The 143,827-nt window shown below is 50.5% G+C and overlaps 1 protein-coding gene and 1 long non-coding RNA gene across 11 annotated transcripts; both read right to left on the reverse strand.

Annotated features, from left to right (window-relative positions):
• Positions 1 to 22,794: 22,794 nt before the first annotated feature.
• On the reverse strand, positions 22,795 to 121,299 carry BCL11B (BCL11 transcription factor B). Of its 10 annotated transcripts, none has more exons than XM_049706500.1 (5): positions 120,942 to 121,299; positions 118,606 to 119,168; positions 104,859 to 105,227; positions 78,786 to 79,001; positions 22,795 to 29,806 (listed from the first exon to the last, which is right to left on the reverse strand). In XM_049706500.1, exons 2-5 carry the CDS (start codon positions 118,661 to 118,663, stop codon positions 27,738 to 27,740), a joined length of 2,712 nt encoding a protein of 903 aa, XP_049562457.1. In that variant the 5' UTR covers positions 118,664 to 119,168; positions 120,942 to 121,299; the 3' UTR covers positions 22,795 to 27,737. The 10 variants fall into 10 exon arrangements, with proteins under 10 accessions (XP_049562457.1, XP_049562454.1, XP_049562456.1 ...); XM_049706497.1 differs by having other exon boundaries at positions 118,606 to 119,644; positions 120,942 to 121,024; XM_049706499.1 differs by lacking the exon at positions 120,942 to 121,299 and adding an exon at positions 119,425 to 120,595.
• On the reverse strand, positions 111,889 to 118,191 carry LOC125963623 (uncharacterized). The gene is made up of 2 exons (XR_007475828.1): positions 113,301 to 118,191; positions 111,889 to 112,358 (listed from the first exon to the last, which is right to left on the reverse strand). It is a non-coding gene; the product is annotated as an uncharacterized LOC125963623 (long non-coding RNA).
• Positions 121,300 to 143,827: the final 22,528 nt, after the last annotated feature.

Consider the following 143,827-nt stretch of genomic DNA (forward strand, 5'->3'; position numbering starts at 1 on the left):
AACAGCTTGACCATTTCCTATGCAATACTCTGAGCAAGGGCTGACAAGCTCTCCAGGTCTCCCCACCCGCCCCCAGACCTCATCTCTACTCCTCCACTCCTACCAACTTCTTTAGCCAGAACAAAACACTTTTTCAATTCCTCTGCAATGCCAGGCTACCAGCCTCTCTCTCTCTCTCTTTCTCCCTTCCCCTCTCTCTCTCCTTCACCCCCTTCTCTCTTCACTTTTACTGTCAGATTTCACCTCCTTGAGAAGCTTCTTGCTCCACACACCATCAGAGTTAACCATTCTGTCCCCCATGCTTCCTGACCCTTGTGCTACTGAGAACTTGCACAGAAGGGTGAGGAGCTGGAAGGCAAGGATGGCTCTTATCCACCTCTACTGCCTAACGCACTGCCTGACCTGTGGTGGGGACCCAGTATCTGTTGATCTGGAGAGAACAGAGTGTCCCAGGTTGTAAGATAGGGAGTTTTCGCTTTTAGAGCAAGAAAAGAGCAAAATCTAACACCCTCATCATAGAGATGAGGCCACAGAAGCTCAGACAAGTGAGGGGACTTGTCTAAGGCCACCCAGCAAGAAAGTATCACAGCAGGGAACCAAACTCAGACCTGAGTCCAGAGAGCTCAGGCTTTTCTGGCTTTCCCAGGCTGTCCCTATGGAGTGGTATTTGCTGAAATGGCGTTTTAGTGTTGGGTCTCTGAGCAACTCTTCTTTCTTTTGATTTTAACTTGGAGGACACTGTAAACTAAGGATGGCTTGCTTGTTTTGCCCTCTTTGCTTTAGCAGCTAGCAAGCTCAGAGCCAAATTTCTAACAACATAATGGATACAGGCTGGCATCTCATGGACTGGCATTTCTCTTTTTTCTTATCCTCCTGCCCTGGTTTCCTCCCTTACTAATTCTTTCCTCTTGTACTGTTTGTTGCACACCTCTAGGTACAAGATATAAATACTTGAATAGTGACGTAGCACCCATGGCAAGACTGGAATCAGAGCCACCCCTCTGGACCCCCACCCTGGCACTCCTCAGCATCTCTGAACATCCCTTGCCCTCAAGGAGCTTACAGTTGTGGAGATATTCTGACCAAACCCAGGAGAACTTTCAAAGATCTCACTACCCTCATTTTATTTATCCCAAACTTTGGAAATTTCTCTGAAAACCCGATTAAACATTTTCGCAGCACACAGCACACAAAAATCAAAACCTCCCCAGCCATTCCTTTTGCCAGTTATTCTGGGAGAACAAGAAGAGTTCAAGGGAAAGAACAGAAGTGAATTTCATTACCATAAGAAGACACCAAGAACAGAATATGATTCACAGAGGTCACTGAGCTCTGACAGGCACATTTTGCTAAACAATTACCTGTTTTGTGCATTGTCATAAACTACGGCATCTTCCATAAAATGTCCAAATGTTACCGAGGGTGGAATTGGACCTCAGGGCCCTATTTCCCACCACATTACAAGTCAGTAATTAACTCAGCTCAGAGGTCCCGGTCCTCCCTCGGCACCTCCAGGTTCTGCCTCTCCTCGCGTCTTTCAAGACAGCTCAGTAGCTCACAGACTCAGAGCCTTAGGACCGTGTCTGTAAAATGCTCCCCATATTTCCAACCATCACACCACCAGGCAGCCTGATGCAGTTTAATTCACCTCCACCTGGGGTCACCCACATGGCAAAGAGGTTCTCAGGGGTACCATCAAAGGAGCACACACTGAGATTCCCGAGGAAATCCTGTTCTCATGGCAATACAGGGACAACAGACCCTAGTTCCTTGTGCCTCCAAGAGCCTGTCAATGGCTCCCTAACCAGAGCTTGAACCCCATCTGCCAGGAGAAGCACTCAGGGTCTTCCATGACCCGAGGGCTCCCTCATCAGCCACCTTGTTCCACATACACCTACACTCCAGCCCCACACAAGCACCGGGCCGTGCTCCAAAGGTACCACGTCCTTGACGTCTCTGCGCCTTTATCCATGCTGCCCATCCCCCACCTTCTCTTGACAAACTCCCACTCATCCTGCCAGAATCATTAACTCCTCCAACAGCCTCACTCCAATCACCAATCATTAGCCAGGTCCTCCTCCTGCATCTATCAAGCTGAAAGCAAGAAAAGCCAATTCCAGCCTCAAGCCTTAGAAGGAGGCCATGTGGCATGGTGTCCAGAGCCCTGTCATTCCCACTCACACCACAGTTATGGCTGGTAAATAACAGATGTACAGTCATGTACAGCAAGCAACTACTACTAAGTCACACTTTTTATCTGTTTGAGCTGTTTGGGTTCCATATCCGATTTCTTTAAAAATAATAATAATAAACTTGTTTTGTGCTTTAAAAAGAATTGTGCTATGAATTTGACACTGGCTCCTGGGAACGAGTGGAGAATGGCTGTGAACCAAGCTGTCGGAGACTACAGAGCAGGACGGGATGGCGTTAAGTAGGGCTAGCCTGGGGGAAACCGGGAAGGGCATTTCGAGCAGGGGGTGCAGTGTGTACAAAGGCCCTGACTTTGACACATTCATCTGCCAAAGGCCACAGCCTCTGTCTATCTGCCCCTCTCTCTGGGTCCATGCCTCTTTGCCCTCTCAGGCCTGGCAGGGGCAGCTCACCACTGGTGCCGGGCCGGGAGGCACTCACCAGCCCTTGTTGGTTTCGTTTAGTTCTGCCCACAACTTTGTAAATGTCCTCTCAACCTCTCCAGTCACCCCTTCTGAGCATGTCAACTGCTCCCCACCAGGACCCAGACCTACATCGCCCACAGTCTGGATTCACCTACTCAACCATGGAGAAGAAAAGGATGCAAGTCTGGAATTTGTAGAGTGCCCACATCAGGCCAGGCACTTTGGCTGTGTCATCTCATTGGATCCTCATAAACAATCCTGTGATACAAGTGTCATCAGTCCCTTTTAGAGAGGAGGAGACAGAGGAGTACAAAGGTGAAGTGACTGGTCTAAAATAACAAGCATTTTTCTTTTAATCCTAGAAACTTCTTTTCTAAACATCTCTCTCTCGCTGTGAAGTGACATGACTAAGGACCACTCTTGCTTCTCCCGGATTTATGTATACGGAGGATCTTGAATGATGGCCACTTAAGGTTAGTGATGCTTATTGGGGGGTGGGGCGAGTGACAAGATTTGTGGTGTATGAGATTGTTTTCCTTTTACCTGTGTACTTTTATATATTGCTTAAATCTTCAAAATAATGAACATCCATCATTTTATTAAAAAAAACAATGATAATTATTCTAAAAAATAGAAACTGGGGCATAGGAAAGAGTCAGTGGTGGGCGACACTTTGTGCATTCCTCTGTCATGACTGCAGGGCCGGAAAGGAGGGTGTAATCCCAACATCACCCTGATATCAGACACTGGCTCAGCTCACTCAGGACACCCCTCACATTAAAATGGGGACCTGGGCTGAAAGTGTGTATTTTTATCCTACTCCAAAGTAATTTCACAAAAATATTTATGAATTAGTAATTCTGTGACATAGACATTTGCTTATATCACATGCCAGAGTCATATATCTTGTTAGTGAAAGTGTTTCTGGTTCACATCTCAGGAATTAGGAGAATCTATAGTTCCTAGTGTATCACAAAGAGCCCCGTGACATCCAGATGTGGGTGCTCCCTCCAGAATATATTTGTGACCTACTGGAGAAGGTGATGTCCAAGGTCCCATCTACCCCAAGTGTCAGGATTCTGTGTATTAGCTGATGTAGATGTCACCTAGAGATGATCCCATCTCCCAGGCTAAACCCAATAAAAAGTTGGTGAGTGCCAGGAGTAAACTGAGAAGGATTTGATGTTACAACTGGGTTCATGGGGAAAAGAGCAATGATAGATTAGTCAGGTCTGCATGGTCGTGAGAGGAGGTGTTGGAGCAATAAAATCTCTCACCTGATTCCAAGTCCTCAGATTCAATCAACTTGATCAAAACTTTTGTTATATTAACTCCTCAGGATATTTAAAATTGTCTGAAATATTGCGAGGTGGCATGCTGCTCACCAATTCTCCACATTTCCTGCTCTCCTGGGCACATCTGAAGTTTAGGCATTATTTTTTTCTTTTAAATTAGCTTTAGTGAAGTATAACTTACATACAATAGAATTCACCAATCACAAGTGTACAATTTGGTAAGTTTCTGCAAATGTACACAGTCATGTAACCACCACTACATTCATGATATAGGACATTTCCATCACCCTGAAAGTTCCCTTGTGCCCTTTGGAAGTCAATCCCCTCCTCCCACCCAGTGGCCCCCTCCTACTCACTAGTCTGCTGTCTATCACTGAAGCTTTGCCTTTTCTAGAATTTTACATAAATGAAAAGCATTCATATAGAATCTTTGGCTTCTTTCATTTGGTTTCTCTCATTTAACATAATGCATTTGAGATTCATCCATGTTCTTGCACATATGAATAATTCAATACATTTTATTGCTGACTACCATTCCACTGTTTATCCATTCAAACACTGATGAACATCAAAGTTTACCCAGGGTTTTTGGCTATTATAAATAAAGTTAGGCAAAGCCTTCACGTGAACCCATGCTTTTATTTCCCTTAGGTAAATATCTAGAAATGCAATTGTGGGTCATACAGCAAGGGTGTACCTGACTTGTAAGAAACTGTCAAGCTCTTTTCCAAAGCTGTGTATTATTTCGCATCCCCATTAGCAATATATGAGCGTTCCAGTTGCTCTTCATTCTTGATGGCTTTTGTCAGTCTCTGTCTCTGTCTTTTTTAATTTTAGCCATTGACGGATGATGTTGTGCACGTTTTCATGTGCTTGTTTGACATTCATGTATCTTCTTTGGAATAGTGTCTGTTCAAATACTTTGCCTGTTGTTTTTATCTTATTGTCTTTTTATTATTGAATTGTGAAAGTTCTTTTTATATTCTGGATACTAGTTCTTTATTAGATAGCTGTTTTGCAACTATTATTTCCCAATTTGTGTCTTGCCTTTTCATTTCCTTAATGGGGTCTTTTGAAGAGCAAATGTTTTAAATTTGAAATCCACTGATTTGTTTGTTTGTTTTTTAGTTCACCTGCTTTGTGTTTTATTTTTTAAATCTTTACCTAATTAATACAAGGTCATGGAGATTTTCTCTTGTTTTTTGTTTTTTGAAGTACGCGGGCCTCTCACTGTTGTGGCCTCTCCCGTTGCGGAGCACAGGCTCCAGACGCGCAGGCTCAGCAGCCATGGCTCACGGGCCTAGCTGCTCTGCGGCTGGGATCTTCCCGGACCGGGACACGAACCCATGTCCCCTGCATCAGCAGGTGGACTCTCAATCACTGCGCCACCAGGGAAGCCCTCTTGTTTGTTTGTTTTTTAAGTTTTATAATTTTAGCTCTTACATTTAAGCCTGTGATACATTTTATGTTAATTTTAAGGTGGGAAGTAAGGGTTGAGGTTCATTTTTTTAGTATATGGATTCTACCTTGGGACAATAGTCAAAAACCAGTATGTATGTATGGTTCTATTTCTGGACTCTATATTCTATCCCATTGATCTATAAATCCACCTTTATGGTAATACCAACAGTCTTGATTATTATAACTTTACAGTAAGTTTTGAAATCAAGTAATGTGGGTGCTCCAATTTTTTAAATTATTTAGGTTATTCTGAATCCTTAATATTTCTACATAAATTTTAGAATCAGTTTGTCAATTTCTACTTTAGAAATCCTGATGGAATTTCAATTAGTATTGTTTTGAATACATAGATAAATATAGGGAGAATTAATATTGAGTCTTGCCATCTATGAACATAGTATATCTTTTCATTTCTTTAATTTCTCTAAGCAGGGCTTTGTAGTGTTCAGTGCACACACATGCATTTTTTGTTAAATTTATTCCTTTAAATATCTTTTTTTATATGATTGTAAATTGTACAGGCATACCTCAGAGATATTGCAGGTTTGGCCTCAGATTGCCACAATAAAGCAAACATTGCAATAAGGTGAGTCACGTGAATTTTTTGGTTTCCCAATGTATATAAAAGTTGTGTTTACGCTATACTGTAGTAAGTGTGTAATAGCATTATCTCTAAAAAAAAGTACATACTTTAAAAAATAGTTTATTGCTAAAAAAATGCTAACCCTCATCTGAACCATCAATAAGTCTTAATAGTAAGATTAAAGATCACTGATCACAAATTACCATAACAAATTTAATAATAATGAAAAAGTTTGAAATATTGTGAGAAGTACCAGTATGTGACACAGAGACTGGAAGTGAGCAAATGCCATTGGAAAAATGGTGTCTATTGACTTGCTCAGTACAGGATTGCCACAAACCTTCAATTTGTGAAAAATGCAATATCTGTGAAGTGCAATAAAATGAAGCACAATAAAACAAGTTATGGTCGTATTGCTTTTTAAAATTTATATGACACTTATTCATTGGTATTTATAGAAATACCATTGACTTTTGCATATTGACCTTGTATTTTGCAACCTTATCAAATTCACTTATCTGTTCTAGTAGCTTTTTTGTAGATTCTTTGGGATTTTCTATGTGGAAGATAATGTCATCTGGGAAGAAACAGCTTTACTCCTTCCTTTCTAGTTCATAAGGCTTTTATTTCTTTTTCTTACCTTATGGCATTGTCTAGAATCTCACATATAATGATGAACAGAAGTGGTAAATGCAGACATCATTGCCTTGTTCATGATCTTAGGGAAAAGCATTCAGTTTTTCACCATTAAATAGGATGTTAGCTATAAATTAACTTAGAAAGTTTCTTTCTGTAACTACTTTGCTAAGAGTTTTTAATCATTACTAGGTACTGAATTTTGTCAAATACATTTTCTGCATACATTGAGATGATCATTATGATTTACTTTCTAGTCTGCTAACGTGGTGAATTACATTAATTTATATTTTAATTCCTGGCATAAAACCCACTTGGTCATGATGTATTGCCATTTTATATATTACTGGATTCAATTGGCTAAAATTTTAAATATTTATATCCAAGAAGGATGTTAGTCTGTAGTCTTCTTTCTTGTAATATCTTTATATTGTTTGGGTATCAGGGTAATGCTAGCCTCATAAAATAAGTTGTATTATCCCCTCTTCTTCTATTTACAGCAAGAATTGGTATGCAATTAACATTATTTCCTTCTTAAATGGTAGATAGAGTTCACCAGTGAAGCCAGCTGAGCCTGGAGGGACTCTTGTTGGTTTATTTTCGTGGGAAAGATTTAAACTACAAATTCAATTTATTTGCTAGATATAGAGCTATTCAGGTTGTCTATTTATTCTTGACTGAGCTTTTGTAGCTAGTGTAGTTTAGAGAACTTGTCCATTTCATATAAGTTGTGGAATATATTGGCATTAAGGTGTTCATAGTATTCTCTTATTATTATTTTAATATCTGTAGGACATGTAGTGATGCCTACTCTCTCGTTCTTGATATGGATAATTTGTGTTGTCTCTCTTTTTCCTGATCAGTCTAGCTAGAGACTTACCCATTTTATTGATCTCACAAAGAACTAGATTTTGTTTTTATTGATTTTCTCTATTGTTTTTCTTTTTTGTATTTCAGTGCTTTCTGCTCTTATCTTTATTCCTTTTTTCTGATTACTTGAGGTTCCATTTGCTCTATTTTTTCTAGTTTCTTAAAGTGGAAGATTGTCACTGATTTGATAACTTATTTTCTTATATAAATATTTAGCGCTGTAAATTTCTCTTTAAGCACTACTTTAGCTGTGTCTCACAAATTTTTATGTTTTGTTTACATTTTTATTCAGTTCAAAATATTTTTTAAATTTTCTTGTGATTTCTTCTTTGATGCATGAATCATTAAGCGTGATATTTACTTTCCAAATATTTTGGGAATTTTCCAGATCTCTTTTTGTTATTGACTTCCAGTTGAATCCTACTGTGATCAGAGAACATTAGTATGATTTCTTACCACTAAAATTTATTAAGACTTGTTTTTATAACCCAGGATATTATCTGTCTTAGTGAATGTTCCTTACGTTCTTTAAAAAAATGTGTACTTTGCTTTTGTTGTTGAAGTGTTCTATAAATGTCAGTCAGGTTGAGGTGATAGTGTTGGTTGGTAGTAATGTCTTCTACAACCTTTTTCATTTTCTATCTATTTGTTCTATCAAGTATCAAGAAAGGAGTATGAAATCTCCAATTGTAATTGTAGATTTGTCTATTTCTCTTTTTAATTTTTTCAGGTTTTCTGAACATAAAATTCTATTATTATATACATATGCATTTAGGATTATTATACCCTCTTGAGGGTTATCATGGTCCCTTTTATAAGTGATGCTCAACTTTTTTGTCTGAGGCCCACTTAGTTGGAGCAAATGATCCTGAAGTTCATTACCCTGCCCATTCCCATTTTCCAAAGTAATTACCAAGAAAAAAAAAGATTAACAAAATGAAAACCTAGAAGCTATTCCACCAGTATATTTACCAATGTGAGACTAGAAACCATTGAAAACCACTTGAATTCAAGACCACACTGATAATTCACTAATAACAAAGTGTCCCTACCCAAAACTAGGGAAATTTCAACTCTTTATCTATGTATTTGATCTACTGTAATTTTGCATCAATGTCAGGAAGTCGGGTTCCTTGATGGAATGCTAAAATAAAGTTCTTAGTAAACTCCGGTAATGCACTAAATTTAATTTATGAGAACTATATTTGTTAACTTTGAATAACTCAATGAGTCATTGCTAAGTAAACATCAGCCATGCATAACAACAAAAATAAATGGGCTTGTGCATCATTCACAACTATGAACTGGACTCAGAATGTACATTTCTAATTAGTTTGTGACTTTCCAGGAATCCCTTGCTTCCCACCAGTGTGCGGTGGACCACACACTTAAAACCACAACTCCATGCAAGGATTCATTAGAGAAACTGCTTTCAGATTAAAGTACCAGGAAACACTCTGCTTCCCCTGAAGCAGTACAATGGGTTCACACTGATGACTATACTCATTGTATCCCTTTTCTCTTTGACAGCCAGGAAGCTCGGAGCCAAACTTTCAAATTGTCTTGCGTGTTTTCATTCTCACTTCTTTTATTTAAAGCAGAATTTGCCCTAATCGTATTATTCATACCGTTCTGATTATTAAACATTGCTCTTATCAGCCATCTCTTTATCTTTTTTCTTATTTGTGTGTGTGTTGAACAAAGCACTGACATGAATAAATAAATGCATGACTCTCTGTGGGTCGCTTCAGATATTCCCACCATCCTTGAATGCAAAACTCCGACCCCAGCTTTGCATTCTGCTAGTCCCCTCCGGCCCCTTCCAAGCTGCTAAAAATACCCTTGCGTACTTAACTCTTTTAAGATAGAGGAGAAACAAAGTCAGCTCCCTGCCAGCCATCCCAGCATAAGAACATCCCAGAATTGCAGACACGGCCAGGGCCTGGTGGGCATGCGATGACTGAGAAATGAAAAGCAATCCTGGTCACATGGCATCGCAGTGGAAGCCAGGGGTTGCCTTGTGCATTCTGCTAGAGCAGTTACCGGGGTGTGGAGTCCCGGCGAACATGACATTGTAATCTCAGTTATGTTTTATTTATGGGGAGTGGTGGCACATCGAGGGTGTGTTAACAAACAAAGATGATTGCTTCTGAGCCACTCTCGTCCTGAGGTAATTAACGCAAAGTAATGCACCAGTTGGGGGATTCAAAGAGCCAACAACATTTTCCATAGGAAAATGATCGGCAACACCCAGGCCAAAAGGGTGGAATCTGGAGAAGTGAGGAAGTGTTTTATCTCTGCTTAAAGGTGCCTCATTAAAAGGCACTGGCATAAATTATCCTTCCTTTTTTAAAAAAATCCATACAACGTTAAGAAAACTACAGAGTATAAAATGTCAGGGACAGAGATGTGTGGATTTGCAGCTGTTGGTGAAGTGGGCCAGGGGCTCCTGGTGTATCTTGCATGGCATAAATTAAAAATATTGACTGCAACCCAAATAGCATTTGCAATCAGCGCAATGTGGCAATGTGTTATGCAGACCATTTGCTTTTAAAAAAATTAAAATATGAATCAAACTTGGATGACAAAGAAGTTCAACTCGGGAAAAATCAAATACATCATCAAAAGGTCACAATTCGTAGACAAATTGCTGTTACAATTTATGACTTGTTTGCAAAATGTACTGTTGATCATTGGTAACTGCTAAATGCTTGGGCGCCTTCTGACAAAATAAATAAATAAATAAAGCACTCTGCATTCATTAGGGGGAAAAATATGAAAAACTACCTGGGATGCTAATACCTAGCTGAGGCAGGGTAGAGGGTGAGGCTGCTAGTCTGGGCGAAGCAGAGGAGGAAGGACTCAGGGACCTCAGAACCCAAAAGCAAAGAGGAATGAGTGTCAGCCAGGCTGACGCACGATCACTCCTTGGGAGGATCTGAGATGGCCAATTGTCTAAAAATCACAAAAATCAGAGCATCTAAACATTAACCAGCAAGGTTCCTGAGGCCCCAGAAGACGTGCTTAGAGATTCTGTGCAATTCTAAGCTTCCCGAGGGCCCCAGCTCTGACCCTCATCTGTGCCGGGTTCTCCAACCTCATTACCTACACATCTCTGAACTCCCTGGTGGCAGAGGCCATGCCCAAGTCAGATGGGCCCCTCCAGTGCCCAGCAGAGCACCCAGCACTGAGCAGGGCAAACTGGAGGGCTTTATGGTCTCTCCCCAGCATCCCTTCCACCTTTCTTGCACTGGGCAGCAGCTACAGATCTAGGGTAGGGTAGAAATGCGCCCTCAGCATCCCAGTCCTACGCCCCTGGCCACCCTGATTGGTTTAGAAAACCAGGATTAAGCCAGTTGGCACATGGCTTTCTTCTGGCCAAGGAATTGGTTCAGAAATAGCCGTGCAGTCCATTTCAGGCCAATGAGAAGTGAGGCAGAGTTGGCTGGGGAATTCTAGGAAAGGGGGTTCCTCCCTCTTCTGAGAGAGCCCCTAGAAACCTGTACCCTCACTCCTCGGGACCATGTGAGGTGGGGATAGGAAATGGAATAGAAGGAGATGAAACGGGGAAGGTACGCTGAACCCAGCTATGAAGGATTAGAACGTCATGCTGAAGCCTCCGCAGCCCCCCCTAAAGTTAGGTTGGGGCCATGTCATTGCTTTCTGGCCAAGGGGATGGGGACAGAAGTGATACTCACCACTCCCTGTCCTGATCCAGTAGGACACCTGCGTGTGACTCTCCATATTTCCCAGTACTGATGGCTCAGCACAGAGGATCCAGCAGAGACCCCCGAGGAGACTCTGCTCAGCTCCATCCAACAGAACTTTCTGTGACGGTGGAAATGTCCTATGTCTGTACTGCCCAATATGATGACCACTAGCCACATGTGGCTACTGAGCCCTTGAAAGGTGGCCAGTGCAACTGAGGACCTGAATTTTTAATTTTATTGATTGTTAAAATTCACTTGAATTTAAATAGTTTCTGGTAGCTACCATATTGGACAGCACAGTTCTAGAAGATGGCAGCAAAACAAGACAGAAGGGGCTGGAATCCCTGACTCTCTCCATAGGAAGCTGCCCATCATTCACTTTATGGGACTGTGACATTAACAAGAAATCAACCTTCATTACATTGAGTCATTGGGATTTTGAGGTTGTGCCAGCAGAAGTGTGAATGATCCTGGCTGACTCACTGGTGCCTATTGGGTGTTGACTCAGTGCACCGTGCTGAGCACTTTGCATGCCGTACCGCATTCAATCATCCCAACAACTGAAGGAGGCGTGTAGCATTATTACCCACATGTTACAGATGAGGAAACTGAGGTGTCGGGTGGTCATACATATGGAAAGAGGCTGAATGGGATTACAACCCAAGACATCTGGCTTCAGAGCCCCTCCAAGGTTAAAACCAAGGGATCCATGAGGGATGTTCTTGTCAGGACCCAGACGGAAGGCAGTGGCTACATTGGAGATGAACCCCAAAGAGTTCTATAATCTAAGGGAGCTCAGACAAGAAGACCCCTTGGCAAAAGAGGCACCAGGTACCTGGTGGTCCTGTTCCTAGCTCTGAAATCCTCCTTGCCATGCTGCTTTGACAGTGCCTCTGAGGGGAGGGTAGCTGATTCCCCAGGGTTCTGTACCCCCACACACACAGATGGGTGTTCCCCCCACTGAGCACAACGGGACACTTCCTCCTTCCTCAACTCATAGCCCTCCAGGACCCGGGATGCTAAAAGCTACAGGGAACCATGCCAGGGCCTATGTGCCCATAGGTGAGAAAGCAGCACATGGTCTGGGGTGCAGGAGGTCCAGGAGATGGGGCAGGAGAGGATCTCGAATCATACATCCCATAGGACATGGATGGGAGGGGACACGTATTCCTGAAGGCGGGGACAGCGTGGAGAAAGGCCAGATGTCTGGGAAGAGCTTGCAGTGTTCACAGGGGCAGGAGGCTTCCTCTGAGGGATGTGCTGTGGCAGGTGAGGTGGACTTGGGGTTGCCATCGTTCATTTGGTTGTTTATTTAATACATCCATCATTTTCTGATATATGTCTAGGAGCATAAGTCCTTCAGAGCCTTCCTCATGCATCACCTCATCAATCTTCCAACCGTGCTGTGAGGACCATACATCCACCCCTGTTTGCACAGAAGGAAGCAGGCTGAGAAGTGACGGGACCCGTCCAGGGTGAGGCCTCAGAAAAAAACGTGGAACCAGGAGGCGCCAGCTGACGGGGGCAAGGCCAACTCCCCCTTGCTTCTCATCGGCCTGAAATGGACTGCACCAGCTCCAGAGACTAGCACTCATTTAACCCACACGGGGCTTCTCGCATGTGAACCTCCCCAAAAACCCAGCATCAGAATCTCTCAGGATTTATGTTTAAAATGCATACTCCATATTACTCAGCCACAAAAAAAGAATGAAATAACACCATTTGCAGCAACATGGATGGACCTAGAGATGATCATACTAAGTGAAGGAAGTCAGAGAAAGACAAATATCATATGATATCACTTATATGTGGAATCTAATTTTTAAAATATGATACAAATGAACCTATTTACAAAACAGAAACAGACTTACAGACTTAGAAAAGAAACTTATGGTTACCAAAGGGGAAACGTGGTGGGAAGAGATAAAACACGAGCTTGGAATTAACATACACGCACTACTATATAAGATAGATAACCAAAAAGGACCTACTGTATACAGGGAACTCTACTCAATATTCTATAATAACCTCTATGGGAAAAGAATCTGAAAAAGAATGAATATATGTATATGTATAACTGAATCACTTTGCTGTACACCTGAAACTAACACAACATTGTAAATCAACTCTACTCCCATTAAAAAATGCATATTCCAGGACCCAGACCTTCAGGCTCAGAGTCTCCAAGCAGCATGAGCTGGAAATCTGTATTTTAAGTACGACCTCCATGGATGAGGCTTCTACTAGTTAAAGTGTGAGAACCAGCAGACTAATCAGTTTTTGAGGGCTCCACATCTTCAGGGAGACTGTGGGACTTTCTCCAAGAAGCAGCAGCCTCTGGACAGGGTCACTGGTCCCTAGAGCCCTCAGGATGGCCTGGGTGGGTGCCACACAGCATCTTTGCCCAGAAGATGCTCGCCAGGGTGGGTGCACTGGGTGTGCAGCGCAAGGGAGGGAGGAAAGGATCGGAGATGAAAGAACAGAAGGAGAGACGGAGGCGAGTGAGACTCAGTGATGACAGACAGACAGACAGAACGAGAAAGTGGAGGGAGAGGGAGGGGAGGGAGCATAAGAAAGAGTAGAAGACAGAGGAGATGGTGCAACGTGACGGCTCCCATCTGCCAGGTCTCTGGCCCCTCCTGCGAGCGGGGGCCGGCCAGGCCGGATCAGCACCCCACCTCCGGAGCAGCGCCCACCCCACATGCCAGCCACCCCCTGCCCAGCTGCCTGGCACTCAGGGCTGGGGCAAGTGGGTGTTTCCATGACTGTGCCCGGCAAGGCTCCCCCAGACACACACATGGTGGGGGGTGCAGTGATGGAGCCAGCCTTCCCGAGTCCAATCCCAATGGCGATCCGGAAGCTGCAGGTCATCTGCTGACTGCAGGGCATCACGGGTGGGAGGCAGGGGGCAAAGAGGCTGGAGTGGTGAGGGGTGAGGTCCAGGGCTTGCTGGGAACATGGGACCACAACCAGAAAAGGTAAGGGAAAGCAATGGAATTTTGTTGGGCACCTTGCTTGTACCAGGGGCCTTGGCTACCTTCTGCTATTTGAGCCTCACAACTCTGCAGTGAAGAGATCTTGTCCCCATATTACAGATAAGGAAACTGAGGCTAAGAGACTACAGACCCCAGGTATTTAGCTGGTAAGAAGCAGAGCCGAGATTCCTGATCAGTCTCAAGTGCATCCAATTCTAAATTCCATATTCTTTCCACTGCACAAAAGTTTCTAAGTTCATAAGAAGACAAAGAACAGGACAGGAGATTTTGAAAACAGTGCAAGTTGGCAATACCAGAGCCATCACAAGGCAATCATGACCAGTCATAGACAGGCATGTTTGGGAGTCTGGGGGAAAGAAGAGTAGCTTCAGCATAATGTCTTGGGAAGGCTCCATGGGGTGAAGGGAGTTATCTACTTATTTATAATTCTCTATCTCACCATCTTCTAAAAAGTATTGAAGAGGTTACAATAAGATCACATATACAATAAAGCTGTCAAAATAGAAACTCAAAAATAATATAGAAGAAGGAATATTTTTTTCGACATCACTACAGCAATCGAAGGAGGAATATTTTTTTTTAAATCTCAAACTATGTGGATGCCGTGGTTGAACACTAAATTTACACGGAGCTTCCTGGCAGTTGTGGCAAAAAGGGAAATGCAGCAAGTTACATGATTCAAATACAAGATGAGCTATATGGACTTATCAAAAGAGATGTTTATTTCTCAATGCTAAGTCCTAGAAATCAGGGATAAGAGTTCCAGAAGGATAAAATATCACAAATTCTTGTTATACACTCAGACACACACATATATATAACTACATATATAAAACATGTGTGTATATAACAATATAGTTGTGTAATTACACAGTTATACAACCATATAACTATACAAGTATAGTTGTATATAAAACTTGTATATGTAACTCTATATACTCTTCTAGTTATATATATATGATTGTAAATACAGTATATAACTATATAGTTATATATACAACTGTAGCAATAGAGCTAAATAGTATATAGTTATATGGTACATAGCTATATATAGCATGTGCCTGTGTGTGTGCCTGTGTGTGTGTGTCTAAACCCAAAAGAAAGGGAATCCTTCCTGTAATAAACCATAATGGAAAAGAATATGAAAAAGAATATATATATATATGTATAACTGAATCACTATGCTGTACACCAGAAACTAGCACAACATTGGAAGTCAATTATAAGTTTTAAAAAAAATTAAGTTGCATGTACCTAATAAAAAAAAAAAAGGGAATCCTGGAAAGAAAAAGGAATCAAAGCCAGAGTGGTGAGAACTGACTCCACAGCTCATGGGTTGCAGACCCACAAACAGAACCTGGAACTAGGGACTGGAGTTCTGGCATCAGTCCCTGTGATGCTGGGCACGTAGACTGGATCCTTCTATATAAAGCCTGGATTCTGAAGAGCTGCTCTGTTGGCAAAAACAGGACAAGAAACACTATACCCACTGGAATGTAGTAAAGAAGTGTGTGGCCTCTCTGGGCCTTAGGTGGAAAAAAGTGCTGGGGCCAAGCATGTGTGGGATCCAGGTTTACACTCCCTTTCTAGACCAGCTGAAGTTGCTGGGGTCCCACAGAAGCAGCCAGTAATGTGTTCTGAAAGATGTTTTTATAGCAGAAGTCATCAGACTCACCCAGAGGGGGAACCCACAAAGATGAATTCACAATCCGAAATCACAAACCACCATGGCATCAGATCCATGAGAGTCCTTGGAGGAAACAAACCAGAGAGAACTCAGAATGATGCAAAGAGCTGAGCAAGAGATCAAACTACTGTGTTCGAAGGATGTCAAACAACATAACAGAACGTGTCTTTAACAAACTTTTTGTTTGTTTTCATTGGCCATGGTTGAGTGAATTGTTAAGTGACAATAATTGTTTTTGTAGCCAGCCCTAGAAATGACCATCCATGGCAGATGAAAGTATCACATTATAATGAACCCCATTTTAGGTGTAGCCATAGAGAAAAGTTAATTGCTCGTGCAGTTTTGTGATGTTGTACCTGGAAATGAGGTAGATCGTGAAATTCAGAGAGAACTGGACATCTTGAAGGATACAAGTGGTCAGACTCTGGTGAGAGTCTAAGTTCTGGTCCTCTTTAAGAAAGGGGACAGTCATAAGCCCAGTTACAGGTGCTCAGAGGTTTCCAAGTGGTTGGCTCACTGGATATGGAGGCACGTTTACAAGAGTTATTAATTGCATCCTCATCATAACTCTATGACATAGTGTCTCGATCAGCTCACGCTGCCATAACAAAATACTACTATCTTCTGTCCTCCATCACCTGCTTTACCTCCTGTCCATGACAGTCCGCCCTCCACATGCAGCCGGAAGGATCCCACTAAAATGTAATCCAGAATCAGCCACCAGTATCCTTCCCACGCATTTCCTCCTGGCACTTGTTTTGACTCATATGTGTCTTCATAAAATCACAAGTATATAACAGATCCTGTAATGTGTTTATTTTAAAACCTAACATTCCACCACGAACACCTTTGCAGTGCCATTTAAGTCGATCCAATAGCATTATTTTTGATACCTGAAAAAATATTCCATTGCATGGATGTTCTATCACTTACTTATCTCATCCCGTGTTTTGGGGCATTTTCTAGATTTCCAGCACAGTGAACGTCTTTTTAGTTAAATCTGTGACAGAATTATAGTTTCTTGAGGATGATTTTCTAGAAGAGACATTATGTCAGAGATTAATAAAAAAAAAAAAGGCAAGTTTGCTTGTGTTGTGATCCACGCTAGGTTTAGGGATGTATAGGCATTTCCAAATTGCCCAATGGTAATTCTGTATGGAGCCTTTATATGTCTTAGAAAATCATCTGCTAGAGCAAAGGGCTCCAAGAGAGAGCAAATACTGGAGAGACATTTATTAGAGCCTCTCTGACACACATTATTCACTTGAATATTTTCAGTTGCAAAGGCAATAGCACTAACCTCCTGAAACTCTGGAAAAGGTAGGAGAAATGAGGCTCTCCCTGAAGCAGCCACATCTGATGTACTTCCATAGCCACACACACGTTTAGCTAGATAATTTGGAATCATAGCATATGAACATTTTCTATTCTTTTACGAGTTAACATTAGGTAGGGCAGAAGATCTGAACAGACATTTCTCCAAAGAAGACGTACAGATGGCCAAAAACACATGAAAAGGTGCTCATCATCACTAATTATTAGAGAAATGCAAATCAAAACTACAGTGAGATATCACCTCACACTGGTCAGAATGGCCATTATCAAAAAAATCTATGAACAATAAATGCTGGAGAGAGTGTGGAGAAAAGGGAACCCTCCTACACTGTTGGTGGGAAGGTAAATTGGTACAGCCACTATGGAAAACAGTATGGACGCTCGTTAAAAAACTAAACATAGAACTACCATATGATCCAGCAATCCCACTCCTGGGCATATATCCGGAGAAAACCATAATTCGAAAAGATACATGCACCCCAATGTTCATTGCAGCACTATTTACAATAGCCAGGACATGAAAGCAACCTAAGTGTCCATCGACAGAGGAATGGATAAAGAAGATGTGGTACATATATACAATGGAATATTACTCAGCCATAAAAAAGAATGAAATAATGTCATTTGCAGCAACATGAATGGACCTAGAGATTGTCATACTGAGTGAAGTAAGTCAGACAGAGAAAGACAAATATCTTATGATATTGCTTATATGTGGAATCTTAAAAAAGGGTACAAATGAACTTATACAAAACAGAAATAGAGTTACAGATGTAGAAAACAAACTTATGGTTACTGGGGGGAAGGGAAGGGATAAATTGGGAGATTGGGATTGACATATGCAAACTACTATATGTAAAATAGATAACTAATAAGAACCTACCGTATAGCACAGGGAACTCTACTCAATACTCTGTAATGGCCTATATGGGAAAAGAATCTTAACAAAGGGTAGATATATGTATATGTATAACTGATTCAGTTTGCTGTACGCCTGACACTAACACAACATTGTAAATCAACTATATTCCAATCGAAATTTTTTTAAAGTTAGCATTATCTCACATACAGTTTTTCTACTATTACCAAAGTCAACCCCCTCATTTTAAATGGATATAAACATTCCATTTGAACAAAGTCTTTTTCAATCATTCACTTCTTTTTTATTGAACACAGAGGCTGCTTCCAACGTTTGGCCGTCATGCATGTCATTGGCTGGAAGTTCTCTTCATGAATAATAAGCAGTGTGTCTATGTTTCTTCTTTCCCTTTGGCTAGTGAGAAGCTTAGACTCAGATTTGTGATTTCAGTGCAGCACCGTATAGCCTGCTTCTCTATGATATACTTGTACACAGGTGCGGACGCCTTGCTCTATCTTTTCTTCTCTCTGGTCTTGATGTTTTGCTGCTTACTTATATTTTATTATGTTTCCTATTGGCCTCCTCAGAGCTTTGTGGAATCATTGCAAAAGAATTTAATGACATGTCAGAGTGACCATCTGTAAGCATATAACTCTTCCTCTCTCTAGGAATCGCTGACGAGTATACTTAGTACAGTTGCTGAGAATAACATGACCAAATCAAATAATCACAATACCATTAAGCCCTTGGTATGTACTACCCCAGAGCTTTCAGAAGGAAAAAGGGGAACGTGGTTGAAACACGATAGAGGTAACAAAACTGAATCCTCAATTACACCACCAAACACAGGCCAAAAGGCTGAGTGCCAAAAGTGGTTGAACGGCTGGGAGTGTCACCTGCAGTCTACCTCTTAATTTCTTCCTTTCACTTACCAATTCCTTGGATCTGTTTCCACGCTGTACCGTGGGCCATGGAGTAGATGCTTTGTACAATCTTGTCAATGGAAGGAGGAAGAAGGGCTATGAAGAAAGAAGGAGGAAGGAGACACCATCCCCGATCCTCAGTAGTTCCTGGCTTTGCTGGAAGACCTGCCTACCCTTTGGAAACTTCAGCCTGCAATGCATTTGGTGCCAAAAAAGTTCCATATGGCCTGTCCCATGAGCGACATGCCAGCATTGTTATCACATCATGGGATTTAGACTGGAAGGGAGACCACCCACTTCCTCTAGACAGGACCCCTGCGTTCACATCCTGGATGTGTCCCAAACTAGACATTTCTTATTTTTTACATCTTTGGTTATAAAAGGTCACAGAAACACAAGTATATTTTCATCATGGCCTGTGAGAAAGAGATCACAGTGAAGGGAGACCGTTTGGACGGCAGCAGGACACAATGGGGCAAGGACTGTGTTTCTAATCTGTAATGAAGACATGAATGTCTCCCCCAGCCCCATGTTGGACCCTGAGCTCCCATCCAAAAGACAGAACCCTGCTTGTCTGTTCACTCACTGCCTCCCCAGCTAACTGGGAGTCATCCATGCTGTGGACTACATCTCCAGGGTCTAGGAGCATGGGGCACTCAGTAGGAACTCCAGGGTCATTAAGGAAATAAATAACTGAATAGACGGATGGATGTCCCATCCTGCCAACTGAAAGGTAAACCCTTGGAAGGCAGGGGTGAGTCTTACTGATCTGTAACTTCCCAGCAGAGTATGTGACACAGCATATGTCTTTGATAAATGTTTATTAAGTGAATAACTTGTGGGTGGGTGGCTGGATGGATAAATGGAAGGATGGATGGATGGATGGATGGAATGGAATGGAAGGATGAATGGATAAATGGGTAGGTGGATGGATGAATGGTTGATGCGTGGAATGGATGAATGGATGGATAAATAAATGGATATATAGATAGAAGGATGGAAGGGTGGATGGATGGATGGATGTGCTATAATTTAGGGTTTGGGAGAGGATTCCTATATTAGATGGGCTTGTAATAGATGACTTCTAAGGGTCCCAGCCAACGATAAGATTTTGCTTCTCCATGGGCTTCACTGTGCTTTCCCAACATCCATGAATTTTCCTGTGCCATACCCTCTGCAAGACATGCCATTTCTCCCTCACCTGTCCTCAACTTCCCAGTGAATCCTTACTCATCTTTCAAGGAGCAGCACAATTTCCCTAGTCTGCCCTCCCCCCAGCGGATTAGTTGCTCCCTCTTCTGGGCTGCTCTCACTGCCCACATGGCCCCATCCTGCAGCCTTGTTTCATAATGCATTTCTTTCATTAAACAAGGAGTCCCTCGAGAGCAAAGACCAGGCCCTAGACCTCCCTGTGTGCTCAGGTCTGACCTCCAGCTCATTGTTTGCTTTGGGAATTAAATAGACTTTTGAGCTCAACCTGCTTTGACTTCTTCAGCGCATCCTAGATGATCTTTAACCAGAATGCTATAAAATTGTTTTGAAGGCTAGACAGAGCAGACAATTAGTGACTAAGATTTCACCTGCACACAAGAAAGTCAGAATTTGATCCTCCCTGGCTTGAAAGTTACATGCGTTTCACTATATATTTCATCACATTAACATTTTTTTAAAAGTTCTATTCATCTAGTTTTAACTCCAAAGCAGAAGAAGATGTTTTCTAGCTTTAATTGCTGAACTTACAGTTGAAGAGTGAGCTGTTTAGCAGCCTACTCTGAGGTCCCCAACGTCCTCGGGACCGCTTAGAAAATGGGGAAACCCTGTGACTTGCAAGGTGGCGGAAGACCCCGAGGTAAAACCAGCAAAAACATGGGATTTTCTGTTCTTGAGAACCCATTCTTACCCTGTGTTTTGTCATCTGAATAGGGCACATTTCTGACCTTAACTTTCCCATCAAATTTTGTTACTCTGTGCACACACGGCAACTGAAGGCAGAATGGTTCCTTCCAGATCACCTTAACTCTCCATTTTACAGGTGGGAAAACTGAGGCCCAGAAAAGGGAAAGGACTGGCCTGAGGTCACAGAGCTATGGATGGGACAATGAGAATTGAATGGAGCTTTTCCTTTGCCCTGCTGGTGATCTCCAAATTGGGCTGAGGGAAGGGACAGGCCATGAGTGTGAATGTCAGGCATTCACACATCATCCCAAGCATATTTTTTTTTTACTCAGTTTAGATGTCTGTTCCTCAACCCTAAGATGGAGGTTCTTCCCCAAATGACCACATCTCCGTGTATCCCTATCAGAAAGCAACTGACCATTTCAGTTCTGCTATTTGCACCGTTTTCTGGGCGGGAAAAATCACAAGTCAGTGGGGGATAGGCAGGACTTACGGAAAAGAAGAGAATTCTTATCAGGGAATTCTTATTCTCTACACCCCTAGAAAGCAGGGCAGGCCACCTGCCCTGAATGGCTACCCACTCCGTGTTTAGTGCTGGACTTTAAATCCTACCTCTATTCATCCAGTGGTTAGATATGGCCTTGGGAGCATGGTGACTTTTTGAAGACAGCACACAGAGGAACACATCTCCCTCATTCTTCCTATCATCTGGCCAGAACCCACACAGCATCTTTGCAAGCATGGCTCAGTGTTTTCACTTTTTGCAGTCTCCTTGTGAAGATTCCCAGGTTGCCTACCTTGGTACCTGCTTTGTGGATGGTGCCCAGTGAGTTTGCAGAAAAGTGACTTGACTGGAATGTTCTTTGTGTCTTGAAGAACAGGAAACATAAGAAGAGTGGTCGAGGGGGACGTCCCTGGTAGGTGGTTAAGACTCTGCATTTCGGCTGCAGGGGGCGTGGGTTCGAGCCCTCGTTGCGGAACTAGGATCCCACATGCCGCAGAGTGCGGCAGAAAAAAGGAAGAGTGGCCGAGAACCCAGTGGGTCTTTGATCCCGTTTCACACAGGGGTGGGCTCTGACCCTCACTCATTGGAGGAAAGCAACAGTTTCCTAAGTGGGTGAAACCCAAAGGAAAGCTGCCGTCTTCCTCTTCCATCTTGTCAGTTGCTCTGGGCCCAGCAGGCGGAAAAGCCAAGCTAAAGGCTACTTCCTTCTGAAAGACATTGCCTCCTCCTCCGGATCTGAGATTATCCCTAAAGAAGGCATCCTCAACTCTATCAACCTCTCGCACAGGGGGAGGGAGGGTGGTCCTCCTGTGTGATTCTATTAAAACCCATGGATGGGTGGAGATGCTCTCTAGTCCAACAGCCTCCCTTCATGATGGGAACCCCAGGGGACCAGACCAGACCAAGGACCCAGAGCAGCAGGGTCTCTGTCCCACTCATTTCTGACCCCTCGGTGCCTCACCCAGTGGCTCTCCCTGGGAATTCAGGAAACGTTAGCTGAATTATACTAGACCTGAGCCTTGTCATTCCCAGACAAGGGCTTTTAGTTTTAAACGACTTGTTCTCAAACTTGCCTGTGTAAGAGTCACCTGGGTCATTTTCAAAAATACTGATGTCTGGATCTCACCTCCAGATTCTGATAGAAATTGGTCTGGGGTGAGGCCTTGGCAGTGGAATTTTGAAAAATTTCCATGTGATTCCAATGTGCAGGCAGGATGGAGAACCACTATTCCACATCACAGTGCTTCACAGGGGTAAACAAGGAGCACTGTTGGTCTCTCATGGCATTATTTCCTGTCCGCCCAAATACAGCAGTGAGGGGTTGAGTCAGGAGGAAAATGGAGAAAGACCTTTAAGTCACTCTTGGAAATAAGCTGTCCATTCCCTACCCTTGAAAGACACAGAAAAGGACAAGGTTTGGAGATCAAGTTAAATGTCCAATTTATTTTTATAACTTGAAACCAGAACAAACTTGGTTTTGAACAAGCGTACAAATGAAATGGCAGACACATGCTGAACTGAACATTGTGACATTAGGGGAAAAAAGAGGCCCAAAATCTTGTACAGAGAATAAAAGGAACAATAAATATTTTACTAAGCCATATTGAAATGACCTCCTGTCATCTCAACATTTTATCCATAATAAAAAAAAAAAGTGCCTGTTTCTTAAACAGAGCACAAATACCAAGCAATAATAAATAGTTCCAAACTTGTAGTAAAAGACAGAACCTCCAAGTAAACAACAAAATCTCATACAATAAGTAATAGAAAAGGTAATAAAAATATTTCGCCTTGCCAGTACAAATGCAAACAACTTAACTCAATGTAACTTTGCTTCACAGAGCTGATACAAAGAGCACCAAAATCATGGGTTTGCCTGTGTTCCACAAAATCTTTGACTGTCACTTAGGACAGGGACGAAAGGCTGATTTCCCTACTTTTCACATTTTTGCTTAGAGGAATTCAGCTTCCTCCTCCCCCCGTGAAAGACCCTCAAATGGCAAGTGGCAGGTTCCAATTTGGGGCAACTTTGAACCAAGTTGTGGCAACTTTGAACCAAGTTGTGGCAACTTTGAACCAAGTTGTGGCAGTGTGGAAACCGGCAGGGTCAGCTGGGTCCCCCAGGCTCGGGGCCTCTCTCACTGGGTCATCTGCTTCAGTGTTGGCTTTTTAAACATGACAGAGAAGCAAAATGCTCATTTCTCTGCAGTCGACAGAGACAAAATCTTTGTGCTTTAGGATGGCTTAGTCCTGGAATCGTGGTGACTTTGCGGAAGCTGGTGAGAGCTGGCTAGCTTCTGTTAACTACAGGAGGATAGCCTTGGAGGCTCTAAAGGACCTTCCCAGGGCATCCGGAGGAAAGGACGGGCCCCTGGGTCTTCGGATCAAGCAGGTAGGAAATGGACATCTCAGCTTTATCTTCCACTTCCTCTCCCTTTCTTTCTACTTTGCAAAGGTAAATGGCAAGGAGCAAAGAGCATACTAAACAGAAAAGCGCCCAGAAGAAAGATTTCTGCATTTGGTAAAGAATTGCCCGACAGGATGCTTGGTTATACTTTCGTAACCTGAAATGGTTTCTTAGAGTTCCTGAAATAAAAAATGGCTTCCTGATATAGGTATTTTTTAAAAAACGTATTATTCCCTCATCCAAAAAAACACCATTTTATTATCTTAAAGCTACTTGGCTTTACAAAAAAAAAAAAAAGGAGTGGGGGGACAGAGAGGGAGAAGTAAATCGAATAAAAACGAAAAGAACAAATAAAGGACTGACAGAGGCGTAAGGATGGAGAGGAAACACAGAGGAAGGAAAGAGAAAGCTATGGAAAGGCACCGAATTCGTCCCAGGCCCTAGGCATTCGGAAACTTGACGGAATGTAGGTTTCGGAGAGAAAAGCAGCAACGCAGGTAAGAAAGACAACAGGCCAACACTCTCCAAGGGATAAAAGGTCCTGGTTGTGATGGGGACTCCTTCCTGAAATCCGATTTGCGCTGGTCCCAGCCACAGATCACGTCACCTGCGCCTAGCTGATACACCAGCTCCCTTTATTACAATTTTTGTTTGCTTGTTTGTTTAATGCTTTCTCAAGGACTAAAGAAAGCTCAGCTTGCGTTTCTTTCTGCTCTGAAGGGCAGGGTGACGGCAGAGGAGGAAGATGCTCTGGGCTCTCCTCTACATCTGACATCTTTTACAGATGCCTCTTAAAGAAAGGGAGGGCTCTGTGAAATGGTACCTATACCTTGACAAACACTGATTTTTCCACTCAACACAAATAAAGAATTTCCCATCTGGTTTGCTGTGGCCACACCAGGGAGCCTTGATGCAAGGTTCAGGGCATTCAGAGTGAAGCCCTATTCGAACAGTCCTTTGTAGAGGCCAATTCCGACAAAAATATATACAACTAAAATGATTTGTGAACCAAAGCATTTAGCTACTTCCTTTTGTTTCTTTTCCTCAAAGGTTGTCAAACAACCCTTTTTTCTCCTGTACAATAGGACTTAACATACAAATTTTTTTTTGCAATATTTTATCCTGCCAAATTAAAAAAATATATTATGGCAGCCTGCTTGTTTTTGTTTTTTTTTTTCTTTTTATTTCCAAATTCACTAACAAAAAGGTACATTAAATCCTTTTAAAAGGACAAGCTTACAGTTAAAAAATTACAAGCTCCAGTAAAAATACAGCAAGTGCTTACATCATATGAACCAACCAATATCCATTCCAGAGAGAGGCAGGGGGAGGAAAATAAGTACAGATCAGAAATGTGGATTTTTTTTTCTGCAAAGCAATAACAATATTAAGCACTTTTTTTTCTACATACTTTTTCTACATGGTGTAGCAATCCCCTTTTAATCCCCAAATACAAGTTTCTATACATTTTTTTTTGAAATAAAAATTCAACACCCAAGGCAGAAAAAAATTTACTAAAACTCCGACTTTACAGTTACTGTGACAAGAACAAATTATTATAGACCCCACCATTTAAATTTTACTGCAACATTTTCAAGGAAAAGAAAAGGGTTTTTTTTTTTTTTCTTGTTTTGTCAAATGCCCAGGCATTCTCGATTATTACAAATACTGGTCCACTTTTACAGTAATCAAGAAATTTTCATATATATAATATATACTAAAACCCCGTCACCAAAAGAAAACAATATACACGCAGCCACTGTGGCATCTTTTTATAACCTATTAAGCAAACTCTGAAAAAAACGATCGCTCCAACACACATACACACAATTTTTTTTTTACCCTTGTATGTATCCAATACTGTAAACGTATTTTTAAGACAGAGTGCACTAAATTTAACGTTAGAAAAAAATTAGCCGTTGTTCCTGAATTGTTTTTGTTCTGTTTTTCATTCAACGATATCAACTTGTACCTTGTGTCACTTGAGTTTTAATTCAGCAGTAAATCACCTCCACTCCACATCTAAGCAGCGTTGTCCCACAGACAAAAGGGGCTGAGGATAATTCAGCTAATGGATATCCAAGGTTGTGCTGGGTTTATTTCTTCATTTGATTGGGTCTTATGGCATTTTCATGTCTTCAACCAGGATTTTTGAAAATTTATTTAAAGTAAATGTGGCTTTGTTTGTTTCTAAAGAAATGTACTTTTCTCGTTTTACTTTTTTTTTTAAAAAAGTCTTTTCATTTCAAAAAAAAAAAAGTTTTGCATTTGTCTCAAGAGACTCAAATAGGAAGATCAGTTTTCAAGGCACTCACATCAAATTGAATGGCAGTAGAAAAACTGTCCAATAAATTATTTTATTTTGTTCTTTATAGTGCCAGTATTGTGAATGCCACGCTTAGCAATACTGACACTCCATCTCAGCCATCCCTTACAGTTTAACCCACCTCTGGGCCAAAACGAAGAAGATGCTGCAATTTCTTGTTTAGAAGCCATTTAATTTAAATGCAAACAAAAGCTTTAAAGTGCGGGTCAACAGAATTCAAATGTCTAATCTTAACAGTCCAATGTTTAGTACCTTCCAACCTAATGGGATAGAAAAAAAAAAAAAAACAAAAAAACCTGGGAAGTAGCGCTGGGCATCTTCGGATGGAACTCTTCCCGTTCTCCAGTAAAAGGGAACTGAAATTGGCAAGATCCTCCCCCCACTCCCCCCCCCCCCGCCCCCCGTCCGTACAATGTCATCAGTGTGCATTCCGTGAGAGAATAGTAACTTCCCTCAATTCACCATCAGTACACTTGTCTGCTTGGGAAACGATCAGTTGTCACTGGCAGCAATGTATGACTTAGGATTTCTGTGGTGGGGGTGATAGAGAGAGAGAGAGAAGCTGTCAAGCCAGAAGAAGCCTGAAAGAACACCACTGGTTTCTCTCCTTTCTGTGTCACTGCAGGCCACCACCATCTACCCCCAAAAGTACCCTCAGCCCATTTTATTTAGTCTAATCTACGGCAGATAGCAGAGATGGCATCCCAGGGCCCACCGACATTCCAAGAAAAGTACGGGATCTGCTGGGAATGCACAATTTTAGAATGCTCTTGGGCCATTTCCCAGGGGCAGCCCTCAAAAACTCCTGTTTCTCTGGCAGTGCTGAGTTTTCTGAGGGCCTCTCCCCACCACCACCACGCAAAGGTTTCCTTATGTATTGCAAAGTTGAAATCAACACAGAAAAGGCCTCTGTTACTCGGGACATCATCAGTGCTACATCTCCTTTCCGATTCTGAAACAAAGTGCTACAACTTTAAAGATTGTTATCCGCTGTTCATCCACCCCCTCCCCCAAAACAAAAACAAAAACGCATGCCACTTTTTATTTCAGGACAAAAAAAAAAAAAGGAATAAAAAAGTAAACAACTTTAAAAGTCATTTAAGTGTTGGCTTCTTCACAAGAAATTACACATGCTTAGCTTAGATTTCAAAAAAGCAGCGCCCTCCCCCCCCAAAATTATAATTTAAAATATATGCTTCCCCTCTACATAGCTCGGGAGTCATCGCTCAGGCTACTACTGAGTTTTTAAAAAACAAACAAAAAAAAGAAACAAAAAAAAGAAACAAAAAACTGAAGAAGGGATGGATACCCAACAAAATCTCTTAAAGGAATTTCAACAGAAAGAATAATAATAAAAAGTACCTGCACATGCCAAAACAATTACAAAACCCAATAAATACAGAAATTATTGCACAGTTAAAAGGCTCCACAATTTTTACTGCCTTAATTAACCCTCGGGTTTCCATAGGACTTCGCAGACACAGGTTAGGTTGGAGGGCCGCCTCCCCTGGGGCCCCGGGGGCTCGCAGGGGGTGCCGAGCAGCGGCGGCGGCGACACGGAGGCAAGTGTCAGGTCAGCATTCTCTCGCTTGGCGACGGGGCTACTGTACAGGTGCGCGGGGGCCGCGCGCGCTTAGCTCCTCTCGGCCTGCTCGATTTTGACGTCGTTAGTCAGCAAGTGCTCGCCGTGCCACTTTTTCATGTGTTTCTCCAGGGTGCTGTAGACGCTGAAGGGCATCTGGCAGATGTCGCAGCGGTACACCTCCTTGCCGATCTGCCCGTGCGTCTTCATGTGGCGCGTGAGCTTGCTGCTCTGCGCGCACGCGTAGTTGCACAGCTCGCACTTGTAAGGCCGCTCGCCGGTGTGGCTCCGCCGGTGCACCGTCAGGTTGCTGCAGTTCTTGAACACCTTGCCGCAGTACTCGCACGTGTCGCTGCGCCGGCCCTCCTTGGAGCTCGGCCTCCCGGGGCCCGGGCCGCCCAGGTGCGGCGTGCTGCCCCCGCTGGCCGTGCCGCTGCGGCCCGACAGCCCGCCGTCCAGCAGGTCCCCGGGCGGCGTGGAGAAGCGCAGGCTGCCGTTCTCGGACGAGTGCTCGGACGACGTGGCGAAGGGCGACTGGCGCGCGTCCGTGAAGCCCAGGAAGGGGTCCTTCATGAAGTGCCGCGACGCCGCGTAGCCCACGAGCCACTGCGAGTACACGTTCTCGGACGGGATGAGCGCGGCGGGCGGCAGCTCCAGGTCCTTCTCCACCTTGATGCGCTTGGCCGCGCTGTTGAGCCCGGGGCTGGGCAGAGGCGCCGGCTTGCGCGGGAAGAGGCCCGGGAAGGGCTCGGCGCCCGGCGCAAAGCCGCCGCCGCGCCCGTTGACCGCGCCGCCCGGGCCCGCGTCGCCGCAGCCGCCCGCGTCGTCGTCGTCGCCCGGGTCCCCGCCGCCCGCCGAGCGCTTCAGGAAGGCGCCGCGCTTCTGCTTGTCGGCCAGCAGCTCGCCGTAGGGCGGCAGCGCGCCCAGGCCCACGTTCTCCATGACCTTGCCCAGCACCAGCGCCTTCTCGTCGGCCAGCGCCTTGGCCGCGCCGCCCACGCCGCCGCCCGCGCCCGGCACCCCGGCCACGCCGCCGCCGCCGCCACCGCCGCCGCCGTTCTCCCGGTTGCGGCTCAGCTCCGAGTCCATGCTGAAGCTCGACTCGGGCCGGCTCTCGTTCTCCAGCAGCAGCTCCTCCTCCTCGTCCTCCTCCTCCTCGTCTTCCTCCTCAGGCTCGTGGCCCAGCGACGGGTCGCTCTCGTGGTGGCGGAAGTCGCCGTCGGCCGCCTTGAGGCCCTCGCCGGCCAGCTCGCTGGTGCCGGGCTCCGGGGAGCTGGCGGCCGAGAGCCCGTCGTCGGAGCGGCCGGCCAGGGAGCCGGCCTTGTGCATGTGCGTCTTCATGTGGCGCTTGAGCTTGCTCGCCTGCGAGCACGCGTGGTCGCACAGCTGGCACTTGTAGGGCTTCTCGCCCGTGTGGCTGCGCCGGTGCACGATGAGATTGCTCTGGAACTTGAAGGTCTTGCCGCAGAACTCGCACGACTTGCTCTTGGCCGGCGGCTGGGGCGGCGGCGTGCCGCCGGGGGGCATGGGCGGCAGCGGCGGAGTGCTCAGGAACGGGGACTTGGGGCTGGGCTGGAAGGGGTTCAGGAGCCGGTGCATAGGGTTGCCGCGGCCCGGGGACACGGGCGGCGGCGTGGAGCTGTTGCCCGCCAGCTCGCGGAGCCGCCGCGAGAAGTCCATGGCGGGCGAGTCGATGGCCATGGGGTTCAGGCGCATGACTCGGTCGAAGGCACTGGGGTGCTGGGCGACGAGCCCCATCTCCTCGGCGCTGAGGCGGTGCGGGTCCAGGTGGTGGCGCGGCGGCGGGCTGAAGAGCGGCGGCGTGCCGGGCAGGCGGCCCTCGCCGAAGCCCGGGTGGTCCCGCAGGATGGGGCCCGTCATGCGCAGCAGGTTGAAGGGGTTGCTGTCGCCCAGGAAATTCATGAGCGGGGACTGGGCCACGGCCTCGGGCCCGAGCGGCGGCGGGATGGTGAGCCGCGGCGTGAGCGAGCTGCTGGCCGGCCCGGGCTCCAGGTAGATGCGGAAGCCGTGCGTGTTCTGCGCGTGCTGCAGCAGGAACCACGCGCTGTTGAAGGGCTGCTTGCATGTTGTGCAAATGTAGCTGGAAGGCTCATCTTTACCTGGGGAGACACACGGACGGAAAGGCAGAGAGAGCGTGAGAAGCGCAGGACGGGGGCTCGCGCACCACGGGGCCACTGACCTGGAGGCGAGCCGGAGCCGAGTGTGTCCCGGGACCCGCAGCCCTTGAGGGTGGCAGCAGCGGGACGGCTTCTGAGCAGGCCCAGGCCTGCGACCCCCTGGCAGGTCCCTGGCAGAAGGCCTGAAGAAGCCTGCTCTGTGGGCTGGCGGCCCTGGCAAAGCCCGGACCAGGCATGCGTCCTCAGCAAGTTACTGCAATTCGGTAGACATCCCTCTGTGCCCCTAAAATACGGTGTCCTTAAGCCCATCACCTCAGAAGCCAAAGGAGATGTGTTTGTGAGAATGCCTGATTCCAGTAATAGGAAGTACGGGAAGGCTGGACTGCATAAAAGATAGCAGGGCAGATTTCAGCCGTTCAGGGCTACCTTCACACTGGCCACGGTCTAGACCAGGGATCGTCAAGCAAGGCACTACTGACACGTAGACCCTGATGATTCTCCGCCTGGGGGCCGCGGGCCGCCCTGTGCTTTGTAGGGTGTTCAGCAGCATCCCTGGCCTCTACCCACTAGAAGCCAGTAGCACTCCCTCCCCTCCCAATCATGAGGATCCAAAATCTCTCCAGGCACTGCCAAGCCTCCCTGGGGGGCAAAACTGTCCCCTCCCCCCCCAGTCACGGACTAGGCAATCTTTGATCCAATAAAGTTCTAAGAAGCACAAATCAAACCAAATCGCCTTGCGAACATTTTTTTTTTTTTTTTTTTTGCCGTACGCGGGCCTCTCACTGTTGTGGTCTCTCCCGTTGCGGAGCACAGGCTCCGGACGCACAGGCTCAGCGGCCATGGCTCATGGGCCCAGCCGCTCGGCGGCCTGTGGGATCCTCCCGGACCGGGGCACGAACCCGTGTCCCCTGCATCGGCAGGCGGACTCTCAACCACTGGGCCACCAGGGAAGCCCGCCCGAACATTTTAAGAGAAACGGCTGATACCTCTGCATCACTCGGGATTTTAACTACAGGAAATCCCAGGGTTTCACACACCAGGGTCCATGCAGAAAGCGCTGTCAGATTTAAACACGGATGCGTAGGAACAGAAGGATTCAGCATGTCATGAACATCACTACTGGGTGACAGCTGTCCCCCACCATTGCTCTCCTGGCCTCACACACACACACACACACACACCCCTAACCACAGTGTGGAATCTGGCCTCCAGAGACCCCTGGGGAGGGGGAGGGGTGAGGTCCTTTGCCAGAAACACTGAGTGAAAGAATGTCACATCTGACAGGACGGTCAGGATTAATAGTGGCAAGTGTGGAATTGTTACAAACTGGCTCTGGTGACATCGGGAGCCAGTCTTAGTGGACGCTGGTGGCACAGAGCCAAGACGTCCCTGTCTTTGTCCATCATTAGGGTCATCACAAAATGGAGCCTAGACCTTCCAACCAGAACGTCTTTTGTGGCCAACGTCCTGAACCTGCGGGTGAAACTGGCTGCTTCTCCAGCCTGAACCTCTTCTCATGCTTCACGTGAACAGGACAGGTGTGGGCAGGTCCTGCTTTCCAACATCAGATTTGCTCACTGGCCGGGAAAGGAAAAGGGAACACGACATCACAGCTGAGATCTTGAAATACCCTTTTGTTTTTTCAAACTTTCTTGTACCTGGAAGATTTGAACGCTGATAAAGCACGGTAGCCGCAAGCTCCCTGGTGGAGCCAAACGTGCATGTTAGTTTCCATACCCCCGTATCGGGAAGGGGAGGGGGGAGTACACGGGGCGGGCTGGAGCAGACAAGCCCCATCTCAGCCACTCCCTGGAAGATTAAGGACTTCTGAAATCCCGTATAGAGATGTATTTTTTTGGTTTTCCAGCCACAAATTATGTTTCCTGGGGGCTTCACCCTTAGCAGTAAAATCCAAGTGGCTCTGGGACCAAATGTCCCGAGTTCCATACAAGTTAAAACTTGACCTCTCCCAAGGTCCAAGGTCCAAGGGGCCTGGACCTCCCTGAGCCATGCAGTGTGTGCGGGCTGTCCAGCGGGTAGGGGGCAGGGTGGAGATTCTCCCAGACACAGAAGCAACTGGGCCAGATCACCCACCACTGGAAACCAAGACCTGCCTTCCAGGTCTGGTGGTCTATGGGCATCACTGCACGCTCATGTGCAACAGGACATGTGTCTGTGTGTTTGGTAGTGAGGAGACCAAGAGGGGTGTGGGGGGCAGGGAGGACAAAAAGGAAAAAAGAATTCCGAAGGTCAGCTTCACCTCACTTTTAAACACAGCTCCAGGAGAACTTCTAAGGCAATTTTCTTTCTCCAGGGTGTCTGGGCATCTTCCTCCTCCCAGTATGTCTGTGTAATTCAGTTCCCCATGCTGGAGCCCCTGGGGAGAATTTCCCCACCTGGAAACAGGGCCTTTCCTTCCCAAGGCCCTGGGCAGCCGTGGTCCTTACTGCGGGAGCGGTAAGGCCACACGGACACCCCAGCCTTCCCGTCCTGCGTGCCACCCCGCTACGGCAGAGAGCGCCAGCTTCCTGGAGGCAGCATCTCCTGTCCTGGCTTATTAGTTAACGCGTGTGGGGAGCAGAACTCTTCACCTCAGACAGCCTCACGGGAAAGCTGGCCAGAAGCCACGATATTTAGTCTCCGCAAATCCTTTTCTGGAGCTAGGCAGAATAAACGAGTAATAAATAAGAAGATAAAGGAAAAGTCCCTTTCTGACACAGGAGCTAATAACACAAATGAAGCCCCACCTCCCGCAAGGTCACAGATCTTCCAATTAAAGCGCAGTCTGTACCCTTCACCTCCGCTCCAGCCACTCTCATTAACCAGGCTACTGCACACAGCTGCTCTGGTTCCTCATGTTTTTAAGACGACGGGCCGCCTCCCTTCCCCCAATCTCCTTTTTCATCATCTTCATTTCCTTGGGTCTCTCCAGAGCACTTCCTGTTTCTTCTTCTGATGGCTACACATTTTCTAGAAAGTTCTACTGCCCGTGAGGAATGTGGGTATCAGAAGACGATGCAAAACTCTTAGGCAGGCCAGGAATGAAATGGCCAATTAAAATATATATATTTTTTAACTCAAACGGCAGCTGCTGAGAAGCATGTAGCTGCATGTTCTAAAGAGTTCAGATGTTTCCACTTTTTGTATAAAAAAAAAAAAAAGAGCAAAAGACACTGCTAAAACTCTAACTTGGAGCAACCGGGAGGAAGTTAACTGTCCGGAATTCACCATCGGGGGAGAAAAGCTCTGTGCGTATCCCTTGAATAGGATTCCAGGGTCCCTCGTCAAGCCAGGGTAAGCTCTCTTCCCGCACCCCTGAACCCATCTGGCGCCCACACTTCTCTCCACGCCATGGCAAGATTCACTGCAGGTGCCGGTCTTCCCAGGATCTGACAGCTTCCGATGTTTTTAAAATCTCCCAGCCCTCAAAGGCCCTCCCTAGACAATGCACTTTCCACTCTCCTCCGTAACTTTCTTTTTTAAATAAAATGTTCATTTCCATATTACCACTTCATGGTTATCTCTTACCTAGAAGTAGCCTTGAGCACTGGGGCTGCTCACTTTTGAGAACTGAACAATGTCAGGAAGCCTTTGAAGAGCCGCTAGGAACATTTTTCTGTTCAAAAACTCACTAAACATTTTAAAGCCCCAACACACACAGTCACCAATGGCTCATTTTTAAATGCAGCGGAAGGCCCTCGGTGAGAGGGCTGCTTCGGACTCAGGGCTGTCCCCACTCCTGGAGCTCAGGGCCACCTGCCCAGAGGTGAGCTGGAAGCTCTACCACGTGCCGACTTTGCTGGTGGCCCAGACAGGGTCCATGTCCCGACACGCTGCCACTGTGGCTGCCGACGTTCCAACTGAGAGGTCGACGCCTAGGTTATTTTTATTTTTATTTTATTTTATTTTTTTGCGGTACGCGGGCCTCTCACTGCTGTGGCCTCTCCCGTTGTGGAGCACAGGCTCCGGACGCGCAGGCTCAGCGGCCATGGCTCATGGGCGCAGCCGCTCCACGGCATGTGGGATCTTCCCGGACCGGGGCACGAACCCGCACCCCCTGCATCGGCAGGCGGACTCCCAACCACTGCGCCACCAGGGAAGCCCGACGCCTAGGTTATTTTGAAGAGACTTACCCAGCGACGCCAAACCTGGCCTACAGGCCTAGAAACGTCAGCTGCGTTTGAATCACTGCATCAGGCTTGGCGACTCAGAACCGAGGGCCCGTGTCTTGTTTGCTTGCTTCCTTCCTTCTTTCTTCCTCAGACATTTTTGGTATCCATTGGCAGAATCCCACACTGGGTCTTCTTTTGCTCTCCTGGCTTTCAAGGGAGGCCCTGTGTTTTTCTCAAATTCAAAACCCTCCCAGTGATCTCTGTTGAAGAGAACCCTGGACAGCAGCGTGAGTTCATACCTCCGCCTTGACATTCCCAGCAGAGTGATGTTGATCAAGTCACTTAACCTCTCTGAGCCTCTGTTTCCTCATCAGTAGAGTGGGAATAACATATCTGCTTCCAAAGAGGGCCGGGGGAGCAAATGAGATCGCGCACGTGGACACACCCTACAAAATGCACACATCACTGCGCACGTGTTACGGTTGGGCTTTGCGTGTTTTGTTTATTATCCATCTTGTACCTGGCAGTGGACGCTTCAGGGATGCCTTTCAGTCTAACTCTGGCAGTAATAAAACCCTGGAGGAATTTTCTTTTCTTTTTTATTTTTTAACATCTTTATTGGAGTATAATTGCTTTACAATGCTGTGTTAGTTTCTGCTGTATAACAAAGTGAATCAGCTATACGTATACATATATCCCCATATCTCCTCCCTCTTGCGTCTCCCTCCCACCCTCCCTACCCCACCCCTCTAGGTGGACACAAAGCACAGAGCTGATCTCCCTGTGCTATGCGGCTGCTTCCCACTCGCTATCTGTTTTACATTTGGTAGTGTATATATGTCCATGCCACTCTCTCACTTCGTCCCAGCTTACCCTTCCCCCTCCCTATGTCCTCAAGTCCATTCTCTACATCTGCATCTTTATTCCTCTCCTGCCCCTAGGTTCTTCAGAAACTTTTTTTTTTTTTTTTAGATTCCATATATATGTGTTAGCATACGGTATTTGTTTTTCTCTTTCTGACTTACTTCACTCTGTGTGACAGTCTCTAGGTCCAGCCACCTCACTACAAATAACTCAATTTCGTTTCTTTTTATGGCTGAGTAATATTCCATTGTATATATGTGCCACATCTTCCTTATCCATTCATCTGTCTATGGACGCTTAGGTTGCTTCCATGTCCTGGCTATTGTAAATAGAGCTGCAATGAACATTGTGGTACATGACTCTTTTTGAATTATGGTTTTCTCAGGGTATGCGTCCAGGAGTGGGATTGCTGGGTCATATGGTAGTTCTGTTTTTAGTTTTTTAAGGAACCTCCATACTGTTCCCCATAGTGGCTGTATCAATTTACATTCCCACCAGCAGTGCAAGAGGGTTCCCTTTTCTCCACACCCTCTCCCCTGGAGGAATTTTAATGCAGCCTGCCTAATGCATTAGAGGTTCCAGGGAAGTAGGAACTTGCAAACGTTGAGGAAACGTCATTTTTTATTGTGACTCTTGGGAACCAACACGCAACTGGGCTCCTGCAATGAAGTGCTACCGCCTCCCCACCTCTGCTAGTAGGAGTTGTTTTTTTATTTTTTTAATGAGCATTTAAATAATTGTTCTTCCTTATTATGCTGGTTACTCTAATAATACCAATAAAGGTATCAGGGATGTTCAATAAAAAGCACACCTTTAACTGAGTTATTATTCAATAAAAAGGCCATAATTGAGAGCAATAATTTAAGAGGGCTCTCCTAAAGCCAAGTGATACCCAGTGGAAGGGTATTCCTGCCTGCAGGGGATTTAGTGGTTCACGGCTGCTCAAAAGCCACCTCCCAGCTCAAGCAGGGCCTGGGGTGATCACCGGCCAGGGCCTTTCTCCTCCCAAAGCTGGAGGCAAAAATGAGAGTCCTGACACTTGGACACTGAAGAAAGAACTGGGTCTTGGCTTCACGTGGCCCTCTACAGTTTGCAAAGCACTTGACAGTTGGTTTGGCATTTTCACAGCCATTAGCGCATTTCATCGTCACTCACACGACCGCTGAGGGAGGCCAGGCAAGGACCACCTCCCTGCTGGCACGTGATGATGCGACAGCTCAGAGAGGCAGAGTCCCCCAGCCAGCAAGGGGAGGGCCATGTCCCTGCTCAGGCTTCCAGAGACCTGGCTCCATCCCAGCTGCACCCCCCAGCACCCCCTGAGATCGTTCTCTTTACACTTGTCAGGGTCTGTTTCACAATGAAAAGGTCCTCCCATCACACTGTGTGTGTCCTCCCAGGGAAGGGCATCGATGACCCTTTGATGGAGCCCAGTCGGGTCCACCACGGGCCTTGTCCCTGGAGTGGAGATGTTTAAGAGAGCAGGTGAGCCTACGGGGCAACGTGCCACTCAGGACCTGGTGAAGGGGTCATGAGACACTGGCAGCCAGGTTCTGGGGCAGGCTGTTAGATCCAGGGTCTCCCTGGGGCAGGCCCCTTCCCCTCTCTGGATTTTAGGGTACCCGGTGCCCAAGGAGAGGGCTGGATTCATTGGCCGACCACCCAATCCTCCTCCAGAATCTATGCCCACTAGCAATGCCATCTCCTCAGCGCCAAAATGTTAATAATTATTGTCACTATTATCTCTAGATGTGTAGACCCCTTATTAGTTTAAAGACTGTCTTCCCTTTCATGATCCCCCAGAAAGAAAATGTCAGTTGGTTTCCTTGGGGAACTCTGTAAGTTTCATGTTCATATCATTTCTGAGCACAGTCACCTATGAAATCTATAAGCACCCCTGCTTGTTCTGAAAGCATCCTATCAAACAAAAGCTCAGCCTCTCCAAGAGAGAAGGTGGAGCTAAGGGGAAAATAACAGCAGTAACAAGAAACCATTATTAAACCCTTACATGAGCTGCCTGCAGCTAAGGAGAACTGTCCTCACAACTCCCAAGGTCAAGAACTGTCAGCAGCACCATCTCACAGATGAGGAAACTGAAGACTGGAAGAGATAAGGTCATCAGCCCAGAGCCACACAGACAGCTGTGCTCTAGATAAAAGCTTAGTCAAAAGAGGAAAGGGTGCGGACCTGGGCCCCTCCCAAGACAAGGGACCCCAGGGGAGGAGACAGGGCAGTTGTGTGTGCCTCGGGATCTCACCTTTGGTTCCAGCCACGTGCTAGTGAAACGTGGAGACGTGTTGTTCTCGGCTAGAATTGCAACAACTTGGTGAAATCAGGCCAATCATCTCATGGAAAAGTAATAGATGCCCTTTGTTGGGTGTTGGTTCTGGTGGTGACAGTAGTAGCACTACTACTGCTACTAAATGGTCTCCCTGGTGATGAAGTGCTGAGCCAGCCTCAGTCTAGCACAGCCAATGCCCGTGGCGGACATTGCCATCCATCCCCACACTCCCCCACCAGGCCTCAGAATCCTCCTTAACCCAGAGCTCCAGACAGCCATTACCACCACACAGAGCATGCGTCTGCCTCTTTGCCACCCCTGGATCCCAGCTCACATAAGCCCACGAAGTGGGGGGACCAAGACAGATAGAGCTGAGTGGACTGGGTAGCAGGGTGTGCCCTGCTGAGAGCAATGCCTACGCTTGCCTTTCATTCATTCATTGAAACACGTAGGAGCTGGGCACCTTTTATCCACTAGCTATTCTGCTGGTATCGAGGGATGCAGCTCTCGAATTCCAGAGGGAGACGAGAGCACCTAATAACCCTCTCAGTTATTTCATGAAAAGTAAGAGTGCTGCTAGGACCAAGCTCAAGGTGCAGGGAGAGAAAAGCATGCAAGGGCTTGGCTGCCTTTGGGGGTTAGAACCTGCATCACCCCATGTAGTCCCATGATAACTCTCTGCCCGTGACCACACAGGAGCAATAAAGGAGGCTCAGAGACCGCAAGTAAGTTGCCGGAGGCCACATGACTGGCCTTGGGTCATTTATTTAAAATTCATCATCTGGTCTGGATTCCAAGCTCCCTGAGGACCGGGGCTGAGCTGATCTTGCTACTGCCGCAACTCCGGCCACCAGCAGGGTGACGAACGCACACGTGCTTCAGAATTGCCGGCACCTGTGTTAGCTGTGTTCTGTCTGTTTGCTCCCGCCGTGGTCAGCGTGGCTAAAGTCATCACAGGCAGAACAAGGGCGTCTGCCCAGGTCTGGGTGAACCTTCCCAGGCTGCACAGTCTGCCCTCCAGGCGAGGCCGCCTCTGGAGCAGGGCCCAGCTCAGCACTCAACACGACCCCGCTTCCCGGCCTCGCTGGGCAGGACCCCACCCAGCGTGCCCACGCCTCCCCGCTGGCTGTGTTCCAACCACCAGAGGATGCTGGGATCCAGGTGACTCCAAAGAACCCAGACGCTCCGCCACCGCCCCCATCCACCTCTAAGCCGCCCTGGCAGAGGGGGCAGGCGGGCCAGCGGTCCTCCCAAATCACAGCCCTGACAGCTGCTGCTGCCCGGAGGAAGCACCGGGCTCTCAGCCTTCAGGATCCGGCCGGACTCACTGCCCACTCACGCGCTGGACCCCCACCCTCCTGGTCCTCTCCTTGCCCGTGCATCTCACACCTCCTTGCACCTGCCGTTTCAGCTGCCTGGAATACCTGCCTTTCCTCCTCTCCCTGCAAAACATCTTCTTAGACACAGCCCAAGCGTAGCCCCCTCTGAATCCCCATAGCCTTGGGGGAATGCTGCTCGACACTGATCACCACACTGGTATCACCTGCCCTTGACTCTGGTGGGCTTGACTCACATACCACTGCACGTGCCAGAGGTGGACTTGTGGGCGCTCACAGCCACTCTGGAAAGTGGGCTCTAATCCAGATCTTATATAAAAGAGAAACTCAGTCTCATCACAGCTAAGTGAGGGGCCCTGGGTCAGACAGCCTGCGGGTCGCAGAGCCCAGATTCACAGCTGGGTCTGAGCCCAGGGCCTGGGTCGTGTCTGACACACACCTGGCTGCCCCTCCACCGGGCTTGCAAACTCCGCCGTAACCGGCCCTGGACCAACAACAGCACACCATTCCCCCTGCCCCCGCGCACACCAGCGAGTCGGCCGGTGCCGCGAGCTGGAGGCTCTGTGCAGGAAACGCCACGTGGAGCTTGGCTGAGAATCAAGAGGCCCCACAAGTAAGAAACCTCACCGCGCTGCGGTCCACTCACCCTGAGAGCACCCATGCGGCAGAGGTCAGCTTTGTGCTTCCGATGCCCAAGTTACCTCGGGCTGGAGGACTGGGCCTTCAGGCTTACCACAGCCTCAAACTGAGGCCCCAGCATCCCCCTAGACAGCCAGGGGCACAAGAACCCCAGCAGAGCAAAAGCAGCGTCCTGGGAAGTTACTAAGGCCAAGGAAACCTAATCTTGTCCAAAATGTTCTAGGGACGTCCCTTTCCCATTCATTCATTCACTCGTCCATCCGGTCACCATGTGCTAGGCGCTAGGACCCACAACAGGACCTACTTACTTGGAGGGATCAGCCACAGGTGGGGGTCGGGGGGAGCAGGGGTGGGTTAAGCTGTGGACACAAAGGATTCTGAGGCAGAGCAGGATCTGCCGAGTGACCTCAGAGCATCCAGGGAAGAGGCAGGCAGGAGACACCGCGTGGAGGTGAGTTCAAGCCAGACACAGGGAAAGTGGCACCGGCCCAGATCCAGCAGGGAAGGCACTCGGGGTGGAGAGCCCTGTGTGAGCACCCTCGGGGTGCACCAAAGAGAAAGCAGGTCTGTTGGCTGCAGAAGCAGGCAGGGGCGGGGAGATGGGAGAGGCGATGAGAAAGGCAAGGACCTGCGGAGAATTGTGCAAGTGTTTCCATCCGATGCATCCCCTGCTCGTTCTGCAGGGTTTCCCGTGCAGGGCTGTCCTCACTCACCCACACTCACCCTCCAAACCCAGGGCTAAATCGTAAACGTGAAAAAGATGTCCCACTCTCGGTGTTCGCATTCTCCTCCTAAAAAGCCAGGAAGCCCCTCAGGACAACACCCAACGTCTGCACAACACTACGTCTGCACCCGGAAACCGAACCACTGGGGCAAAAGCTGAGAGGCTCTTGTCCACACGTCTGTTCGTTTGCTCCTTCCTCCCTTCCTCCCTTTACTCTACACGTGCAGGCAGCGTGTGTCGTCTGCCAGGCCCGCACTGAGCTCAGGAGGGATGCCCACGCAGAGCCTGCGGTCCAGGACAAGAGGCTCTTGACTCCACAAACATGCAGTAAGGGCTCAGGCCACTAGTTCACTAAGAAAGGGTGTGCCACACGGTGCAGGGCCCAGAGGAGGAGAAACTGATGGCCTGGGAGGATCGGGGGAGACTTCTCGCAGGAGGAGACCCTGGAGCTCAATGAGTCCATTGTGCAGAGAAAGGGCAGAAAGTGTGTGCCCAGCGGAGGAAACTGCAGGAACAAAAACATGGAGGTGGGATCTTAAGATTCGTGGAGGCGAGGACCTGGATGTGGAACTGAAGAGGCGATGGGGGATCCACCTGAGGAGGCTCTGAAAACACACAAAGAAACTGAGCTGGAGAGAGACCAAAGTCCATTGCTGCACATTCCATCGCAATGAAAACTTTGATTTTGTTTTTTAAATGAAGATTTTCAAGCCCACACTCAAGGTCTGTTTGAATCACGAACTGTTCAGTACAACAAAATCTCAGTACAACGAAAGGATGGAGGTAAACCCCTCGGAGAGTTTGGTTGCAGGCCAGACCTGCCCTTCCCAAACTAAGAAACCATAATGTATAAAGAAATGACACTGGGGGGTGGAAAACACAAAGAGGGAACTTCAGGTCCAATCTACGAGGACCACGAGCTTAGGAAGCGAGGCGGCTTCTACATCACCGTCTCCAGCAGAAGTTCTGTTATTCCAGCAAAAGCCTCTTATCTGAACACCCACGGCTGAGAAGCCCGCCTTCAGGAATGGGGTGGTCCAGACTCTCGGGGAAACAGGGAAGTAGGAAAACTGCACTACGGCTGCCGGCCCCATACACCCAAGATTTCCCCCAAACAGTCTGGACTTCAACTGCTCGATTCTGCGGTCACACCAGGTGTGCAGCTCAGGCTCAGGAAACAGCCACCCAGCCCTGAAACAAAGCAATACCTCTAACTGTGGAGGGGGCGTCTCGGGGCAGGGTGAGAGCCGTGGTGTTTGCTAGTCAGATGGAAGAGCCAGAGGCAAGACACACAGAGTGATTTTATACGTGGCAACTCACAGCATTCTTGAGAAACTACAGCGCACTCCTCAAGATCATCTATACAGTGCCCCCCGCTTTACACCAGGCTCTCACACGCGTTGGAGATAATGTCTTCCCCGAGATAGATGAATGCATCGTCAGACTCCCTTGAAATCTGCTTTCCGTAGACTTCTCTGAAAAGGACCTACACTTTTCCAGTGGGTGTCGGTGGACTGAGAGATGAATGTACTTCCCCAACCCTCTCCCCCCCAATATAGGGTTTTCTGAAAGGATTCTAGAATTCTGGGGACGGGAATTTAGCAGAGAACGTGAAGAGGAGGCATAGAGCAAACCATCCTTATCACTTAATAACATAAAGAGTGAATTAAGAAATACACAGGCAAAACCCATCACGCAGCGAGCTGCTTGGGTGCTTGAGCGCCGGTGTGTACACAGTTGTGCACACATGTACACACGCCAAGCACATCTCACACACACATTCTGGCTGACACAGGAAGTCTCCCTTCTCTGTAATTCATGACTTCCTTCACGAGGCAGGCCTCCATCCTTCCTTTCCTTAAATCCACAGAACTCTCCACGTTCCACCCTGAGAAGTACTGCAGGGGCAGTAAACCTCGTTTTAACGGAGTGTATGTTTAGCCCGGAGGAGGTAACTGACGTTATGGAGGGCCTCGAGGCCGAGTTACACGGGTTAGCTAACGCGGAGCGGACCCACAGCCACACACCACAGACAAGCAGTAATATGTTACATAGATTGTTCTCAGCGGCGTGCGGTAGAGCAAAAGTGTGCGGGTCCACTGGGATTGATAAAACACAAGGAAACAGCAGATGCGCACCTGTAAATGTGTCTCATTTGTCTCTGAAGTGAAAGGTTATTCCCTTGTTCGGAATTAGTGATAAAAACATGCTAGCCCAAGGTTTGTGGAGAATATCTGAATATTTAAGTTGTGTATAATGATAGGCGATTATAGGATAAAAACTGGACCTTATGAACGGGGCAGGGGGCACTGTCTGGATCACCAAGTGCTTCCCACCGCTGAGTCATTTATCTTTAACGCACGAGCACTTCCACGCCACATGCTCCCCCCACCCCCACAAAAGGGCTGCAGGGACTGTTACCAGACCCCACCGCCACGAACCGGTAACCACCCAAGCTTGACTTTGCCTGGGTGGGTGGATTCTTTTCTTTTTTTAGTTTTGTTTTCTTAAATATGTCTAGTATCTCCCTGCAACCAAGAGCTGAGACTGAAGTCATGCCCCTCCAGGACAGCCTCCTCCAGTGGGCCACCTTTCCCGACCCTGAGAGCCGAGGCCAGGCGTAGGGAGGGGCCTCGGCCCCCGTGTGGGCGCCCTGCTCCCCAGCACCCTCCCTGGAGGCGAGCAGGGGGGCTGGCAGGAAGCACCAGCTGTGCTGCGCGCCCGGGCTGGCACCTTGGCATCCCGGCTGGAGCCGAGGTGCCCGCCTGGCCCCATCCAGGTTAACCAACTGCAATGTTACAGTAACTCCAGACAGCCTGTCACCGAGCACAAAAGTCACCAGCGAGTGAATGTTCTTTTCTGCACCACAATTAAGACGAATCAATACGACGGGCCACAAATGGTATTTTACTCTCAATAAGAACTCGAGCTGAGTTTATTCAGAATATTTTAGCGCTTCCCCGGGGGATTTTGGGCCGACGCAGATGGCAAATAAAGTACTCAGCCTAAGGCTACAGCACATTATGGTAATTCTAATGTCAGATGTACTTTAATATACAGCTCTATTTAATCACCCCATTATTTCACATTTCCATATGAAAAACCTGCAGCACTTCTGCGGTGCTTTGCCTCTGCCACGGTGCCAGCTTCCTGCAGCCCGCGGGCGGTGGGGAGATGGTCATCCTCGCCAGCCTCGGCTCACAGTGTCGAAGTTCCCAGATGCCCCTCTGCACAGCGGAGCTGCCCGGCATGATCAGAGAATCAGGGCGTTCGGAGACGCACCAAATGCCACGGGAGGTTATGGGAGAGAAACCTAGCAGCCCCCACACCGCTGCACACAGGTTCACATGCAGGGGTGTGCGCGCGTACACACACACACACACACACACGGGTGAGGGCTCACCACTCAGCCTCTCTCCAAACACCACTAACCCCAGCAATGTGGCTGGGTGGCCCAATCGTTAGACCCAACCAAGGCACTGGGTTGGACCAGACGCGCCTCCTGCACGCGGTTGTCACAGCACCGCCCCACGCCCCCACCCCACAAGGGCAGAGGAAGGCGGCAGCAACGCCAAGGGCGGGAGGAAATGTGCAGGGGCAAGCGGAGGCTGGCTGGCGACAGAGGAGGCGGGGTGGGAGGGGCAGAGGAGCTGCAGCCCAAACTGACTGTACATCTGGAGCCAGGAGGCCCCCAGGATGTCCTGTCGGGTTCGCACTGGAGAATGTGAAGCTGCGGAGCTCAGGCCCCAGGGGAGGTGGAGTCCCGCGAATTCCAAATGGCCGGAGCACCTCAAGGCTGGCTCGGGCGGCCAGCTGGCGGGAAGAAGCCGGCGGAAGCACGGGTTTTGGCTGAGCCCAGGAAATCACGCTGACGCTGTCACGTGCGCACTGGGCCACATGGCGTTCCAGAGAAGCCCAGCGCGAAACCCGCGGACCACCCAGTTCTAGATTTCTCACAGATAGGCTGCCGATGGGCGAAATGAAACCTGGCGCCTGGCGCCTGACCCTATTGGATGCCCCACTAAACAGTCAACATTTAAGGCCACAGAACAGGATTGCTGTACATGGGTACAGCACATGCCATCCAAATGAGGCCGCTGCTGCCCGTGAGCGGGCCCGGTCCCACTCCTAACATGGGGGAAACAACCTCTAAGGGAAGCAAGGAGGCAGGCGGGGAGAGAGGAAGGAAAGAGAGGCAACAACACTGAGAAAGTCCTAGCGTACGTTGCCAGAAACACTACCAATTCCTCAGAATCGTCCACTTACCAATAAGACTATCAGTTACCTAATTCTAGCAGATTTGTCTCATAAGCTCAGTCTGGGAGATTTTTTTTAGAGGAAAACTGCTTGATTATTTGAAGGTACAGACTCTGGCGGTTCCAAATCCTGCAGGTATCACCGCGACAAACAGCTCACCGCCCAGCATCCACCACCCACCGTCGTTGCCCCTCAAACCAGGATCAGGACTTCTTAAAATACACTTTGTGGGGGGGAAATTCAACAGCGGGAATTCTTTCTCCATTTCCAAGGCCTTTGATTCCATCCTATTATTTTTGGTGATCCGTGAACCTAAAAATAGATACTAATATTCCCCAGTCCTTTTCCTGGCTGTAGCGAGTGCCAGTTTGGAAAAAAGAGCTAGAACAGTGGTTCTCAACTGAGGACTATTTCGCCCCCCTCGGGGATTTTGGCAATGTCTGGAGATATTTTTGATGGCCACGATTAGGAGGGTGGCGGTGTTACTGGCATCTGGTGGGTAGAGGCAGGGATGCTGTCGAACATCCTGCAAAGGTCAGCAGCTCTGGGGCTGCCAATCCGAAGCTAGACGTGCCCCGGCTTCCCCAGCAGCACGGAAGCTGCACCTGGCAAAGCTGACTGCAAGGGGAGAGTGGGGATCGCGGGTAAGGCAGAGAGTGGGAAGGGGAGGAGAAAGAGGGGAGAAAGAGGGTGGAGAGAAACTCTGAGACCAGAGAAGAGAAGGAGGGGCCCACATCACTGACTTTTGGCAGTAAGCGGACTTGTGGAATCCCAGTCAATTTCGTCATTATAGAAATCATATGAATTCCAGAACGGCCTGGAGCTGCAAATATCCGGGGCTCCTAGGGAGCTCTGTGCCTGGTAAAGGGGAATGCCAGCCTCAACAGGCAGAGGGAGCAGCACCCCCTCCCCCGAGCCTGCCACCAAAAACCGTCCGCCTGACGGACGCCTCCCTCCAGAACTGGGCTCGGCCACCAACGCCAGGACGTCAGGGGCTGCCCTACATTCGGCTGCTCAGACGTGAGCCTTGCAACAGCGGCTGCAGGAGATGAAAACCCAAATACACTTCCTGAAGTCAAAGAGATAAAAATACAGTTTCTGCTGCATACACCACGCTTTAACAAGGCAGCAATCCTGCCGCGTTGGGGGAGGGGGAGGAGGGAGCAGAGAGGATGACCACGCAAGCTTGAGTCCATTAAAAAAAAAAAAAACAAAAAAAAAACAAAAAAACGCGATCCGGAGAGATTACATAAAAAGTACAATTAAGGACCGCTCAGAATCCCGAGGCCTTGGAGAACGTGCTGCCTCTGGAATATTTTTAGAACAATCACTGGAGTGATTCTTCTGAGTTGTAGAAACACTCCCAATCAGAAAGTCAATTTTTCCTCTATTTGCAGAAGTGAGCTGGCTCCACGGGACGGAATGCGTGTGTTTTGCTTGGCGCCCGTTCACAACGCTGTCTTGGCAGGCTTTCCTTGGATCGCGCGCGGTGAACCTGGCGCTCGCACAGTAGCACTTTCATCTGAAGCGCCCGGGCCACGCTTCCCTAATAACAGCCTGGGAACTGCAAAGCCCCTGCAAGCCCAGCCCTTTACACGGGGAACAGAGACGGGCTTTCGGGGGGCCCCTCTCGCCACAAGAGGGATTGTAAACCGGGGCTGGTGCTTTCAATAAAGCTGTTAAAAGGCAGAAAAGAAAACAATGCCAGCGAGTTCTGGTGACCTTTCACCTCACCCCCCCCCACACGCATACACACACATACACACACGCACACGCACACACACCCAGCCCTGATGGCTCCTCCTTCCCTCCCACTGCCCACACAGGTACCAGATTATCTCTGGACCATCTGAAGTCTGGATGGGAAGGGACACAGCCACTTCAGAACCTCACCGAGGCTGAGTCCCTTGGGCCTGACAGATCTGAATCTCCTGCTTGGGAGCTTCGGCTGAACGTGAATGTGTGAACTCAACTCTGAGCTACAGTTTCCTTCTGCACGAATGAGGTTAATACCTGTCTTGAGGATCTCGGGCACGCATGTAAAGAATCTTACATCTGGCCGGCACCCAACAGAGGAAGCTATTCATGGGTAAGAATATGAATGAGTGAATGAATGAGTGAGTCAGTGAATGAATGAGTGAATGATTAAATGAGAGAATGAATGAATGAGTGAGTGAACGAATGAGTGGGTGAATGAATGAGTAGGTGGCACCCATGAGCCCGCCCTTCACCATCACTGATCAGCAGCCGCGGTCCCACCCTCCCCATCAGGGGAGCTGTCACTCAGAAAAAGGACTTCCAGGTACCACTTCCTCCCCTCCCTGGCGTCAAGAAGTGTAGTTATTTCGGCCTCTTAGAACTGGCGCATCACCACTGTCTTGCTTCACACATTCCCTTTTCTTTCTCTCTGTGTTGTTTACAAAGGTTTCACTCTGTTTTCAACTCATCAGAAAGGCCCCGCTAATACACAATTAACATGTGATTATAAAAAAAAATTAAAATAGCTTCCAGAAGAAGGAAATGTAATTAAGTAGAGAATGCTTTTCAGTAAGTGCTTGCTTTAACCCATTGTCAGAACACAGTCTACGTTCATCCACAATGCCTGGAACAGATGCCAAGGGCAGAATGTTAAAAACAAGTAAAAAAGGACATTATTTTCGGGGGGAATAATAACCATCGACTTGGTACAACACGCTGGAGAACTCAGATTCTGGCTGCAGAGGGCTGACCTCCCCCCAGTCCTCTCACCACCCTTTTCTGTAAAAACGCTTCTCTTCTAAAAAATAAAATAAATGACTAAACCCAACTCTAACATAATAAGTGAAACAGAGTGAAAAAGCAAAAGCCAAACACACATATTTACAAACTCCACCATTAACAGAAGCTCTAGTCCAGACCGTGAAAAGAGGCTGACGTCACCACTTTTTAACCAAGTCCGGGATCATTTTGTTTCAGATCATTCGGCCAAATTTCAAAAGGGATCTCTCTTAAAAACCCCCAAATCGAAAATGGACTTTTAACCTCATGTTCAAGAAGCAATCTGAGAAATCGAAGGAATTTTTCTCCCAGCTTTCCCTGCAGCCGCCCCGACGAAATCCAGTCACTCTATGGGCCCGACGTTGATGGTTTCTGCCCACCAATATGGTGCCACAGCAAAGTCGAAATTCAAGGAGTTCCCATTTCCTTGGGAACCCTGTGAGAAACGTGTGTGTCCCCGCACACGAACCATCTCCCAAAATGATGGAGAAGAAGCAACGTCGGAAAGCTCAGGGCTGGTGGCAGGGCCACCACACCAGTCACCTGTCTTCCATCCTTTGAACCCAAGCACAGAGCAAACGCTCCCAGCCCCAGACTGTTCCCAGCCGCTGAGGGAGCAGTCAGTGAACGGCCCACACTTCCACCTGGCCGGCCAAGAAGCTGGGGCTTCTGGACAAACAGCCCACCGTGGAGGCATCCCTCTGGGCCACTCAGGACTCCATCCAGCGCCGCCCCTGCGCCTTGAACCACGCATGAGGCACGGCTCTATTCCTGACTCGGTGGGTGTTAGCTGGGTGACCTGGGCAAGCTTCTCCTCTCCTCTGGATCCGTCTCCAGTGTGACATTCTTCATCTGTGAAATGGCCCCAAGAGGAAGCAAATTTCTGTGTCTTACAGGAAGAAAAGTGAGATTCAAAGGGTTTAGGTGTCTGGCCCGAGCTCCTGTAGGAAGTGAGGGAGCAGAGACCACGGGCCAGTCTTCTCAACCAGGGGGCCGACTGCCCTCGGGGACAGCAGCTCCCGGGAACCAACAGACCCTGAGGGGCACTGGGCACCCACGGGCACCAGGTCAGCAAGACCTCGTTTCATCCCACAAGTTACGTGCTGTCACTGCAGTCCATGGACGAGAAGCCTGTGGCTGAGAATTTACTCATGTCTGTCTAAGGCCACCCAAAGTGTAAAGTTAAGGCAGGCAACAGCAAGGTCATCCAGCCCTCCCCACGTACCGGATGGGGAAACTGAGGCTGCCCAGTGGAAAAAAGACTTCCCAAGTCACACGTGTGTTCGGTGAGCCAAGCTCTGGTTCCTAACCTGTGCTTCTGAGTCCCCTCGACAAACCCACCCCAGGCACCAACAGGCTGGTCCGCCCTGACCCAGGGCTTCTTCTGAAGAAAAGAAAGAGAAGCCACCAATGGCTCCCCCGATATTCCCCACGCCTCCTTCGTGGGGTCTCCCCCAGCACCCCCATTTCACAGATGAGACCAGAATGCAGAAGGCGGACAGCAGGCCCACGGCCTGCACTTCGCCACCAGCACCCTGTCATCAGCCCACCCCACAACCCCTGAGACCCAGGACCCTTCCCGGGACCCCAAATACAACAGCCTGCATGTCTCAGCATTCATTTGATAACTCCTACTAGGGTCATTGCCTCGGGTTCAGATGGAGAATCCAAGGCTCAGAGACATAAAGCAATCTGCCTGAGGTCACACAGCTCAAACCCATCCAGCGGCCAGCAGCCACAGCGGCGCTCAAACTAAATGTAAATACATTTCCCAGTAAAGCACCCCGACTCCGCTCCCAAGGGACAGCAGATCCCTCCAGAGTGGGAGCCTCTCTCCATCCGTCCCGGAATCCCTTCATCACTTGGCACCGTCTTGACACATAGTAGGTGCTCTACCAACACCTGCTGAACTGAATCCTGCCTGCGTCCAGAAAAGCCATTAAAATTCTGCAGCCGGCGCCTGCCCCGCGCATCTGCACGGCGCAGCAAGAACTGACAATTCTTCCTAGATAAATATCTGGAAAGAAGTCGGGAAACAATTAAAACTAGAAGCTAATAAATGATGGAGAAGCCCATGAGCCAAGTCCTGGCCCACTTCCCAGTCTTCATTCATGCATCAAAAAACCCCAGCGGTCCGAGGCTTCAAGAGGGCAGCTGGGCAGTGGGGCTGTCCGGCGTAATATAAATGGGAATTAGATATGATCGAGTGTACTCACTGCACTCCCAACAGCAGACACTATCTCCCAACTCCCCCTCTCGTGTCTCCCCAGCCCAGCCCCCTCCTCAGGGAACTGGTGACAGATGATCTTGTAACCAGGCAACCAGGCGGAGGAAAGGTTCCAGAGTTCCTCCACTGGAGCGCGGACGGCTGCGTTCTGCTGAGCGTGGCTCCCGGGATGCAGCGCCGTGACACCCTCTTCCGGACCTTAAAAAAATTGGGGGAGGGGGCAGGTGCACGAGCTATCCCCCCACCATGAAAACAAGTGCTCTGGCGTCCTCCCTCCCCCTCCCAAGCTAGGCCAGCGGCCAGCTTTTCAGGGAGACAGGTTTCCATGTCTCCACGTCTCCCCCAGTGACAACCATGGCTATGGACGGACCTGTAACGGAAGGTCCCAGGGCCACAGTCTTTCCAGAAAAGCTCTCGCTCTGCGGCGGCCATCCTCCTTGCCTATCTGCCACCTGTAGCTGTCTTAACAAATGCTCCCAAGATTCCAGGGAGCCTCAGAGGTTCAACCGGGTCAGCTGCACTTTGGGCAAACATGTGTCTACAAAGAGAATGCCCTGTATCCATGGTGCGGGGGAGGCAACGGAAAAAGGATGTTGGGGTTCTCAACCGACAAAATGGAAGCTCTGTGTGCAGGGAGCACGTGGACCCGTCCGCTCTGACACGTCAAAATGCTTTCAAGCTGTATTAGACACCTCGAGAGCCCTTTCACTGGGCGTTTGCCATAAGCCAGGTGTCCTCACACCCAAGGCGATACTGGGTCCACACCAGTTAGGCGGGTATCATGATTACCATGCGGATCATGGCAGCATCGAGGCTCAGGGCTAGAGTGGGCAGGAACATGTGCCCCGAGCTAGGAACTTGCTAGGAACTTGGTCGGGAGGATTTGTATATGTAATCTCGTGAACTTTATTCTCAGCCTGGTAGGAGACCCAAGATGTACAACCAGGGGGGCAACTGTGTGGCTTCCTGCCTCCCTCACCTGTGCCCTTCCCAGGGTTCGTGACGGAGCCTTTGCCAGCCGTCGTCTCATCTTGGGGCACTGTGTAGGATTACGGTTGGTGGCATCGAGCAGATAAGTGAGAAGAGGACCACGGGCAGATGGGCACATCTGCAGAGGGCCCAGAGCCTGCCAGGCGCCGCCCCGGGTCTAAAGAACGCCCTGGCCCCTTCCTGCCAGCCGGCTGAAGTCGGTATGCAAAGCAGGGTGCAGGCACTCTGAATTCAGGGCAGAGCTGTCATTTTCTTTCTTTCTCTCCAGTAACCATAGTGCACTTAATAAAGAAAAGGAGTGAAGTTGGAAAATTGAAAATTGGAAAGAGAATAATTTCTTTTCCGGAAGGCAAGCCTCCAGGAGGTTCCTGTGGGTATCAGAGGGTAAGGGGCACTCAGGGAGGAAATGAAGACCCTGTTTGGGGGGGTGGATATCATCCAAGTATCTAATAAGGTTCTTCTGACAACGCTAAGATACACACACAAACCGCACACTCCCTCTTCCTAGCTGCATGAACAGATATGATTCTTTCTAACATCTCTATCAGAATGGAAATGACCACTGCCAGAGACTGGGCAGACGCTGGAGCAAAGAAGATGCAGAGACTGGGGCCCATCAACTCAACAGATGTCCTCACCATATGCCCCCACTTCTGGACCGTGCAGCCCCAGACCCAGAGGAGGAGGGCCTCTGACTCCCAATTTGGGGCCACAAGAAGGGAATGGAAATAAAGCCAATAAAAAGAAGAGGCCTCCCAAACGCACAGGGATGCAAGCCTTCCGTGATGGGAAGCTATCCATCACCACTGGGCTGACACAAGTGTTTTCAGCTCGTATCCCCCTGTTACATCTAAGGGCTGAATGGTTTTCTGGGAAGTGGGAGGAGCTAATGAAACCACAAGGTTGGCAGAGCCCGAGGCAGGGTGTCCGGCTAGAAACTTCTCTTTCCGATCAGCTAAAGTCACCACAACTTTAAATCAATGTTACTACGTCTTCTGATTTTTTAAAGGAACACTTTCTTCTTGTAGAAAATTTTACAGATACAGACCAGGATACAGAAGGAAAACAGAGACCACCAAAGTAACTTCCATTAACATTTCGGTGCTCCCTTCCAGTCCCTTTTCAGTGGACTTGTACAAACAGACATCTACTGATTGAGCTATTACTGTATACCGTTTTGGTTTGTGCTTTTCTCTCTTGATATTACATTGGGAGCATTTTCCCACGTTGGGAGAAACGCCGTAAAATCCTTATTTTTCATTGCTATGTGATGTTTCCCATCATACGGCTGGGACATCGTTCATGTAGCCATTCTCCTCCTACTGGAATCGACTTGCTTCCAAAACTTTCCACTGTGACAAGGACACTGCAGTGCGTGCCCATGTTTTCAGGCATATACCTAGTTAATCTTCAGGATGGTGACCCAGAAGTAGAATTCCTGGACCCAAGGGCATGAGGGATCTCTCTACGTGTTCCCAGCTATGTCTCCAGCCCTCTAAATACTGAACTGCTTTACAACCACCCTAAAAGGACACAAGAATACCTACGTATTCTCAAGTCAAGAAAGCTTTCCACCCGATCGATAATTTTGGAAAAACATTTCCCAGAGGGGCTGGCAGGCATGCACTCTCCTGGTCCCTGCCAGGCTGACAATACCTATTGTATGGTACAGCTGTCTCCCCCGTGCACCCTAGAAGTACACCCAGCACCGATGACCCACCAGCGTGCCTCTCTGGACGCCCTGGACGCCACCTCCCTCCACGTGGAATGATGCTATTGTCCACAAACAATCATTTTTTAAAAAACAAACAGAAAGGGTGTGTAGGCCAATACTTCAGCGAGATAACTTGTCCGCTTCCTGAAAATGTGAGATAATGAATAAAAATGTTCATTACGGAATTATTCACTTTCCTCCCCGATTCACGTCCTGGTAATTACCGTGACCAGCCTAATAAAAACTGCTACAAACCGAAGGTCAACTGGCAGTTAGAAGTGTTCATTTTCATTTCAATGTATTCATCTCTGGCTCCTAATGGCCTCATTTTCTCCCATGCTCCTTAATAAATACCACTGAATTACAGGTTAAATAGCTAAATTAAATTATTGCAATTACAGCGTGCAGAGCCCTGAATCTGGGTTTACCTTTCCCAGTTCAATTAGAGGCGAAGTTTCAACAGCCACGGAATTCTGACTGCTGTCAATATTCTCAGTTGCTGAGAATCTGCGCAGACGCCCAGAAATTTGGTGAGAGGGCATTTTTTTCCCCCTGCTTGTTTCTGAGGGGCTGATTGGAGCGCTCTCGACTGAAACAAAATCACACCATCAAAAGTGGTTTTTGGAAAGAGACCACAAGGCATAATTGATTCTTTTCGACTGAAAAGGGAAAAGACTTAGCAGGGTTCTGGCTAAATGCTCTGTGCATGCGTGTGTGCGTTGTGTATGTGTGTGTATGTGTGTGTGCGTACACAAAAGAAAGTCCCATCTTCTGAAGGGGAAAAGTACATTTCAATAAACCCAAATCCCCCCTCCTTCGTGCCACGGGCCCACAATGATTTTACGGGTCCACATTAAAGAGCTTGCTCATCATTTAAATATATTTGAACGTTTGTTGCTATTGTCTCACCACAGGATTAATTATCCAACATCCCTTATAAGACAGAGTGTCTTAATAATACGGAGTGCCTGGGAAGGAAAAAAAAAAAAAACCCTCACCAGTTCTGTTTTCCCAAATCCCAAGATATGAGAGTCTATTTCTTGTGGAAGAGCTCCCCCTTACTTCTCCATCCCTCTGCTTCTAAAGGCACCAGATTCCACCACGGACAGGGACTCTTGTCTGGCTGTGGTTTGTTTTGTGTTTTTTTTAACAATCTTATTGACACACAGCACGGGTGAGCGATAAAACCCCTCTAGGCCCACCCATGAGTGTTTAGAAATCTGGGATGCTGCAGGGGTCCACACCATGGAGAAGAGAGCCCACCCACTTCCCTGGCCCCCGAGCCCAGGCCTGGTCAGACTTGAAGGGAGGGCCGATTCCACCCCGGTGGGCGGGGAGGTAGGGGCCCGGCTGAAATCCCATTTGGAGATTCGTCATCCCTGTTCCGAAAGCCCACAGCTGAGCGCGTGCCAAGCACTGAAAGGCTGGTCATGTGGCCAGAGCCTGTGTATGTGGGCGGCGGCTGAGACCCTGGGCACATCGACTATCAGGGCCAGGGGTCTACTCCCCGTCCGTGGCTCAGGAACCCACATCTGGAAGTCCTCCAACCACGACAGACCTCCTCTGGAGGCCTGGGCACTTTGCCCCCGCAAAGGTGGAGGATTCTCTGCCCAGGGCCCAGGGAAGCCACCTTGCCTGTGACGCTGGGGTGTGGGGCATCTGTGTTCACACCGTGAGGCCCACCAGTCCAGCCAGGACCATGGCCAGGGCAAACGCCTGTTCCAGGACTGGGCCACAGCCACTAGGGACACGTGCCCCCGGCACAGGGCAAGAGGCTGGCACGGCCACTTCCAAGTCAACCCAGAACGGCATCAGAAGCAGGGGTCGCCACAGGGAGCTCCCCGAGGGCAGGGCCTGCATGCGGCTCACCTGTTGGGCCCTCTCCCGGGCCTGGCACAGAGCAGCCGGCCCTCCGTCAATATCTGCTGATCCAGACTGAGTAGGCAACAGCCTCCCAGTTGTCCACGGGCTGGCCAGAGGGAGCCAGGCCTCCCTGTCCACAGCCAGGGGCCTCGGGGAGGCCCTCGGGCCTTTCTCCTCCTACACCACGCTTTGCTGACATGGGGACAGCCAGGCCCGGCGTGGTGAGGAGACGCCTGGGCGTTGAGGCAGGTCAGAGGGTGGACAGACATGGCCCCAACTTTCCAGGCCCCCAGCATTCTCCTAAGGACCGGATTAACACCACAGAGCATCCAGTTTCCCAGGAGAAGTGGCCAGTGGCCCATGCAAATATTTCTACAGAGGAAAATGCGACTCTAGCCAGGGATTTCTACCCCTGGAAGCCAAACCAACACTCATTTTAAAGAACGCCTGAAAAACAAATTGACCATCCACTGCTTAAAATGGATCGGTAGTTGAAAAGCTGTCACGCACAATTAACACATCAAATACTGGGGGGTTTTTTGGAGGGGCGGATGACACAAATGGCGACACCAGCCCTCCCAAGTACTAGGCGTGTGCACATCTGGATCCCTAGTTGAGCCTTGCAACAATCTGATGAGACATCACCATCGTCATCATCATTATTCCACTGGGGCGCTTCCTCCAGTTTACAGATGACAAGCTAAGATTCAGAGAGGTGGAGTGACTTATCCAAGGTCACACAGCTGGGAGCCCTCGGTCTCCCATTAGAGGGCTGCCCCCTGGAGAAACAGCAGACCCCCAAAGCTGGCACCTGGGTACCTCTTGATCTGCTGCCAGCGGCCTGCTCCACCCGCTGTGCACTTTGTCCCAGGCCCCCGACGTCAAGCTGGCTACTCGTAGGGCCCAGAACTGTCTGTTCCCTCACACCCTGTGCGCTGTCGCTCCCTTTGCCTACAGTGGCCTCCCATCCTCCGTGCAGCCTGGGGAAAGTCTTGGCCTCCCATGATGGTCCCTGGATGCATTGCACTGTTCCCTGGCCATTTACCTGGTGTCCTCCAGGGGCTGCCTCCCTTGTCCCTGGATCCCAGTGCCTAGAACAGTGAGTGGCCTGAGCAAGACCGTTCCCCACTCTGGACCTGGGTCTCTGGCTGGGGAGGGAGTCAGGCCAGACAACTCCCCACCCTCCACCCAGAATCCAGGGCCGCAGAGCCCGAGAGCTCTGGGGCAGGGGTGGCCGCTGAAAAGCTATGTCCACGGAGAATCGTGTGGGGCTCCCTGGTCCCTGCCCTCGGCCGTCCAATACCACAGCCCACTTGGACAGGACAAATGTCAGCTGCCTTTTCCAGGCCTCCAGCACGCCCAGGCACCAGGCTGGGCCCTTCCACATGTCATCTCAATGAACTCCCCATTTCCCGGAGGAAGAAACTGAGGCTCAGACATGGGAAGGAGGTTCCCAGCCACCGAGCAGGAAGGCAGCGGCTGCTGCACCGCCCACCAGCCCCGTTCTCGTCCCTGCTGCCCCAGCAGGCAGAACAGGCCTCAATGGCCACATGAGCACGGACCCGCCAGAGGGTCCACACTCGTCTCAGGTTTGCACCCACAAATCCCACCGTCACGGGCGGAAACGGTGCAGGCATCCCCAGGCTCTGAGCTGGGGGGGGGGGGGCATGCAGTTATAAAGGGACCCCCCAACACACACACCTGAATGCATCATTACAGCGCAGCAGCAAGCAACTACCTCTACCCCTTGGGGCCGGATAAATCCTTTTGCAGCACCCCTGCCCCAGCCCCTCTCACCCCTACCTTCGAGCCAACAGGCATCGCAGAAAGGTCCGGGGTACCATGTGGTCCTGTCCTCCCAGGCTGCTGCAGATGGAAAGGCTTCTTCCTCATGGTTTGGGCCACTGCCCCTGCCCCAGACTTCCAGGCTCTTCCTGGCCCCCAGAGTGTGGGCACAGTCAGAGCTGACCTTGGAATGGAAAAGGCCGCATTGGGCATGATGATGGGGTGTGCAGTCCCCATCCTGGCCAGTTGCTGCAGTTAAGACCAATGCCCCAGCTGCGTGGTGGCGCCTGGTGAACTTTGGAGACCGGCTATTTCCCGGGGGTCTGGGGTGAAGGCAGAGGCCGAGGCTCCTATGAAGCCCCAGCTAGCCTGTACCGAGCGCCCTGAGCTCCTCTTGTCTGCCGTGACTGAGGGCATCTCGCCCTACAGTGCAGGGGGGATGGAGGCCCAGGGGCAGGGAGGCAGGTGGGGGACCCAGAACTTTGCTCCCCCCGCCCTGGCATTTCACCCCAACAGCGCACAGGTAGGGGGTGCATGGCGACCCCTCCCCCCAGGACTTGCTCCACAGATGTCCTGCCAGTTACCCACCGTGACCCCTCAGCCGCTCACTCAGCACATCCTCAGTGATAGGGCCACCGCTGGGCAGCCAGGAGCTGGGCATTGACATGCGTCCGACAAAAGTCCAGAACCTTCTCCCTGAAAGGTGACTTCCCTCTTTCCCTGCACCCAGGCAGAGGGGGAGCTTCAGCCAAAGTTGGGGAAGGAATGTTTCAGACTAAACTGAGCGCCAACATCTTAAGTTCCACCCTTGGGTCCCTGAAGGTGGTCACGAAGGGCATTCCTTGTTCAAAAATGTTAAAAACGCTAAAACCCGAAAGAAACTCATGAACTCATTCACAATAAGGTCACGTGGGCAATGTGAACACAGTTGCTTGGCTTGGTTCCTAATTTAAGCCCACCTGGTGTGACAACACCTCTTATCAAAGGTACCTGGGACGGGACAGGTGGGCCAGGTCCCAGAGCTGTGGGCAGGTGTTCGGAAGATGCACCTCCATTAAATTACTTTTAAAGGGAGGCTGAAATGACTGTTACTTAATGAAACGTGATTTTTCACAGCAGTGGGAGGGGGGAATTAAAACAGTTCCTTGAAGGAAGGGTAGGGCTGTCCTGGGAAGACGAGAGAGAATCCTGGGGCTGGTACCTCTGATGCTGCTTTATCCTCGGCCATTACTGCAGGGTGGTGTGGCCAGTGGTTCTTCAGACCCTAAAAATGAGCGTCCGGGGACATCCCTAACTCAGAATCCAGGGCCGGCTGGGACCATGGAGAACTCCCATCTACTCTGGGTGTCCCATGCAGGTTTTATACAGTTTGGGGAAATTCAAGGATTTTCCCAAAGGCTGCACTGCCCACTTCTGACAATAGTTAGTTAAAAGCAGCCACACTGCAAGGTGTCGGCTACACTGGCATCTAAGGAAAGGGGAAAGTCAATTCCCCGCACCTCCTGTGTGCCAGGTCCCGCCCTGGGAGCTTTACAAACCTCCACTTTCCAGAGGAGGAAAAGCAGCTCAAACATATGTATATCTTAGCAGTCCTCGCCCCCCTCCCAGCCTTTGGGGAATTAGGTCAGGAATAAGTAAACAAACTGAGAGGAACGGGGTCATGGAATGCACAATCTTCTATTCCCATACAGCGCCTCCAACAATCAAAAGAAAATACCAGCCCAACTACCTCTTAACCACTGTGAAGCCATAAAGCCAGCCCCAAGGCCTTCCTTCAAACACCTTTCCTTTGCAGAACAAGTTGCTGAAGGAAGGTCAAGGTCACCCCGTAAGGGGCCGCCCTTTACACTGAGGTCTCACAGGAAGGGAACCCGCAAGGCCAGGGCTTCCTGAACACCTGAGGCCAGGGCTTCGGGAAGGGAACATCTAAGCCAGCGAGGTTCATCTGCCTGGGGCTGGAGCCGGTGGCCTCCTCGACCCAGTTCTCTCTCTCTAGGGACAAAGATGCCGATTGAGGTCTGGGGATGAGGAATAAAAGGACCAAACCCTCCACTTTATGTTCTGTCTCAACTTCTACCAGGGTCAGTATGAGAACCTGTCTCCGTTTCTGTGTGCTAAGTGCCATGGTGATCTGCAGTGTGACAGTCACTCTTCCTTATCTCAGGGATCCTCAAACTACAAGCCTTGGCCTGGCTACCTGTTTTTGTAAATAAAGTTTTGTTGAAACAGCCACACCCATTCAGTACACACTGTCCATGGATGCTCTTGCCCTGTAATGGCAGAGTTGAGTAGTTGCAACAGAGATGGTTGGGGCCCACAGAGCATAACATAGTTACTACCTGGACCTTTATCTTAGATAGAGCCCTGTCTTATCTAAAAAACCCTGAGATGAAGTCTCCCAGACTTGAAGTTGATGCAAAAATCTCTCTGTCTTGAACCATTATGCTTTGTTCCATAAGCAAATCAGAACTCACCGTGTTTCCCTTTTTGCCAAGGCTGCCAGGAAGCTCAGAGCTAAATTCTGTGCTCCTCTGCTGTGTAGTTTACTGGGATAACCTTTCCAGTCGCTCGAATGTATGACTCCCATTGTTTCATCATTGCTTTAATGCTTCTGTTACTGGTTTACTTAAAGTAAGAGACTTTATATCCCTTTATTATCGATGCGGCTACGGTATAAATCATAAAGAGAAAAAGAGCATGAGGACAGGATGACACTCCAGCTCAGGGGTCCCTCTGCATCATGATAAGTCTTTGCAGACCCCGCTCTCGAATTCACCCAGGCAAGGGACCCCCCCATTCCTTCCCTTCCAATCTCAACTCCCTCCAGCTGAGTCCTCTGGACCAGGAATTCCTGCGTGAAGCTAGGTGAGCTTCAGGCACTCGCTCTGGTCACTTCCAGTGCCCTACCTGCTTCTGATGGGCAAGACACTCATTCACTCAGACCCTCCTGGACAGTAAGGGCCACTTATATGCTAAGACTCAGAGACAGAAACACAAAGCTCAAAGCACAGTCCGTGCCCTGGAAGCCCCCCATTCCACACAAGAAGGTGATGGACTCAGTCCAGAGGTGTGTACTAAATGCCGCCCAGGGGAGCTAGTCCCGGAGATGCGGACGAGAGCTGGCTCTTTGGGAGTCAACAGGCTACCCAGAGTGCCTGAGGGGCTTGCCGGGTAGAGCACAGCCAGGCCAAAGGGCAGAGGTGCCCAGGGCTCAGCAAGGAGCCCTGGAGGCCGAGCTCAGCCACCTGCCAACCACCACCAACGGGGTTCGGGCCTAGCAGTGTCCCACGGCTCCACCCAGAAACCAGGTGTGTGGGCTGGGTGACCCTGAGCCAGCTACAGATGTTTCCTGTACTCACACCAACGTCGCAGCAGCAGCCTTAGGAAGACGCGAGTAGTTTATCAATTGAAGCTGTGATGCACAGCCTGGCTGGGTGGCGGAGCCCAGGGACAGCACTGGAGGGTGAGGCCAGAGGTCCCGGAGGCCGTGAAGGCTGCCACGAGGAGCTTACTTTCCCCTGGGCATCCCCAAGGGTCCTGACATTTAAAAGCAAGAGCTCAGGATCCAATCCCTCGTCCTCCCCAGCAGCGCAGTTTGAACTTGAGCTCAGCTAGGCCTGCCACCCCTTCCCCGCTATGGAAAAGCCCAGGTGTCACCGGGGTGCCAGCCACAGGCCCTGGGACTTCACTGAGCCCTGGATCCCAGGTGCGGACAGGGACCTGCCCCCGCAGAGGCCAGCGTCTCCAGGGCCGCCGCACCGCTAATCACCACACTATTTACCTGGAGTTTATAGGCAGTTGCTGCCACTGGCTGCTGGCAGGCTCTCATATTTACACCTAGCTTTCTCGAGGTCTCCCCAAGTGCGGAAGTAATAAAAGGGCCATTCCTTCGCGCCGCTGGCGGGAGGCTAACCCAAGCAAAACCAAGCGTGGGGCTGCATTTAACGAGAGGAGAGGGGCTTTCAGGCTCTCTCTGGCTCGACTTCAGGATTCCGGCTAACAACCCTCCCTTGGGTGGTGACACGCCCAGCCGCCTCCATCCTGTCCAGGGAGGCTGGGGACAGAGCCTCTGCCCAGAATTCAGCCAGACTTGCTTGAAGCATTCCTGACCCAGGGCGCAATGGGGTAGCGTGAAGGTGTATTTGCTGGAAGGACCACTCTGGCTGTCCATCCACCCATCCCCCAGACATCAGCAGGCCCCTTCAGTGAGCCAGGCAGGATGCTCACACCAGAGATACAGAAGTCACTAGACAAGGTCCCTGCCTCAGTCTAGAGAGGGGGACATGCAGGCAGACACCTACACTGCAGCCAGGCCAGGGCACCCAAGAGGAGGGAGGGAAGGCTCCCGGCAGGGAGCACGTCCCGGGGGAGCAGAGCACAGAGGCGGCTGCACAGGAGGGAGGCAAATTCAAACCACATCTAGTGGGAGGAAAAGAAAGGCTGTGGCCTCGGAGACCTGGGATGAGCTTCCCTCTGCTGCTTCATAGCCGTGCGGTTCTATAGGAGAGCTTGACCTGTACCAGCCTCAGTTTCCGCATCTGTAAGATGGGAGTGGCCACTGTGACGAGGATTCAGGAGGCAAAGGATTGGAAAGACGGGGCCCATGGGTCCCCATCTCTCTCAGCTCACATTCCTACTGGACCCCAAAACATACAGCCTCAGCTGACATCAGCCGGGAACTCTCAGGTGACTGAAGAGCAGGCTCGTCTCTGGGGTGCAAACCCCTAGAGACCACGGAGACCATGTGACGGAACAAGCCGAGTCCCGAGCCAGGACCAGGTCAGCGCGAGGGCCTCCCCAGCCCGCGGCAGCTGGGACGAGCAGAGAAGAGAACCGGGTGGCCACAGTCCCGCACCCGCCCTCTAGGGCTCACAGTGATCTCAACCAGGTACCAGAGAACACGGGTCCCCGGGGGCCGGGAGGGGAAACCTCAGCCTCGGGTGGGCCAGTGCCCACCACCCCAGGCAGCCAGGCCAGAGCAAGATCTGGGAGGGTGAGGCACCCGTAGCTCAGGTGAGAGGTGAGGGGCCTGGGGTTGAACTGGCCGGGTCAACCATCCCCTCTGCCTCTAAGTCTGTGAGCTCACGCCAGGCCTTTCCTCCTCTGCATCCTCACCGCAACACTGGGCAATGCGGCCTGCTCCAGAGGGTCAGACTGGCTCCGGCACACACCAGCCCTCAGCGAGACAGCATCATTTTTACAACGGCTACACTTAAACCGAGGCCTCCCAACTACCTCCGCCCAACTGTCCAATGACTTGGAAAGACCCACAAGACGCAGACATTCCCCTCACGGGCTGAGGACACAGTGCAAGGTGGTGTCTCCTCTCCTATCAATTCCCTCACAGCAAAGTCATGCCAGGATGGAAATGAAATTTCAACTTCTGGGCTGGTGTGATCAGTTAGTAGTGGCAGCCTCGCTTAGCCACTTAAGACGCCCAGGCCCAAAGGACAGAGGTACCGTGAGGGACGAGTAATAGCTGTCAGAGGTACAGGAGGGGGCAACGGAGGCACACGTGCTGTACACACCTGACCCCAACACATCTCTGGACAACAGCATGCCATGTCTTCAGGAAGAAACAAACGAACACAGGCAGAACATGGATTGTAGAAAATCGGAAAGCTGGGACAGCTGGTCCAAAAGGATGGGCAAGACCAGGGGAAGGAGGAAGAAGAGTTGCCCAGAATTCCCATAAACCTCTGAACTTTACCAGCAACAATAAACACAAGGCCACGGGTTTTCTACAGAGGTGTTTACTGAGAAGGTTTTCTCCAGGGAGAAATAACTGAGAATAGATCTCTCCGCTCAGCTAGTCACCTCCCTGGTTCTGGCCCCTCTGCTCTGGGTCTGGAACAGGCTCCCAAAGGCACCCAAGCAGCTCGTGCCCAAGGACCAGGAAACCACCATCCTGAGGTCTGGGTTCGTGGCGAGGTGCGGAGGGCCATTCAAAGAGGAGACACAGGCAGCAAAGTCGGAAAGCCAGGACAGGGCACGGCTTCCCACAGCGGACAAGGAGGGCCAGGCGAGCCCCAAAGAGCAGCTCACACTGGTCTAGCAGGGGACACCTGGGTACTCCAAAGCCTGGGGCCTCCACACATAGGACATGAGAGGACCCTGAGGCAGGGGCCCAGCCCTCATCATCACCCCCTCTGCTCAGCTGTCCCCAGCGTGGGTCATCGTGGAGAAGACACCTTCCTCTCTACCGACAATCACAGTGATCATCATAGGACAGTCAGTAAAGGTGCCCTTGCTGGGGCCTTCCATGTGCCAGGCCCCGTGCTTAGCGCCGTGCACACACTGGAAACTAGGTAACACCATCATCTCCTCCTAGTAAGTGAGGAACCCAGGCTCCAAGACGGAAGCGAAAGGCCACGGTCACCCAGTTAGGAAGGGGCAGAGCCAGGGCAAGCCCAGGCCTGGCAACTCCCCGGCAGGCTTCTCTGCCCGCCCATCTCCGCCCCTGAAAGCACCAGCACGGTGGCCAATACGCACCCGGAGAGTAAGAGCCGGGGCCCCCAGGAAAGCCTGCATTCACACACTAGGGCATCATTTGGGTCTCGCTCCCTCTTGGTCCTGTGCATGTTTCACTGCTCCCTGGCCCTTCACAAAGCAACAGAGCAGCTGACCGTGGAGCCTGGTCTTCAGGATGGAGGGCGGAAGCACCGTTCATGCACACACACGCACATGCGTCCATGCACGCAAACACACACGCATACACACGTAGGCATGCACACATGTGGACACACATACACATACATGTACATGCGTGCATGCACACACACATGCCTCCTTCTGGATACTCAAGTCCATTGCCCTTACTCCCCAGGGTGACCTCCTTAACATAAATGAACCTGCTGCTGTAGGGTCCAAGGCTCTGACATGCTGGCCCACCTCTAACCCAGAGGTTCACTTGAAATGTTTACCCACCCTTCGGAGTCCTCCATCATGGGTTCCTCCGATCTAAACCTTTGTTTATTTTATGGGAAATTTAATGGGTAAACAAACTGCTTTTCCAGCCTGCGCTTCTCATGGTCTACACGGGCTTTTTCTTCTTACTCATAAAAAGAGAAAACTTCAACTTAATAAAGGTAAATGAACTTGAACCCCTGCCCACTCCTACTGCCCCACACGCATCCCCCAAAAGATGTGATGGTGCCAAACTCAAGAAACCAAACTCTGTATCCCATTCCAAACCAAGAGCCTTCCCCTATCCTGACTGCTGACTTCACGGGTCCATCCTCCCCACACGCCTTCCATCTCTGTCTTTCTCAGATGTGTCCCTAAGCACTGTCCTCCTACCTGAGGATTCACCTGAGCGGTGGGTGGGCTGGAGCATCTTGTGGAATAAAGAGAAGCAAAATGGACCCCCCAAAAAAGGCTAAAATTCCAGACATCAAGTGACGCACCCAAAGCCAGAGAGACGCAACTCCAGGTTGGCCTGACGGCTACATCTTACAGAACTCAAGTCTCGTATTTCTTCGATATGCAAAGCTGCTGTTTCCCCTGGCCCAGCAGAGACTTCCCAGACGACACTCCCTCCCTCCCTGCCCCCCTGCAAGCTGCATCTGGGGCCGAAGGTCAGCTTACCTGTTGCCCAGGCCCGTGGTGAGAGGATGAGAGGGTGGGAGGCACAGGAGACAACAGCCCAGGGGCTGACCCCAGCCTCACTGCACTCTTCAACCTCCCCGCCTGCTTTGGTTGCTCTCCCCCAAAGCAGGATGCACGGCCTTCAGACAAGAAGTCTCTGGGTCTGGCCCCTCCCCTCCAGTGACACCTCCCTGCCTTGGTTTAGGACTTGGGCATCGGAGGCTCCTGGGAAAGATATCCCAAATCTAGAGACCAGTTTTTCTTCTTCTTCCTTCCTTCCTTCCCTCCTTCCTTCCTCCCTCGCCCCTCCCTCCCTCCCTCCCTTCCTTTCTTTTTTTCCGTGCTGCACAGCTTGCGGGATCTTAGTTGCATAACCAGGGATTGGACTCGGGGCCGGGCAGTGAAAGCCCCGAGTCCTAACCACTGGACCACCAGGGAATTCTCAAGACCAGTTTCTTTGAGGGAACAAAACACAGCCTGTCTTCTGCACCCTCACCTGAGCAGGAAACCCACCAGCAGAGGGGACCCTGGGATTCTGTGCCAGGGCCGGGCACGGAGCAGAGAGCTCACTGTACCCCACGCCCATCTGCTTCCAATTCACATGAGCAGACAGATATGGAACCCTTTCAACTGGACATTAATCATTCACAGCAATTAGATCCCCGAGACCTCGCAGAGGGAGTGCGACGAGCCCAGGAAGGAAGGAAGCCCCGAAGCGCTAAGCAGCGCGGCCGTGCCAACCTACGTGTGCCGACACAAAGGGAGATAAAGGCCCCGGGTTGCTCTCTCTCACCTGCCGCGTGCAAAGCCCCAACTGTGATCAGATGGCAGAGGGCTGCGCTGCAAAACGCTCAGTGGATTATTCTGCAGTAAGGTATAATTGGAAGGATTAACATGAAGGCGATGTTTCCCTTCCAAAAATTCGAGGAACGCCAAAACGACTCTCATCTGGTCTGGTATGACTCATGTTTTAATAGAGGAACTTAATTTTCACTTCTGAGGAATTTGGGCTCCGGGAAACATCGTCTAAGAAACACTCGTTTTGCTCCACCGATGAGAAGTACCGCCACCCCGAAAGTAAAAATAAAGGTCCCCCAACCTGTCCCATCTCCCAGAATCCACCGGGCGGAGCCTCCACACACTGGGACAGAGCACGAGGTCTCAGGGGAGAGGGTGGGGTCTGAGGTCAACCAGGCAGGTCCTAACTTGGCGTGGTGGCCCTTCCCGTCTCAAAGGCACTGCTCAGGCCGGGCCTACCCAGAGGCACCTGGCAACACTGCACAGCAGCCCCTGGCATGGGACACTGTGTGGGCAGGATGTGAGCCTCCTGAAGAGGGACGGTCTCTATATCCCGACCCTCTGGCATCCTCCGCCCAGCAGCAGTGGCTCCCAGGAGATCGCGCCCCAGGACACTGACTCCTGCCCCTGCCTGAGCCTGGCCCTCACGCCCAGCAGGGGCCGATGGAACCAGGGCTCAGAGGTCAGGACAACCTGTCACCACCCACCAGCTGCCTAATTAGTGGAGGCAAGATTCCCTACCTCCGTGATGAGACATCACAGAAGCTCCAGAGACACCCATCCCTTCCCAGACCCCGCCCTCCTCGCACCACCCGTGTGCCCACGTCCGTGTCCCTGCCCTGAGCCCCACAGAGACCCTGCCTCCCAGGGACCCTCCAGACACCCCACCCCACTCCGGATTCCAACACGTGTTGAGTTTTACCTAAAAACTGAACCCACAATGAGCATCTGGGGTGCAGATTTCTTGGAACCAGCAGTACCTGGCAAGCCTCTGCTTTTCTGCCTCTCTACCTTCCCAGCTGTATTTTCTTATTTACATTGCCCCCAGCAGGTCCCTAGCGCCCACAGCACCTAGCTGATGGACGGTTCCTGAAGGGGAGCAGGGATCATGGGGGCCGGCTTGAGGCCGCAGCCCCCGAGTACCACCGTCACACCACGGAAGAGCCCCACAGGTGAGAATTTCCCATCAAGCATTTCTGGACAGAGGATGCTCCAAGATACCACCCATCCTCAGGTGCTCAGCACCACATCCTGGCAGCTCTGTTACCTGACTGGCCGCAGCAGGAGTCCCTTCTCTGTGCTGCGCACCCTTCACCAAGGCTTCCGCAGGACCCGACGGTGACCGGGATGGCGCCTGCCACCCCTGCCCCAACCCTGCAATGGAGAACAGATATCCAGATCCCCTCCCCAACTCATCCCCACCTCTGCTCCGGCCAAGGGAGAGGCGCTCATTTATAAGTTGCAGATACTGTCACCCACCATTCATCCAAATGTGTCAGTTACATCCCATTAGACAGTAATTATTTTTTAATTAAAACTAAGAAAACTGGCATGCCTGTGCCGACTTTATGCATCTGTTATGGGTTAAAATAGCTTTTAAAAAATGTTTCGGAGACCGCAGTCTATTGTGGCCATGGCCTCTGCCAAAGAAAACGCAAGCTTGCTTATTTTCTCTGTGGGGCGCGACAGCGCCTGTGTGTGCCGGAACAGAATCGGCTGGCCGTGAAAAGAATTCTAAATAAAACACAAACATGGAATTTGGCAACGCCACAGAAGCAAGCTTAAGACTAATTCCAGCATGCGGACGGCTCTCACATAGTAAGTCTGGCTCCAGCATAAATGAAACCAGGCACTGTAAAATACCAAGCAAGTTGGAGTTTCAACTTAAAGGGACAGAACGCTGGTTCCAGGTATAAAAGCTTATTAAGCCGGCTCACACTGGCTCCATAAATCCATAGGTTATTAGCTGTTTGCTTTCAGCCAATCCCTCCTTAAAGAGATGCATATTAGGAGAGAAAGAAAGAGAGAAGGAGAAATGAAAACCATCACTTTGCACTTGACTTTTAGTACAGCCGTTCTGGAAATACTGTGTTCATTATCTCAATTAGAGGAGAAAGACTGTCAGACCTCAAGTACACACAAACCCAAAAGGAAGGGGAAGGTGAGGGAGGGCCCGAGGGATGCAAGGTAGGAATGCCCATCGCACTGGAAAGATGAAAACGGTCCCCCCCACCCCGAAACCAGAAACATCAGGGGGCGGGACTCGGCCACAGGGGGAAAGCCATGTGGATGCTGGAATACCCCCACCCAGGGAAAGAGCAATGGTAAGGATTTTGATAATAATTATAGCAACAATAAAAATAGTATAGTAATACCTGCTACTGTGCACCACCTTTCATATACCAGCTGCGGCTGAAGGTGGTATAGTATAACAGGGACAGTTCTAAAGTCTAATCAAGTGGTTAAGGGCTCTGAAGTCAGACTTGCCTCAGTTTCCAAATGTGTAAAATGGGGATAACAGTGCCTTCCTCACAGAGCTGGGCTGAGGGATGCTGACGATGCAGCCCACGGTAAGCATTTAGCAAAGCACCCCTGTCAGAGTCGGGACTTGAACTCAGCCGTCCTAAGGCAAAGCTGGCAGCCCCCTGCCACACTCTCCTGGGCAGGGCACCCACGGGACTGGCCAGATTTTTCCGGACTGGGAACTGCGGGCTCCCTCTGAAATTGGGGTGGGGCAGGGGCCGCAGTCTCCCCCAGAAGGTACTGAGAAGGCCAGTTCATCCCCAGAGAGAGACTTGCCCTCAAAGGCTTCAGCGGACCTCAGCGCTGAAACATGATCGCACACACCGCAATCCAGGAAGAACTGCAAAGTTCAGGGAAGAAAAATAATCAGAAGTGTCTCCACCATAAACACCCGGCACTGGGCGGAGGTGCAGGCGGGGGAGGGCCCTGTTCTGTGCTGACAGTGTTTCCACACCACCACACACACACAACGCGCGCACACACACATGCATACATACACACACTCACATATACATACACATGCATGCATGTACAGACATATAAACACATGCACTCACATATACATACACTCACATATACATACAAAATACACGCACATGCGTATACATACACATGCATGCACAAATACACACATTCATACACACAAACATACACTCAGATATTAACACACAAACACACAGGGCCTCCTGTTATGGGGTCTGTGCCAGGCCCAAGCACCTGGCAGAGGCAATGGGAAAAACCAGGGAGAATATTACATGAGGCGATGTTTTGCTCCAAATGAAAAAGCCATGGAATGTTTTCCCTCAAGTCTTGGTTATTTCTTGCAGGTCCACTCAGACCCGGCTCATCATAGCCTCGCTCAGAGGGAAGCCCTGACCCTCCTGGTCCCGGAGTTAAACCAGCTTCAATCCTCCCAGTGGACCAGGTGTGGCCACAGTCAGGCCGCTCAGGGACTACCCTCCCAGCAAAGACATGCGCGGCCAAATGGGGGTTCCTGACCCTCTGACCCACCCCCGTCCCCACCCTGCTCCACAGGCTACTGCACCCTGACTTGGTGACATCATACATGTGCATCTTCCTGAAAAGATGCTCGACGTCTTAGAAAATGCAGACTAAAAATACCCCTGGCTTCTCAGAGCCGGTTTACAAAAATAATTATATTTTCTTAAAAAAAAGTAGATTAGAGGCAAGTATGTGTCCGGCTATTTTTAGCTTCTATTCAACTCTACTAATTTTTTCTCATAATAATAATTGCAGACTTTTTTTTTTTTAAAGCCACCCGCCTCTCTGTTAATAGCTGTGTTCTGACTTGGCACGGGGGATTGGGAGGGAGGGCACACAACCTTCCGTAAACCATGCAGGTCTGAGTGCTGCCCAGAGGTGACAGCGTCTGAGAATCACCGAATTCCTGGGGAAAGGAACATGTGGCCATTCCTTCGGAGACCAGCTCCAAGTTCAACCCACCACGCATTTGGGGGACTCCCCGCGTGCGCCTGGATCTGTCCCAGACCTCAGGAGTTCACAGAGGGCACCGAACTGGGGTTCCTGGCCTGGAGGGGCTCACAATCCAGGAAGGGGTATGTCGTGGGTTGAATGGCGGCCCCCCGAAATGAAACACCCATAACCAAATCCTTAGAATCTGTGAATATGACCTTATTTGGAAAAAGGGTCATTGCAGACATAATTAAGTTCAGAATCTGAGCTGTCGCCCTAGATTACGCAGGTGGGCTCTAAATCCAATGACAGTTGTCCTTTTAATTATCCAGGAGAGAAAACAGACCCCCAAGGAGGAGGCCACGTGACCATGGAGGCAGAGACGGGAAGGATGCGGCCACAAGCCAAGGCATGCCCGGAGCCACCAGAAGCTGGAAGAGGCCAGGGGCAGATTCTCCCCTTCAGAGGGAGCACAGCCCTGCTGACATCTTAGCAAGGTTGGCATGATGACCCCCAAGCAGAGGCAGGTAGGAGAGGCTCAGAGAGGGGCAGCACAGGCCCCGGGACACCAGCCAGCCTTAACCTTGCCCCCAGGTGTCCCCACTCTAAATACACTTTCTGCTGAACTGAACCCAAATCAACGCCCTGAGGACACAGCAGGAAGGAAAGTGAAAACAGTCCATTTGCAAAATTTTCTTCGCCTCAACTCTCAAGCTAGTGAAATGTTTAGCTGACAGCCAAAAACCAGCATCTGGGAGATGGGGCCACGGTGGGGAAGCATTAACAAGAGAGACTGATGTGAGAGACCCTGAAAGGAACTGAAGACACTGGCCCGTGACCAGGGCCACGAGCACCAAGACTGAGTCAGTGGGGGCCGGTTCCACGCCGGACGCTCAGGCCTATTAACCACATACCCTGGGCCAGCTGGTGTCCACATCCCTGAGACTCAGATTACCATATGGTCCAGCAATTCCACCCTGGGTATTCACCCAAAGAACTGAAGGCAGGGTCTCCCACTAGTACGCGTACACCCACACTCCCAGCAGCACTATTCACAGTAGCCAGAAGGTGGAAATAAGCCGTGTCCATCACAGGAGGAATGGATCAACTCTGGTCCAGCCACACAATGAATATTACTCAACCTTCAAAAGGAAGGTGTAACCTCTATGGGAAAAGAATCTGAAAAAGAATGAATATATGTATATGTATAACTGCATCACTTAGCTGTATACCTGAAACTAACACAACATTGTAAATCAACTCTACTCCAACAAGAAGTAACAATTATATTTAAAGAGATAAATAAATAAAAAGGTGATTCTGACACACGCTGTAACCTTGAGGACCTAATACTGAGTGACACCAGCCAGACACCAAAAAGACCGTGATTCCACTCATAGGAGAGCCCCAGAGTGGTCAGACTCATAGAGACAGGAAGTGGAGTGAGGGTTGTGGGCTGGAGTTGGGGGGGGGGGGGCGGGGATGAGTGTTTAATGGGGACAGAGCTTCCATTTGGGGTGACAAAAAAGTGCTGGTGACGGATGGTGGTGACTGTACTTAATGCGACTTGACTAAAAAGGGTTAAAATGGTACATTTCATGTTTTGTATAGTTTACCATGATAAAAAGAAAGTAAATTCCAGCACACATAGGCTCAAACCGTTGCGAGAGGGCTTCCCTGGTGGCACAGTGGTTGAGTGTCCGCCTGCCGATGCAGGGGACACGGGTTCGTGCTCCGGTCCAGGAAGATCCCACATGCCGCGGAGTGGCTGGGCCCGTGAGCCATGGCCGCTGAGCCTGTGCGTCCAGAGCCTGTGCTCCGCAACGGGAGAGGCCACAAGAGTGAGAGGCACGCGTACCGCAATAAAAAAAAAAACGTTGCGAGAAAGAATCGGTGCAGATGCTCGTATGCAGCCCATGCACACAGTGGGCCCTCAAGCAGTGGTTCCCTTTACTAGTAAAGCAAGAATAAAACAAGGCGCCGGTTAATAAAGCACAAGGAAACTCAAGACGAGGGCGCCTGCGTCAGCACTGCTCACATACAGCTCCAAGGACGACTCAGGCACCCGGGGGCCTGGTCCCGCCAGCCACTCCTCACCTCTTATGAACAAAGGCAATCATTAAAAATGTCTGGACTTATGGAAAGACTCCAACTGCCCCTGTCTCCGCAGGTGGTGACTCCGTTTTTGCATTAACCTCCCTGGAGAAGTCCCGAGACCTCTGATCCCTTCCGCTGAAATCATAAAACACAGGTATTCTTATCACCCCGAGCTGCTCGTGATTCATAACTTGCTCCTCTCCCTCACACCTGCCAGGTACAAGGCCAGCAGGTGGGCAGTCTGGGAGCCAGAAAGCAAGAAAAGGAGCAGGCTGTGGTTCCCAGACCCAAGGAGACCCGGGTTCAAATCCCACCTCTGCCGTCTACCAGCTGTGCAACTTCAGGCAAGTCGCATCACCTCTCTGGTCACAGTCTCGTCACCTGTGAACTACAGAACAGGTTGCCTTCCTAAGGGAGAAGCTTACATGTGTGGGAAGGCCCCTGCAGAGAGCCTGATGCACAGTGGGGACACAAAAATGATGACCAGGCCATGACCCGGTGGCCCCCTGCTGAGTGTAAGGACGCTGCTGGGAGAGGAAATCACGGTGGATGCATCACCCACCCTGACCACACACCGTGGTCACACACACCCCCACCCCGGGCTCTCGGTTATTATTAAATAACACCCAAGGAGGGGGTGGGAGTGACGGGCAGGCTATGATTCCCCGCAGGTATAACGCCGGGCAGCTCCGAGCAGCTAAACCCCACACAGAGGGACCCCTGCCCGCCAAGGGTGTCTTCCCATCGCTTTTTGGATTAAATTGGCCAGCCTTGATTATGTTTGGATAAACTTTATTTCATGGTTTAGATTATTTGGGTTTGATTGTGAAGTGTGTACAGTACACAGCCCCTCTGCCCTGACCGGCCCTGGGGTTTGAAAAGTCAAGTACATCTTGTTCCTCCCACCAAAAAAGCAACAAAGAACACCTCCAGCTGTAAGGACGATGAAAAGTTGGTTTCTCCTGAAGGAGGAGAAATTGCTTCTAGGGAACTGTGTATGAAAATGAGATGGGAACAGCATGCCCTGTATTTCTTCGGCTTGCTCTCACAAACGTGAGCACACCTTTTCTGGGTCTTCGTCATCCACCAGCACCTAGAGGGCTCGGCCAGCCCAAGCACTGGGAAGACCAAAATAGGGATATAAGTCAACCTGGTGTGTGAAGGAATCTGAGGTTGGTTTAATGATAAAAGCTTTTCCCATGTTCCAGGCCTCTTCATCAATGTCACAACTTCCCTCTGGTGGTCTGAGGGTCCAGAAACACTCTGTGTCCCCGCAAGTCACTAACAACTCAGACCCCTTAGGGGCCAGCCGGGACTACAGAAGGCTCACTGGGTCAGCAGGACCCCTCCTGGCAGGTACCCACACCCACATCTGTCACTGACCCACGCCTTGGAAGAAGGCTGTCCCCTCCGCCAGCCTCACCTTCTCCATCAGGAAAATCCCAGTGGTCCTCGGGGGCCCTCCCAGCTCCCACAAGCCCAGTTGTTTAACTTCCTTTAAGCAGAGAAAGGCATCATGGGAGCGTGTACCTCGCACTCTGTGCTCCTCCACTCCCGTGAGCTCCTCTAGGGCAGAGACCCCAGGGAGCTCATTCCTGGATCCCTGGAGTCCAGCCCAGATCAGGCACCAGCATGATCAGTGAAGGAAGGAAGACGCAGGGGACTCTCCCAGGGTCGTGTCCGAATGTGGTCTGGTCTCTCACGGGTGAGCTGCTTTTCTGTTGCCCACGTCTGAGCCACCAAGCAGCCCAACGTGAAGCCGGAAGGGAGAGCCGAGAACACGACGTCACAGCTGGCCAGACCTGAGTTCCGATCTCAGTTCTGCTGTTTGTGTGCTGTGTGACCCCCGGGGCATTGCTTGGCCTCTCTGAGCTCCAGTATCCTCATGAGCAAAAGGATGGAGCTGCCTTTCCTTACAGGTATTATGACAACGGGTGACTGAGGTATGCAAAGTGCCCAGGACAGTGCTGGGAACTAGCAGGCCCTTTAGACACGGCGGCAAGTTTTAGAAGCAGTGATGGCGGTGGGCCGTCCTCCTCTTTCATTCATGCTAAGAACACCTCCCAGGCAGGACTTTCAAACAGATGGCAACCAAGTCATCATCGAGGTACGGGGTACCCAGGCTTTTCGACAGCCCAGCCTTCTCCTTCCTGCCCCCCCCCACTTCCCTTTGCCTCTGCTTCCCCACGTGCTGGTGATCAGCAGTGGCCACCCCAGAGTGGAAGCCCATCAGGGGACCCTCCAAGGCAGGGATCAAGAGTGGATACTTCTAGTGTCCCCATTTCCCAGATGGGGAAACTGAGGCTTGGAGAAAGAAAGCAGCTGGCCCAGGGTCACATATTGACACCTGTGCACCTTGAGAACAAGGACTAAGCACGGTCCCATCTCTGGAGCTTCCCACAATGCCTGCAGCTCTTCCGCCAATATGTGTCCACTATGGCATTTAAGTTCAAGCATAAATCCAAGCCACAGAAGAGATGCCCAAGAAGAGACGGAGCTGCCAGCGATCAAAGCACAACCACAGGATGTCTCAAACCTGGGATGCACAGAGGCAGGTCCCCACTGCAGATGGCAAAACTGGGGGCCCGAGAGGCTAGGTACAGGGCTCCCCAAAGCAAAATTTCTCTCCGTTGCCAAATCTAACTGCACGTTTCACATGGCTTCAGCTAGACGATGAATTTCCTTCTCCAGTTTTCAATATGAACTCAAGAGGGGCAGTATAGCCTAGTGGGCAGAGCCCGGGGGACTCGGTCCAAGCCGGCTCTACCCCACACACCTTGTGGTCTCTTCCCCACTCTCTGCCTCGGTGTCCCCATCTAGACAATGAAGGGATTGGGTGAGATGATCTCTCGGGACCCCTGATCCTAGATCGTTTAAAATTAACTCAAGCCGTCAGGTCACCAGAGGCGGACCCATTTCTGGACCATTCCATCCAAGCAGAGGGCGCACAGCCTCCTCTGCCCCTTTCGGATTCCCTTTCAAGCTGCAGAACGTGGCCGCCTTGCTCTGAGATCTCTGATGTCGGTGGCCAGTGCTGCTTCTTCACATCCACTAACTGCTTTAAAGCGCTGCACCCGGCGCTGCATTAAAAATTAATTACACATGCTATTTTATTGCCAGTGCATAATGTAATGAGCACCAGCTGTGCTAAACAGCCAAACTCCTTTTTAAGACAGCTATAAAAAAAAAGAAAGAAAGAAAGAAACTGCACTTCCAAAGGCCTCTCCTGTCAGAGCAGAAAAACAGCAACATCTTGTGCGGATTTGAACAGAACTCTTTGATTTAGCTCTGCCTTCAGAACGTCTGAAGGGCCGGCTTGCAGAGGGAAACGGAATCTGGTGAGGCTGCACCGGTCTCCACTCCGGGATGTTGCTGGGACCCCCCTTTTATCTAAGGACAGTCATGCGGGTAGGTGCCCTTGCCCCCCACTAGGCAGCATCGCACTCCTTCTGGCCCCCAATCCCCGTCTGGCGCCCGGTGGTGCTGGAGGAGATGTGAGTCTGCAGCTCTGGCGGACAGGGGACTTCTCTGGAGTCCACCCAAGCCCTGCCACCCTCCGTCCCGGGAGCCTTGCAGCTCTCCATGGCCTCTCTCAGCACTTCCTCCGATTACTGAAGGAGGTGCCTGGGCTCTAAAGGCAGGTGGTCAAGGGCAGCCTCTGCAGCAGCGTGATTCCAAGAAGCCAGCAGACACCAGAGCAGACTCCAGGAACCACTGATAAGCTGGACCCACAGCCCCTTGCACGATGTAGACACCGGCGCAGGGCGTACAGACGACTCTTTAAATTTTTAATAATTCCCCTGAAAGCCCTTCCTCCACAGCGATCCAACCACCATGGCCCCTGGGACCTGGTGAGCCCAGAAAGACCCCACAAGGAATGGAACTTTGCAGAATCAGGAGAAAGGCAAGGGAGTGTCCGGAACCTTCCCCGAAAGAGTGCTTCTGTCCACCCACACTCACCCACACTCACTTCTCTTCTTCACCCCATACTCACCCCTCCCTCCAAGGTCTCCATGGAGGCCCCCACGCCCCACCGGAGCGCCTCTGCACCCCCTGCCCCAGACTGGAGGCACAGGCACCAGCAGGGGCCTGGAGAGCGTTGCCATCTTGGGCCACATCGCCCTGCGGCTGCCCACTGATCCTCCAGTGTCAATCAAACCCAGACCGAAATGAAACTACGGCCTGCTTCTTGTTCTGGTATGAAATGTGCAAAGCACAGACCATATCATTAACATAAAACTTCCAGAAATAAGACCACTTTCCAGACAGACTGTATTAATTGCATCAAGCTTCCACAGCTAGGGTGGTCTAAGCTACGGCATCCCATTGGAAGGATTCGGTTATAAAAACCAACGCAAAATGAACACTGGGATATAACTGAAAGAGGAGAAAACGACAGATTCTACTGTGAAATCCTACTATGTACTTACAGGTATTCTTTTATCTTTATTGTCCCTTTAACCCATGCCAAGACACCCCAGACTAGTTAAATAACACAGCAAGCACAATTTCAGTAGAAAAGTAAATTGAATTTAACTTTACAAGATTGCCCTGTGATTTCAGCATATCCTAATGACTGCAACTGACTCCTTCTATTAAATCCAAACACTTCACTTCCCCGAGCCAGGATCCTGTGCGTTCTTGCTGAAGACCTTGAACTTCACCAAGCGCATGTATTAATCATCATGGCTGATGACCATTTGTGGTTTTTAAATATGCAATGAAGTTTCTCAGTTCCTTTTCCACTTCCCAATGCTGGTACATGATCTGAGCCAGCCAGGAGGCTAAATGCCTTTAAGAATGGAAACTAGGGATCCAGCTTGATTCCAAACAGAGCCGAGCAGGTAATGATATAATGATGTGAAATCCATCCTGCTCATGCGTGAGTCAGAATGTCTGGAGGGCTCACTCAGCAAGAGGCATTGTTCTCAGCACCTGGCGTGTATGACCTCAGCCAGTCCTCAGAACAAGTCTTCAATGACCCCCATTTTACAGGTGGGGAAACTGAGGCAGAGGGTGGAAATGACTTGTCCAAGGTCACAGAGCCATACAGGACAGAGCAGCCTTCACCCTGCAGTCTGATACTCTGATGACTGCCTCCCAATGGTAGAAACCTCAGAATAGGGAAGGGTTCAGGGGTCCAAAGCCCAGTGGTTCTCGGAACACCCCACCCCTGCCTTGGGAACCCCCGCCAAGTCCCATACCCAGACATCCCTCGCATCTCAGTAATCGACACTGATCGATATGTTCTCAATATGAGGAGCCTCGTTTTTTTGTTTGTTTTGTTTTTTTGCGGTACGCGGGCCTCTCACTGTTGTGGCCTCTCCCGTTGCAGAGCACAGGCTCCGGACGTGCAGGCTCAGCGGCCATGGCTCACGGGCCCAGCCGCTCCGCAGCATGTGGGATCCTCCCGGACCAGGGCACGAACCCGTGTCCCCTGCATCGGCAGGCGGACTCTCAACCACTGCGCCACCAGGGAAGCCCAAGGAGCCTCGTTTTTAAATGCTACATATGTACCACACACACGTGTGTATGTGTGTGTGTGTATACATATATATATTTACACAAGGGGAAACTGAGGCCCAGAGAGGGGAAATGACTAATTCAAGGTCACTGGCCAGGTGGAGTAAAGGCCAAGACCACAGCCTTAGACTTTTGATTCCCCGGGCACCTTGGAGAAGTTCCTACGTGGAATTTCTCAGGGTAGAAATTTCAGTTTCCAGGAACACCGCAACTCAACAGAGTCAAAAAGCAAAGGGGGCTCCCCTGGTGGCGCAGTGGTTGAGAGTCCGCCTGCCGATGCAGGGGACACGGGTTCGTGCCCTGGTCCGGGAAGATCCCACATGCTGTGGAGCGGCTGGGCCCATGAGCCATGGCCGCTGAGCCTGCGGGTCCGGAGCCTGTGCTCCGCAACGGGAGAGGCCACGGCAGTGAGAGCCCCGCATACCGCAAAAAAAAAAAGCAAAGGGGACCCCTCCTTCCCACTGTGACCATCAGAAGGAGATCTGGGGTTGGGGTCCTGGGAGGCGGGGCTGTTTGGGATGCCGCCAGCCGGAAAGGTACACAAACACACATACCTGTGTGGTTTTCTCCCCCATAGTATCACATCCTTCTATAAATAACCTCAAATGCATTCACGGGCATGCAATTAACCTGTGTGAAACACAGTTACATCAGGGTTTTCCATATTAATTTGAAGAGATAGGTTCAGTGCATCCTGATCTGAAAAGGGACAAAACAAAGTAAGGACGGCGGCCCCTTTCCATCTTTACAGAGGACCGCTTCTTCCTAACGGGTTACTGGGAATTTAATGGCTCCATTCAAATTACTAATTAAACAGGCACTAAAAACACTTTAGCAAACAGCCCAGTGCCAGGGACAGAAGCTACATAGGGACCAAAACCACTGGAATAGGATATTTTCAGGTACTGAAACTGATCTGAAAATACGATGGCACAACCTGGTGCAGGCTAATTACCGCAGACCCATCGATGAGAGATCAGTGCCGGCGATCAGGGTAGAGCGTCGGAAGCTGAGGGTCGGCCCCTTAGCAGGTCAGGAGGAGAGGTCCCAGGGACCCCAGGAACAGACACAGCCCCACCTCACTCCCCTCCCCAGCACTGCCAGCAAGCATAGGGGCTGTTCGCGGGCTCTGAGCCCTCACGGCATCAAATTCTAAAATCGAAGAAGGCTCTAAGCCAGGTGAGCCAACGCCAAAGGTGAAGCAGGTGCAGGATGAGTGACCCAGGATCAAACCCCACCTCTGCCCTTCCATCCCCTCCCTACAGGTCCCCATTCCCACTCCACCACCCGGCCCACCAGACTGCAAGCTGCAGAAGGGCTGGGACCTGCCATGATGGACCGCACTGTGGTCTGCACAAGAATGAATGAATGAGGGGTTCCCCAGCGGTCCAGTGGTTAGGACTCCGCACTTCCAGTGCTGGGGGCCAAGGTTCGATCCCTGGTCGGGAAACTAAGATCCCACAAGATGCGCAGTGTGGCAAAAAAAAAAAGAATGAATGAATGAACAAATGAAGGTGAGCCTCATTTTCTCACCTGTAAAGTGGGGACAGTAAACCCACCTCCTAAGGTGGCAGTGAGCATTAAATTCAAGAACGCACACAAAATGCCTAGCACAAGGCAGCACACAGTAGGCCCTCAATTCACGGTCCCTACAAGGAAGCGGGGGGCACTGTGGCTGAGAGAGTGACTGGGTGAGAACGTCCCCAGGATGTAGGCAGAGGCATGGGGCTCAGCGGGAAGAGGGGTGGCCTTGTCGGGAGGCACCCTGACCACAAACCCCAGTTCTGCAACCTGGGCCCAGCCCCTCACCCTCCCCAAGCCTCTGTTTCCCCATCTGTAAAACAGGGGTGTAACAGCTCCTGCTCGGCACCACAGCTTCTAAGCAGAGCCAGAAGTTAAGCAAAGTGGAAAGTTAAGCAAAGCCCCAGGCACTCCACTGCCAAGGAGAGCGTGTTCCCGCACCACAGAACTTAACCAAGTCCAGTCATGAACGCTCAGGCTGATCTTCGACAGTACGGCCCCCCGAGTGGTTGCAGGGCTGCAGCACTGATTACAGGAAGCCATTAGAGCAGGGCAGCCACCCAGACGGAGTAGGCATCCCACACTCAGCAAGCAGGGATCACAGCACAGATCTGCGGAGCTGGGACCGGAGCCCCAATCACCGTGGGCACCCAGGCAGCCCAGGGCAGGGAGCCGGCTTCTCTGTAAGCTGTGCAGACTCCTTCCCAGGTGATTCAGTCTTTGCTTTGTGCGTTCAAGACACAAGCCCAGTACCTATGATGTCACGATCTGTCACAGCAAGGGGTGCTGAAGGCTGCAGGCCACCCCACCAGCAGGAAGGCCCGGGGAGCTCTTGACCCTGGAGCTGGGCCACCTGTGGCCCTCTGCAGAGCTGTGGCTCTAACAGGGACCATCCCTTGGGACAGCTTCAATTAAAAGCAAAACCTGCCCAATAAACAGTTTTCCTTTTACCACTCGAGTCAAGAGAAAGCCTGCAACATACCCGGTGAGAGAGCAGGGACACAAAGAATCTGCCCCGGCTCGGCACCCACCCTCTCCTCTCCCGGCCCCTGCAGGACATTCACCACCACCGGTGTCTGTGTCAGCATCCCGGCTCCCGTGGCCTCAGTGCTTTTTGCATCAGGCTCCGCAAAGATACTGGGCAGGAGAGGCTGGAATGAGAGGTCCCTGCCTGCAAATTCCAGGGACCCCAGGCCAGGGCAGGAGTTTGAGTTTTGCTTGGGGAGGGAGAAGGGATGTAACAGAGAGCAGGTCGGGTCGCCACACTGCGCTGTCTGCCCATCTGTATAATGGGCAGCCACGCCGACCCGGAGCTGGGCGCTCAGCCCCGCCCCCTACCCCTACCCCCACCCCCAACACACCCCACAATGTTTCACTCCCTCCCAGAGCCGAAGCTAACAGGCTCCTTCAGAGAAAACTTTTTTCTAAAAGTTAATGGGCAACACATTCTCGCAAAGAGAAACTCAGCATTTTGGACGGCTCCAGGGATGTACACAGACAACCAAAGAATCTTCTCCTAGCCATGAGCTGGGGGTGAGGGTACTGGTTGGGGTTGGGGAGGGGGGGCGGCAGTGGCGAGGGCAGAAGAAAACCTCAGATGTTAAGCGTTATCCAATTAAACTTTAGCTAAACAGCCCAAAGAGATGAAATTTGGGGGCTGGGGGAAGGCGTTCTGGGAGTGAGACCTCAGAATGGGTGGAGGCATGGGGGTATCTCCTGACCAATGGGGACCAGGGCACCCGGGTACAGCTCTGCCGACATCCTTCGCCATTTCCCCGGCACCTCCCCAAAAGTGCCTTCTGGGGTGCAAGTTGCACGTCTCCCCTGGGTCCCCACCTTGCCCCAGCCCACCTGGGAGCGGCAGCCGCCAGCCCTGCCCAGGGCACACCCGCCATCCCCGGGAGCCCGCCCCCACCGCGGCCGTCGGTTACCTGACAACTGACACTGGCATCCAAAGGGAGCCTCCGTCTGACCCTCACCCTGAGTCCCGTCACCCGAGACAGGGCGCGCGCTGCAGCACGGCAGGGGGAAGCAGGGCGGTAGAGCGCCCAGGGCACGAAGAGGTGAAGTAATCACAGATGTGTGAGGGTGGGAGGAGGAAGCAGCTATGGGGGCCATCGCTGGCAGCTGGGCAGGCCTGCACGGCCCTGGAGAGAAAACAATAGAAAAGGCTGGTCAGTCGGACCCTGGACTGGGCAAGGGCTTCAGGGTGTGGAACGGGGCCCGGGGCAGAGGGCTGCAGGCTGCCCTTCCAGGGTGGGAGGCTCAGGGTGGCAGCCCCTGTGGGGGGCTTGGCAGGGGTGGAGAAGGGGGATGCAGCTGGGACTCGGGTGGGGGCAGGCGTCAGGGAAGCGGGAGGGGCCTGAGGGGCTCCTACGTCCTCAGCTGCCAGGTTGGGCTGTCTTGGGACCAGACTTCCATCCCAGGGAGGCCTAATGCCGGGGCCGGGACAGATAGGAGCTGTTGGGGGCCCCTGATCCCAGGAAGGTCTCCCCAGGTAGGGACTTCTGGAGTGTTCTGGAGCAGATCCATTTGGGGATCTGTTTCCCCAAATCTGGGCCACCCCCCTCTGGAAGACCCAGTAAGTTCCAGGCCACCACTGTTCGCTCCATCAGGATGGGCTGCTGGTGCAGGCCTCGGACACCTCCAGGCCACCTCCCAGCGCCTGGGCACTGGCTGAGCCTCCAGCCTGGAGGACTGCCCGCCGGTGCCCCCTCCGGCCCACAGTCCTCAGCAACCGACACCTACACGCAGCACCCAAGCCCCAAGGCCTGTGGGACGGCTCTGAACCTCCTCCCCGAGAAAGCACCGGCACCGCCCAGCACCCCTCTTCACACCTCCCCGGGTCTGACAGCCCCAGCGCAGGGCCAGGGGCCTGCCTGTCTCCAGCAGCCCTACGGCTCGCCCGGGCTCCCCGGCAAGGCCTGCGTTTGATTTGGCCGTTTATCTTCAATGGCTAAGAGACCACCAGGGCACAACATTTGTGTGGAGCCCTTGCCAAAACCACAAGTGAAGAAGCCCAAATTCCCTGGGTAAATAATTGAGCGGAGAAGCATCAGACAAAAGGAAAACATCAAGAAGATGACGGGCAGCTGGGCCCCGGGCCGGCCCTGCCAGGGGTGCCACCCCGCACCCCCAGGCTGTCAGTGCCCCGCACAGGTCTACAGGGGCGGGGATCTGCCCACTCCACGGCCCCCGTGAGGGAGTACCCCGTCCGGAAGAGCCACAGGGCCCTGCAAGCCCACCGTGAGCCAGCAGCCTATCAATCTTGATCGTGAGTGAGCTTCCCGGCATGCCCTTGGGGGCAGGGCTCAGCAGACCCACTGCACAGACCAGGAAACTGAGGACATGACTGCAGAAAACTGCAGACAGCAGCAGACAGCCCCACCAAAACCCCGGCTGGTTGCCTGGCTCCAGAAGCAGGGCTCTTTCTCTGTGCCCCCTGTCTCTCCAAAACAGGTATTATCCAGGACCGGGGGCATTAGAGCATTTGAGGACCACTTGCACATGTCCTGCCAAGAGGCCAACGCTAACACCACCACCAGCACCTGGCCCCTCTGGGCCAATGAAGACCTTGTGCTAGGCTAGGCTCAGGGCCCAGGCCATTTCTGAGCCCATGACACAGCCCTGGAAGGTGTGGTCAAGACCTCATGCGCTGTTCCAGTGACAGACACTGAGCGCAAGGCTGAGTCCCAGATCTGGTGCAGGCCCTCGAGAAACGTCAGCACCTGAGACCAACGTCGGCCACCTCCTCCCGGAAGCCTGCCCTGGCTGGTCCTTGCCTGAAACTCCCCAGCAGTGGACACAGCATGTCCGTCCTTGTCAACCATGTCAGCCCCACTTCACACCATGGAAAGCTCCGGGTCATCGTAACTGTGACAGCAGCTCTGTGCTGGGTCCCTACCACAAGGAGCTGGGCTCACTTCACCTCAAACACCTCACTCGGCAGGGAAGACCACCCCCCATTCCACAGGGCGGAAACTGAGGCTCGGGGAGGTCTGGACTCGAACCCAGTGTGTCTCCAAAGCCTGGATGTGCCCTGCCTCCGCCTGGGGCTGCAGCTGGGGTGGAGTAACCAGGGAACCCCAGAATCTTGAGAGGAAGGGTGAGAGGGAGCCTGAGGGTCCTTGGGCTGAGTCGGGCTGCTGGAGGTTACAAAAAACAACTCCGGCCCCCAGGTTCTGGGTGAGGCCACAGCACAGCCACCACCATTTACCATGGCTGAGAAAACCAGCAGGATGCCCAGGTAACTGCTGTCCCAGGCCGGAAGGGTGCAGAACCTGTGTGTCCATGCTTGGGAGGAAGGACCAAAGGGCGTGTCTGGCCGCACCCCTCTCCTTCTGGAAAGGTCGGGCTGAGTTAGGGCCAGAGTCTGTAAAGGCAAAACGTCATCCTCCAACTCAGGTAGGGCTGGGGGGCTGGGCTGCCCCCTGGAGGGGCTTCTGAGTGGCCTCATTAGACTTCTGGCCTCCACGAAGCCCACCTGCTCCAGGGACTGGCTCAGTGGACGCAGGGGAGAGGGGAGCAAGGGTCAGGGGCTTCCAATCCTAAGCTGCCCACAGAGGACCCTCAGGGTGCTCTCAGAGGGACCCTCTGCCCTGAGGGAGGTCCCCTCAGGCCAGCCGGAGCAGCTTAAACCGGAATCCTGCCCAAAGGTGGAACTCCAAAAACACTCTTCTGAAGCTGCAAAAGCCCAAGGTGATGCCAAGAGCTACCTATTGTATGATGAGAGGAAGTGTCCAGAAGAGCAAATCCACGGAGACGGAGACAGAAAGCAGAGGAGTGGCCGCCAAGGGCTGGGGAGGGGGACCGGGGGAGTAAGGGCTAAAGGGTGGAGGGTTTCTTTGGGGGGGATGATGGAAATGCTCTGGTGTCAGTGTGACAGCTGCACAACATGGTGAACATACTCAAAACCACTGACTGCACACCTTAAACTGGTGACTTTTACATGATGTGACTCTTATCTCAATTTTTTTTAAAGCCCAACGTGAAAACCGTCTCTGGCTGCAACACCTGTCCCAGGCCACCTCCCAGCCCTGGGGGTGGCTGCCTTGAAAAGCGCAGCCAGGGAATCCAGAACGCACTTGACAGAGGACTTGAGACCCTGTGATGAGACTGTGCACCTAAGCACAGGCGGAAGAAGCCCAGAGCACAGAGGCTACGCTGCCTCGGAGAGAGGCCCACGTCCGTCTCCTCCTCTGCCATCTCCTGGCCGCATGACCCGGTTTGAGTCACTGTCTCAGAGCCTCGCCTTTAAAGGAAGGTCAGGACACGCCTGGCCATCTAGTAAACACCCAATAACTGTCACTATCCTTCATTTATTTTCCATTCCGGAACTTTCTCTAACTCCCTATGGGTCCTCCCCACAGCATGGCAGCAAAGGCCGCCACCACCCGTCCCCACAAAGCCCTGAAAGGCACTCCTTTAACAAGGTACTTTCTTCTGAGGTCTAGGCCGGCTCCCCTCTGGAGCTGGAACAGACACACGTGTACCGAGGTATGTGGCAGAGGGACGCCAAGACGCCATCTCAGCTTTACGTGGGATCCAGGTGGCTTAAAGATAAAATCGCGGCTGGCTCGATTCCTTACCAAGGAAGTTCACTTTGGTTAAAGGAAAAAGAAATAAACAATGGCTACACATGTCACCTCATTTAAGCCCAGCAGCCTTCCTATCAGAGAGCTATTAGGACCCTCCTCTCACAGACAAGGAAACTGAGGCTGGGTGTCCAACACCACAAGGCTCAGAGGGCTGAGACTCTAGCTCTATGCAATCCATACAGAAAGGTACAAAATGACCAAAATTAAGACCCCTAAGATATTTCCTAAGCTCCAAATCCGGGTGATTTTGAATGCCTCCATTCTGCGGGAGTCTGTAACCACCCATCTCCCTTCTAGAGGGGCCCTGCAGATGGTCCTGCCTCACTCTGCACACATGCGCACTACCCAGCAAACACGCCCACACCGACTGATGCAGACACAAAAAACTCCCTGGAAAAGCCCCAGCCTGGTTTCGAGGGGAAGGCGAGCCTTTCCCAACGCTGCATCCTCGGTGTCCCCTCCCACATGGGAGGGTTACAGATTCCTAGCTAGCAAGAGGAGTTCTAGAATACACTGTGTAAGAGATGTATATTTTTCTCCCTACCGATGCCTTTCAATGGATACATTTTATAAGCCAAGAACTCCTACTGATGGTGCAAAAATGAGTCATAGATCAAGGAGGGAGACAGACAGGGAGCGAGTGCATGTGAGTGAGGGCCACTGGCAAGGAAACCTGACAGTCCCCGCGCCCCCTCCCCCCATGCCAAGACATTAATTCTCACAAGTCGGAGAAAATTACTATGCATGAATGCAAAAAGCATGATCAGGAGTAATTAACATGGCTTCATATGCAAATTTTATTAATGCAGAAGTACAAAGTCATTATGCAAATGAGACTTACGTCAACTCTCTTGACAAATATTCATCTCTGAGGCTCAAGTTTCTTCCTTTTTATTTATTTATTTAATTTCTCTCCCCACCCCCACCCCCACCTTTTTTTTTTCCTGGTGGTTTGGTTTGGTTTTTCGATTTCTTTTTTTTTTTTTTTTTTGCAGGTGGGGGGCAGGTAGGGCTGGTGGCCACTTCGGTGGCAGCAAACCACGAGGTCTGTTTGACAAGTCTGCAGAGTTGTTTTTCAACCAGAGAAATTTATTCTTGCATTGTTGATTTTTTTTTTTTTTTTTTTTTGCGGGGGAGTGCTGCTGGCAGGTACAAGACAGCTCATAGGAGAAGAGGAAAAAGTAAAAAAATTAAAAAAAAAGCTCTGGGCAGCAGGCAGCCAATCAAAACGCCAGAGCCTGTAATGAGGGCGATTGATGGCTCTTTGGCTTTTACTGCAGGGTAATGAACTAGACTCCAGTCTGAGGAGGGGGAAAATATGAATATTCATGAGACTGTGCTCCTGCCTTTGATGATTAAAGAAATTTTTAATATTCAAATAAGCACTTGCCAAGTGATTAACAAAGAACATGCACGCAGAAATATGGAAATGGGAGCCGGGAAGGATTCGAGAGGCGAACAGACTGCAGGAAAGGCAGCCCCAAATTTCATAAACAAGATAGGCAGATAACCCAGTTCGCACGCGGGCAAATAAAAACATTTCTTTCGATCCCTTAAATATTTTGCCAGCTACTTTGTCTTAAGGATGATAAAAATATTACGTATTAAGCAGGAGGGGGTAGCAGGGAGGGAGAAAGAGAGAGAAATCGCATGAAGTCAAATGCTCTGCTCACACTGAAGAATCCTCATCCTAGCCCACCTCCCCGCACCCCGATGGGAAACTGGGACTCTTTCTGGTTTGCTAGAGAGAGAAGATGGAGGGAAGCCACTTTAGACTTGAAAACCCAGTGATGGAGGTTCTGGCCTGCCTGTCGGGGGCACTGCGTGGTGGGGATATGGCCTGGGGTTGGCATGTCCGCGGCAAGTGGTCATTTGTTGCTTCGAGGCTGGTCCAGAGGCTCAAAGGCAGGAGACCATGACATCTAGAGGTGGAGGGGGTGTGATTCTTGGGGTCTCCAACCTGGAGAGCTCAGGGCCTCCTCTGGACTCAGACCCTGGTCAAAACACCTAAGGAAAGTAGTCGTAGGGAATAACAGGTACATCTCGAGAAGGTGAGCCGACTCAGACTCTAGCATGGGGTCCGGCCTGGGCCTCTGCAGGGCCATCGAGGGAAAGGGCTCCATCAATCCAGCAGCCTCCATGAGCTGTCTGCTAGGGCTCCTATTTTAACAGCTCCACCACGGGTTCACGGTGAAGCACATAATAACAGTATTAGCTAGTAAAACGACCCTGCGGTTAAAACACATCTAATTAGCAGCCGATGACATCCATTTTGGCGATTTCCTATTTGAAAGAAGCAGAGCGCTACCTTAGAGACAGGCAGTGGATACTTACCCAATAAACCCAGGCCTTTCCATCATCTGTCTCTTTCTCTCTCTCCCTCTTTTGCGGGGACTGGGGAGGGGTGGGTAGAGAGTAGGGAGTGGTTGAGACAGTGGGAATAGGGAAGAAAGATTCTAAGGAGGCTTCTTTGTTACTCAATTTCTGAGCTACAAGGGTCCTGGGGGAGGGGTACTCAAAAAATAAATTCCTTCACTCCACAGGTATTATTTCATGTCTTTTTCTTAGTTTTTCATAACCAAGCTCTGGGAACCAGCGAAGACTAGAAGTTGTTTTTCATTTCATTCTAGATATAGATATAGATACAGATATAGATATAGATATAGATATATAAAATAAGACAAAGCAGAAAGGGAATCCAAGGCTTTAAGTGAACGCAGTAAGTCACCGTGAGAACCCACAAGCCCAAGGTCAGGTCCCCAGGGCAGGCCCCGAGGGTGAGTGGGTGTGGGGCACGGCTTGGTCACTGCACCAGAGCGCTTGGGGGACCTAAAAATCCTCTATGGGGAGCTGCGGCTCCCCAAGTCCCACTTCCCACTACCAGATTCACATTTAGTCAGGCTAGTCTGAGCACCCACCAGGGTGTCCCTGGCTGCAGCAGGTTTGGGTGTGGGGGTGCATGTGTAAGGTCCTTTAGAAGAGAAGCAAGGAAAAGGAGAAATGAGGTCTCACGGGGTTTGCACAGCTGTGTTTCAAGCCTTCCTTTACAGTCATTACAGGAGAGACAAAACACATAGCTCCAATCCACGTCCGGCCTTTACTGAGGCTGCATGCTGCCAACAGCAGCCCTCTCGCCTGCCTGGGAGAGTGGAGGTTCCGATGCAGGTGGAAGGGGCTGCTTGGCTTCCCTCCCTGCAGCCTGGGCCTGGCCGGGCTTAGGAACACCGTGGGTACCCAGTGCCGGGCAGCAGGAGGGAGGAGCCTGCAAGAACATCTCTGGGCCTAAGGCCAGGTCCACTGCCACTCCCCCAGTGAACATCCAGAGACCGCCCAGAGCCCTGGGTTAACACCAGGGCATCTTCCTGCACCCACATTCTCCAGAAGGCTTGGCCACCGAGAGGAGGCCAGAAGCACAGCCCTCCCGACACCCCAAGCCTGGCCACCTCCCCCTGGTTCACCTCCCACCTCCTGTGCTCCTGAGATCTGTCACGGTGAATCACCACTTCAACTATTTTTGCTCTGCAGTACGCGGCACATTTAATGCATCCCAGAAAAGGGAGAGGCGAGGCACAGGAACAACCTTGCCCCCCAAAAACACCGCCACACCCGCTTTCCTCCTTCCACCGGGGCTCGAAAAGGGAACACCCTCCCCGGCAGCTGCATCTTGCAGTTAGAAGCAGGCACACACGCACACCCCCTGGCCAGGTCCAAAAGCACCTGTTCCAATGACTACCAACCACAATTTCCTCAAGATGCAAGCAGCTGAAATACGCCAGGGCAGCAGATCCCCTTTCCTGCGCCCTGAGCCAAGGATCAGTGAGGTTACATCACAAATGCCAAAACCTTCCCTGGCCCTTCCAAAAGGTCCAGTAAGGGATCAGAGGAAATCTCAGGCACGGCTGGGGAGGCAGGGTGTGGCTGAACCATATTCTGGGAACCGTTTCGGGGTAAGATGGAGGCAGCTGGGCAAGTACTCGGGCTGACCATGCCAACCCCTAGTGGGCACCTGCAGGAGAAAGTGCACAGCTTCAACTCTCCTTCTGCTGTCTTTCAGGAAAATCCCTGGAGCTCTCTGAACTGCTGGGATGCCAGTAAACACAATCACTTGTTCTCCAGCCGGGAGGTAAGGCCTAGGCACCGTGGCTTCGAGACACACACAGATAAACAGGTATGAGTCCTCTGGGATGACCTCAGCAGGAAGGGTCGGCCAAATTGGAGCCCACGATCCTGGAATGGGCAGGCCTGGGGACAACAGAAGGTGAAACCATGTGTCTCACTAGCTAGAAAAATGTATGCATGCACATCTATTATAGAGAGATTGTACATATATGCATACACACACACACACACACAGGCACGCATACCTCAGCAATGTGGGCATGTTAAAATGTCTGCATGCATTCCACGCAATCTATAGAGGCCAAGGACAAACCAGAGTTGACAGATTCTGTGAATCTCACTAGCAAAAACAGCCGACCAGTACCTAGCAGAGGAATTTCCCCTTTCCCCCTGATTTGGGCCTTCTGATCAGAAGCTGGGTAGCGGCTTCCACCTCCAGCAGTTTCTGCCCTAAAACACAATGTATGCAAGATCCTCAAGGCATCTTCTCTTGGGCTGTATCAGGAGCCACACACAGTATACGCACGTATCTTCATGAAACACCCCTGGGCAAGAAGCTCAGTCTATATGTGGAAGTCAGAAGCTGGTTAAATCGTTTGGATTTCAAGCAGGAAGACTTTGGGACTTGGGGTCAGGACCCTGCAGCCCTTTCCCAGATGGCCAAGCTCCAATGACCAGCTTGGCCAGGCAGGCCTTAGACATGTCCCCATTCGTTTCAGCCTGGGGGGAGGGGGGAGGGGGAAATCCACAGTCAAGACAGAAGTCACGTGTCCCATGAAGGGAAATAAGCCAGGAGGTGATTCTTCAGATTTGGCGCCTACAGTGAGTTTTAAACTAAGGGCATATTTTTGTTTCGCACCAGCATCCACTGGGCCTGGTATCTGAGGGATGCCTGGGAACACTGAACCCTCACATTAGTTTACAAACTGGTGAGTTCATAAGTTGTCGTGGTTTGCAGGTCCCACCAACTCCAACACTGGCTTTGCCATGTGCAGAGTGCACAGTGGAACCACAGGACAAAGTCTGAACTATGAGAATCCCAGAGAATTAAGAACGAAAATAAGGCAGCCCAGCCAATGAAAAGAACATCACGCCACTGGAATGCCCAGCAAGGTGCCCAGCAAGGAGGTTACCCTGATGACTCAGTCTGAGAGGAGCAGGCAGGAAAAGGGATTACAATTCCAGGTGTTGATGGAGTTGTGGATTTGAGGAATGTAGGTATCACCAACCTTTTTTTCAGCTCTTTTTTTTTTTTTTTTTGACCATAAAATTCTACCTGGGCAATAAGGGAACATGCAACCACAAGGGCCAGTGGAGGTCCTTGCTTTAGATGGACTAGAAATTTAACCCAATTACAAGGATGTTTTAAAAAATAATAAAGGGAGAGAGGGAGGGAGGAAGAGAAAGAAAAAGAAGAAGAAAAAAATCCAATTGTATTAAAAAAAAAAAAAAACCCTGCTACAGTGTAAATGCATTTTTTGGTTTTAGTTGCATTTATTAGAGTTACATGCAATTGATCTCTACTATTGTAATAAAAAAACCCAGCTCTCCCCTGCATTTTGTTGTTGATTGAATCTTCTTTTTCTCCCTTCATTTCTTTTCACCTTTTGCTAATGGACATATAAAACACTGAGGTTCAACGCTCTGCATCACGTAAGAACAAGATCTTCCTATGGCCTCTTTACGTTTCTAAGCCAAGTCTGAAATGCCACTGACTAAAACACACTGAACAGGCCTATAATTACTTTCAACAAAATACTTCCTTTAACTGAGTTTTCTGTATGTAGATGGCATTTCATATACATGTTGTGAGCCTTCCTTTCAGCGCAGGTAGCATTTGATGGCGAAAATCACAAATGTTTCTTCTCAGGGAGCCGTCTGACAGCCACCTTCTTCTTTTTCGACGTGAAATCATTTTCCTTTCCTAACACACCAACAGTGACGTACAGTGTGTGCACAACAAAATTTGTAAAAATTAACACTTCGCCAGATTAATTTAATAAAGATAGTTAGCACATTAACACCAATAACATTGCTCCTTGCGATTCAATCTAGCCGCGTTCCCGGTGTCGCTGTAACAGGGGTTTACGTTCAGCTGAGGTTTACACCGCCATTTAATGTAATTAAAGAAACCGATAGTACAGTCCTCAATGGAAATATCATTTCTATTGCGGAGTATTCCCATTAGAAATTGGGGGAAATCAGAGCACGCTGACTTTGATTTTGTTGTAATTTTCTTTTCCCCTGGCTCTCTCTGAAACAGAGCTGATGTCCTGGACCTCAGACTGAATGCACTGCAAAGATTCCCTGATAAGACCCGCCTAGACTCCTGGAAGCAGCACCCAACATTTATGTGCCATTGTTTTGAATTTGAAACTGTTAAAAAAAATTGTTTTTAATCTCTAGTCTATATTCGGCTGTAATTCTCTGCCCAGCAAACAGCATCACATCGTGAAAATGACTTTTCAGATACCCCCCAAACAACATTATAGATAAAAACCCAAAGGAAGGGAGGCCTCCCTAGCTGTTCTTATATATAAACAACGATAGTGTAGCTAGAATTCCAACAAGCTCCAAACCCCGAACCTGGACAAGAATTGAGCTATCACCTCAGAGGATGATTACAGCAAAGCACTTGCTCAGGAGGCCTCCGAAACTAAACAGACACAACACCAACCCGAAAACAGAAAAAAAAAAAATCTTTGTACCACATCGTCCAAAATGGCAGAGAAAATTAAGTCTTGGGGCAGAAATGAACCCGGCTCAGCTCTCCGGGCCGAGCAAACAAAAGTGAGATGATTTCTAAGCCTGCTCGCCGCAGGTCTCTGTGCTGCGCAGGTGACTGAGTGGGGTTTTTTTTCCCCTTCCCTAAGTGCATTTTAATACCCTTATTCTACAATACATCCTAATTTCTTCGGGGAGAAAAAAAAAATTAGTGACACTTAAAAAACGTCACTCTGTTTTGCAAAATCCAGCAGCTTCCTTGGCAGCAAGAGAGGCTGGCTGGCATTATCCCCTCATTTGACAAAACTACTATTTCTGGGCATGTGCTCAAAAACAGGTAGGAAGCAAATGCTGAGAAATAAGGAAGTAAAAACAGCCAACAGATTTTTCACTACCAAGAGCGCCAAGCGTAAACATGATTTATTTAGCTGTGTTTAACGTCTGTCCTCCACACAGCTACAAGACCGCTTGGGTTGAAGGAAGGGTGGGGAGGATGGGACAGAATCGGGGGGTGCGGGTAGCTGGGGGAACTGCAGGGGACCGTGGAGTGGGGGGCGGCCCTGGACGAGGACTTCCTGAACGGCTCCGTTCAGAGTTTTAGGAGAACAAGAATCTTTAGCCCCAAAATATATGCATGTGTCAAAAGAAGGCAGCAGTAATCTGCTGGTTAATTAACGAGCTGCCACTAACAAAAGATGCAAAACCCAGTTCATACAAACAATATTTACATGGGAGCTGCGAGATCCTGTCCCCAGCCCCCCACAGTTGCCTTCCTCTTTTGCAAACCATGTGGGCTGGGTGCAGGGAACGGCAAGGAGGCCCTCCAGGTTGGGGGGTTCCGAGCTTCCAAGTCCAGGGGGAAATCTCACTGCCTTCCCTGCCCACCCTTGCATGCCCACGTGGAATTGACCGAGCTCTGTATTCAATTAAGGAGCACCAGACAGCTTCTGGCTCCAAGCCTGCACCAACACAGGCTACGGGATCTGCCGTGCCTCCTCCAGCCCCCTCCAGCTCCCACGCCCATGCCAGGGAACTAGGGCTCCATCGCATCCCCCGTGGAGAAGGCGGAGTGCCACACTCCCCCACCCCGACCCCAACCCTCAAGCCTGGGGTCTCAGCCCTCCTGGGGTGAACCGACCACATAGTAAAGAAAGCATCCGTATTTTCCAACTAGCAAAACTAAGCCAGAGGTTTGGGGCCTTTGCCAGAAGTGATTCCTATTAAAAGTCGAATTCAAGTCATTCAGCATTTGCTGGAAAAAGAATCCAAGCCTCTTCAAAAGAAAAACGGCAACAAAAATGTAAGACGAAGCCCCAACAGGACACTTGGGGCCTCCCATTTCCCCTGTGAAGGTACCATTTCAGTGCAGCCAGCTGTGTGCTCAGTGGGCATAAATGCCAATTTTTGTTAGCTTTGTGACGTGGTGGTATAGCAAACCGAGGATTTCCTCACCGGTCTGCACTGAGTTCCTTCCTCACCTGCATTCAGCAAGACTGTGCACTTAAAGGCTGCCTGCTGTATGCACTCTTCCCCAACACAAATCTACATTCCCTTTGCTCCACTCTTCTCTTAGGGCCAGACACCAAATGTCAGGAAAGATACCTTTTCTGGTGTATTCAGGCCAAGGACAACAACTCTGTATTAGGATTCTGAATCACATGACAGTCCCCAACAATAACAAGGAGCTGAGGGAGAGGGGGCAGCTCCCTAAAATGAATGGGGACGGGGAGAGGTGTTTCCTATCGGTATTAGGTTCCTATATTGGAAATTCAAGTCCTGCCCCTCATACCCCTCCTAAATCTCCCAATTCTTCCCCCTCCCATTGAAAACGACAAGCTACACAAGTAGCTATTTGATTCCTTTCCTTTGCAAATTAGTCACCCTGCCCCCATGGACTAATAAACAAGAACAGTTTACACTTTTATGATGTCTTTGCAATCAGCAATTACTTCACTCCTCCAGAATGATTTGTTCTCATATCTGGATGGCGGCAGGCGCATTAAACAATTGGATAGCCCCATTTTACAGATGAAGAAAGGAAGAGATGAACTGGTTTGCCCTGCGCTTTTTAGGAACAAACCCATTTCAGACTTGCAGGTCCTTGCCTACATCTAGGATGCTTCAACACGGCCCCCAGCACAACAGCAACAGCTAATACTGATCACAAGTCTAACCCAGACTCAGGTGCTGCCTGGGAGGCCATGCTCACAGAAAATCCTCTAAGAAAATCTAGCTTGCTCACATCAGTAACATTGAAGATGCTTAACTGCACCTCTGGAGGAGGCCTCCCCGGGATCCCTCTGGCTACCAATTCCACGGGTATTTCCACACGATCCAGCCAACAAAATCCCCCGTTCGCAAGCCAATCTCCAGAACGTGGCTCCTGATCGAAGCAAGGCTAGTCACCTGTGCCCCGCAGACCTGTCCCACGGCTCAAAACCACATGCCGCAAAAGCAGCCCACCTGCCACTCCAACACTGAAAGGTGTGTGTCCTCCAGAGGAGGGAGAGGACCCAGAGGGGCTGCGAGCTCTCTTCGAGGATCCTGAACGAGAACCTTCTACCACTCTGCCCCAAGCCTTGACCAAAAAACTAGCGGGAGAAATCACTCGTAATTTTTATCATTGTTAAGCCGTCAAAATAAAGAAAACAGAAATAAGGTGGCCTCCTCCTCCCCGCGATAGCCATCAAATCAGCCAATCACACGTTTACCTGTCTTGCAGGCCAAACATGAACAATCACACCCGCACACACACACACACCTGGTCTCCAAAAATCCTGAAATGGACATCCCTCCAAAGGAACTTCAGAGACCCAAGAGGAGGCCCCTCGAATACACACCCATAATTAGTGTTTCATGTTTCTTTCTGTAAAGGAATCCGGTAACATAAATATTAATCACACATGAGAATCTGCCCCTTCAGTCTTGGACCCTTACGAGTGTCGGACTGTGATCTTCTACCCATATTTACAGATATTCAAAGGCAGATTCTATCTTGTTAGAACTGTTATAAACGGACGTCTGAGAAATCAACGAGCAAGTTCAGGCAGATATGAAAACCTTCCTGTCCAGGACTGGCAGCAGCTTTGAGTTCCCAAGTGTTGAATTTGTTACCTTTTCCGTAGGCCTTTCAAAAAAAAAAAAAAAATGGACAGATGCCTTCAGCAGAAGAGCTGCTGGAAGTTCGGGTGAGCTAAATCTGAGATTTTCTGAGATCAACTGTTGCTCAAAATGCCATGAAAGCATTGTTTACAAAACACTTTAGCCTTTGAGAGCACAGAACGTGCCATACTAATATTCTGTTATGATCTGCACCAGCCCACATCATAAATATATATGTATATACATTTTTTTTAAATTACCTTGACTCTCGTTACAGCAAATATATTCTGCTTGGTTCAGACCTACTTCTGAATAATGGAAAATAGAGACATGGTTCCAGTTCTAGCTAGAAAAGCTGTCATGGTGAAGGTAAACTTTTAATCTTCTATAGGCAAACAGCATACATTTTTATTTCCAGAGCAGCAGCTTTGGGGAAATGTTTGAACATTCTCTTAAGAGCTTTGTGGTAAATACATTGGGCGTCCAACCAATGCTTTTCTGGGTCTTTAAGGGCTTGTTGGAGTGCTTTAAACAATTGGAGGCCAATTTTTAGGAAGCAAAAATAAAGAGCGACTCCTAAGACGGTGACCATTTGCATTCAAATTCTCTTTGGGGGGGTTATTGTAAGAGGTCAGGCTGGAAGAAGGACTGACATTAATTCCCTGTAATTCCAGGAGGCTTTATGCCCCATTCTAGTGGAGGGTTCCATTCCCACACAATTGGGAAAACACTTTTGTTCCTGAGTGCTTTAAAATCCCAGCCCCAGGAATTCCCTCTAGAAAAGCAGACTCCCTCTCCTCCCCCGCAAAAACAAAACAAAACTCCAAAGAAAACCACTCTGGGACAGGGCTTTTGGCCCGGGATGGACATAAAAGACACAAGGGAACTCTTTGAGGCACCTTCCAACCGGCCCTCACCTGGATCTAGGGAACTGTGGGACTCTGTCGGGCCGGGCCAAGGCGGGTTGATGAGGGCGGCACGACCCTCTAGAGCATTGGCGACAGAAGGAGAGGGGATCCCCAGGCGCCCCCAAGACCCGGGACCAACGCCAGGGAAGGAATGCCACCCCAGCCTAGGAGGCCCGCCCCTCGCGCGCGGCGGTTGGGAAAGAGGGGTCCACTGGCAGGAGTTTTCAGGAGTCCTGAAATGCAATGCCCCACGTACGGAAAGGTCGCCAGCGCGGGCGCACGCCGGGGGTCTGGGGAGGGGGCGGCGGCGGCGGATGGAGGAAAGGCGGCCCTGCGCGCACAAAGGGGCCCCGGGCCCGCGGCCTCCCCGCCCTTGACCTTGGGTCTCCGCCTCCATCCATCTCCGGGCGCTGCCAGGGAAGAGGGCTGGCCCGGGGCCAGGGGCGAGCTCCCCGGACGGCTTCGGAGCCGGGGACCAGGGGGTAGGATATCGGAAAGAAAGACTCAAGGGCAGCAAAGTGCTCCAAAGAAACCTGCATTCCAACTCCCCCGGCTCCTTCGGGAGCCGAGCCGGGTCTTGGGGCGTCTCCGATTCACTGCACGCCTCCGCCCCCGAGGAAAAGTTGCACGGAGGAGCGAAGAAAGCCCCCTCCCCTTGGCTAACCCTACGACTCGCCCGTCCCCCGCCTTCCACGGACCCGGGCCGAGAGGGGGAGGGGAGCTGTCACGGGAGGAAGAAAGGAGCGCGCCTTCCCGGCCAGGCCAGACGCGGGCAGGGTCAGCTGCGCCTCCGCCCGCCCCTCGCCGCCCAGCTCGGGCAGCTGGCCCATTAAGCCCCCGAATTATGCATGGGTCTGAAGTCCCCTCGGCACTCCCGCCCCTGGAAGACGCAATCTACGTGGGCGGCGGCCGGGGGCCGGGAGGGCAGGAAGGAGTGGCTGATGGTCGCACAGCCGCGCGCCCGGGGCGCAGACCGGAGAGGCCGCTGGAGAGTCGGCGAGCCCGGCTGCCCCGCGGGGGCCAGACGCGCCCAAAGGCCCTCGAGCAGAGCCTCTGCACCCCCGGCGGGACCAGGACCGGCCGGGAGAGGGGCACCGACCACAGGGGAGGCCCCCGGAGCGGTCACGAAGTTGCCAGAGTGTCCGCCCATTTCCCGTACGAGGTCGGGGGGGAGGGGCGGGAGGGGAGGGTTCCGGCCGCCCCCTCGCCCCTGCCTGAGCTCTGCACCACCCGCCGTGGAGAAGGCCATTGTGTGTCCGGTCTTGGCAGGGAAGGGAGACTAATGGACCCCAACCTTGGAGGCCGCCCCGGGGGGCGGGGCCTAAGTCCCCCGCCGGTGTGGCAGGAGGCGCTCCGTCCCCGCCCCCTCCCACGGGGGAGGGGATGGTTTGCAGGTGGTGGGCACCGTCGTGGGGAGGGGAGGGGACTAGGCTGGGGGTGGAGGAGTCGCTGGAGATCCGGAGAGGCGGCCAGAGGAGTCTTATGCTTTGTAACCGTCAGGACACATGGGAAACTGCGTTCGTGGTGAGGCAGGTGCCGGCTGGTTTCATGGGAGCGGGAGAAAGGGATCCAGTCTCAGAGTTGGGAGGATTTAGGTGTCCATCTTCCCACCCTCCCCCGTAACGCGCCAACGACCCAGGCCCCAAAGCGCAGGGCAGCCTCGTAACCCCTCGGAGTCGGGCAATCCCCACAGCAGGCTGCTTTCGGTGTCTGGAACCGCCGTGCTCCGGGCGGGCAGCACGATCCCGACGCCAGAGTGTGGACCTTGTTTGCTGTCTTAGGCCCCATTTGTTTCCTCTCCCCTTCCCTCCGAAGCACAGGCCAGGTCAGGAAAATTACATACTTCTTTTTCCCAGCGAATAAAGTCGCCTCGCCTCCTTTGCAGGGAAAGTTTTACAAGCCAGTGATGCAGGGAGAAGACCACACTGTTTAGATTTCTTAATTGGCTGGCTTTGAACTCGGGGTGGGAGGGGGAAAGAATCCACTCTGGCTCCCTTGGAGAACTTAGTTTTGTGGGGTCTACCAACCTCAAACGTTTTAGCCAGTTGCTGGGGTGGGAGGGGGTCATCAAAGCTCTGTCCTGTTTCTCCTTAAGGGAGAGGAAGAACCCTAGACGACTGTGGTCACACTGAGCCCAGGACAGGCAGTCCCTGGCCCCCAGCCCCAGGGGAGGACCCCCTAGAACCCAGCTGGGGGCTATGCTCTCCAGATGCCATGCTCTGGCCCAGAAAAGCCTTTGAAATAAAGCCAGCGTTTCCTCCACTACTTTCAAGGATCCCCTTGGTACCTGATGTCAGGAGAACAAGCCTGTTTTCTGGACACTGCTGGGTTAGACAGGCATCCTCCCTCGTGCTCCATCACAGCCCAGGCACTGAGGCTGTCAGGCCGCGGGGCTCTGCACGTGCGGGTCCTTCTTGGGTGGGCGAGGACCCACGCACCTGTTGGCACCTTTGAGCCTGGATTCATCTGCCTACACCTAAGGCTGTGTCCACACTTGGAACATGAAGGCGGTGGAAGCTGCCCAGGGTATTCAGCCAGGGTCAGCAGCCCTGATCAAATACTGCCTCGGCTTAGAGAACCAGCTTGCTGTGTCAGGCTGGGGGATGCACCCCGCCCTTGGTGGTACATCCAAACAACTGCCTTCTCCTCTCCACACCAGGAGGGGGGGATTCTGACTTCTCACGTCCAACGAAAGGCCCTTTTGTAGCTGTTTTGCCACCCAAAGGAGCCTGGGGTCCCAGTTTCCATGCTGTCTGAGCAGTGGCAGGCAGCTCTTCTCCCACACCTGTCTCTCATTCAAGTGGTCCCACCTCTCCCTCCCAGGCCTCCCCTCCCACACCCACCTAGCCTCAGCACAGACTCCTCCTTCCTGAGCGCCCCCCACGCAGGGGAGCCTGCAGAGCAAAACCAGCAGACCAGGAAGACAGCCCTAAGGACACCCACTTAAAAACAAAATAAAACGAAGCCTTGGGCTTCCCTGGTGGCGCAGTGGTTGAGAGTGCCTGCCGATGCAGGGGACGCGGGTTCGTGCCCCGGTCCGGGAAGATCCCACATGCCGCGGAGCGGCTGGGCCCCTGAGCCATGGCCACTGAGTCTGCGCGTCCGGAGCCTGTGCTCCGCAGCGGGAGAGGCCACAGCGGTGAGAGGCCCGCGTACCGCAAAAAAAAAACAAAAACAAAAACGAAGCCTTGCCTTCTCCAAAAAGGCCTCCCTTCCCGAGTCCAGCTTAGGGCCTCCAAGTCCTGAACCACCCCGCCCTGCCATCTGGAGCTCCTCCCTGGGCTCAATTCCAGCAAAGCTGACACTCCTGCCCCTTAGGTCACTGGCGGCCACCTAGCAGTGCCTGGGCCAGGACGGGTCCAGATTCTGTGGGACCTGAGGTTTATACAATGCGGGGCGGTCCTCTTAACAAGAAAACAAATACCAAGCCACATCTACAACAGTGGGGACAGTGCCCAGAAGGGGCCTGGGCACTCAAGGTACCCCGAGCCTAAATTCCATCAGTCTCACAGTGCGTGCACCAGATCCTCCCAGAAGAATCTTCACAGCTTGGAGCAGAAGGAGACCCTGTTTATCCTTTAGTGTAACAGTTTTCATTTTCAGCCACCAATTTCTTCAAAGAAAACCTACTTCCAAGCCCAATATGTAACAAATGAGGAAAGTGCCTGAATAAACTTGCTTTATTCAATAAAATTAAACTTTTTGGCTTCTTTTAAAAAAAAAAAAAAAAGGAAGGGAATTTAGGTGGAAAGTTGGAGTCCACCCCCTACCCTGCTGCCAGGCTCCGCAAGCTGTCAGAAACCACTGGGGGCTCCTTCTCATATTTTGGCTAAGGAAGTTCAGGCCCAGAGAGGGGTAGGGTCTGCTCAAGGTCACACAGCATGCGGGCCACAGGTTTGGGGCCTGCCCCTCCCCACACTGCATCCAATAAGCTCACCTGCCTGTTACTAACCCTACCCTGGGTGGGGGTCAGCTCCTAACAAGACAGTTTTTTTGCACAGATGGCGGTAGGCACACAGACATGCCTAAGACAGGGCTGGGGGGTCCACTGTCCTGATTCCTGCACCCCACACTAGACCCCAGGGGCCATCACGGAGCTTCACCCTTAGGGTGGAAATCGGGAGCAGAAGGGGCCCGTGCCAGCCACAAAGACCCACATGAACCCCGGGCGGCCTGGGCTCCCTGGAGATGACCCGGTGAGGACCCCATGCCACCCTGCGAAGGTCACTGGCTGGAAGTCAGGAGCCTGGTTTCTAGACACAACCGTGCCACTGACTCACAGGGTGGCTGTGCAAGGCACCTAACGTCTCTAGGACTCAGTTTCCTCGTCTACAAAATGAAAGTAATATCTGATTTACCGCCTTGGTGGGGCAGAGACAGTGGATGGGAACGTGGGATGAAATATGACCACCGGCAGCCCATGCCTCACCACAGGAAAGAGCATGACTGCCGGAGTTTACACCATGGGCCCCTGTTCACTGGCTGTGTGACCTTGGGCAAATGACTTAACGTCTCTGTGCTTCAGTTTCCTTTTCTGTAAAGTGAGGTTGCTAGGAGGATTAAATCAGTTAATATGTGCAAAACCCTTCAGTGACTGGCATGTTGTAAGTTCTAATAAGGATGTGTTAAATTAAAAATCCAAATATGAAAAACTCAGTCTTTTTGTCTCCTCGGTGAAAAGAGAAATCCAAGGGCACAGGGGGTGACAGCCAGGCTGCCTTATTTATATAACTTACTGACGTAGAGCCCACTCCAAAGAGATGCTACAGCTGCTGGTTATGCATTAGTCAGGCACGAAAATTAGGGGGGGAAAAGCTGTCAAATGCCGAATAAAAAACTTAAGTCAACTACTAACTATTTACTGTCAAATAAAAACCCTAATAATAATAATAATAATAATAATTGAGGCCGAATGCTGGTTAGGTTCTCCGCTTGGGAGCCCAGTGCCTTTTCCTCTCACTCTCTTGCTTTACTTTCCTTCTCCCTTCCTGCCCTACTGCTGGAAGCAGGGATCCACCTATATAAATCACAGATAATAAGGTCCAAGACCTAAAAAGGGGAGAAAACAATGACCCTCTAGCTGACCGGTATTTCATGTCTTCTTAATTCAATACAACTTCCAACTACGACTCAGCGCTACAGTCATGTTGCGTAGCTGCTGACACTCTTTGCCATGGTTTGGACAGTTTACCAAGGTACCTGCCATCTCCTGCCTCCCTGGGAGGCCAGCACCGCCCGTTTACAGGTGAGGAAACCAGGACTCCGTGAGGGGAAATGGCTTGCCTCAAGCCGCAGGGCTGGGCAGCCTGGTGTGGCCAAAGGTCACCTGTCCCTATTCAAGATAAACGGGGTCTGGACTCAGCCCCGCCAGCAACCAGTTACACAAGCTCAGACAAGTCCCGTAATAGGCAAGAATGGGGAATCAGCAAAGAGATCCTTCCAGCTCAGGCCAGGAGGCCAGAACCCCCATGCACCCCACTGGCAGCTCTATTATTAACAGTTAAGAATCTACAGGGACCTATTATATGCATACATTGTCTAAACCAAACCTTATAACAAGCCTGAATGGTAAGAAAGATTATCTCCATTGTACAGCAAACAGATTTGGAGAAGTGAACATTTGGCTGTAGGTCCTACAAGTCACTGGCAAAACCCAAATTCCAGCCCTGGTCCATCTGAATTCACATTTTATTGCTTGCTTTTCTGCCACCTTCACCAGGAAGTCTGGGCAACTGTATGAAGATGCCTGGGACTGTGCATCAAGGTTTCTGGGGGCCTGAGGCCTCCTGGCAGTATCTCCAAGTGTCATACCCGGGACAGTCTTCAAAGACCTCCTTGAATGGGGTCTAGAGATAGTGCCTGCCACCAATGGCTCCACCAGCCAGGCAGAATTAGAATACCTCTTCTCCCACAAGGCCTCCACACCCTGTGCTATCCGAGGAAGCCAGGCAGACCTGAATCTGATTCCACTTTGCTGTGTGACCTCGGGAAAGTCCCTTAACCTCTCTGAGCCCCAGCTCAAAGTGGGATTAGAAATATCTAGATTTCAGAGTGGGGTTAATGGTATCTGTTTCAAGACTGACGTCTATTTCAAGGTGAGATAACCCAAGAAAAGCACCTGGCACGGTGTGGGTGACCAAGTTGGCCCCCTCTTCCCCACAACCCACAGGCCCTGCCCAAGCTCTGAGGTCAGCCCTGCAATGCCCAGCACCCCAGCCGGAGCCCAGGGCCATGTCTAGAACGCTCCATGACTCCTTGGTGCAGACAGAACTAGTAATTAGCTGTCACGATTTAATAATAAAAAAGATAATCCAGGCCACAGCACACATGGATTTAACTAATCTTAATTTGAAGGGAAAATAACAACTCTAAATATATCAAACGCAAGTTTTTTAAGACAACCTGCAAGTGGGGTTTATCTCCAGTTTCCAGCACAAGCAAGTTATTTAGTTCCTCCCACTGGCCAAGCTAATATTCTTTTTTTCACACTTATTTATTTTTTACAGTCTGAAACAAACGTTCTCAGAGCAGCATGTAAATCCTCCAGCTGAGCAGAAGCCCTTTTCTGCAACGCATTTTGTCACTGGGACCCCAAACCAAAGCTCTGGTCTGTGCCCTGCCTGCTACGTGAACCCCAACCCCTACCCGCAGACACACCCCTGGCCCTTCCCGGGTTCCCAGTAAAGACATACAGAGCGGGTGGAGCCGTCACACCAAGGACCTGCCCGCCACCTCCAGCCCAGGGGGACCTGCCACGTCCTGTCACCCACTGCCTGTCTCCTGCATTTCTCCAGAAATCTGACATTTGGGGTTTTGGAGGAGGAGCAAAAAAAACAACAACAACAACAAAAAAAAAACGGCAAACGTGTTTCTGACAGCTGATAGCTCGCTCCTTCCGTGATCACTTCTTTTGGTTACGGAAGGGGTGATAACATGCAAAAATAAAATACCTGTGATCGGGGGCTATAAAATAGGAATTCTAAGGAGGAATCTGGAGAGAATGGCTGAAAGAGATATCCAAAGTAAGTTTTCAAGATTCTGACTTAGAAAAGCAAGCACCTCATGCCACCAGGCAGGGTCCACGCTCTTTTAAAAGATTTCTAGATGCTTCCACTTCTCAGTGGTCTATCCAAGGCCAGACCCTGTGCTAGGTGGGCGCTTAACACCCTCACCTCATTGAATTCTGAGCATGAAGCCAAAAAAGTAAGTGCAGACAAGGAAACTGAGGCCCAGAAAAATAAAGTGACTTGCCTGGGTGGGCGCCTAAATCCCACCCTGGCCGACTGGCAGCAGAGCCTGTGCTCCTTCAAGCCCCCCCCCCGCCCCCGGACCCTACCCCCAGGGCGACCCGCCCTCAGAGCTGTCACCATATGACAGTAATGTGACTGAAGACAGGGGAAGGAGGGGTGACACAGCAGACGGGACAGTCGTCCTGAGGTTGTTTCTGATGATGGCATCCTCAGAACCCCATGGAAATTTCTCCCCGATCCCAGGGAGACCTACAGTACTAACACCAGGAGATGACGGAGCCAGGGAGAGAGCAGAGCATCCGTGAGGGAAGGGGGAGGGTGTTCATATTTGCAGTACGTGCACCGTGCACCAGGCACATGTCATTTAAACGCCATGAGTGTTGTCAGGTAGGTTCCCAGATGAGGAAGCTGCAGCTCAGAAGGTCAACTCACAATGCGAGGGGCCGGCAAGCAGCAGGGTGGGGCGCAGACTTGGGCTCTCCAGTGGAGGCCGCAAACCTGGACACCCCTATACCCCCTTCTCCTCACCCATTCCCAGGATGCCCATCCCAGATAACAGCTCAGAGACTCATGCTCTTGGCGAAGCCTGGGCCCCACTCATCTCCCCTCCCAGGCTTTCCTCTTCCTGCTCCCCTTGATGCATGGGTCCCCCAGCTCCATCAGAACCCTCCACAGAGGCAGGGAGAATGCAGCACGAAGGGATCTTGAGAAACGTAAAGAACTCCTATTCAGGCAGACATGTATCCGATGCTTGCCCCTGAGTCAGGTCTCCAGCCAAAGCCCTCACCTCTGACCAATGCCAGCCCTCTGTCTGCAGATGCGCCTTGCACACAAGCTCCAGGGACCTCCTCCACCCGCAGCTCATGGTCAAGGAGCAGCGCCCCGGGCCTCGACCGCACACATCAAGGGCAGGGCCGCTCACACTCCGGCCGTGTCCCCCAAGCGGGACAAAGCAGCGGCCCAGATGGCCATCCTCCCACATGCTCCCACCCCCTGGATGTTCTTTCAGGTGGGGATGTCCGGGGTGGGGGAACGGCAGTAGGTGCTCAGTTGTTGGTTGAATGAATGAATGAATGAATATCCTCCAGGAGACAAGGCTTCCGAAACGTCCTCCTTCTACTCTCCTACTTCTCTATCATTAAAAAAAAATAAAAAAGGAAGAATGAACTATTTCTTTTATACCCGTCTCCAGAATACCATCTCCAAGAAAGGGTCCAAGCCTGGTGTCATGATCTACGGAATTCCAACACAGTTCTCACCCTGGGGATGCCCTCAACGGTGGAAGGGATCCCACATATTTACAGGCCAGCCCTGGCCATCCATCTCTGGAGCCCTGCCTCTAGCAGCACCTGGCAGGAGGAGCGTTGGGACCTGCCTGTCTGGACCACACTCAGATTGTGGGCTCCGGGAAAGGCGGGACCCTCACGACCACCTGGGCACCTCGCCTCAGACAGCCAAGCCAGAGGCGGAGTCCCAAGGATCAGCCCTCCCCGCCCTGACCAGCTACCGAGCGGGGCCAGCTCTGGGGACAACAGCAGAGCATGGACTGGCCGGAGCATGCCCCTGCCACGGCCGGGGAGCAGGGACAGGAGAGGCCTGGGCGAGGCCAGCAGTGCCAGCGGCCGGGGCAGCAGCTGTGTGGATTTCCGGAAGCCCCGGTGGAGAAGCGCCTGTAATTCTCAGTCCCCCTCTTAAAATATAAAGACTCAATTATCTCTGAGCAGCTTGCTTTGCACATGAATTGACACATTTATTTTACAATAAATAACTGAAAGTTATCTGTGTTTCCTTTACTGTTAATCTACACAGAGAAATAATAAACAGGGCTTGTCTACAAAAATGCAACTCCTGCCGTCCTCAGAATTCAATTATGATAAAATAATTAATGCTCCCACCATAGTAAATGACTATACATTCGAGCCACCGAAGTTTTGTTCTTTAATCTTTCCTTTTTATTAAAAAAAAAAGAAAAGAAAAGTTGGTGCCAAAGTAGGGAGGGGAAAAAGCAAAAAGGGAAACTGGGAAGGAAAGAGCATGATGGGCTGCTAAAATGGAATGGTCGTCTTCAGCTGACACAGCATGGAGACTGTCTTGTGCTTTCGATTAAAATAACATTTTAAATGCTTTGAACAAACATATCTCTTTAGACTTCTAAGGGATTATTTTACATATTTCTTCAAGAATGAAGAAATCCATTCGTCCTGTTGCTGAACAGAAAGGGCCAAGAATATCTTTCGTCACACATAGAATAAAAATACTGTAGGCCACTGCAGTATTACAACCCAAAAAAGGGGGGGATGGTGGGGGACGGGGGGACAGGGGGGTGAGGACAAAGCTGCCTTGAAGATTAACTTCTATGAAATCATAAACAAACCTACCCACAATGATCTGCAAACAAACAAACCTACCCACAATGATCTGCAGCCTCTCATTGGAAAATACCTTCAATGCGAAATGAGGATTCGGATGGGTTCTGGAGAAAGCAGGAAGAAAGCCCTTCCACTGAAACATGAATAGGGGACCGTCTCATCGGCAGAAGCCACCCTGAAAGGTCTGTGTGCACTGATGCCAGGTGTTTATACCACTGGTGAGAACTATCCCTCTAGTGTCAGACAAAGAAAAGAAACACAGACAAAAGGGGCCCAACACCTTTGTGGATCGTGGCTCTGGCCCTAAGGAAGGATCACTCAGATCTACACGGTGCTCTGAGAAACCAGGGTTTACAGGACTTTGGCCTGAACATGTCAGACACTTTTCTCAAGGCCCCTGGCAACTTAAGAGTGTGGGAGACTTCGTGCTAGGACACCCACAAGAAGGCCGGCCGCACAGGCCAGTCTGGTTAGACGGGGTCTCCCCAGGGCCCAGCCGGTGCCTGCAGGAATCTGCACACCACCGCAGTCTCTTCACAGGAGAGAGAGTCCATTAATCCCACTGTACAGATGGGCAAAGGGAGGCCCAAGGTCACAGAGCTGCCAGGTGGTTGCCACAGAGCAGCTGGGCTTGCTGCATCAGCCTAACTGCCTGCTGGGTGATGGGGGGTTCCTGGCCATGCCCACCCATCTCACCCGTGGGAGCAGAGTGCCCCACTTCCCTCAGGCTCACCCCACAAGGACCACCCAAAGCCTCAGTCCACCCAGTCTGCTTTGGACCGAGACACGGTAGAGATGGACACACAAACTTCCAGCCAAGCAGCTGCTTGTGCGCTGCCACACCAGAAGGGACCCCCAGGAGAAAAGTTCCACTAGCAAAGCATTTGTGGAGCCTCTGCTCCTTTAACCCACACACCAGGCCTGCCGGGATCGTCCCTCCTGGTGACACATGGAGAAACTGAGGCTCTGACCCTGAAGGTAGTCCAAAGTCTATCGGCAGGGTCTAAACCCTCACCTGCACGAACTCCGAACTCAGTCTTGCTGCAGGACAGACTGCTGTTTCTAGGAAACACAGGCCAGCCAGGGCCCTGAGCTCAGAAGTATGAACCGGAAGCAAACACTCCGGGCTGCCCGGAGCACAGGCTCCCTGGAAGAGGCTCTGGTGCGCCGTGACCTTGACCCGGAGGGGACTTGATGCATAAGCCGACCTGCCCGAGGACGCAAGCCTCTACGCCTGTGCTTCAGGTGCTAAAAGCCAGCTGTCCAGATGACCGGCCAAGTGGGCATGGCAGAAGGGACGGCCAACCTCCCCCAAGGGGCACGTGCTCCAGCAAGTTCTCACAGGCCCCTCCCCAGACCTACGCCTAGGACCAGGCAACATCAGAAGGAGCCTCTTTCGACAGATGGGAAACGGAGGCCAGAGAGCAGAGGAGAAATGAAGGCCCCACCCACATGCAACATCTCATAAGCCTCACAACCACCCCGACGAGATGGGTCTCATTCGCTCCACTGCGCAGATGTGGAAACTGACTTGTCCAAGTTGTGAAGAACGAATTCCACCCAAGACTATCTGCTTCCAAAGCCAGAGACTAGGCCAAGAACGCCTGCAAAGGGAGGGCCAACTAGCCTTCCGAACGTCCATCCTGTCCTCCTGGCCGCCTACGGATCAGGCCCCACCATGGAGCCTGCGGCCAAAAGCACAGCGACCACCATCAGCCCACCGGGCCTCTGCGAGCTCCAGGCCCGTCTCCTCCTGAGGGTCACTGGACGGCAAGGGCGAGCCCACCTGTGGCCCCGTCCTGGTAGCCCCCGGGCCCTCCCAGCACCAGCACCCTCAGACAGAGGGCGAGCCCCCCCACAGTGCGAGGGGCGAGGGCAGGCCTGGGACCCGAGAGGCGGCTTCGGCAGCGGCCAGACGAGTGCAACGTTCCATACCTGCAATGTTCTCCTGCTTGGGGCAGATGCCTTTCGTGGGTGAGAGCAGGTGGTCATCTTCGTCGGGGGTGACCTGGATCCCGATCTCCACCGGCTCGGACACTTTCCTGAGCTCAGAGCGTGAGGAGGGCGGCGGGCTGCCCTTGTCCAGGCCTTTGTCATAGCAGCCACCCAGGCTGCCGCCACACTGCTTCTTCTTGTGCTCTATAAAAACCAGGATGTCCCCCAGGGGGAAGTTCATCTGACACTGTCCACAGGTGAGCAGGTCAGGGTCGGGGCCCCCCACCATCAGCCCCAGGCTGCTGGGCTCCTCTATCTCCAGACCCTCATCTTCCTCGAGGATGGTGGCCTCCACATGCTCAGGCTCTGCTGGAGAGAGAAAGGAGAAGGGAGGGGGGGGGCAGAGAAGACAAGATGGGCTTAGGCAATCACAGGCACCCAGCGCTCATTCCAACCCTTCCCCACCAAGAGGCAGGCCCCTCCGCTGCAGGATGCTAGACGTCACCACGTCCTCCCCACAACTCCTGGAGGCAGGGGGTTCGCCATCCTGCGTGCAACAGATGGGCAAACTGAGGCTCCCGGAGCAGCGCTGCAGCTCCCAGAGGTTGTTGCTTAAGTGGTACTGATCTTACGGCTTCCTAGTTTATTTCCTGCCAATTCCGCCTCCCCTCCCCACCACCAACTCAGCATAGGGACACACACACATGACCACCCGCACATCCACACACATCTTGGTTTCACCAGAGACTGGGCCGTCTAGAGAGGTGTCTCTCAAACTCTGCAACATCTAAGAATCACCTGGGAGCTTTGAAAACCCCCGACACTCAGGCTGCACCCCAGACCAGCTACACTGAGAGCCAAACATCAATCAGTCTTTTCCTTTTTTTTTTTTTGTAAGATTCCCAGGTGATTCCAATGGGCGGCCAAGGCTGAGAACCGGGAGCCAGAGCTGTCTCTCCCCGCTTAGGCTCAAGCTGCCCCCTCCCTTCCCTCCCACCTTTCATTCACATCCTCCCCATTCATAAGAGTCCTGCTTGCATTCCTCTACCTGAGACCTGGCTGCACACCAGACAAGAAAACAGAAACCCAGACGGGCGTCCCAGGGCCAGTCCTTGCAAGAGAAAGGAACCCACGGGCTCAGAAAGCAACAAGTGAGCGTTGGTTCAAAAAGAAATATTGAAAGAAAAAAAAAGAAAAATGCAGGGAAGAGACGCTGGGAGTTGGCTGGCTGAAAGCGGGAGCCGGCTTTCCTGCCAAACACTCTGCTCCCGGTCAGCCTTCCATTGCTTTGTAGATTTCCCGACACTCACCAACTCCCCACTGTCCTTTTTTGTTTGTTGGTTTTATTGTCACTCCCAGAAAAAAGAAAAGAAAAAAAAAATAATTCTTCAGACTACAAAAGCATTTCTTGGCAGAGGACGAACCACACTTTCAACGGGCTGTACGTTTTCATATTTCTTTAGCAGCCGATATTATCTCCTTTCATTCTTTTTTGTAGGGGGCACGGGACCCAACTATTTTGAAGCTAATAAATGCCTCAAAACGCAGCAACCCCCTCAGGGAAAACTGGGAGACACGGCAGCCGAAACTGTCATAAATAAGGGACGCGGACAGTGAGGTTGCATCCTTCCTCCGGGTCTGAGCAAATTCGGGGTGGAATTTTTCGAGAGCAAATGTCAGTCGTCATGTAGATAGCACAAGCGGCAGGGTCTTCAGAGAAGCAAGAGGGCGGCCAGAGGTCTGAAACCCGAGGAGGCAGGTACATTTTCTGTTGTACGGTATTTAGGAAAGGATAATGAAAACCACAGAACAGAGGGAAGAAATGGAATGGGGGAAAACACATTCCGTGGCAGTGAAGTTATTGACGGGTCAGAGCCAAAGAACAGACAATTTAAGGAAAAAATTCTGTGGCATCTTCCATCCTACATATAAATCACTGCTCTGTATTTTCTGAATACAAGCTTCTCCAGGGCCTGTGAGAGTCCATGTGTAAGACCGGATAGACGGCACATGTAACATGTATGAACTAGGCATGCACGGGTCAGTGCACAGGTATTGCTGAGAAGGGAAGTGACAATTTGAGATCCCGCCTGTGCTTATAGAAAAGCAGACAGAACCCTTGATGAATTACACGTAGAAACGCACTGGAAATGTGACCGCACAGAAACACCCCGCAGATGAGGAAATCCGAAATCTCTCGTCTGCATACCTCTAACAAAAAGAACCTATAAGGTATGAGAAACAGTGCACAAAGGCAGCCCCAGAAACCACTAATTACACTTTAAAAAGAAATCGGGGTTTATTTTAAAAAGAGTTGGAAGACAATGCTACATGATTCATTTACCAATTTATTTTATGAAAAGACGCTTTGCTATGGTTAAAATGTAATCACAACCCTCACGCCGAACAGTGGTTCTAGGGGGGACTGGGTTCCAGGTTCCTGTGAACGGTTTGCCAGAATGTAAAAGGTAATTATTCAGTGCCTCTTTCCCCTTTAATGATCTAACATTGAGCAATACTGTTTATATTGAAAAGCTCGCACCTTTAATTACCAATTACATATACATAATTTCAGAGCCAAAGGAGAGGGCTGTGAAAACAGTTCTTTAGAAATATAAGGATGTATTGTAGGCCATTTCTAGAAAAGGAACTCTAATAAATGGGGGGAGAATGTCAAAATATTGTTTTGTTAAAAAGAGAGAGAGAGAGAGGCACAAAGGAAATGCGCTAAAATGCAAAAGAAAAAGGACAAAATGAAATTGAGAATTCAAATGAAACAGGGGTGAGTTCTGTGGAGGTACCCGGGCCCTCCTGAGCGGGCCTGGCAGCCGGCTGCCTCCATAAGGGCATTTGATAAAAATAAACAAAGACAACAGCTCATCCATCCAAATCCCAACTTGATCATCCTTTCTGAGGATGGGGAGGTGTTTTCTGCCGTCTAATTTCATCTTCGGTTTCCTTGTTTTGGTTTTGCTTTTCATTAACTTTTTCCGTCCATCCGTACTCCTGGTGGGGGTTCTGGGAAGAAGCATGAATATCTCCTCTCTGTTGGGAGGTTTTAAGCTACGTAATTTCAAATTTCTTTTCTCTTTTAAAAGAAACACGGACGAATTTAAAAATGAGCAAAGGTCACCTGTTCCTAAGTATCCCTCCCTCGCCCCTCCATCTTTTGCTAAGGACTCTGTACCAGTACTTTTTCCTTTTTCTCCTTTTTTTTTTGTTTTGCTGTTTTGGGTAACATCTGGTATTCTTTCCTTTATTTGGCGGCCTCTGCCTTCTCACTTTCCTCACGCAGCAAGCCCTTGTGAGCCCCAGTAATTGAGTTTGAAAATAGCCGAAGCCGTTCACTGGGCTGCAGGTCTAATTTCTCCCTCCAGCCAACCAGCCTGAGCAGCCAGGCGCTGCTGGCGTCCCATCCTGCAGACGGCTCTGAACTCGGGTCTCCAGACCCCGGGTCCAGCTCACTGCCTCCTCCAAGGGCGTGCAGGAGAAAAAGAAACACAAAAAAATCCCCTTCCCCCCCTCCCCACTTGCAGTGCTGAAAGTAAAACTCCTTAGGATGACAGGGGTTTTCACCCAACTCCAATAATGGGGTTCCCTCTGCCCAGCCCCTGGCACGGGGAGCTCTGGGCTTTGACTCTTCAGGAGGCGCTTCCCAGGAAGGCAGCGACGTCACCCCGAACCCCAAAACTGTCAAATTTCTAGGCCAGAGCAGGTGGACCAAGACAGCTTGCTGAATCTCATGTTCAAGGCCTTCGGAGACACCCCCAAAGGGCTGTGGTTTCACTTCCGCTGGCAGGCGGATACCGAGCTGGGCGTGTGGGGTGCATGTGTGTGCGTGTGTGTGTCTGTGTGTGTGTCCCTTCTTAGAACCCTGTCCCTCACAGAAGAAATAAAAGGAGAAAGAACCACTTGCCCAAGCTCAGAGGAGGGCAAAGTGAGACGGGCCTGGCCCCCACCCCAGAACCTTCCTTCCTCTGACCTGTGGGCACCTCGATGGAGCCCACACAGCCTCAGAGAACCCGGCCCCCGCTGGGACAGGCACCCAGCGATGAGAAAGCACCAGAAAAGTGAAAAGCCACATACAAACGAAACAGCCTTTCAAATTCCCAGACCCTACAAACCAGTCCCTCAGGCTGCCCTGTCCGGCAAACTTCTTCAAAAAAAGAAGGCGAAGATGAGGTCTTTCCCCCCCGAGAGGATTTTTGCTTTCACCGAGTGTCAGGCAGCCCTGGAAAATACTGCTGCCCTCACTAGTACGAGCTGAATAAAGTAGAGGGATCGCTAAAATGTTTGACTCATTAGGAGGAAAAATGAATGAATGCAGCAGACGACCTGTTTAAACGTCAGGTGTCAGATTGGGGTGGGTCCTGAAATGTGACGTCCGAAAGCACATGGACAAACGTGTATTAACACACACACACTTATACATTTGTTGTAATTTTCCTTTACAACAAAACCACGTTTAATTCACAAGGCGAGGCCTCCTCCCAGCTGATAAATGCATTAAGAAGCAATGAAATCAGGGTTCGCAGATAATAATGGACGTTGTTGTTAAGTGGACGAGGAAGCACTTGGTCCTAAGACTCGCTCCCCCATGCTTGGCTGGGAAGGAATGTGGGCAGAAGACAGATGGAAAGACATCATTAACACCGGCCCAGCCAAGCAGCCCACAGGCCCCCGGCAGCTGCAAAGGCCTAGCGAGCCTTACCTGGTCAGTGACTGCCCTACACACACGCTGGGCTCCAAAGGCCCCGCCCACCCTGGGTCTCCCCTAACAACTGCCCCTGCACCTGCCCTTCGGGGAATTCCAGCCAAGGGGCGGGCCTCTGTCCCCAGAGCACAGCGTGTGTGCCCTGCTGCACACACAGCGCACAGGCCCGTGTCCCCTTACCCCTGCACTGATTCAAATCCAAATCGCTGTCCTTAATGGCTAAGCCACAGACCAGGAGACACCTACATAGAGTTATGGATTCAGTGATGGGGGCGTGGGTGGATAGGGGAAGGATGTGGGGAGGAGGGGTGCCAGGCTCTCAAAATCTTGGGCCACCAACGTCACAGCCGCCATCCTATTTGCACGAGTGTTTACAAGAAACGTTGAGCACCCATCCGCCTGCCGGAGCCCTGCCTCTGACTGGAGACGTTACACCTGCTTCCTACGAAGACGGAGCCTTTGCCAGCCGGCCCGTGCTCACCAGTAATCTGCAAAAGGATCTTTTCACTCTCCTCCCAGCGAACAGTCAGGGAGGGGCCAAGACCCCAGGCGACACCTAAACGCCACTAAAACGCGAACTCGACGGAGCACAACACTTTCTGAGCTTCCATCAATGTTTAATTTATTGGCTCCAAGAGAAAATAACAACCGTGTGTGGCAGGGGGAGGGGTGGATGGGAGAGAGAAGGAATCAATTCTTGGTGGAGAAAATAATCTATGACTAGATGACGCTTAAAGGCTCGACAAGACATTTATGAAGTTCTCCGCACAGAGGGAATCGCGCAGCGCCCGGCAGAGGAGTCGCAGATAAGCGGGGAGCCTCAGCTGAGCCAGGCAGTGTCCCGAGGACGTTCCTCGAGGGGCCAAGAAGGGTCAGGACGCAGCCGGGTCCCTGCCTCCCGTCTGCCCACCCAACTCCCGCCTCCAAGCAAGGACCCGACCCGGGGGGGTGCAGCCAGGCTGGTAAGAGACGGGTTCCGCAGAGAGATGAGCTCTCTCTTCCCGGACCACCTGCCCTCCAGGGAGAAGGGCTGAGGACTCCAGCCTGTTCCAGGTGTCACCCAGACCCCGAGCCTCCTTGAGACCCTCAAAGGCCACCTCCCCAGCGCCCTCAAATCCGCTGCAGGGACGGGCACACACCAGGGCCAGCCACCACCCCTCAAGGCCCCATCTGCTCCATGCCAGACACAGCACACGCCTCAAAATGAAATGTTCAAGATTTCTGACATCTGGGCAGAGAGAAGGATGCCAGGGCACAACCTTATCTGTAACGTGGATTTCCCTTCCCGTGAAAATGACCCAGGGTCTGGCTGACCGGGCCCATCATGGGGAAGGCTTGGCCTGCATTTCAGGAAGGCGGGGATTCCTGATCCGAGGAGAGGTTTGGGGTGCAGGAAGAACCCAGCCGGTAGACTCCAGGTGGGGAGTTCTGAGGGTGTGAGGGGCACCCCCATATACATACACATATTGTCCTCCATGCCCCCGGCCTGGTTTCAGAATACTTTAGCGTGTTAAAATCAGCTCGCTGCAACACACCCTAACTTGCTCCATGGACTCAGTCCAACCTCTCCCCCCTCCCCCACTGCATCCACCTCTCCAGATCCCGCAAAACTGAGCTCCGGAGGCCGGGTCTCACACAGTCAAAAGCAGGAAAAAGAGCCCATTAAGGAGAGCAGCGTTCAGGTGTATTCACAGAGCCCGTCCACTACTAAAAGGTTACTAAGAAAGAAGTCAAGTCCATGAGACCAAAGAATGGAGTGACCTATGATTTGAGAAATAAAATAGTTCTTTAAAGAAAAGAAAAAAAAAAGGAAAGGTACCGAAATACTTCTAAACACATTCAGAAGATTCCAGAAAATTGCAAACGCCTTAAATCTTCAGAGACACAACAGAGCTCATAACGATGCGACGTAAAAACATTCTTCGGGGCCCAGCGAAGAGATTTGTTTTATTTAACGCTGTGCTTTTTCAAAGGTGCTCAGCAGAAGAAAAGGACCATCATACAGGACGCTGAGCTACAAGCCCTTAACTGGAGAGAGTCTCTGAGGCCGACAGCAAACTAGCAAGAGTGGAAGCTGCTTTCAGCATCTCGTTTCCAAGGGAGAAATTTAAACGTGATCCTCCACCACTTTTTTAATTCTCAGCAGGGCATCCCTTTCTGAGGTGCACGTTCATCACAGTAACATTGGCATTCAGCTTCCTTGAGTCATTTTTGTGTGTTGTTTTAGCACAGAAGTTGTTAGAACGTTCTCAAGTGTATTTGCATTTCAGCAGTTCAATTGAAGGGGGTCATTAAAAAGTTGTGTGAAACAGAGGATTTTTTTTTTTTTTTTTTTTTTACTTTGAAGTTACCTAATTTTGTGTGGTCTGGGATTTCATTACAGTACCAGAGCTCAGTCTGTCTGATTCAACACCCAAGCAGATGATCAGCTGCCTCGGAAAAAGAAATAAAGAATGAATTTCTTGAATTTCAGCAACTACACAAAAGACTTGCATATGTCAAAATGCCGGACGAGAGTCCCCGCGAATGTAGCACCATTAATCAAAGCGCAATCTGGTGTCACTTTTGCCAGTAAAAACGATGCTGTTCCCCTCACCCCGCTCGCAGGCTCGTGCAGAAGACACACGAAGTGTGTCCCTCTGCTTTTCATGTGTCTCCAAATAGCCTGCTCTCGGCACTTTTTATACTCGCCTGGGGAAAACTACTGCTCCAGGGAGGCGGTCAACAAATGGCTTTTCTTGGGGAGGGGACGACAGCTCGGGTAGATCTCACTGAGGTTTGGCTCTCTGGGAAGGAAGGAAGATGTGTGGGATTGGGAGCAGGGGGTGGGGAAAAGGACACACAGGCCCCCAGGCCCAATCGTGTGAGTAAATAGAGCTGGAAAGTGACAAAGCCATGCTCAGAGCAGCCGGGTGACACAGACATTCATTCCTGGTCTTCTGATGTGCCCTCTCCCCATGAAAAAAATCCCCCAGCGGGCCCACAGCTAACACCACCTGCAGATGCTTGGCCGGCATCAACAACTTGACCGTGGGCATGGTCCCCAAGGAGCATTTACTGTCCCTGGTCCTCCCAGATGTGACAACAGCATTCAACTTAGTCCAAAGTCCCTGGAGAGTTTCAGCTAACGGTAAGACCTAACTGGACAGCCAGAAGGTCCTTCCTTAAGCCATAGGAGATGGAGGAGATAGTCCCCAAAGGTCAAGGACCCCATCTTTACCCTCCCCCATATAATATTTTTCTTCACACATTGTGGTATCTGTAGTCTGTGTTTAGTTACAGCTTGTGAAACTCCCCCAAGTTCCAAGGCAAAGGACTGGGGATTTCTGAAATGAATTTTTTTAACGGTTCTCTGCAGGCCAGAGGCAACTGTCCCAGCCCAAGGCTTCGAGGTGACAGTGACGCCTCGTCTCTGAGTCGTCAAATGAGCTCGCTGCCACAATATGCTTACAGCAGGCTCGATTCAGACATTAAATGAAGTCGAGAAATCATCAGATAAATTGCTGGCCCTCTGTACTGGAGAGTGAAGGCTCTTGCTCTGCCTGATGACAGCGCTAGGCTTTTGTCTGACCTAATTTATTTCTCTTTCAGGTTAGAATAAAGCACTCCTTTCCTGTCGCCACGTAACCTCTTCTGCCCATATATTGAACTCAAGCAGAAGACTCTGGGTTAACTGTGCTGTCTGCAGATTTCTTTTTTTTTTTTTTTGCGGTACGCGGGCCTCTTACTGTTGTGGCGTCTCTCCCGTTGCGGAGCACAGGCTCCGGACGCGCAGGCTCAGCGGCCATGGCTCACGGGCCCAGCCGCTCCGCGGCATGTGGGATCTTCCCGGACCGGGGCACGAACCCGTGTCCCCTGCATCGGCAGGCAGACCCTCAACCACTGCGCCACCTGGGAAGCCCTCTGCAGATTTCTTGAACTTGGAGAAGAAGACATTATAGATCCACAAATTCCGTGATCAAAAGCACACATATTCCCCAGCACGAAATTACACGGTTAGGGGAGAAATCGTGTCATTAAAAGCCATCCATTAAGGGCACCGTTTGGGGTGAAAGGTATTAGCAACGCTGGGTCTAGCAAGCACATACTCCTTCCAGACAAAGTTTTACACATTATTTGAGTTGGCATTTTATCTCTTTGGGGAATGGTGCTATTTCACTTAGTACAGTGGGAACGTTACCTAATAAATGGAATTGAGGATCCAAGTGTTATAAAATCTGAGCTGAAAAGATTTCCACTCATCAAGCTGTTTGAGACGCATGACTCCCCAGAGCAGTGGCAGATCCCCAGGTCTGTGACATGCAACACAGGAATGGACAAAACGAGGTTCACTCTTCGCAGACCCCCTCACCCCATCAGGCATGCCTCAACGACCTAATGCAATTCAGAAAGTCAAGACCACAGACTAACCGGAGGAAACACGCCCATTCAAAGCTAACAATTGTAACTGTTTAAAAAAAAAAAATTAAAAAAAAGAAAATTGTCCCCATCTGCCTAGTGAGGGCTTGTAAATCAATGCCGATGGCTCGAAAATAGATTTCTCAAACTTATATTCTCATTTTGTCCTGCTCGACTCTCTGCAGGAAAATCAATATTACAACTTCACACTTAGGACATTTTGCAGCAACGTAAACTGCTTCCGCGGCTGATGGAAGCCGGGTCCCGGCCCCTCGCAGCGACGGCTCCACGCATGACACGGGCACCGAGCTCCCCCTAGCTGCCAAGAGGCGCCAGACGCTGCTGGGCGTTGCAGCCTTGCCATCAACTAAAAGCCAATTCAACTGAAAGTTTATTTTGGAAAGTATTTTATCACAACAAGCAACAGAGAATGCAAAGCGATCGGAGAAAGGAGATGAAAAGGAAAAAGAGAAGGCGGGTGCAAGCCGTGTTCTAAGCCCAAAGACAGTGCCAAGAGCTCGATTCTGATAAGGCGCTAGAAACCAGTGCCCTCTACAGCGGGAAACTGATCGATTGCTTTGCGCGCTCCCATCTCACCTGAGACAGATGCTAATTACTGTCCGGGGCACCCAAAATTGGCCTCCCCTTTGGTCAATGAGACCCATCTGGCCCTGCACAGTGGTCAGCAAAGCATCGCACCCCAGCATCTGACTCAGCCTCCCTCCATGCTCCTAAGGCCGCCTTCACCAAAGCAACTGCATTCACTCCAGCACTTGAGAAATGACTCGTTTTCTGTTACGAAATATTTTGAAGGCCAGACAAAAATCGCCAAGGCCAAAGCACAGAGAGCCACCTCCCACCCTCAGAAAAAAAGGAAATATGCCCCCGTGCATAATTTTCAGGGAGGGAAAGACTACCCTTTAAAAATATTATGGGTTGTTAAAATATGCTCATGGCTATTTTTTCTCTCAGGTGTGAATTACAAATGAATAAAGTCCGCCTGGCATAACACCTTGGATGAACACATTTCTATTCTCCCTTAGAATCAGAGCAGCTGACTTATATCACACTTCTAATGATACGGGGTTCCCTTCTGTGCAGAAGGGAGACAAACTTCACTCCCCCCACCAACTACCAAAAAAAAAGAGGGACCCAGGTCTTATGAAATTTATCAGAGGCCCAATTTTGAAAGATATGTGGACACCTGGAGATATACTCTATCCTGGGAAGTTAAGATAATTGTAAGCACAGCGGCCTTCAAAACACACAGCCACAGCAAAGCCTAATTTAAAAGGCAACCATGGAATTAACACACCCTAACTTCCGTGTCAAATCTGGGGTCTCTAGTAGTTCTGCAAAATCGTGAATTCATACGGAAAATTACTAACCTTCCAAGGAAACCTGTTGGTGGGTTGTCGAAAAAATCACCTTCGCTGGGTCTGTGTAATCTACCCTGGCCTTCTTATTTCCTTCGGGAAGCCTCAGAGCTCCTGCACGGCCTGGGGTTCATCTGCCTCCCCACTCACCCGGCCTGGCACAGTGGGCTCACGGCCCTTCCCTCTGCGTGGCCAGTCACTGGTCCTCATCCTACCCTGTCCACTACTGTCACTGTGTTGTTTTGTGTTTGTTTTTCTTGAAAGCTGTGTCTGAACTCCGGTTTTAAAAGCCATATCCATCTGGGTCAAACATTTTGAAACAAACCAGAAGCCTCAGTCTTCATCCCCAGCTGTCTCCCACTCTCTCTTTTCTACCTCACTCCTCTTCTCACTGGCCCTGTCTGTAAATTTAACTAGCTCATTATGGAGCCCTTCTCCCACTTGCCAACCCCCCTGCAAGATGATCGATGCTGTTTGTGTGCTCTTCTGTTTCTCAAACCATCAGTTATACTAAGTTGCATCATCTCTAAAGAACCTGAGGCCGGCGGGCTGCCACCCAACTGAAGATGCACCACGTTTTAGGCTGTTTCTTTCACATTTGAACTAAAATGTGGACACCGGATCGGGGCTGCGGCAGCACTCATTTTGCTGGCCAGGGCTCCAGAGCACACGAGACCCACAACTCCTGCATCGTTGTGGAAAGGCACACTTGCACAGGCCCTACAGCCGAAACTGCATCCAATTCTTGCCTTTCCCCTGCCTGCACTCCCACCTTCCGGGTGACATAGGACAGACAGAAAAGCCAGCTGCTTTTGGATAATAAATAGCCTTGTCTGAAAACTGGTTGGACCACTCTCCCTGCTTAAACCCCTGCATATGCCCTGGGCTCCGTGCACTCCAGGAAGGCAGGTGGGATATCCTTTGCCCCCTGGTCTCCTCCCCACCTCTCCTTCCCTGCCACTGCTCCAGGGTCAGCCGGCTTTCCCCAGCACTGCTCTGAGCAAGACTGAAACAGCCGTGAAACAAATGAAGGATGGAAGGATGTTGCACTAGGCACCCCTCGCCCCCCATGCCCAGCTGCCGCCAGTCCTCCTGGCCAGGGCTTGCTCCTGAGGTCCCAGGAACACCAGAGAGGAGAGAGCAAAAGCAAAGCGAACCTACCTGCTTCTTTCCCCCTTTACACACAACTGCAAACACTCCTGGCTCCTTCGCTGCTGCCAGCTTGGCAATGCACCCCAGACAACTCCCCCTTCCCGGACTCCCCCCCCCAACTTCCCCCTCCTCAAAAACAACCCTTGCAATTATACAGAGGCTCTGTGGGGCAAATTGCCTCCTGGAGAAATTAGGCGTCTGCAAGTACAGACATTCTAACAGCCACTCCACCATCTAAACGGGGGAGGGGGGTAGAATAAGCGATTGCTAAAGGATTGGTAAAGGACGAAATGTCAACTGGCGATGAGGACCTTGATGAAACCAGGTTCAAATATGGTCGCAAAACATTTTGTTTTAAATGCAACCAGCGAGTCTCCTTTGATGTTACAATGATGAAAAATAGAAGTCCTCTTCCCTCCCTCCAGAAAGGTATCCCTCTCCCAAGGCAAGCCCACTTTAATATCTATTCCCTTCCCCCCAAAATAATAATAAATCCACAAATTCTTACTAATGTATCTGCTGTAACAAAGGAGAGATGGCAGCAGCAAATGCTCCGAGCAGATGGCGCCTATGCTGGGTTTTCAGGGGAGGGGAGAACCCCTTTATATATTTATTTATTTATTTAAATTTTTAAAAATATAACATAAATATTCGGCTCTCGGCCGCCCCGCAGCCGGTCCTCGGCGGCGGCTGGGCGCGCAGCCCTTCTCCAGCTCCGCGCCGGCAGCCCGGCCCCAGCCTGACGAGGTGCTCCAAGGACTGCAGGAACACAACCTGCCCGCTGTTTCGATGGCACCCAGAGGACGTTTTATTTCTATTGCAGTTTCAAAAAAATTAAAAAAAAAAAAAAAAAGAAGAAGCAGCAAAGGCGACCCAGGCACCGCGAGAGAAAGGACCGCGGGGAAAGGTTTGCGCGCCGCGGAGCAGCGGCCCCGCGGGCTGCGGCGGGCGGGGAGCGCTGCGAGCCGACCTTCCGGGGGTGCAAGCGTGCAGGCAGCCGGGCGAGCTCCCCTGCAAACCCCGTACCTGGCCCGCTCCCGCACGCTTCTTCCCTTTGCTAAATAAACCCGACTGGGGCGCTGGAAGCTGCTGCGTCTCTGCCCCGCTGCCTGACTTTGCCCGCCCCGCCACTTGCTTGAAATCCACACGATTTCAGCCGGTGGATTTCCACTGCGACCTGCCTTGTTTATTTAGATAGGGGAGATGAAAGATCCGAGATAGGAAGATGGGTGAGAGATTGATAGATCTCTTTCCTTTTTTCTTTTTTTCTTCCCCCCCTCCACTATTGTACAAGCACATCCCACTCCTAGCTAACAACGCTTTTTTTCCCCCCGTGGCGGGGATTTTTCACCAGCCCCCGATGCCCCCACCTTCTTTTGGAGTGGGGGAAAGAAGACAAGATCATCCCAGGAGACAGACGGAGGTGGGGAAATGGGGGTTGGGGTGCAGGAGCCCGGCAAACAGCCACGCAGCTGGATTCTTTTGCAAATAGCAAGAGGAGGGGAGAGAAAGGCGGCTGCGGAATCCTAGGACCGGCGTGGCCGGCGCCCTGCCCGGCCGGGTGCAGCGCCTGGGGGACTCGGAGCCGGCGGCCGCCCCTCGCCCCGCATCTCCCCCAGGCCCGAGCGCACCCCGCTCTCCTCCGCCCGCGCCGTCAGCGCGGACCCACGCGCTAGCCAACTTTTCCCCACTTCCCGGCTCCCCTCCCCCTCCGCTCCCCCAGCCCCCTCCCCCTCCTCTCCAAACCCCGCCACCAGCGCCGCCGCCGCCACACACGCCGCTCGGAGGGGCGAGCGTCCAGCCGGGATCCGCGCGCACACACACACACCTCCTCCAGCCCGCGCGCCCCCTCCCCGGCCCGGAGCCCGCTCCGCAGGCCCCCGAGCCCGAGGCGCGTCTGAGTGCGCAGAGCCCGGACTCTCCGGGCTGCAAAGAAACTTTCCCAAGGCCCCCCGCCCCCTACCATGCTCTGGGCCGACGCTGCTGCCTCTGCGAGCCCGCGGGCCTCCCCGGCGCCCGGCCCGGCTGCGCCTGGCTCGGTGTCCCCAGCCCCGGGCGCCCGGAGCCCCATCCTCCGGCCCCTCGCGCGCACGCCGCAGACACTTACGGGTGATGAGCTCCCTCTGGGACAAGTGCTGCGGGTTGCCCTGTTTGCGGCGGGACATTGCCCCGGCATCTATTCTGGCATCGCCCGGAGAGCTGCACCGATGGGGGGAGCCGGGGGAGGGGTCCGAGCCGCCGCCGCTGCCGCCGCGCCGCGCCGCTGCAGCCGCCGCCGCCGCCGCCGCGCCTCCTCTGCCCGGGTTGGTGTTTTGGTTTTTTTTTTTTTCCTTCCCCTCTTGCCCTCTCTTCCTCCTCTTCTTCTTCTTTATTTTGCGCTTTCTTCTATGCTGTTTTTTGTTTTGTTTGCAAAAAAAAGAAAAAGAGAAGGAAAAAGGAAAACCTCTCGATCTAAAATAGGAGAAAGGCAAAAAAAAAAAAATCTGCTCTTGCTTGCCGCGGACTGGCTGGTTTCTTCAAAAATATATTCTTTTCAAGGAAAAAAAATTGCTTACACTTCTTCAAACTGCTTGGCCTCCTGGACTTGCAAATGTCTTCTTGAACTTAAACCGGATTTTGCACCGGCTCCTGACACTTTCTTTCAGGGTCTGGTAGGTGGAAAGCGCACTTCTACCAGGAGGGGGAAAAAGGAAAAAAAAATGCAAACAAATAAAAAATAGAAGAAAAAGAAAAGAAAAAAAAGCAAAGAAAACTTGGGGACTTGTCTCGTACCCCCTCACCCCGCCCCCTCCAGAAACCCAAAGCAATGTAAAACTGCCCCGGTTCGGTTGTTTCTGGGTTTTCTGCGGGCTGCCTGTTTTTTTCTCGGAGACTGACCCTTCCGAGGCTCTGGGGGGACTCCAGGAGCGGCTCCTTCCCAGTTCACCTGGCAGGCTGGCGCCGGCCGGAGAGGCTGCCGGGTCCCCGCGAGCGCTCCCCAGCGCTCCCCTGGCGCCGCAGGCCCGAGGGGAGCTGGGCCGAGGGGCGGCTCGCCCAGTGCGCCTGGGTCGGTGCGGGCGCGGACTGGGAGCTATAGATTGCAACGTGAAGATGGCGGAGTCCGGGTTCTCTGGGAGCTCTCGGTCTCTCTATGGCTGGGGCTGCCTCTGTACAATGGGATAAAATTCAAGTTCAAGTGCGGACGTGACGTTTAATCTGCACTAGAGACAAAAAGACCCAGAGAGTCGGAGCACTGGGGGCGACTAGCGGTGGCTTTTTAACATTGTACCCTGTAAGAGAACAAGAAAGCGCGCACACACACACACACACACACACACACACTCACACACTCACACACACTCACACACACATTCGCCCGTGCGCACACCCGCAGTCCAGGCCGGCCACACGTGCAGCGTTTTAGAGCGCTCCTCTCCTCCCCTTGCACTGCCAGCGCAAAACGCCTGGGGGAGGGGGGGGAGGGAGGACGCTGGGCAGGATATTTTTAAATAAAAGAAAATCCTCCATCCCTCCTCCCCTCCAGGGAGCTGGACCCCGAGAGAAGAGGGGCGGAGTGCGCTGTGCGTGGAAGTAAGTTGAATCAACGCAAGTCCCCACCCACTCATCCGAAAGCTCTTGGAGGGGGGGCGTGGGGATGGCTGTGAAAGAGGGTTGGGGTCGACACGGGGACTGGAGGCAGATGGTCAATTGCTTCATGTCCCTAGAAAAGTAGCTTGGTTGTTTTCACTTTTGTTTTATCGAGGGGTCGGGGTTAAACTTCCAAAAAGTGTCTCCATATAAATCCTGATATTCCAAACTCGGCGAGAGCGGAGCGGACAAAATAAAAGATGCTAAGAGCAGAGAATTAAGGGCACATTTGGGGGAGGGGAAACGTGAGACCTTGTCTGAGTCGCATTCCGGAAGGAATGTTCACCCCAATCTGTGCGCTCCCTCCACCTCATCCCATTAACTCCTTGCGGTGTACACGGACACCCCGGCCCCAACGTCGAGATCTGTGGGAAGCGTGGGGGTGAAGGGCAGGGCTGCTCCACGTGGGAGAGGTTCTCGTACCTGCTGACCCAGAAATAGGTGTGGCCGGATCTCTGGACCCACTCGTGTGGGTGACCCCCTCAGGTCCCCCAGTTCCCTCCCACCCCCTGACAATTACTGCAGCCTGGAAGTAACGCCCCCCTCCCCCAGGGCTCCTCCGCCCAGGGCAGGACTGGAAATCGCCCGTCAGACTGGGAAGGACACAGCTGCCTTGTCAGCCGTTTGATCTGCAGCCGGCGAGGACAAGAGGAGTTGTGGGCGCCTGTCCGTGGCCCGGGGACAAGGCCAGGCCGCAGTCCGCGTGGACCTCCACCCCCACTCCAACCTCCTCGTCCCTCCCCAGCCCGCAGCCAACTTCATCTATTTCGCGACTTGCCCTCCCGGCTGGGCGTGCCACGCGGCCGGCCCCCTCACCGTTCCCAGGGCATCTCGGGTCTGGGCCGGGAGGCGGCGAGGGCGGGTCCGGGCCTGGCTCCGGACTGGGCTTCGCGGGCGAGCCCAGCTGCACCCACCCCACCCCGCCCCCAGGCCGGGCCCTGGCGGCCTCACCGGAGCGAAAGGCTGGGCCGTGACGCCTCCGGGAGCGCCGCCTCCCTCAGGGCCTTTTCCTCTGGGGAGGATACGGGGGTGGGGGCGTTCGCCCCCAAGGTCGTGGGTCGGGCGACGGCACCAACAACTTAACAGAGCGGAGCGCCCATTGGCGAGGACAGAAAAACCTCTCAGCCCAAGCCACCCCCACCTAAAAACTAATAACAATAAAATGTGCCCTAGCGTGCAGCTCTGCGGACCGGGCGGCAGGGTCGGCGGACGAGCGGGTGGAGACTGGGCGGAGGGGGCGGCGTGGGGGGCGAAGGGGCGCGGGGGGCGAGCCAGTCCGCACTAGCTACCCACCCGGGGCTGCGCGCTGCAGCCCATCACCCACCACCTACACCCCACCTCCACGTGGTCCAAAGTCTGGAAGCACCTCCTCCCATGCAGCCCTACCACGAAAATCTTTCCAGGAAAGTGGCCTAAGTAAGAAAAAAATGCCCACACGCACCTTAAATAAACTTCTTAAGAAAACCATAAACCGGCCATCCCAACTTGCCCACATTCTTAAATTTGGGAGAGCTCTCTGAGCACTGGTGGTGTGAAGTCCAGAGAGGGACAGCGCTTTGCCCAAGGTCACACAGCGCACGGGGGCAGGTCTGGACTCAAATCGCCGCGGCTGGCCTGCCTCTCCGCGCCGCCGGCGCTCCGGCGCCCGAAATCCCAGCACGCGACCCTCACCCTCCCGGGGCCGATTACAAGGATGGGGGACCCGGTCTGTGGCCTGGGGGAATGGGGCAGCCCCCTCCTAGGAAGGGGGCCCCTCCGCGGACTGTGCAGGGTGCCCGGGGGCCCCGGCTGCAGCTGCCTAATCGCGCGCGCTCGGGCGGCTGGGTCCAGGGATGGGGCACCCCCGCCCCACCCCCAGCAGGAAGTAGCGGGCAGGGGGCGGCGCGGGCCGCGACTGACCCGGGGAGCACTTCCTCATTGGCCCCACGCTGCCCCGACGGCGGGAAGAGGGACGCGCGGGCGGGCCGGCGCAGGGCTGGACACGCCGCAGCCCGCCGGCGCGCTCCACCTCGCGGCGGCCAGGGAGAGGCTGCCCTGCCCCTGCCCAGCCCTGTGCTGGCCCCTTCGCCCTCCTCCCCCTCCTCCTACTTCTCCTCCTCTCGGGAGAGGCGGCCGGGCGCACGCAGCGAGCGATCCCAGCTGCCGCTCCAGTCTCCTTTTTTTCCCTCTGCCCGTCTGGCACGGGCATCATTAGCGCTGAAAGCTGTTAATGTCTGGTCTCACAGCTCCCCCTTTAGTCTTGCTATGCTCCCTGTCTCGCGTTCCAAGTAGGATCAATAGCTGCCTCTCCGCCGACCTTGACCTCTCCCTCGACCCCGCCCGGCTACGGCAGCTGGCCCCCAGTTTCCCCACTCTCTCGATGCCCAGACAACAGGCGGGCGGAGCGAAAGTGGGGTGGCGGAGCTCGGGTCACAGCCCCGTCCCTACCCCGTCCTCAGGACCCCTGGCAGGCAGGGGATCCAAGACCCTTCTGAGAAGGTTACTACACACACACCCACCCACACACACACCCACCCACACACACACCCACCCACCCACCCACCCACACACACACACACACACACACACACACCACTCCCTGACCTACCAAGCCTTTGTTTAGAGTAAAAGTCACTCCCATCCCCAAAATGGGGGGGTGGGGGGGGAGGCAGGTGCTTAACATATGAAAATATAAATGGGAAATTGCAAGTACAAATGTGGTCCTAAAGTAATACCACAATCCTTCCGACTCTTTTCTTCAGAACGTGCTGTAGACCTACTGTGTGCTCCGCCCAGAGCTGGGGCTTTGTGCAGACTGCAATCAGACAGAAAGAAATGCCACATTTTCTGCACCATCTTTCAAAAAAAAGGAGAGGTCAGAAAGCTTTTTGAACTCACAAATATTTCTAGCTTCACAGTGCGTTCCAGCAGATAATCCTTAATATTTTTCAGTTTCTTTAAATTTCTTTATTGAGGACTAGTTCGGAAATCATAAATCATTTATCAAATCAGAGCGTCTTTTTACTAACCTTGTGTGGGGCTCTGATTCCCAGTGTGTGCTGCGTGGACCACGCCATGCAATGGGGGCAGATTAAACAGTCACGTGACCCCCTAGCCGAGCTTCTTGTTTAAAATTTTTTGAACGATTCTCAGTGCTTAACTCTTAGCTAAGGTGGGGCTCTATTCGAGATTCTGCAATGTTATCTTTGCCTTCTGAGCTGTTATATTTTATATTATGTCTTTACAGAAAATTGGAACGAATCGAGATGTGTAGTGTCAGTAAAAATGGGAACTCAATATTTCTGCAGAAAGAAAATCGTCGTTTCATTTGTTTGTTTGGTTTTTAAACACGGATCCACCCTCTAAAATGTAGTCAGATAACTTTGTAGCAATATAAAAACTCAACAACATATCTTATCAAATTACCTTGGGCTTCATTTCTGATGCTTTAAAAAAGAAAAAAATCCAGGCAAAGAGAAGGCAGATCTTTTCGTATTCACAGGTGTAGGGCAAACTCAGAGGCAAACTGTGTCTGCTGATTTCTATTCCTTGGAGTCTATAAACGCTATTGACTGCGAAGATGAGGATAAATAAAACACATCGATCTGATCAGTGGATTGACTTGTTTTAACTTTCGAAGAAACTGCAATGGAAGTCCTATGCAAGTCATATTTATGTACATATTAATAAGGTTCCCAAGATGGCCTTTATCTCCTTCTTTACTGTTCCAGAATCTCTAGGAGATCAAATCCCAAAGCCTAAAAAGACAAAAGAGGCATTTTAAGCTTCCTGGCACATCTTCTAGAATTATTTTATGTCATTTCTGAAAATTACAGCAAATTTCTAGGAGCCATAGCTCTCAATTAAGGCTTTGCTAGATCTGGAGAAGTTTTTTGCATTGTCACCTTACAGCAGAGACAGGCCCACAAAACTTGCCTTCCAACAAGTGTGAGGTTGATTCTTTCCATGCACTGAATTTAGCAACATTGCTTTTGTTAAAACATGGCTTAATTTGCACCTTATTTGTTTCTGCAGTAATACCTGGGCTTGATACAGTGGTAGATTTCCGACTACGGGAAGCATGGAAGCTCTAGGAAATTGAGGCATCCCTGCCTGCAGGCTTTATAGCTGCAGCCTGCAAGGGGTTAAACCAAAGTCACTGTTCCTGATTCATGTATTATTTTCCTTAAAAAATACTTACCCAGCTCTCCGTATATGAAAAAGACTTACGCCCACATTGAATGTTCCTAGCTCTGTCCCTGTCATCAGAAATGATATTGAATGGCTCAGTACTAGGGGATCTGGAACTATTTCTACAGCTTTCTCACCTCATTTGGAATTTTCTTGCCTTGCTAATTTTATTTCTTTAGTTGAGTCATCAATTCAAATTTGGTAGGGATTGGCATCACCCAGTTGGTCGACTTGGTAGAAACATTGTTCACAAAGATGATCAAACCGCACCAATCCCCCCCCCCCACATACACAGAGATCAGAGTGGCTGTTGGGAGTGTGGTGTGTGAGTGTGTGTGTGTGTGTGTGTGTGTGTGTGTGTGTTGTACAAAAAGGGTCTCTCTGCTGCTTTCCGTCCTGTCACCAAGTCTCCAAATTGTATATCTGAAAATGCAAAACGCACACACAGACACCAGTTTGAATTCAGTGGGCTAGTGACCGTCAATCTACCCTATTTAGAGCACAGACAGGGAAGAGAAAGAGAGTTAAAATGGTTCATTTGGGGAAAGAACTGGGATTCAGAAGGGAATTTTCTGTTCCAACTCCGGCTGTCAGCGGCTGTCGTCAGACCTGGCTCTACAATGAGGTGTCTTGGTGATAAGAAACGGGGAGGCGCCGAGGAGGGAGGCAATAATGATCACCTTCTTAACAAGGGTTTTATGAAGCTGTGAGGATTAATTAGTTTGTATCCTTAAGCAGTTTGAGAAAGAGGAAGTTTCAGTAAATGCTAAGCTGGAGTTGTAGACAACTCTGACTGACTCAGTTGTGAGCTCTGCGCCCCTCCCCCCTCCCCCCACCCAACAATGTAGGCTCTGAATGCTCCTGTCTGTGCTGTGATGCTCTACAAAGGAAGTGGTGAAAAAGGGAAGTAAGGGGGAAGCACTCAATTAGGGAGGAGCAGAGGAGAGAGAGGCATGAGTCAGGCGAGCATCCCTCTGAAAGGCAAAGGCACCGTTAATGAGGATGCTGCAAGGGGTCACTTACCAAAAAAATAAAACTGAAAACCGGCCAACACCTTGTTTTCAGATATGCCTTCCAGAGCTGGAAAAGACAAGGGAATCTGGGAGAGCTCATCGGCTGTCTCATAGTTTTAGAAAGACCCACAGTACGCTTTCAAGTGAATTCAACAAAGGTAGTTTGTATCCTAGAAAACACTTAAGGGCCATTCCCTCTATTCAATAGCGGAGAGTTAAGGTTGCAAACTGACAAATAAACAACCTCTACAACACAAAGTTCGAACTGCAGGTGCATTATTGGAGGTGGAATAATATATCTACAGTACGTGGAAGTTATCAAAGTTCTCCCATTGTGCGCCTTCTAAAACATTGCATCTGCTTGAAGACGCAATTTACGGGGCTCAACTTACAAGGCAGACAATTTGCTGCAACAAAAGATAATTAATGCTGTAGAGGGAAGATTGAGACGCTGGATTGCTGTGCATTCTGGTATTAGTTTAAGCTGGGTCCTTTAAAAACATGGTTTCAGTGTGATTTTAAGCCTTTGGAATCGTTGAAACAACAATGGCTTCTAAAATATGGATGTGGCAAATAATGTTTCCGATTTGAACTTGCAACAAAGCCCCTCTGCTTCTCTCTCTCTCTCTCTCTCTCTCTCTCTCTCTCTCTTTCTCTCTGTCTCTCTTTCTCTCCCATATGTGTCCTGAAATGGAACACTGCACAGGAGCAAAGACACCCGCCTTTGACCTGTGTCCAGTGGTCCACCATCTACACAGGGCGGATCTATGGTCGATTTTTCACATCTGAATTTGGACTTCCAGATTCCAACCCATGGATTCATCAACTGCTGAGATTTAGCACAGGCGTCTGCAGTTTCATTATTTGTATCTGATTAACAGGAACAATTAGAGAACTGAAGAGTGAGGACGCCTGTTTGGGGACCGTTTCGGTATTGTACCCAGACCACACATTCCAGCTGGGAAGGAACACAGTAATGGAGAAAGCATTAGTGCATTTAACGCTCGGCATCGTGTTTGGGGAATCGAATTGTTGATGTTTCTGGCAAGAACTCATACTCCAACTGAAATCTATCAAACACCTTAATTAGCTCTGGGTACCTAAAGGCACCCAACCCAGAAGCAAGTTGGAAAGCCAGGAGAACACAAGGGCAGGAGCTGCACAAGGGTGGCTGGGGACTCCCTGAGTTCCCCCCAGGGTCCTGTGGCCTCAGTTTCAGGACCAGGATGTACGGGCCATGGTGCGAAGTTGCAACAGCCCCGACTCTCACCACGGCGGCCATGAAATACAAGATGGAGGATGTTTGGATGGTTTGACGGGTGTCAGCTAATGGGATGGGAAGAAGCCACGGTGACACGAAGCCGTTGCCGATGGTAACTGAAGTCTTTTCCTTCAGCCAACCATTCCACATGGACCTCAGCACAAATTATTGTTTTCAATTACCACCTGTGTATTCCTTCCCATGCAACTTATTGATGTAAAATTATAGCTACACCGGTATAAATAAGTTATGCTGCAGTTGTAAAATGGAAGAAATTTTGTTGTAGCAATTATGTTCAGCAAGATGACAAAATAAATTTCCAGAGCTGTGCCTGCAGTAACCTGGGGAATTTAAACCTCATAATTTCCATTCATTTCAGATAATTTGGAGTAATTTCTATATGTAATAACTTTGTAATGAAAAACACAGCGGTACTGAAGTGATTTCGCTCAGTTGTTTTTTTTTTCTCCTATGGTATACATGGCACAAAATAAATGATAAAAATAATATTTCCTTTTTATATGTGTGTGTGTTGAGTAATTCCTTCGGCAAAAAATCATAAACTAATACCCAGACTAAATCTCTGTCCACAAAATGAAAAATAAATTGAGTTAAAGAAAGTGAAAAAGTATGAAAGGCTTTGGATGTTTTATTGTGACTTTATTGAATTGTCTTATTCTCAGGTTCCTTCTGATCTCTAAGGGTTACACTTCCCAAGTAAGGGAAGGCAGGCCTGCCCCCAGATTCCCACGGGGGGCCACAGGGAGACCCCCAAATCTGGAATATCCGGGCCAGGTAGCGATTTCTTCCCCAGAAACTGTAAGGAAAGGCAGTCTCCTCCTGAGATCAGCTGGGATGTTCTGAGTTGCCGCTTCTCATCAAGGTCTTTAACAGCAACTTTCTCTGCGACTGGAAATGACTTATTAGGCTGGGCAGTGGTCACGGAGGGCCTCCTTTAATTAAAGACATGTGAGGTGGCGCTGCTTCCCTGCCTGCCCCAGTGCCCTGCCCGACCTCTGACAGTGACACCCGCCACGGATGTACACAGCCCCCAAACGCCCCGTGTGATCCAGCGGAAGCTCCCACTGCGTTGTTGGAGGTGACAAGGATTACAGCAGCTGCATTACTCCCAGTGCCGTGCAATTAGCCTCCAGGGCCCATCAAGGGTTTCCTCCAGAATGAAAAATGGAGGCTGGATCTGGTTGAGTCATCTACCCCCTAAACCCTCCCTGCCAGGAGGGAAGGCCAGACCGCTTGTCAGCTCCCGAGAGGGCTGCCGACTGCCTCCTACTAGAGTTTCTCCCCCTGCCCTGCACGATCCTGCCACTGCGTGCAGCCAGGGGTGCAGACCTGGGGTCTCGGACTGTGTACCAGGTGCCCACTGGCTGGGTGCTCTGGGGAGAGGGGGGAGGGCCTTCGTTCTCAGCTCAGCGACCTCCCTTGTCAGATGGGGCTCCAGAGCCCCTGTGGGCTACTGGCTGAGCGGAGGTAAGTGCTGGCCCAGTCCCCGGCACGTAGCAGTCACCCCGTAAGCATCGCTGTGACTCATCCTTTCAACAATGCACACTGATGGGTGCCTGCCGTGTGCCAAGCATGCTGAGGTCCAAAGACTGCTGTGTGGTTCCTCGTTCAGACAGGCCTGAATTTGCCACACCACCCCCGCTCCGAGGACCACGTGGTAAAGCAGACACAGTTACAGGACTGCAGTAGTCGTAACCTAGCCCACCAAAGGGTCTCGTGGCCATGCATTCTAAGTGCTATAGGAGCGAAGGAGTAGGAGGCAGGGGTCCTGAACAGAGTACAGAATTTTCCCCAGACCCTCAAGGCCTGCTAGGTCAGAGAGAGACTCGGGCGGTTTATCTTATCTAATCCTGGGAAGAGAAGGACCTTCATCCCCAGGAAGCCCAAGGCCACTCGTGAAGGGGCCGGGCCAGAATCACCACCAGGTTTGTCTCGGGTACAGCCATGCCACCAGCCTCTGCCCAGATGGGACTCCCAGCCGTCCTGCAAGGCAGCAGCAGGTGACTGGAGGTACCACTGGGTGTGGAACTAAGTCAGCAAAGCAAAGTGAGTGCAGGACTGGAACCCAAGAAGAAAGAGAAAATTTAAAGAGAAGCAAGGATGGGGTTAGGAGAGGATGTTTTCTTCCACTGGGGACAGCAAGATCCAGGAAAGCACGACCATGGCTCTGAAGCCACGTAATCTAGAAATGGGATGAAGGAGCAAAAATAAAGAAGGTCTGGATGTGCTGAGTCTCAGAGATGGCTCAACAGAAGAAAGGGGCTTGAAGTCCAGCCAGAGGGAGTGGGGGTAGACAGAGGGGTCTTCTGGTTCAATTTCAGAATAGACAAATACTAATACTGGTACAGACTGTTACAGAGTGCAGAGCCCGGTCGCCACCCAGACTTGAGTTTCTCCTTCCAGCAACCTTGTGAGACGTGCAGGGCGGGGCACAAGCATCTTGATCCACACCTCCGAGAGGCACAGGGGTTGAGCCCCTGCTGTACCCACTGTTTGCTGGGAAACCTCAGGAGAGCTGCTTCCCTTCCCAGCATCCCAGGTCCTCCTATGTTATGTCCCAGACTCTCAGCAAGGATTCCATCAGATAATCTATTTGAAAGCCCAGATCACGGGGCCTGACACATAGTAGGAATTTAATAGATTATAGATATTATTCTTTTCATGGAGCCTTACGCTGAGATCAAGAGGAAATTCACATCCAACCCAATCTATGGTATACACTTGAGCACTTCATTTCGGGGGTGAAAAGAATAATTCTCCCTGGATTTCATCCATGAGCGTATTTAACTAATGTTGGTGAAGCGCCTACTGTGTGTCAGGGACCAGGCTAACCTCTGGGCAGACCCAGAGGTTAACCTTGTCTTTAACAGCAAGCAGGCTACAGCACCTCACTGGACTCTGAGCTCCTCAAAGCAGATGGCAGAGTCTGTCTTTTCTCCTCCGCCCATGACGGGCATATAATAGGTTATCAATGAACAAGACAGCAAGTCGTCCATACAAGGCTGAATAGGTCTGCACAGGGGCCCTGAAAAAGCCAAGCCTGCAGAAATAAGACCGAGAAGACACCCTTTGGTGTGTACGCGGGAGTCATCTCAGAGATCGGAAGCAGAGCCTCACCATTTCCTTCTCTCAATCTCCAAATTCCCCATAGTCAACATTTATGGCTTTTATAATCAGCCACAAGAAATTAAAAAAGGTTGTGGCCACAGTACTTTGTGTTAGCAGAGAGGGGGGAGATAAACTAACCACCTATGAAAAAAAGACTGGAAGGAGATACAGAAATAATGACCACTATTGTGTTGGGATTATGGGATTAGAGTATCTTTTTAAAAAAACTTAATTTTCCAAATCTTCTAAAATGTCGTAGAAGATTTGCCATACATTTTTAATAAAGTTTTGCAAAAGCACCACAGGAGCAGTCCCTGGGCTCTGAAGAGCTCTGTGGGCTCATCTGGCCTTAAGACGCAGTGGTTGGCGGACACTGTCCTGACACAGGGACCGTCCTGGGGGCAGGGGCCACTGCGAGACGAGGTTGGATGGGATCCTTTTTAAGAAGTTCCCTCGTTTTTTCCCTTCATTCCCTTCTGTTTGGAGGCCTCCATCACCGGAAACTGCACATCGGGTAAGACTCTCAGAAGTCCAAAGGGGCAGGTGTTAAATGCCCCCTCTCCCCACCTGCTGGGGACACCAAGGAGCTGGCATCCTTCCCTTCCCCCTCTGCCATCAGCATCAGGGAGCCGCCTGGCCGGGCTCTGTGCAGGGTACGTGCTAAGTGGGGGTCGTTTTAGACACGCACGATAAAGAATGTCCTCTCGAAGCTTCCCCCTCTTTCCCACCTTCTGTCATCCCGGGAGATAATTCATTTATGCAGCTTTCACAGAAGACTGACATTTTCGACTTTTTTAACAGAATAAATTTATAAGGTAAATTAGGGGGTGGGAGCCCTAGTGTCCTAGGCAGATTCAAACCGGTAATTACAGAGGGCCTAATTATGTATTCACCACGGAGCCTTCTGGAACAGGGAAGGCTACAGGGTGGCTCTTGTTCCTCCTGCAGAGGACATTCTCCCCTGGAAACTTCACAGCCAGCGTGTGAGACGCTTTTTCTTCCAGCCCCGAGCCATTGCGGGGAAGTGTGCTCCCGTCAGCGACACCCAAGCCCTGGTATTTGCAGAGAAAATCCTGACCCTAGTCAGAGTGCCCAGATTTTCCCCAGCAGTTGTGAGGTCAAGTATTTTTCAGATCAAGGGGGCCTGACTTGGATAAAATAAAAGTTATTTTTTAAACCACAATTTTTTCGTTTTTTGGGTTTTTTTTTTAATATTTATTTATTTGGTCGCTCCGGGTCTTAGTTGTGGCTCGAGGGCTCTTTTGTTGGAGCATACCAGCTTCTTAGTTGTGGCATGCACGTGGGATCTAGTTCCCTGACGGGATCGAACCTGGGCCCCCTGCACTGGGAGCACAGAGTCCTAACCACTGCGCCACCAGGGAAGTCCTACCACAGTTTTTAAAAACTCTTGCTCTGCCACATCTTCCCCGAATTCCACTTAGAATTCTAGATCTACATCTACCAGCCTATGGTATCAAAATTATCATCAGAGCTATCTTCCGTGCTTGGCTGGGGGCTCCTTGGGAGCCGAAACTGTGTCTTTTCCTTCTCCATCTCATCAGAACTCGGCTTGGGAGGCTGGCCTCTCTATAGTTGCTTAATGAACGAATGAACGGCCAGCAAAAGTGCACAATGACCCTCAGAAGGGAAGGACCCTGGTCCTCAGCAGAGTGGTGAGCTGGGTAAACGGCAGCCTTTCTCACACAGCCCAGCGCACTCGATGTTCGCATGTATCCGCTCATCTTAAGTGCTGAGCCCTCCTCTCTGTGGCCAGCTCTGCCTCATTTTCCAGTGCCCTCTCTGCTCCCCAGATGTCTAATCATTCACTTGGTAAATATGGGTTGTGCTCTGCTGTGGGTTGAATTGTGTCTCCCCCCCAAAAAAATATGTTGAAATCCTAACCCCTGTACCTGTGAATGTAACCTTATTTGGGAGCAGTCTTTGTAGATATCATTAGTTAAGGTGACCTGACACTGGATTAGGGTGAACCCTTAATCCAATATGACTTGAGTCCTTATAAGAAAAGGAGGGGACACGCAGAGAGAAACACAGAGAGGGCGGTCATGTCCACGGAGACAAAGACTAGCCCAGCAGCCACCTGCAACTAGAGAGGCAAGGAAGCATCCTAGGGTTTCCCTGGTGGCGCGGTGGTTGAGAGTCTGCCTGCCGGTGCAGGGGACACGGGTTCGTGCCCCGGTCTGGGAAGATCCCACAGACCGCGGAGCGGCTGGGCCCGTGAGCCATGGCCGCTGAGCCTGCGCGTCCGGAGCCTGTGCTCCGCGACGGGAGAGGCCACAACAGTGAGAGGCCCGCGTACCGCAAAAAAAAAAAAAAAAAAAAAGGAAGCATCCTCCCCTAGACCTTCAGAGGGGGTGTGGCCCTGCCGACACCTTGATCTCAGACTTCAGGCCTCCAGAACTGTGAGACGATAAATGTCTGTTGTTTTAAGTCTCCCAGTTCATGATGCTTTTGTTACGGCAGCTCTAGGAAGCGGATACGTGCTCCTGCCATGTGCAAAGCGTGAGCGAGGCACGGGAAACAGAGCTGGACCACGCAGATGAGGGCGCTGCTCTCAGGCGGCTCAGAGGCTGCCGGCCTTTTCTTGAAGGCCGTGAAACACTGTGAGAAGCTTCCCAAGAGTTTCACATTTGCAAAGAGAATGTTGACAAGAACTGTCAGTCCTCCTTGTCACCCTAAAAAGAGCAGTGATGACTGGACTAGAAACACCCCGATGCCAAGACGATGGCGGGTCCCTCCTTCCACCCTGAAGCCCCACTCATACACCCACGCTGCCCTCTCATCCTCTCTCGGTACTTGCACAAACTTCAGACTCCAGTTATAATGGCAGAACTTGGGGAAAAGCAGGACTTCAGCGAGGAGATTCTGGGATGGGAGGGCTTCCCATCGGCCCTCAGATCACACGCCCCCCAGTAAGCTCGCACCCAGCATGGCCACAAGGTTGACTCTAAAATGAGCCGCCACCTCTGAAACTCTGCAGCTGCTTGAGGTGTTAGCTTGGTGTGTGGTTGGGTTTCGTTTTCATTTTGGGGTTTAATAAACAAAGGATAAAAAGCAAGAGACAACAAAGAACAGCCCACTTCGTAGCGGTGGTAGCCAATGACCATGCAGGACTAAGGAAATGGAACTGGATAAAAGTTGGGTCCGTGGAGTTTTACTGAAAACCCCTTGGGGTGAAGTAGAAGACCCACTGCTTTCTCTTCCCCTCCCCCCCCCGAATCATCCAGTCAAACAAACAGCCCTGCTCCTACATGTGCCAGAGAGGAAAGACAACTTTTTACCTTTCTTCCCCACGGACCCTCTTAAGAAAGGTCCAGCCTGGGCAGGACTGGCTCCGGATGGCTCTACCAATTTCTGGCCTGTGTGTACAGCCACTGGGGAGCCAGATGGAGAGTTCACACTTCTGAGAAGTGTTGGGTTCACACCCAGACGCAGGCATCTGCAACTTTGACCAGACGCAGGGATGAATGGCAAGTGGATATTACTTAGCTAATGCAGGGACTCTCTTCCTGCTAGGCTGCGAGGGAGTGGAGAAATGGGGATGGGCTTCCAGACATGGTCTGGAACGGACATGGTCTGTACCCCTACTATGTGCCAGGCCTAGTACACATAGTAGGGGTACAGCTGACATCTACAGTTGGACAGCTGACACCTACTCTTCCAACACACGCGCCCTGTCAGGTACATATCAGTATGTCGCCTTTTACAGGAGGGAAGAACCCAGTGACATAGCCAGCCCCGTGCCGCACAGCCAGAAGCAGCGGTTAGGGTTCCCAGTGTGGTAGTGCGGGCACTATTCATTTCTATATCCTCACACTAGGTTTAGGCAGGCTGTGCTGCAGAAACAAAATAACCTCTAACAGGAAGAGTTTGACACGAGAAAGGCACACAGTTTTCCTGATGTCCCATACTTTGCATGTTAGCGGCCCTCCTGCCCCTCTAGCCACTCCAGGTGGCCTCCAGGGCCATAGCGGCTGAAGAAGGACATCAAAGAGGCCACTGGCTCTTAACTGCCACAGCCAGAAGTGACACACATCACTTCTACTCACAGCCCATTGGCCAGAGCTAGTCATGTGACCCAGCATAACTGCAAGGGAGGCTGAGAAATGTGGACCAGCACCTGGGATATTGGAAGTCTGTGCCTGTTGCCACCATATCCAGAAACAGCACTTACTTGAATAAACGGGCAAATGGGCCTTAACTGGAAATTTCTCTACCAGTCAGTTTGGGGAGCAGAAGCATGGCTCCATGACAGTAATAACCTGATTAATAGCCTGATTTGTTACATAACTGTACTTAGGCTTCTTATTCTGAGCTTTTTTTTTTTTCCCATCTTCTGATATTTACTCATGGCACTGTTTCTTTATCCATCTCTCACCAGGCTTGCCCCCATCACATGGAAGAAGGGAGGACCTTCAAGGCAACACAGAGATCTTAATCTAGAAGACTTTATTCCTCATTGTGCAACTTGCCACTGGGAGCAAACAAACCTACAGGATGTAGAGGTGACCAGTCAGCTCCTCAGAAAAAAGAGGATAATGGATGGAGCCCCTCTGGTCCAGAAATGTGTCCATTTGACATGACAGTCAAAAAGACTTTGAAACTCTGGAAGGTGTGAAGTAGGTGTGTGGGATGATATAAAACACCCAGGCTTCACTTCAAAACCCTCAAAATAGTGTTTGATGGATGGATTTAGATCAGAGAACTTTTAGGCTGGGAGGAGTCAAGAGATGATGCTGTCCACCTACCTCAGGGGGAGTCTGAGGCTGCGGGAAGGGGCCCATGCCCAGAGGGAGAGCCCGAGCCTGGAGGGTGGGCCCCCCTGGCCCCGGCTCCTGGGCCGTGGCTGCAGCCCCAGATTCCCCAAATGCCCTTTTGATCTGTCAGTCAACAAATGTGAAATGAGCTGTTAAGAAACCACAGGACTTTGTCACCATTAGGCCTGACAAAGGCTTGGAAGAGCTCACAAATCCCAGTCACCTAGGACGACAGCTGGTGACAGGAAAATGGCGGGCGTGATGGGAACCTTCCATTGTCAGAGAACTCAACACGGGGCTCCCCTCCCTCCAGGCCATCTTCTCCCAGTCTCCCCGCAGCACTGGGTGCCACCCATGCCGTGCTTGAGGTCAGGCTGGCCAGACCTCACCTCAAACAAGGTGTCTCCCTTCGGGAAGGCCACCAGGTCCTCAGGACCTAAAGAGACTGACTCAGGAGGGACAAGGGTGTCGGGGGGCAGCAAAGAGCACCACCCAGGCCACGTGGGACCTCACTGAGGCCTGGCGGGGTCCCGGTCGGGATAGGGGCCTCTCCTAGGGGTCTTGCCTTGGAACACAGGCCACCCAGAGGTGAGTCTCACCACTCTGCCATGTCCTCGTGGGTTGGGAGGCCCAGCACCCCTCCGAGTGGGAAATAGAACCCTCCAAACTGCCAGGGACTCATTGTCCGGATGGGTCAGAATGGACAAGCTCCCCCAGGGAACACTGAGAGCTAAAGGAACCCCGGGATGAGTGGTTTAGTCCCAGCTGGTGACGGATGGGGAAACTGAGGCCCACTGAAACCTCATCTCCAGTCGGGCCACCTCCTCGCTGCAAACCAAGCACGGCCTCCCTGCCTGAACCCGTTCCCTCTGCCTGGGGGGCTCTGGCCTGGCTCCTGCAGCAGGTGACAGGCGGCAGCTCATCATTCAGGGCCCCGTCCTGGAAGCCAGTCCCCCTCGGCCCACCTTGCTTAGGCGCTCGCTCTGTCCTCCTGCTTCCGCAGCAATTAGCCCTGCTCCAGAAGCAGCAACCCCTCCCAGGCTTCAAGGGTTCTCCCTCATCCCCTCACCCAGACGGTGAGTAACTGCGGGCAGAGACCAGGGCTCACTCAACCGTGTGTTACCGGCTTCGCCCCACCCCCACAAAGGAGGCTCCCAGGGTTAATGCACGGAGCAGCGAGGGGAGAGGTAGCAGGTGAAGCAGAGGATGAGGGTGCAAAGACGCTGATGGGGGGAGGGGCAGGATGATGAGGCTGGACCAGGGAGTGACCCACGGAAGTGCTGCCCTCGCTGGGACCTGCTTCCTCACCAGAATGCAAAACCCAACGCACTGCATGATCTCAACTAAGAAAAAGAAACGTATAAAAGAAAATAGTTTATGGTATTTTTAATAAAAGGAAAAGAAGGCAAGGAACAGAGAGAAAAGAAGAAAGGGAGGGTGGGATTAAAAAGGCAGGAAGAAGGAAGAAAGAAAAAAAGAAGAGAGAGAGAAAGAATGAAGGATGGGAAGGTGGGAAGAAAGGGGAGAAGGAGAAGGAAGGGACAGGAGGGAGGGAAGGGGCCGAGAGAAGGAGGCAAAGACAGACTAGAAGATGCGCCAGGCTAATTTCACTGAACTTGATCCTCAGGGGCCCCTGGAGGGGTCTAGGCAGAAGTGGGGCACTGGAGGATTTGGTGCCACACAGGGCCCCCTGGAGTTAGCCTGGAGCAAGGGTCATGCCTCAGTTCTCCCCACGGCTCACCGCTTAGCTCAGGCAACCAGGTGTAAACCACTCAACTCGCCCGCAGCAGGTCCTGCGATGGGCTGGCATGGATGCAAGACATGCTCTGAGTTGTTATCTGTGCAGCCAGCCAGGAGGCATTCTCCTCTGGCTTCTGAAAAAAAAAAAACAAAAAACAAACCTCACTTGTTTTTTACATCGTCTCAAAAAATCATTTCCTGAGCCCCTACTATGTGTAAAGGCTCCTGAAGTGAAGGACAAGGTTTGCTGGGTAGGGACCAAACCGAATTCAAATCGGAGCTCTGATATTGCCTTGCAGGGTGACCTTGGGCAAGATACTTCACCCCTCAGCACCTCAGTTTGCTCATCTGTAAAGGGGGAGTCATAGCAGGACCTCAGACCCCCTGAGAACTCACTGAGATAATGCAGTCAAAAGTACCAAGCTGAGCATCTGGGTATGGAAGGTTCCCGATACAAGTAAATGGGATCCAGATAAATGACCAATACCAAGCAGAATGAAGCAAGTTCTAAGGAGATGAAGATGGGGGACGTTGTGCAGAAACAAAGGCAAGATAGCTTGACTAGGCAGATCAGGGAAGGCTTCCCAGAGGTGGAGGCCTCCTGCCTCCCTTTCAAGGCTCAGCCTAGCATCACTTCCTCCAGGAAGACTTCTGTGACTGCTCAGCTGGGTCAGGTCCCCCTGCAGAGCTTCCAGCAGCCCTGGGCTTCATCCATCACACTGCATCCTTCCCTGGGCTGTAAATTTCTATAGATCCATTGCTGCTGCCAAACTGCCCGGGGCAGAGGTGGTGTCTCCTTCACACCCGAGTCCCCAGAGTCTCACATGAAAGACACATCCTAAGTACAGAGTAAATGGCTCCTATATTCTGGGCTGTAATTAAAACATGCTGTGATTTTCCCCCATCTCCCCCAGGTACCACCCCATTTCTCCAAGAAGAGAAGATTCTTGAAAGAAGTTATGTACACTTACTCAGTTGAATTACTCTCTCCCATTCCCTCTGGAAGCCACTCCATCAGGTTTGGCTCAACCAGCTCCAGCCAGCTGCTCTTGTCAAGGTCACCACTGTCCTCCATGTTGCTAAACCCAGTGGTCAGAGCTCAGTCCGCACTCTACCAGACCCATCTGCAGCCTATAGTCCAGCTGACCACTCCCTCCTCTTCAATGGGCTCACAGGAGGCCATATGCCCCTGGTTTTCTTTAACCCCATCTCACTAGTCAGCAGTCTCTTTTCTGGCCCCTCTTCATCTCTCGACCTCTGGACATAGCACAGCCCCAGGGCTCATGCCTTGGCCTTTTCCTCAATTTACACTCACCTGTTTGGTGACACCAACCTGTCAAGTCCTTTAAAAGCTATCTACATGCCAATGACTCCCAAATTTATATTGCCATCCCCTGAACTCTCACTCCATCTACCCAATGCCCTGCTGACCTCCTCACGGGGTGCCTGATAATCGCCTCACCCTTAAGCCCTCCAAAACAGTCCTGAACTTCCTCCCCCATCTTACCCCTCCCACAATATTCCCTAACTGGGAAGATAGTCATAGCTCAGGCTAAAGTCCAGAGAGTCCACCCTGACCTTCCTCTTTCTTCCACGCCTGACATCCAATCCGTCAGTACATCTTACTAGTTCTACCTTAAAAGTCTTTCCAGGCGTGACCATTGCTTACCACCCCCACTGCCACTTCCCTGGACCAAGAACCTTCTGTCTGGGCTTTCCCTCTCCATCCTTGAGTCTGTTCCCGATAGCCAGTCTGACCATTTGAAACATAAGTCAGACCACCACAATATTCTACTCTAAGCCCTCAATCACTCAGAGTAAAAGCCAAAGACCCTACAATGGCCTGAGTGGTCTTAGGTGGTCTGGGCTCCATCACCTCTCTGACCTCATCTCCATCACCTCTCTGACCTCATCTCCATCGCTCTTCATCTCTCTTGCTCTCTCTCCACTGGCCTGCATTTTGTTCCTCAATTCACCAGGCACACGCAGGCCTCAGGGCCTTTGCACCTTCTGTTTCCTCTCTCTGCTATACCCGCCCCCTCCCCCAATATCCGCGTGACGTACTTCCCTCCCTCCTTCAGGTCTCTGCTCAGTGAAGCCCTCCTGGTCCAGCCTATTTTACATTAAAACACAGACAACTTAGATGAAATTAACTAAGTTCTTGAAAAACACAACTTATCAAAACTGACATAAAAGAAACAGAAAATCTCAACAGTCATGTCTATTAAAGATTGAATCTGTAACTTAAAACTTTCCTCCCCTCCCACCTTTTTCCTTGCCTCCCCGCACCCCAATCAAAAACAAAAGCAGACCTTTAAGCCCAGAAGAATTCACTGGTGAATTTTTCCAAACATTTAAAGGAAGAAATGATACCAATTTTTCTCAAACTCTTCCAGGAAATAGAGAAAGAGGGAACACTTCCTAACTCATTTTATAAGGGCAAATAATGCTGATACTTAACGCCTGACAAGGATATTACAAGAAAAGAAAATGACAGTCTTTTACCCCTCATGAACATAGAGGTGAAAATCCTAAACAAAGTATTAGAAAATTTAATACCACAATGTATGAAAAGGAAAATTTACATCATGACCAAGCGGGATTTATTCTAGGAATGTATGTTTGACTTACTATTCAGCAATTGATGTACTGATGTGGAATGACCTCTAGGATATAGTATAAGTTGAAAAAGCAGAAGAGTATCTATAGTACATTACATTTGGTGTAAAAGAAAGGGAGACATAAGAAAATATACATACATCTGCTCATTTGAACAACAAGGAACAGGAAAGATAAATCAGGGACTAGTAAGGCTGGTTACTGTATTAGCTTTCTAGGGTTGTCATAACACAGTACCACAGTCTGAGGGGCTCAAACAGCTGACATTTATTTCCTCACCATTCTGAAGGGTGAAGTCCAAGACCAAGATGTCAGCAGGGTTGGATTCTTCTGAGGCTTCTCTCCTTGGCTTGTAGATGGCCACCTTCCCTCAGGGTATGTCTGAGTTTTAATCTCTTTGAGAAGGACACCAGTCCTATTGGATTAGGGCCCATCCATATGACGTCATTTCAACTTAACTTACATCTTTAAAGTCTTTATCTCCGGGCTTCCCTGGTGGCGCAGTGGTTGAGAGTCCGCCTGCCGATGCAAGGGACACGGGTTCGTGCCCCGGTCCGGGAATATCTCATATGCCGCGGAGCGGCTGGGCCCGTGAGCCATGGCCACTGAGCCTGCGCGTCCGGAGCCTGTGCTCCGCAGCGGGAGGGGCCACAACAGTGAGAGACCCGCGGACCACAAAAAAAAAAAAGTTCAAATAAAGTCTCTATCTCCAAATACAGTCATATTCTGAGGTACTGATGGTTAGGACTTTAACATATGGATTTGTAAGGTATGCAGTTCAGTCTGTAACACTTACCTACAGGGCTTGGGTGAGAATGGGGTGGGAAGGATGGAGGGGATAGGAGATGGCAGAATAACATTTCTCTGACTATAATATTTCATAGAATCCTGACCATATTAATGTTTCACATTCTCAAAAAAGAGGAAAATCAGCAAGGATGAGGGAGGGGACCTAAATTAGAAGAAACAAAGTAAGAGTTGTATTTCAAACAAATAACATGACTACACTGAAGGGAGAGAACTAAGTAAATTTTGGACACAGTATTTGCATTATATGCCCTCAGACAATAGAAAAAAAGAGTTTTAACAAATATTGAATTCTAATTAGTAGGCTTCCTTTCTGCAGAGGTATGGGCTAGCAATTCTGAAACTACTCCCTGCACATTCTAGGATGGGACAAATAAGTGAGTACATTGTTGATAACAAGAGCCAGGCTTTCCACTTTTGAGAAGGGAGTTACAAATATGGAAAATGAATCTGAGGCATTGTTGGAAATTGGAGTTATTAGCGTGAATCCGTAGTTTTTAATATACATATAGATAGCAAGATACAGAAATAAGTATAAATGTGTCTGGATGTGTGTGTGTGTGTGTGTGTGTGTGTGTGTGTGTGTGTGTGTGTGTGTACAGAATTTCCCAGCTCTGTCTGATAACAGAGCTGAGTAGCAATGAGCATATATTAAGACTAGATCTTGGTTTATAAATTCTGTTCTCCACTCAAAGGAACTAATGGCTGATTCCACTCGGGCAGGGAAAGCACAAGATGAGCTTGGAACATCTTCTTGTAGCAAAAAGTAAGGAAATGTTCCCCCAAAAATGATGGAGGCAGGTCAAAAGTACAGGAGCCAGAACAAAGGGGCTTCCGCTGCACCAATCTGGGACAATTCAAGCATCAACATAAATAATGACAACAAATAATTGTAACCTATAGAATAAAGTAAGACTCTATGAGTCCTAACTGATTCATAAATAAATGAAAAGAAAGCTTCTTCCTTATAGTAGAAAGTCAACTAATAAAAGTAGAAGGAATGACATCATTAGAAAATCACCATTTGGTCGTATGTAGTAGCGGTAATGATAATAATAACCCATTCTAACAGTAGAATAAATGCATAGGATAAAAGCCATTTTAAAACATAACTGGCCTTTGCTCTTTAAAAGTATCAGTGTCATAAAATGGGAGACTGACTGAAGAGGCATGACGAATGTGTCCAACAGATGACCTTGGATCTCCTTCTAGTATAAAGGACATTATTGGGACAATTGGTGAAATCTGAACAAGGGCTACGACTTAGATAATAGTTTTGCACCAATATCAATCTCCTGATTTTGATGACTAGACCGTGGTTATATATATAATAAATATATATGAGAAATCCTTGTTTTTAGGTAGTACAGACCCTGAAATATTTAGAGATAAGGAGGTATCATATCTACATCTTACTCTTAAATAATTCAGGAGAGAGAGAGAGAAGGTGAATGTAGTAAAACATTACCATTCGAGGAGTTTGGATGAAGAAGACCTGAAAATTATTTGTGCTATTCTTACAACTTTTCTGTACATCTTAACGTTTGTTCAATAATTAGTCAATGTAGTAAATTGAATACCATTCTTGGCACTTTCCATCTCCTCCCTGTGCTTTATTTCCTTCTGTAGCAGATATCGACATACATCAATGTAGTATATTTTACTAACTTTGTTTGTTGTCTGCCTTCACTTACCAGAATATAAGCTCATGAGGGCAGAAAGTTGGATCTATTTTGTCCACTGCTGTGTCCCCAGCAACTAAAATAGTGATTGCCACAGCATTTTAACAATAAACATTTAAATAAAGCATTTGCACAGAGTAGTGTTTAATACATATTTGTTGAATGAACTAGTGGGGGCAGGGGGGAATGAATGTTAAGCTGGGCCTGGAGAGCAGAGTTCTTGTGGCCTCAAGATTAATATTTGAATGCAAACATTAATGGGAAGAACCTAATAGAGCGTCCTCCACAGCCTGTCACTGGAACTTGCTCTGCCGTGCTGCTACCCCAACCTGGTTTTGATGAGTCCATTCCCACCCCCAACAGGAGTGAAGGCGCTCTTGGCATGGCCCCAGGAAAAATGTCTGAGACATATTTGTCCTTAGCACCCAAGGTGAAATGGAAATAAATTCTCCAGAAGCCACCAGAACCCACCAAGATCCAATCACAAACCCAGGACTATGAGTCAAACCTCCCCAAATATTCTCTCTGAGTGTACTCACTGCTTTTCCTTGTAGGCATGACTGGAGGGCAAAGGAAGATCCAAAAACGCCCGCTTTATAGCACAAGTTTGGGAAAACTTGGGAAGAGGCAAAAGGTCCCGAGGAAGTTAAGACAGCAGAAAAAAATACCCACTCCTCTCTCTCTCTCTCTCTCTCTCCCTCTCTCTCTCTCTCTCTCTCTCCCCCCCACTCCATCCCAGAAAATTTATGATCAGCTGTCGTGCTTTAGCAATCCTAGTCAGTTTCTCATCATAATTTCCACTCCTATTTTAGAGCAGTAGTTCTCAAATTTGTGGGATCATGAGAGTCACCTGGGATACTGATTCAATAGGTCTAAGACGGAGTCCTGGAATGTGTATTTCTAACAAGATAAAGGACCAGAATTCAAATCCAGGAATCTGCCTCAGAACCCATGCCCTCAACCACTATGCTATGCTCTTCTGATTCTGATAGAATCAAAAACGTGTGCAAAAAGTAATTATGAAGAGGTGCACTGCAAGATTTTCCAATATCGCAAGTACTGGAAACTAGCTAAATGTTTACCAATAAAAGAGTGATTCAGACGCAAGAGGGAAGAGATATGGGAACATATGTATATGTATACTAATTCACTTTGTTATAAAGCAGAAACTAACACACCATTGGAAAGTAATTATACTCCAATAAAGATGTTAAAAAAAAAAGTAACAGTGGAAATTTAAGAGGAAAAAAAAAGAGTGATTCATTAAATTATGATACAGTGGAATTCTGCTCTTTTTGAAAGCATCATGGCTATAGGCTGGGATGTAAAGCAATTCTCAACAAATTTGAAAAGACTGAAGTCATTTAAAGTTTATTCTTGAACAATGGTGGAATTAAGCCAGAAATCAATAACAAAAGAAAAACCCAAAATGTTGGAAATGAAGTAAAACTCTTCTAATAGTCAGTTGGTCAAAAATACATCGAAATAGAAATTAGAAAATATTTTAAATGAAATGATAATGAAAATACAACATATGAAAACATATTGAACTTAAACTGTGATTAAATGAAACTTAAAGACACATATTATAAATGAAGAAAGTCTGAAACTTCATGACCTAAGTATTCAAGTTAGGAAAAATAAAAGCAAACTGAACACAAAGACAAAAATAGGAAAGAATAAAGAATAAAGCAAAAATAAATTAAAAAGAAAACAAGTGTATACTAAAAAAAGTTAGCAAAAATAAAAATTAGTTCTTTGAAAAAATGATTAAAATCGATAAATATTCAGAAAAATCAGTCAAGAATCAAAGAAAGAGAAATTGAATTACCAATGTAAGAAATGAAAAGAGGACATCACTACAGATCCCATATACATAGAATAGCCATGTTCCAACATTTGAATTCTTAGATGAAATGTCCAAAGCCCTAGAAAAGTTCAACCTTTCAAAATGGACACAAGAAGAAATAGAAAATGTGGCTAGTATATAATTATTTTAAAATTGTTTTATAATTTAAAATCTTCCCAAAAAGAGATGTCCAGGCACATACAGTTTCCCTAATGAATTCTTTCAAACATTTAAATGAGAAGTAAAGTCAACATTACACAAACTTTTCCAGAGAACAGAAAAAGGGAGATGACTTCCCAATGAATTTTATAAGACCAGAATTATCCTGATGTCAAAATTCTGCTAAAGCATATCAAGAATGTAAAATTACAAGTCAGTTCCTCTCATGAAGATAGATGCTAAAATCCTAAACAAAATTTAAGCAAGTTGAATCAAATGATTTATAAAATCATGACCACATATGATTTATTTCAGAATTGCAAGGATGGTTTAATATTTGAAAATCAACCAATGTGATTCACTAAACTCTCAGAAAATGCAGAAAAATTATATTATCATTTGATAAAATTCAACATTCTTTTCTAATTAAAAATTTCTTAGCAAACACAGAATAGAAATAAACTTTCAGAAATTATAGCCATCTATGTAGTCACATTA

The sequence above is a fragment of the Orcinus orca genome, chromosome 2 (assembly GCF_937001465.1).
Source record: "Orcinus orca chromosome 2, mOrcOrc1.1, whole genome shotgun sequence".
Classification (NCBI taxonomy): domain Eukaryota; kingdom Metazoa; phylum Chordata; class Mammalia; order Artiodactyla; family Delphinidae; genus Orcinus; species Orcinus orca.

What these genes read in the sequence shown, in the direction of transcription:
- BCL11B (XM_049706500.1), bottom strand. Translation starts at nt 118,663, where the DNA reads ATGTCCCGCCGCAAACAGGGCAACCCGCAGCACTTGTCCCAGAGGGAG. An exon ending in CCAGAGGGAGCTCATCACCC is followed by an intron (nt 105,228 to 118,605) that starts GTAAGTGTCTGC and finishes TTCTCTCTCCAG; the next exon opens with CAGAGCCTGAGCATGTGGAG. An exon ending in CAAGCAGGAGAACATTGCAG is followed by an intron (nt 79,002 to 104,858) that starts GTATGGAACGTT and finishes TTTTCTCTCCAG; the next exon opens with GGCCGTGCAGGCCTGCCCAG.